This window comes from Heloderma suspectum, chromosome 6 (genome assembly GCF_057233095.1).
Source record: "Heloderma suspectum isolate Gila_16-S chromosome 6, 16-S_ref, whole genome shotgun sequence".
In the NCBI taxonomy this organism is placed as follows: Eukaryota; Metazoa; Chordata; class Lepidosauria; order Squamata; family Helodermatidae; genus Heloderma; species Heloderma suspectum.
Genome location: NC_139463.1, coordinates 16,971,616 through 17,109,603, shown reverse-complemented (window position 1 = coordinate 17,109,603; position 137,988 = coordinate 16,971,616). Strand labels below are relative to the sequence as shown.

Genomic DNA, 137,988 nt, shown 5'->3' with positions numbered 1-137,988 from the left:
CCAATCAGAAGCCAGGAGGACCCGCCTCTCTTGTTTAAGTACCAGCTCAAACATCCCCCCTCCAATCTTATTCTCTTGGCGTTAACCCTTTCAAGACCTCTGCTCGGTCTGTAGCAATTACATCTTGCAGAAACAAATACTATACTGAAAGAGTGTTTTTCTTCATTTGCATTCACATTACACTGCCTTGAAAAGAGGGACCTCGCTTTTGAGTCCTTGTGCTGTCCTTTTCCAGGGCTCTTGGGAGGAAAAAGCCAGCCACAGGAAAATGTCTAAATCCCAATAGGTGTTTTAAAATCCCTTTTATCAGCTACTGGCATATATTTGGGTCTTCCCAAATGAAATCTGTTTGGGTCATCCCCAAAGGAGCCACCGCTAACTAATGCCAGGAATTCAATCTTTATTGAAATTACCTCAGGGGCCAAAGTTTGAGGCAGTCTCATCGGAGAATTTTCATAGAATATACAGAGAAATGCAGAAATAAGCAGAGGGCATAGCTGGATCCATAATAGCATTAATAAGATCATATGGACATGAAATAATGCATTCAGTTCTTCCACATAAATTATTTTGAGCTGCAGAGATTTCACAGTTTGTTATATTCTTTAAAAAGGAAAATATTACTCAGAATCCACTTCTCTCCCCCACTCCCTGACAGTGCATGTTAATCTTAGAAATTTAAAACACACACACCAAGAAATCTCCCAACAGTGGAAACAGGAAAAAATGGCATTTTGTGCTTACTCAAATTAACAAAAAACAATAGCCCCAAACATAAACCCTCTTTGGTCTCTCCAAACTATGTCTTTATTTATAACAGTCCTTTTATTGCCCACAAGTTGTCCACTACATGCAATTCTCTCTTTTTTTTGTTCTTCCATGTTGCTGGTGAAGATATGGTTTATTTTAAGAAGGCTCCCTTCTTTTGGAACATCATGACACCACAGAATATGAAGGTTGTCCCTTAATTTATTTTCTTGGACTTTTACTCTGCTTCTTAGCCAAACTCTGCCAATTCCCAAACACTTCAGCTCCAAGCAGAATGAGATACTGCATTTCTATTAGTTTTCTCCTTAATTGTATTGTATTATGTTACTAATTAAAATTATTTTTGACCCAGCTTTCATGGCATAGCCCCCCAAGGCAGTTCAAAATTATATATATTTTTTAAAAAATACATTTTCCAAACCTCTAATTGATGAGTAGCAACAAATAATGTTCAAGGACCAGAACATCAGCCAAATGTATATTGGAGTTAAAAAGTTTCCAAAGTTCTTTTAAAAGCTAGTATTGATGGAGCCATGTGTATTTCGAAGGGGAGGGAATTTCAAAGGTGTGGGGCTATCACTGAAAAGGCCCTGACTTTAGTACCGACCCATGTACTAAATTATAATAGTAAGCCAGAAACCAGGGTTGCTGAACCCAATCTTAAAACCCAGGCAAGCTCATATAGGTGCAGGTGGTTTTTTTTTTGAGACATTTGATCTAGTATATCTCCCTTACTGTAGGGAAAATATGACCATTCCTCCCACTCCCCCACCTCACTTGTTTTAGATTCAGGAAATTCTGTTGTGCTGGGACAAAAGGGACTAACTGATAATTGAGAAAATCCTTTTGATCAGGAGTGGCTAGCTAGAAAGAAAGGGGAAATCTTCTTTCAAAAGGGAAGTATACCAAACATACTTTTACCTCAAGAGTTTCTTCCATGATGGAACTCTCTAGAGCCTCATGACAGTCCCACACACTGCAAAGGAATAAATTTTGCCTGCAATGAGTATCCCTGGTTCCCTTACTAAATCCCATGAGAGTTAGAGGCTATCTGGAACAGAGTAATTACCCTTATTCTGCAGTCACAGAGCCCCACAGATGAGCCCCTTTCCTCTCCCTTTGCAATGTGGTATTTGAATTCCTTAATCCCAAAAGCAATTTGAAATGATAATGTAACCCATGTTTTGAGGTTCCAGATACCTGGGTCCCTGGGACCTGAGAAATCAGCTTTATGATGAAGGCTTGGGGACAAGGGTCAATGTTTAAAGACTGTTTACTCTGGACAAATATCCATGTGTCTGTCTGAGAGGGAGTATTTACATCTGCTCATCTCTGCTGAAAAGCCACCTCCTTATGCCCAGACACACACCAGCTGTGTCTCTAAATAGCACTGTGTTACCCAAGGGCCAACGTTTCTAATTACTGAATTTCTTTTTATAAAGTGCAGTGAAAAACAAACATCATGAGCATTCATTAATGTTCATTCTTAATAGTTTCCGACCCAAGATGTTGTCAGTAGCAGCCGCAGTGATGCAATAAGTAGTAACAGCAACCCCGTGTGAATTGCTGCAGGGAAGTTGGACCATGGGGCAAGTTGGGGTGACATCAGGGTATGGGGGTGGGCAAAGGAGATCCAAATGCCATGGCCAGAGATGGGGTTTTCCATACAGGGGAGAAAAGCAGGGGCAGAGAAAGAAGAGCGGAAAAAGCTGGAGAGGAGGGAGGGCAACAGCAAGTCGAGGAGAATCAGGGGCAGAAAGGCAAGGAGCCACAGAAGCACAAGATGAACTTGGGTCAGCCCAGAAGTTTAGCTAGTAGAAATCTGGGCTAGGGTTGGCCCAGACATTTAGCCAGTAGAGGTCAGGGAGAACCAGTCCTGGAGGTCTACTACCAGGAAAAGAGGCCCTCTGCTGGTATCTTTTACAGGAGAGAAGAGTTCTTGGAAATACAGGCACCTGCTCCTAAGGCAGTAAGGTTCTTGGTCGGTCCTGCCATATGTTCAGTCTTCAAATGTGCTGCAACTGCAGCCTTGCCCAGGGATCTGAAAAGGAAGCCGCAAGTCCCTCTCAGCCATCCACGTGCATTAGTGAAAGGAAGCATTTGTACTAGGGGTTAAATTAGAACATTTTAGAAGCAACCAGAAGAAGAATGAAGCAGGGGCTGCAGAAGACACAAAATGGGCTTTGCTGTATGACAGAAGCAGGCAACCTATTTTCATCCAGGGGCCCAATTGCCCCTCCCCCCAACAAGCCGGTGGGACAGATAATGTAATGGGGTGGGCCCCCAAATAAGAGCCCCTCCCATCATGATGTCATCAAGCCTTGCCCACTTTTTTCTCCATGCAGGGAGAGGCAGGGACCTCCTGCAAGCCTTGGTGGAATAGATTCCTTCTCATCTCACTCGTGTCCCGACTGGGGCATGAACAGAGCAGGAAGGGACTTGGTTGGTGTTTGCAGGAGCCAAGTCCTGTAATTGCTGGCTGAGTACAATGCCTCTTTCCTGCTTTGCTTGTACAGGAAGAGACTCGGCTGGGAGGGGGTGGGGAATCCCCATGTTATCTCCAATCAGAAGGGATTCCTCTCCCCAGGTAAGGTAGTGGGGCTTGGGGAGGGTGCTCAACCCTCAGATTGGATAAAGCCGTAGCCCAGATTTGGCCCGTGGGCTGGAGGTTGCCCTCCCCTGCTCTATGGAAATGACTCAGGGTAACTGGGGGCAAAGAGGGTTGCATTTCTGTGCACTCGCCTCCCTCTGTGTTAATACTGCTAGAAGAGAATGCATAGGTGTAATCTCGCAGAATGAAGGGGGTGTGTGTGTGTGTGTGTGTGTGTATGAAAGTTCATCTAGTCCAATGCCTCACCCAGAAACAGGATCTTCTGACCTTTCCTATTTTTACCTGTATTATTTTCTCCTGGCAGGGCTCCCAAGATGCTGTACAGTGAAAACCATCCCCACAATAAAGGCAAATAATGCTGATAAGAAGCAAAAATAAAAATGGCACAAAGTCAAAATATCATCATGGAAAGTGGCAGGTATCTTAAACCTCCCCCCCCCCCCAATCTCTTAATCATCTCCCTTTAGAATAAGATCTTTATTGCAAATGGCTTGTTGCTCATGTGCCCCACCAATCAATCTGTTAGTCTTTAAAGTGCCACAAAATAAATTTTGCCTGTTTGCTGTAGCAGAATAGAGTTGCTCCCTTATTAGATCCCTTTAGCGCTGCTGAGGCATTGTTGTTTTTGCAACCAGCTTTGAAGCAGAATTAAAAAGGAGGTTCCATGCAGCAATTAATATGGTGCTATATTATCCACCAGTGGCCAAGATCCTTCTGCAATGTTTACTCACAATTCAGTCTCAGTCAATCTCATAAAATCCGCCACCACTTTTTAATCATTCCTAAGTCCCCTGCAGTGTTAATTAAAAGGTTCCTCTTTCCAGGTTTTGCTTATTCTATTGCTTCCTGGTCAAAACTGCATGATGAATTACCCCTTAATTAATCAGTGTCTGTTCTGGGGTGGGGGTGGGGAGATCTTTAAATGATGCAAGAAAAACAGCAGTTAACCCCCCCCCCCCAGAAGTTTACTAATCAAGGTGCAATTAATTATGAATCCCACAGCCATGCTGAACAGGAAACAATAAAACAAGTGGAACCTGCAAGGAGGAAATGCAATTAAAAGCCACAGTAGCCTTAAAAAAACTTCAATAGCACTTTGACTGTACCACACAGGCTGGCATTGCTGTTGCATTTTATTGAAAATAAAGTCACCACAAATGAAGTCTGAAAAAACATTGGAAGACTACATAGAAACCACTGGAATGCAGCAATTTGGCATTTCATCTGGATTCTCTGTAAAAAGCGAGCAAAGGAAGGATGACAATTCCAGAGAAAAGGGTGGGTATGGGAATAATCTCATACATCTATTATGGAATGCTCTCTCCACTGAGTTCCACCTGGCTCCAGCACTGCCATCTTTTCAGCTCCAGGTTAAGACTGTCCTCTGCTTCCTGAAATTTGGTCACATTTGATGGCATTATGATGGGGAATGTATGTCAGCTCCATTTTCCTACTGTAAATGTTTTATCTGTCTAAATTGTTTTAAATGTTGTATGTTAGAGATTTTATATTGTTTTTATTATTTTACATTGTGGTGTGCAGCTTTGGCTATTGGGAGTATAGAAATGAAGACTAATGATAATAACAACAACAACACAGCTGTGCCTCTGGATTTTGTCACTGTTTTAAAATGGATTTTTATTTTTTTCAATATTTATAAGCTAACTTTCTGGGCCAAGTCCATGCAACGTACTGAAGGCATTTACTGGCCTTCTAAAATCCAAATGGAGCTATTCTTGGAAGTCCTAGGGATAGATTTCCACCACAGGAAATACCCTGTTCCTTGTAACCTCCAAGCTGGCCTCTGGTTGTAGGCACTCGGAGTGGGCTTCCAGTTGGGTGCTCGAGAGAGCAGTGGGTTCATATGGATTCTGTCCCATAAGAGCCTAGCTTCCCCACACTACAGTCCACAAGCAAACATCCCTTTCACAAGGGAGAGGTACCCACATAGCAAATACCTCCAGATGCCTCAAACTAGGGCAGCCTTTCCCCATCCTAGCACCCTCCAGATGTGTTGGACTACAACTCCAACAAGTACAAGTCATCTGGAGGGTGCTGGGGTGGGGATGGCTGAGCTAGGGAGTCAACCTACTTGCCACAGGAAAAGCGCCCCACAGCTGCCAGGCTTTCTATTCCAGGGGTAGGGAACCTTTTTGGGTGGTGGACACATTTGGCAATCTGCAGTACCACCAGAAAATGGCTGCCATGAGAGGCATGGCAAAGGACAAGTAATCTACCCGAAAGGCTTGAGTACAAGGCGAAGGTAGGGTCGAAGCCCAACATGCTAAACAAATCCTTTGATCCCACAGTTTTCAGCACCAACAGAAACCGATTTCACAGCGATTCCAGCTGCCAGTTTGAAAATGTGTTAGTTACAAAATAAGTGAGAGGGGGAGGGCACCTTGGCGGGAACCAAGAAAAGTGTCCAGGGGTGCATTGGGGCTTGCGGGCACCACGTTGCTCACCCCTGCGTGGTTCTATTTGTCCTTAAGGTCTGTTTCTTCCTGTCCTCAGATAAAATAAAGAACTGAAAGCTCAGGTTATGGATAATTACAAATCCCAGATTTATTTGTATGTGTATATTGGTGTGTGTGTGTGTGTGTGTGTGTGGGGGGTGAATAGTCCTAGATCCTAGCATGTATGTGGAAGAAGGGTGGGGGGAGAAGAGTGCAAAGGCTAGTATAAGGATAATAGATCTAGCAAGCTTTCAGAGAAACTTCTTTCCTACAAAGCTCTGCTGAGACATGACCAGTAAAACAGGCTTTAGCGGAATCAAATCTCACATCAGCTCCATATGCCATTCATTCATTTTCATGTACTTATTAGTTGTTTTTTTAAACACAATTTGCATCTGTCATGGTTAACGGGTCTCTTGCAAACAAACAAACAACAGTGGGAAACTTGCATTTGGGGAACGTTTGTCTTTCCCAATCAAACTCCTGCCAGGTGGAGAAGCTGTTTCCCTGTGGCATAGTAGTGTCCCTCTGCACCTCTTTTCAGTGGAACCTGAACTGAAGAAGTAGCTCAGTGGCAGAGCCCCTGCTTTGCATGCAGAAGGTCCCAGGTTCAATCCCAGCCATCTCCAGGGAGGGCTAGGAAGGAATCCCGCTTACAGCCCTGGGGAGCTGCTGCCAATCAGTGCCAACAACACTGGGCTACATGGAATAATGGTCTGACACAGTATCAGGTGCTTCCTATGTGGTGAAGGGCCAACAATGCTAATTTACATCTGCATCGGGTGAGACATAGGCAAAGGGCTCTCTGTGTAATAATAAAAGGGCTCTACCAAAGCCTCTGCCAGACAGAAACCTTTGTGTGCATCCTGTGCAGAAAAAAGGGTTAGAGACATAAATAAGGGAGAAATCCTTGGGATCTAGGACTGTCCTAAGAAGCTCCTAGGACTGATTTTCCCCATCTCTCCTCCTTGGCTCCCTGGGTTCTTATCTCTTTCCTGGACAGGCAAACATCAGCATTGTTAAAGATAGCACAGCTGGGCCAAGCCACTCTGACATGGTGGAAATGTGCTTGTACAGATTCCTTGACCACTGACTATTGGCGAATTAATAAATAAATAAATACTTGTTTTGAAAGAAACGCCCAGCAGTACACTGTACTGTCCGCAAAATGCTTGTGGACTGTACTGGAGCAAGATGCATTTCATTCCCATGCCCTCCCTTTACCTTTGACCTTAGAGAACACTGTTGGTAGTTTTTGATTCTAGGTGGTCCTGGTTTTCATTAGTGTTCCCGGTTGTAAACGGTACCCTGGAATTTCTGGTCACTTTAGCCAGCCTCCCAAGAGCATATTAAAGTAAGTTTGGAAGAATACTTCTAGACAGTCTGGGCAATCAAGATTTCCACCTTTCCAGGACCTTCTTTAATCAGGGGAGTAGAAGAAAGTGAACAGTAAAACTCCCAGCAAGTTCAAAGGGTGCAAAAGTGGGGTCTGAATTCTCCCATAATTGTTTGAGTGAGATCATATTTAAAAAGGTACTCAGTAATGAAAGTTAATTTAAGTCCACTTTGATCAAACTCTCCCTGCAATTCTCTGAAGAGCAAGAGAACCAGTGTGGTGTAGTGGTTAGAGTGTTTGACTGGAACTCAGGAGATCTGAGTTCTAGTCCCCACTCGACCATGAAGCTCACTGGGCGACTTTGGGCCAGTCACTGACTCTCAGCCTAACCTACCTCACAGGGTTGTTGTGAGGATAAAATGGAGAGGAGGAGGATCATATAAGGTGCCTTGGGTTCCTTGCAAGAGGAAAGAAGGTGGGATATAAATATAATAATAAAGAATAAAGGTTCAATGTATCCCCATTAGAATAACACAACCTGATAGCAACAAGAACTTCAACTGCAAAATGTGTCCGCATGTCCACCTGAAGCTGCATTCTTCAGTGGCTAGCCTTCCTGATCAATATTCTTGGGATAAATTTTCAACCCTGATGAGCTCATCTCCTTCCAGAATGCAATTCCATTGAATCATTCCTTTCTCCCTTGTTGAGATAAGTTGGAATTGGAAGAGAGGTTTGACTTACCCCTCCTGCAATGGCTCAGGTATGCAATTCCTCCCTGTCCTTCCTTGCTCTCAAATGTTCCACCCCTGACATATGCCTGAAAGCACCAGGAAACATTTCACATAAACTGCCCTATGAACATTGATGCTCTGCTTTGAATTGGTACTGTCTTGTCTTAACCAGAGTGCAACACAAAACTATTATTGGGTTGCTCTATCCTATAGCAAAAGTCCCTCTAAGCCTGATTCCCACATTATGTTGACATAGGATTTTGCATACATGGCTGCAAAATATTCATGGAAACAAGTAATGGACCAGTATCTCATGGACGTCCACTATGACAAATTGAGTGGTATGCAGCTCTAAAGAAAATAATAATAATCCAAGATGCCAGAAGTTGTTGCTTTTGTCCGCTGTTAGCTGCCACTGCAAAAGCACCAGCAGCTACTAGTCCTGATAGCTCTATGCTACCTCCAGTACCAGAGGCAGTAAGATCATGTACACCAGTTGCTGGGGCACATGGGCAGGAGGGTGCTATTGCACTCATGTCCTGCTTGTGGGTTTCCCATTGACAGCTGGTTGGCCACTGTGTGGACAGAATGCTGGACTAGATGGACCCTTGGTCTGATCCAGCACGGCTGTTCTTATGTTCTAAGCAAACTTGTTCCTCTGAATGCAGATGCAGGGACAACAACTTGTATGCAAAATCATGCTCCAACGTAAGATGGAAGCCAGCCATTAGGGCAGTGTCTTTGAAGTCTCAGAATTCAGAGCACCATTAGCAGTTACACAGAAAACACACCTGACTGTCCTTAAGACACCAGCTTGCAATATGCATGTGGTGACATCCTAATCAGCAGGTTGCTTTCTAAGTACTGAACCTGCTGTTTAATGTACAGTCTAGAAAGCTTTTTGCAAACAATGAAAAAGGTCAAATATTTGAGACTGGCCATCTCTGCTTTTGCCCAATGCAGGCAACTTTCATATTGGAAGATTTGGAGTTCATGTGTTTTTAAATGTCTGACATAAAGTCCAGATGACTGTTGGGGGTGTTTTTCAAGTGGTGCTAACATGTCACTGGTGAATGTTGTTAATGCAGTAAAGGAAACAGAAAAGGACTATTTTAAAAATCAAATATATAGTTTTGCAGAGCCAGGTGCAAAAGGCATACACTTAGAATTCAAGAATTCTGACCCCAGGAATTTGTTTTTAGTATCAGAACTGAATGGAATTCACAGTACTTATACACAAAAGTCCACCCGTAGTTACTCCCAAGCTTTCTCATTTCAGATGTATAGTGTGTGTGTGTGTGTGTGTGTGTGTGTGTGTGTGTGTTTGATATTGCTGATCTACTATAACCCCGGCAGAGATCTACTTGTAGAGCTAAATCTGTCTACCTTTCTGCCCACTGCTACTATAGATAACAAAATCCCATGCATTGCAACCATGCCACAAAACGACCACTAGATGTCAGTGTTGTCTCATTATCACTAGGCCTTGCTGGCTGCAGCAAAATACAGGTGAAATGCACCAGCAAATTCCACACTCGGTGGAGGACACCCTGTGCAGTGTAATAGGCTCAAACACTAATGATGGGAAAATGCCAACTAAACTACATTGGCTGTCTTTCTAACAATAGCATAATATTAGGACTGCAACCCAATTAAATACATCTTAATCATAGAATAATATAGTCATAGAATAGTAGGGTTGGAAGGGGCCTACAAGGCCATTGAGTCCAACCCCCAAGATTAATTAATTAATCTTAATCAATTAATCATATGTTTTAATTAAGTCATCTACTGAATAAATATGAACGCATTTGCACATTAACAGAAACAGTATTTCTGAAACAAGAAGCATATTTTTGTTGCTTTTAAAGGTTCAGCTTAGAAGAGGAATTCTTAGAATGCGTCATAGAAGAGGCCTTATCAGAGAGAGAGAGAGAGAGAGAGAGAGAGAGGACAGAGACAAGGAGAAGGGCAGATGGTCTTTTAAGATGTACTTGATATCTGCATGTGTGTGTGTGTATCTACTCTTCATTTAAGCAATGAGAAGTGTTGCTGATTGATTAGTCAGTTTGATGAATTGTACACATTGTGTACACACACACACACACACAGAGAGAGAGAGAGAGAGAGAAACCTGCCTTAAAGATGGGCCACCCCCCCTTCCAGGGCTGCCAATCCATGCAAACTGCGAATGCCACACTCCGCTCTGCTCTACTCTCCACACTCTTTGACACTTGCAAGGAGTGTAGTAGGGGAGTTCCAAATGCTCCTGGGCATCTTTTATAAATCAGCCTGCTCCAACCTGGTGTTCTCCAGATGTGGACTCCTCCAGATGTGTTGGACTGCAACACCCACCATCCCCAGCTGGTCTCAGCATCAGCCTCTTCCAGTGATGTTTGCTTTCAGTTAGCAAGCCAGGTGTCATGGAGTGTGGAGATCAGAGGGCTCCAGGTTGCGGGGTGTGTGTGTGTGTGTGATATAAATCTCTATAGTAAAAGACAGAACCCAAGATTCCATCACACTCTTGTGGGGCCAAGAGAACTCAGGATGAGGCCATGCAGATGGGAGCAGGTTCGGTTCTTCATGGCTGGTGTCATGAAGACAGGGACAGGTTTAGGTTTTGTACCCTAAAGATGCATCCTTTTACTTTGTCCCATGTAAGTCAATGGTTGACATTATCTCCTATGGAGGACAGTAAATCACTGCATTTGTGGTCTATGTTGCAGGAGGACCAAGTCTGCCTCTGCTCCTGATAGTGGCTGACCTGGCCTTTGCTGACAAGGATTATTCCACAGCGATTTGCAGCTCCAACCTCTCCATAGAGACCCTATCCATCACCATGATGGGGATTTTGCTAGGAGTGAACCAAAAAAGACGATTGCGAGCTTCAGAAAATCTGACTATGCACATGGGGCTTTTATCCTGCAATTGGGAGTGGTTACTCATGGAAGTTTGCAGGTCCTTTACATGATGTCGTCAACCTCCAGCGCCTCTCCCGTGCTTTCCAACCATTTCTGTGGCTTAATTTGAAACAGAAAGAATGAGCTGATAAAAAGAAGTGGTTTGAATTGGTTTGAATTTGTCCATGTAAAGAGGAAGTAATGCTATAACAATAGCGCTATCTAGTGGCTGTATAATGAAACATATAGAACATGCAGATAAAGGGTGAAAAAGGGGAAGCACATGTAAAGGGCTGAACTTAATCCTGCAAAGACTCCAGAAGCAGAAGCCCTGGTAAAATCACAGGATAAAAAGCCTCTGTGTGGAGAAGTCCATAATCACATCCCAAATACATAACGCAAAAATCTGGCATAATAGAGTAGGGGATTCTTCTCCCCACTCTGATTTTTGTGCCACTGATGCAGAAAAGTAACCTTAAAGTACCTTGCTGTCCGGTCTTATGCATGTTTATTTGGAAGTCCCGCTGCATTCAATGGAGTTTAAATGTGTTTAGGATTGCTGTCTTAATTGCAATTCACAAACTGACTGGCATAAATGAATATATTTTAAGTAACCACCAGGGGACACTCTTGTTACAGTTAGTAGAATGTGGTTCGTTGTTCTTTTCTTTTTCTTTTTTTCTGGCAGGACCCCTCCGCTTATAATTGTGACTAATTTTTAACAAGCTTTAGTGTAGTCAAAAAATTAAAAATTAAATTTTTAACCGATGCAATGAATATGAACTTGAGCACACTCCGGGAGAGAGCGCAGGACAGGAAGGCCTGGCGTGCTATGGTCCATGGGGTCACGAAGAGTCGGACATGACTGAACGACTGAACAACAACAACAATTTTTAACAAGGGGCTTATTTTGAATTGAGCAAGTGCTGGAGGGTTACAAAAACATTAGCTCCTCCCACGGACTCATTCCCATCAGGGCCGAGACCCAGGCATTCGAACCTACTCCTTCTGAGTGGGAAGAGCAACAGACGCTTTGTGGTGCTCCGCATCTATAGCAGAGACCCTGCAGGCTTAATGTGGCCCATGGATGTTCCCCATTTGGCCCATGGAGCCTCCTCGGATTCACCTGGGGGTTTGACGCTTGGCCTCCAAGCCCCACCCCCTGCAGGAATCCTCACTCTTATCTCTGATCTGTGATCTGAGGACTGCTCCAGCTGGGAGAGGGGAGAGAGTCGTAGAGGAATTCCCATCATCTCTCATCACAGTAGCGGGGATGCAGGCTGTACATGAAATCACAGGCCCGAGGCCCCCAGCCAGCACTGGGAGGAGTTCTGCTTCTCCCAGTGCTGTATGACTCCATTCATGTGCTGCAAGCCCTCCTCATTGGGACAAGTGGTGCACAAAGCTGGGAACTTGGCCAGCACCCGGAGAAGCTGCTAAGAGACCTAAATGCTTTAGCCTTTCCCCGCAGAGGAAGTGTTACAGGCCCTTGATCAACTTGCTTACCCTTTTCTATACCTTCTCATGCTCTATGTGACATCCTTTTGAGATGGCAACTAGAATGATCAAGGGGCTGGAGGAGCAACTCCCCTGTGAGGAAAGGTTACAACAGCTGGGATTGTTTAGCTTGGAGAACAGGCGACTGAGGGGAAACATGATAGAGGTGTATAAATTATGCTTGGTGTGGAGGAAGCGGATAGGGAGACAGTTTTCTCCCTCTCTCATAATATCAGAACCCATTGGGGTCCACCCATGAAGCTGACTGGTGGGAGATTCAGGACAGAGAAAAGGAAAGACTGCTTCAAACAACGCATAGTTAATCTATGGAATTCACTACCACAGGATGTCGTGATGGCCATCGATTTGGATGGCTTTAAAAGGGGATTGGGCAAATTCCTGGAGGAGAAGGCTATCAATGGCTACTAGTCCTGAGGGCTACATGCCACCTCCAGTATCAGAGGCAGTGAGCCTATGTACACCAGTTGCTGGGGAACATGGGTGGGAGGGTGCTGTTGCGCTCCTGCCCTGCTTGTAGTTTCCTGGTTGACAGCTGGTTGGCCACTGTGTGAACAAAATGCTGGACTAGGTGGACCCTTGGTCTGATCCAGCATGGCTTTTCTTATGTTCTTATAGGGTAAGCAATAATATTAATAATAATACTTAACCTTTGTATAGTGCTTTCCAGTGTTCACAGCATTTCACATCTCTTTGCAATCCTTAAAACAACCTTGTAAGGCAGGGGTGCAGAACTGCAGGCCTGGAACCCAATTTGCTCCTCTTGGGGTCCCAACCCAGCCCTCCAGGGTTCCCTAGAGGGCCACGTCCCCTTCCCCTGGCCCTGTGCCCTTTCCCCTGACAGCCAATTGTTTGGTGGTCTCCTGGCTTCTGAGCAATTTTTTTCCCCCTGTTCTAAAAGGATGAAACGCCTCTCCTAAGGCTTAGTTACTAGCAGTGAGAGTTTTTAATATGCTGGTATTCTTGGCCCCACCTCTTTTGCCTTCAGCCCCACCCACCACTGGAATGTGGCCCCTGAGAGCTTCTCTGAAATGGAATTTGGCCCTTGGACTGAAAGAGGTTCAACATGCCTGCTGTAAGGCAAGTCAGCATTATCCCTTCTGTTGCAGATGAGCAGAATGAGACAGACAGAGAGTGGTTTGCCTAAGGTCACCTACTGCAGCTTTCCCCAACTTGGCTCCCTCCAGATGTGATGGACATGCTGGTGGGAATTCTGGGAGTTGCAGTCCATCACATCTAGAAGGGAAGGCTGGCCTAGTGAATTCATGGAGGAGGTGAGATTCAAACTGGAGACTTAGGGTGCAGTCCTGTGGGTTGTGCCATTGATGATCGGAAGTCCCCAAACTCGGAGGCTTCCGATCATCTAATGCAGGGTGGGAGGAGCAGCAGAGGAGATCTTTGCCTTCCCAACATCCGGCCCTGGGATTTTTGCTAGATGGGCTTTTTTTTCCTGTCTAGCAAGCATGCTACAGAGGGGGAGGAAAGGAGAATGGCAGAGGCTCAGGATAACTTGTATCCTGTCCTCTCCAGTCTCCTCCCCTCCCTGCCCACTGGAGCACCCCCTTTCCCCCCTCTCTGAGGTTGCTTTTCTGACCTTACAGAGCAGCCAGCACAGTTCTTTCTGCACCAGCTGTGAAGGGCCAGGGGAGGGGATGGATCTCTGACTCCCCCTTCCGAGGTCGGAGCACCATCTCTGAACTCAGAGGGGGGGAATCTTCAGTATCCTATGGCCATGAGATGATGTCTAGGGGCCAGAGGATTCCTCCCTTAGTCCCTTAGCCAATATGTTACTCCAGCTTTGTATTTCATATTCCAAATGTAGCTGCACCATAGATGTTTATATAAAAGCATTACATTTTATTTTTTAATTCCATTTCCTAATAATCAGTAGCATGGAATCTGCCTTTTCACTTCTGTCACACAGAGTTGATGTTATTTTAAGCCCCATCAGTATATCTATGAAATCAAGACTGATCTATCTTCTGTCCCAATGTATATCATGTGATACTTCCATTTTGTTTCCCATTTGCCCAGTTTGGAAAGTTCCTTTTGGACCACTTAGGCTTTCACCATCCTCAATAATTTGGTGCCATCCACAAACGTGGCCATCACACTGTTCACCCCCCCGACTCCAGGTCATTATCAGCAAGTTACATAGCACCAGTCCCAATTAGGTATGGATGAATACGCCCATTTCACTTTCTCCCACATTTTTTTTTTTTTAATCTCAAGTTCTTTTCTTTCCAAATATGAAGAAATGTGTGAATTATGGCAAAACATTATAGAAAACTAACTGCAATGAAATTCTCACCCATCCTTAGTCTTAGTACAGATCCGTGGAGGACCCCACTTCCTTCTATTGCAAGTCCTGTCCATTCACTCCTCCACAGCGCCAGCTCTACCATTAGGGAGAGTGAGGCAGTTGGCTCAGGTGGGAGATGCTAGGAGGTGGCGGCAACGTTCTGGAGGAGAGAGTGGTGTGCCCTGCAGCCTGCCCTATGCTCTGTAAGCTAGCCTGATGCCTTCAGGTGTGGTGGAGAACACTGTCCCATCACCAGTGTTGAAGAAATATTCAACAACCGGTCCAGTTGGCTTTTGTACATGGAATGGGAGGAGGCGCTATCTTGTTCTTTAGCTCAGGCTGCAAATGTCTTGGGCCACTCCTGCTCCTTCTATCTGTTTCCTGTTGTTTAAGCAGTTACTGATTTATAAGAGGTCTCATCTTCTTATTCCATGACTTCTAAATTTATTCAGCCTTTGATGGGGGACCTTGTCAAATCGTTTTTGAAGGAACAGGTGTACAGTGTCTGTCTGAGCACCTCTATCCACATTCTTGTTGGCACAGTCAGCAAGTGACTGATGTGCATTGTAAGGGGTTATCCTTACAATCAGGGCTACACTGGGGGCCAGATTAAGCTGCTAGGTCGCCAGCTGCCAATCTTGATCCTAGGACATGGGACAGATAGGTCCAGGTCATGGTTCTGTTGCATGTGTCGTGGATCATCTCTGAGTCAGACAAACCTTATATTCTTCTTGAGTGAACTGGAGGCCACTGGAGTTTTGTGTCTGTAGGGTGGCTGGATCCTGATGTCATCTGAGATGTCCAGTTAGAGTGGCCACTTATGAATCTCCCCTGAAGAGGAAAAAGGGGGACACCAATTTGCATAAAATTTGCATATGATATGCAAATATGGAAATATTTATTATAATTTAAACAGAAATACAGTACATCTTGCCATGGTGTGGAAGACTGTGACCAGCTGACCTGTGTAGCCTGCCTGCTGTAGAAGTCCTAACTGTTGATGGACAACTTCTTATGATCCTTTTAAAACCAGAAACAGATAGGAGAGCCCTTCAAATAAAGGGCATTTTCAAATAGAGGATGGCCCTCTGGCAGCCTATCAACTAGAGGATTGTCCTCAATAAAAGCAGACACAAATCCACCCTGCATCCAGATGTTATATGGACATGAACAACTGGAATAACCCTAATAATCACCAGCCCCTTCCAAAAGTTAGAGGGCTCTCATCCAGGCAGTGCGGTTGCTGTGTTTATAGGCTGTTCAGAAAAGGGAATGAACAGTGAAACCATTGGCCTGGTCTCTCTGTGCATCCTTGGTATTTGGGTTGTGACCATGCTGTGAGCCAGGTTTATTCCAGATGTGTAAACTCTGAGCAACCCCTTGCAGTCTCTTGCTTTGCAATACTGTAAAAGCAAGTCTCCTTCAACAAGAGCTTGGACTCTGCCTACGCGCCTCTAGCTGGGATGCTCAGCACGAGGCTTATTCATCTGGAATGAACCCTGCACAGAACAGGTGTGTGCAATATAATGTTATGCTGCTATTGGCTTGATGCTTGATGCTTGTCTGTTAGGCTGCGGTCCCAGGTCCAATGTGTGGGTGATTGTTCTCCTGCATATCTGAACAGTCTTGTGTGATTGTGGCAAGCATTCCCAAACAGTCTTTTGGCCAAGCTCCCCACCTAGAGCAGCCTCCCACAACCTAGTGCCCCCCAGATGTGTTGGACTATAACTCCCATCCCCCCAGGCTGGCTGGGGATGATAGGAGTTGTGGTCCAACACATCTGAAGGGCATCAGATCAGGGAAGGCTATCTTAGACATTCCCACCCAGCTGTAAGAACATTCTCCCACCCTAGGAATGGAGATCAGTTCCCCCGCCCAAGAATGCAGCATATTTTTTCCAGGCTAAAGTGCAAGTCATATCCCCTGCTATAAGGGGGCAAATCCTGAATATGGCATGTGTACCCCCAGCAGGGAGGTGCAGCTAATTAGGGTGTGTATTACATGTGATTGCAAACATGCATTTGTTGCACTGATGCACTTGTCCTTTTAGGTGCACATTTAAAACATCTTAGGCATGAACTTCACAATGAACTGTGTTTTGAGAAGCCTTCGGTTTCATACTGGGCCATCACGTGCACCCCACATCTCTTGAGGCAGTCAGGTATCTTGGAATAATAACTCCACCACCACTTGACATCCATTTGTTTCTTATTAGTCTGCACACCTTGTGACCCATTGAGCTGAATGCAAGCTATGGTTGGCTCCTGAAATCCTATGTTTCTGCAATCCCAAGCAAACAGCAAAAACAGGTTTCTTGGTTGGGCCACCATATGTGGCTGATGGGCTGCTTTCAGGTTGTTGTGTCACACAGGGCCATTTACACATGCTCAGGGGCTGAATCAGAGCTTGACACTAGTGATGTCACTGAAGTGTGTAATTACTCTGCTCAGAACTTTGATTTGTCCAGATCATAATGCTCAGATGCATTCCAAACCACACAATATTTCCATGAGAATCCCCCCGCCCCCGCTGGGAATGTACATTCAGTTTTGGAGCATGCACAGTCAATGCTCAGGAGATCTTGCAGGGGACTCTTCCCATCGGTGCACACCCCTTGTACAAACCCACCTACCCTACCCTCATATATTTGCAACCACATACTCTCCTGTCCCATGCTAAAAATGTGTTACATGCTCTACAGAACCTCCATGATGATTTCTTAGTACTTGTTGACCAAAAATGAACAAACCACTTGCTGTCCACAAAGGAATTCCAATGGTCCAGGGGCCAAGGTAGGGCAGCCCAAGTCGGAGGCCCTGTTGCTGTGCCCTCCAAGGACCCAAGTGTGTGGGGGTCTGGTGAGCAATGTGGCAGTGCCAGATAAGGGGGCCAAAAGCATGTGCCAGGCTGAGGCAGAGGGCCCCTTGGTTTATGGGGGCCTGCTCTGGAGCAAATTGTCCCAGTTGCCACTAGCCCTCTCTGGGCAGCCCTGGTCCAGGGTATGTGTGACAATGTAACCTGTCAACTGGGAAACAGTTAACATAGACCAGGCGTGCTGAACCTCTTTCAACCTGAGTGCTGAATTCCATTTTGGAGAAGCTCTTGGGAGCCACACTACAGTCGTGGGCAGCACCAAAGTCAAAGGGACCAGGACCAAGACCAGCATCTTTTAGCTTCAAGCTCTATTGCCAGTAGCTAAACTTTAGGAGAGGCATTTCAACCTTGTAGAAGGGGAAAAGACCCTCACGAAAGTTGGGAAACCACCAAGCAATGGGTGGTGGGGGAAAGGGGATGGGGCCATGGGGAGGGGGAGTAGCTCCTATGCCTGATGTTCTGCACCCGTGGTGTAGACAAGAGTTCTTGTGTTCATGGCAACACTTTTTTCAACTGCCACAGTTGTGGGAATCACTGCTCACTGCATCTGTGTGATTGCCAAGTTCATACAAAATATATATTGGGTTGGAGCTGATATGATGCAGGGAGGCAGCCGAGAAAAGTACACATCAACATCAGAAGAGCCCTGCTGACTAGACCAAGAGCCCCTGCTTTCCGTAGTGGCCAACTTCCCTCCCCTCCCCTCCCTGTTCCTTTTTCCTTGTGTGTTGTGTCTTTTCAGATTGTAAGTCTGCAGGCAGGGGCTCTCTTGTAGGGATGCTGGAGAAATTCAAGATGGACTCAAATAAGCTTGGATTTCTAAGAATCCAACCTGTGGAATCTGCTGCAAAGCGACTCTCTTAGGCCGCACCAAGTCTGTGGACTTTCGGATGATTTGTTTAGTTCCCCAAAATTTACGCATATTTATTCATCGGAAAATACGCACATTTCTGCTGAGAAAAAGTTGAAGGGAATGGCGGACAATATGCAAAATGTTATGTACTAAGGTAAATTATGTAGATTGTTACAAAACTTCTTATGTCATTATTTGCATATTTTTCTGCATGAGGAAAAAACATAATTCGCATCTGTCTGTGAGCGGACGATGGAAGAAAAGGCACCTGACAATCTGCGAAACAAAGATGGAGTGGGCTTTACACAGTCCATACATCCTTACTCTCTTGTTTAGTTGCTTATATGTAAGCCACTCTGGGAGCCTTGTTGGCTGAGGAATGGCCTAAAAATACTACAAACAAACAAACAAGATTCCCCCAGGAAGCCCCCAGGCAGGGCAGGAAGGCATGACTCTTCCTCTGCTTTTTACCCCAGAAATTTGGTATTTAATGTCATATTGTTTTTGACCATGGAAGTTCCATGTAGCTATCATGACTCATAACTAATGATAGACTTCTCCACTTCTATGGTTCCCCTAATTCTCTGTTAGAGCCATCTAAGTCAGTGGTCATCCCCACATCTTGTGGCAGTGAGTTCCATATGATAATGGTTACGCATCATGCGAAGAAGTACTTGTGATCTCTTGTAACTTGTTCTCATCAGTCATGGGACAGCTTTGGGCAGGAACTGCACTAACATTTCATGGATAGCTCATCCCGCAATCAAGGAAGAATGTCCAACTTTGTAAGTATTGTGTGTCCATGATGTAAGAGTCAATCTGAGTTACTTAAAAAAACAAAATATTTGTTAATTCTTTGCTCAAATGTATTATCGGTGACTGCTGAAGGAAACTGTGCACAGTTATTGATGCAATGCCACAGTCTCGGTTTGGGGCCAATGAAATAAGAAATAAAATCTGCAGACCTCAAGAAGTTTGACTGGCTAGACAATGATGTAAGAAAAATGCACTCTCCTTGGGCTTGGTGTCCTAAATGTTGCTCACTGATTTATTTGCTGGCAAACCTGCAAAGCTTGAACTCCCTATTTAGTGCAAGCCTGTGGCTTTCATGTATGCTAAAAACCTAACATCACTGTTATTTGGCTACAAGAGAAGAGCCTTACCTACTCTAAATCCATCACCTGGAGTTGTTTAAATTTCCGGGATGAATCTTCCTCTTGCCAGTGGGCTGCGATGATCCATTATGGTTCATTCAGCCAGGAATGGCCCATCCATTGGAAGTTTGGAACAATTGTTGGGGTGGGGTGGGGGGAGACTTGAAAGCAGTCTATAACACTGATCTGCTGGGCATCCTGCTATCTTTCTAATATAACCCATTTTGGAACTATTTGGGATGGCCAGCACCACCATCTCTCTCCTTCTACATTACCAATTCTGCTACTGCTGCCTTATTTGGCGACCATTTTGATGAGCCCAGAAAATGGAGGACTGTGTTGTGGTTGCTAGGTAACACCAGGATGTGCTTTCTGAACCACATAGGTGACTGAGGAACATCTCCAGTGGTTGCCTAGTAACCATTACATGCCTTCTCTATTTGTTGGCTCTGGCAGACTGGCTGGCTAGATTAAAGGCAAGACTGAAGAAATGCTACAGGCTGTGGTATCATAGGAAGAGGCAGCAGCGGCTGTAAAGATAATGCAGAAAGGCAGATACTGTGGGCCGCTTCACACATTACATGTTTAGGTGCAAATAAGATGTTGGAAGTGTCCGTCTAAAAAATGTAATGAATTAATATGACAAACAGGAGTTTGAAAACACTTGAGACATTCTAGCACACCAGTCAGGGATCCAGGACCAGCTGCAGCACTGGGCAGTATACGCTCAGTGGCAACCAATGTTTGTTGATCTGTAATGTATGAAACAACCTCTAAAGGAAGTCCAGGAAGGATTCAGTGTGGGCAGGAAGGGAGATGGGTGGGCTGTCGACAGGTGGTGGTGGTGGGAGAGAGAGAATCTACTTAGGACCCTGTCTAGTTCATAGATGTAAAGAATGGACTAGGGGTCATTTCACACATGACTTCTTTTTAAAGGTGTATTGTAATTTATTTATTTATTATTAAATTTATTAATCGCCCATCTGGCTGGTCACCCAGCCACTCTGGGCGATGTACAACATACAATAAAAACAATTTAAAACAATAAAATTCTACAATAAAAACATTTTCTAAAATACCCTAACCCACCCCAAATGCCTGCCTGAACAACAACGTTTTTAATGCACGACGGAAGCTCATTAAAGAGGGGGCATGACGGAGTTCCCTAGGGAGGGAGTTCTACAGAGTGGGGGCCACCACAGAAAAGGCCCTCTCCCTCATCCCCACCAGTCTAGCTGTCCTGGCTGATGGGACAGAGAGAAGGCCATCCCAGGCTGATCTTGTTAAGCGGCCTGTCTGGTGCTGCTGGAGGCGCTCCTTAAGATAGGCTGGGCCGGAACCATATAGGGTTTTAAAGGGTATTGTAATGTTTGAATGTGATGAACATGCTTGCAGTCGTCATATGGATACAATTATAAGAGAGCCAGGATTGGCTGCAGCTCCCTTTGGTGTGAGCTCTAGGTAGCAAATTGAGGTTTAACTCTGAGTAATGCCTGGAAAGGCCCTAGGTCCCTTGAGGGAACTTCCAGATGAGGCTTTTATAACACCATCATCTTGCCTCATGTTATGGGGGTTCCAGACATCGTTGTCTTCCCCTTTTGACCCTCCCATGTCTTCCTCCAACTACTTCTGTCTTTTTCCTTGTTGCAAAAAATCTGTGAAGGAAAAAAAAAAAGGATGGAATTCCTGCACAGTGCCTTTTGACTGGCAGTGTAAGTATCCTTTCAGCAGCACTAGAATAGGACTGACGAACCTCAGGCTCTGGAGCCAAATCCAGCCCTCCAGGGGGCCAAAACTGGCCCTCTGGGTTTCCCCAGAAGAACACCCCCTTTCTCCCTGGCCCCACCCATTTTCTCCCAACTACCAATCATGTTGCGGTTTCCCAGCTTCTGTGCTGCTTTCTTACCACTCCAAAGGTTGAAATGCCTCTTGTAAGGCTTTGTTACTGCCAGTAAGAGCTTTAAGCTTCAATATGCTGATATTTTTGGCCCTGACTCCTTTTGCCTTCAGCCCTACCCACTACTGGATTACAGCCCCAAGAGCTTCTCTGAAATGGAATTCAGCTCTCCGGCTGAAAGAGGTTCTGCAACTCTGGTCTCAAATCACCCTACCATTGTTCCTCTGTAAGCATGGCAGTCATTTAACTTGGAGTTGATATTGGTCCATTGCAATAGGCCATCCTTCCTGGTCAGTTTGCAAGTTGTTGGCTGAGGGAGTGAGAGGAATGTATCTTGTACTGTCTTGGGCTGGGATCCAGTTTCTGCTGCTGCAGCCAACCTTCCAAGTGAAGACAAGAGGAGCAGAGACAAAGCCAGGATTTGCTCAGCATTTCAAGCTGTTTCCAGTCTATCTTGGCTTGGAAGTCTTGAAAGAGTTACATTAAACCATTGTATTTGTTGTTGTTGATGTTGTTTAAACCAGAACATAGATGTGATCTTGGGATTTTTCTTGTAACTCCTTTCTTCTTGCTTACAATTACCGACTTCTCAAATGAAAGCTCGAAAAGAGACCAAGAAGTGCCTTTGTGCTGGGGACAAAATGGTGAATGCAAGAAAAGAGAAAGGAGAAAGAGGAATTTGCATCCATAAATATTGTCACAATTTCCAGGTTAGGGCAGGAAAATTTGGATTTGGAGATTCATTTATTGTTTTAATGATGATAGCTCTGGCTGATCCTAGGATTGCAACTTCAGTTTCAGAAAGTTAAGGGATGCTCTAGAGCTATGGATGTTTGCTATGGAGTATGTTATGAAGCTGTAGTGTGTTAAATAGAGGGTACTGTACACTATATTGTAGGGTGATCAACCAAGTGAACATTTCTGAGTTTATTAACTTTTACAGTTTTGATTGATATGTGGGCTGATTCCTCTTTTATAACTGGTAGTAGTCTGATGATACAGAATGAAGGAAAATGAAATAATAAAGCAGGAATGTAGTTTCAATCCAGTATATTTCTTTCCCCCCAACCCCCAAGCTGAAATCAGATTGTGGTGGCAAAAGCGGCATTTTGCCACTGATGTTTGAATGCTTCTCCAGATGTGTCTTTCCCTTGAAAATAGAAACCCACACATGCGATCATAAACGTTTGTCCAAAAATTAAAAGTTCAGCATGTAACCAAATATGAATCTTAGTTCCAATTGTTTTTTTCTCTCTCCACCTGGCTCTTGACATATTTCCATGGGTGGATGCTAGTGAGGAACAAGTCCCTACCAATACACATTATAATAATGTGCTCCCAAAATATTGATCCAGAAGTAAAGGTTGTTAAAGAAACTTCATAAGTACCAGCCTGAAGGACATGTTTTTATATTCCAAAATCCATATAGTGTAATACCTTTATTAGGCCAATTCAGTGATCCCCCCACTGCACCAAAATGCAGGCTTTTGAGATCCCTATATCTCTTAATCAGGCAAGATGTTACATAAAGCAGGTTGCCAGTGGTGGGGGGAATAGGAGGGGGGGAAACTGAAAATGGAAGATGGTGACCCATCCATCCATCCATCCATCCATCCAACCATCCAAAAAAAAAAAAAGGTGGTGGTGGTGACTGGATGTTGTAGTCAGCCTTTCCCCTCTAGTATTCTGCCCAGCCCCACCAACCTGCTTTTTGTTACATCTTGTTTGATGAAGAGATCTGGAGATCTCAAGAGCTTGCACATTTTGGGGTGATCTTTGAGTTGGCCTAATAAATGTATCACACTATATATATTTTGGTTCTTTTCTTATGGCCAACACAGCTGCCTTTGTTTTTTGTGTGTTTTTATACGTTGCCTGGTAAAGCAGTTTGAAGGCCTGGGGGTGAGAGAGGTTTTGCAGCTGCTTATAATCATCTGTCATGCTATTTGTCCTGCGTGAATGAGTGATGGGAGCAAAGAGATGGAGCTGCTGCTGCTGACTCCTCACACTTGCCCATTACCCCTAGTCAGCAGTGGGAACTGGGCCCAGAGGCAGAGGGAGAGTGAGTGGATGATGGCAGGGAGGAAGAGCGGTCCCCACTGAGGGCATCCTGACCAAGCGTCCCCCCAAATCTGGAGTCGGGTGCTGAAGATACATCCTTGGCCGCTACTGGAAACCCTCTTCAGCTATCTGAGGATTTTAAAAGGGTATGAAGGAAGGTAGACGTGTGCACGACTTGTCCCATGGTTTACTTTCCTGGTTGCTGCAATGAATTCCCCTTTCACCAGTCCCATGAAAGTTAGCTTGGTAGTCCTATAGGCCCACCCATGGGTGCTAGTTTTGTGGCTGGGATTCCGGCAGTGCTCCTGGCCACTGCTGAGCCTGTTACTGAAATCACGGAGGCTGCAGTGGTGGTGGTATCCATGGCAACTTTCCATCTTCCAGTTCCTGCTGAGGCTATGAGCACCTCCACTCTTCCCCCACTGCTGTCCTTGGTGGTTCTTTAAATGCGCCCATTGTGTGTGCTGTGATGCTAGCATCAGTGGCCATGTGTCCTGTTGTACAAGGACAGTCCTCTATTTGAAGGGCTGCCAGAGGACCGGCCTCTATTTTGCAGGCACCTTCTGTTAGAAGGGCTGTCCAGTCCAAGTCTGGTATAAAGATAAAGAACTTATTTATTTATTTATTTATTTATTTATTTCATTTCTATACTGCCCAATAGCCGAAGCTCTCTGCCATCAGAAGAGCTGGGCCTTGAAGCTGCCCATCAACAGCACCTGGACGGCAGACTGAGCAAGCCACACAGGTCACCTGGACGAGATCTACACCTTGTGTCATATGGATACGATAACATCATGGTGATGCTATATCCCTCTTGCATATTTAGACCTCGTACCACACGCAATGACATCTGTTGCAGTATTTTGGATAATACAGGATCAAGCGGGGAATAATGCTAGAAAAGCGGTATTTGGAATACATAATGTGTCCCTATGGTTATCAATGCACTTCAATACCAATAAAAAGCACTAGTGTAGATCTAACCCAGGTACGCAGTCTTCCTCGCTAGGGTGACATGTACTGTATTTCCGTTTAAATTATAATAACCATTCCCAAATTTGCATCTATACATATAAATGAGCATATGCAAATTTTATGCAAATCAGCACCCTCTTTTGTGGCGATGCATTTCCTCTTTTTTGGAGATTCAGTACCGGCCGACGCCTCAATGGCCCTATGTGATGTCTGGCCTGGGTTTATTTACCTCGAGCTGGACCAGCTGAGCCATAGATCTGCATGCAGTGAAGCAACTCTTGACCCCTCTTTTCAAACTTGTCTAATAACTAGAGCTCTTGGACTATGTATGTACCCATATTTTGGCTTTCTATCCTTTAAGGACCTTGACAGTGTTGATAATCCTATCAGTGGATGAGTATTCCAGCAGAAAAACATACCTCCGGATTACATCAGATGACCTTTAACCTACACAGGGATATTTCATCTCCAAGTAGGACGGCATCACAAATAAGCTCACAAAAATTTCTAGCCTGCAAACATTTTACTAGTTTGTTAAAAGCCTAGTATTTCCATGCTGGCTGTGGAGGAAGCGAAGCTGTCTTCTCTGCAGCTTGTATAGAAACACAGAATACTAGCCTCTTGACAGGCTAGTAAATTTTGTAGAATACTAGCCTCTTGACAGGCCAGTAAATTTTGTAGAATACTAGCCTCTTGATAGGCTAGTAATTTCTGTAGAATACTAGTCTCTTGGCAGGCTAGTGATTACTGCAGACGCTGACTGCAGCCAGGAAATCAGAAGACGTTTACTTCTTGGGAGGAGAGCAATGACAAATCTTGATAAAATAGTTAAGAGCAGAGACAGCACACTGACAACAAAGGTCCGCATAGTTAAAGCAATGGTATTCCCCGTAGTAACCTATGGCTGTGAGAGCTGGACCATAAGGAAGGCTGAGTGAAGGAAGATAGATGCTTTTGAACTGTGGTGCTAGAGGAAAATTCTGAGAGTGCCATGGACTGCAAGAAGATCAAACCAGTCCATACTCCAGGAAATAAAGCCAGACTGCTCACTTGAGGGAAGGATATTAAAGTAGGGATGTCAGAGAATTCCGCCATGGACCTCGGGGAGGCCGAATGCCAGTGCATTCGGTCTCCTGAAATTGGTGGTGGAACGGCCTGCCCCCCCGCCCCCCCCGGGACGTGACTTACCTGGGGCGGATCTTCCAGGCGGCGGCGGCTCCGGCGGCGGCTCTGGCGGCGGTGGCTCCAGAGGCGTCTCTGGTGGCGGTTCGGCGGTGGCGGCTGCAGCGGCTGGTCTTCCGACTGGCTGCTGCCGCCGCCATTTCCAGTTAAAAAAAAAAAAAAAGACGTGATAGGCTACGTAAAGATTTACGTAGCCTATCACGGCTAGGTTTTTTTTTTTAAAAAAAACAACCGTGATAGGCTACGTAAATGTTTATATAGCCTATCACGTCTGACTTAAAAAAAAACCCAACCGCACATATGCAAATGGCGGCGGCTACGGCCGCTGCCACTTGCGTTCCTTATTTTGGCACGTCTTAGTCTACGTCAAGATTTACGTAGACTAAGACGGCGAAAATAAGGGGAACGCAAATAGCATAGCGTCCGCTACGCTATTTGCGTTCCCCTTATTTTCACCATCTTAGTCTATGTAAATCTTGATGTAGACTAAGACGTGCCAAAATAAGGAACGCAAATGGCAGCGGCCATGGCCGCCGTCATTTGCGTACGCGCGTTGTTGTTGTTTTTTAAGTCAGACGTGATAGGCTACATAAACATTTATGTAGCCTAACGGCTGACTGCAGGGACACAAATGGCGGCGGCTATGGCCACCGCCATTTGCGTCCCTGCTAGCCAGCGGCCGGATGTCCGCTGCTGGCGGAGCCGGCCGGTGGCTCCGCAGAATCCCTGTGGAGCAGAGCCGGCTGGCCATGATTCTGGGGGGAGGGACGGAATGCGTCCCCCCCACCATCAACATAATCCGCGAACAGGTAAGTGACTTTCGTACATCCCTATATTAAAGGCAAAACTGAAGTACTTTGGCCACATAATGAGAAGACAGGATACCATGGAGAAGATGCTGATGCTAGGGAAAGTGGAAGGCAAAAGGAAGAGGGGCCGACTAAGGGCAAAATGGATGGATGATATTCTGGAGGTGACGGACTCGACCTTGGGGGAGCTGGGGGTGGCGACGGCTGACAGGAAGCTCTGGTGTGGGCTGATCCCTGAAGTCACGAAGAGTCGGAAGTGACTGAACGAATAAACAACAACAACAAAGCCTCTTGACAGGCTAGTAAATTTTGTAGGATACTAGCCTCTTGACAGGCTAGTAATTTTTGTAGAATACTAGCCTCTTGACAGGCCAGTAAATTTTGTAGAATACTAGCCTCTTGACAGGCTAGTAAATTTCTAGAATACTATCCTCTTAACAGGCTAGTAAATTTTGTAGAATACTAGCCTCTTGACAGGCTAGTAATTTTTGTAGAATACTAGCCTCTTGACAGGCCAGTAAATTTTGTAGAATACTAGCCTCTTGACAGGCTAGTACATTTCTAGAATACTATCCTCTTAACAGGCTAGTAAATTTTGTAGAATACTAGCCTCTTGACAGGCTAGTAATTTTTGTAGAATACTAGCCTCTTGACAGGCTAGTAAAATGTTTACCTTCTACAAAGTGGGATAGCAGAGGATGGACCACAGGGTGAGGCCTCCCTTTCTCCACAGCCAGCACAGAAACTAGGTGTCCTGGCAGAGGAGGGCTGGAGAGATCTGTCCCTCCTTCACTAGCCCTCTTAGTCACCTGTATGGAAGTCACTGTCACCTATGGTGACCAGGGAAATTGTTAAATACAAAGCTGTTGTAGGAAAACCAAACCAAACATGTTTTTGTAATGAACAGGGACATGATTGCAGTTGCTGCCACGCCTACATGAACAGGCTGCCTGCTCTGTGTATCAGTTGCCTGCTCTGTGGGATGGCTTAAGTGTTTTGGGTCCGCCTGTGTGTGCGTGTCTTTGGCCACCCGAGACATCGTGAACGTGGGCAGGGAAAGGGCACCGAGAGTGTGCCTCAGAGGAGTCTGGGGTGGGGACTCAGCTTACGTAGGGAGCTGGCTATGCTGAAGGGGAGAGGATGAGAGCCTGGACTCAGGTGATGCTTGAATTCTGCCAAGCCAGAATGGCAACCTAATTTGCCAATAAAAGGGGTGCAGAACCAAAACAGGGTGAGGGGTGCAAATTGCCCCCCACAGGCCAGATGATGTCATTGGGTGTGGTATGCCATGCTCCTTCTCTCCCTATTTCCCCCTCCTTCCCCTGTATCTTGCTCTTTTATTCTCCTCTCAGTCCCTAGCCTTGCTTTTTCTCTTTCCCTTCCCAGCCCCTTCTCTCATTCTTCACCCACACATGCATGCACATGCATGCATGCGCACGCATGCACACACGCAACCCCCAATCAACTTCTCCCCAGGTGGGGGCTCTGATGGCAGAGGAGGAAGCAGAAGCAGAAGCACCAGCTGAGGAACGGAGCAGCTAAGCTTGGGGTTGAGGGAGGGAAAACTTTTTCTTTCCTTTTGGGCCGGGGGGCATTTTCCTTCCCTTGGGGCTGAGGAAATGTGTGCATGTGTGCGTGTGTATAGGATGAGCAGAGCAATCTTATGTAAGTCTACTCTGAAGTAATTCCCATTGAGTTACATGTAAGCATGCATAGGATTACAACCTTAAATGGGTATGTTGTCATACTTCTGAGGGGTCAAATATGTGGAATGGATTGGAGTTCAGACCCTTCCTCTGCTTATACTCAGTTTCTTGGGTGAATTACTCATCTTTTGACTAGCCAGGCTGTCATGGCACCCATTATGTGACTAGCCACATCCTCCGTGGGGGCCATTTTGTAGTGGTGCCCGCGGCAGTTTCTCAAATTTCCAAATGTGCCTGCGGGTCAAAAAAAGGTTGGGGACCCCTTTTCTAAGGATTACTGAGATAATGTTTGTGAAGGCCTTGAACACATTAAATGTACCATCTTGAAATATTAAGTATTGAAATGTAAGGCAGCCCATGCTATATGACCTTGCTACACCTTCTGCTTTAGAAACCACAACTCCTCTTAGCATAGTGTGTGTACCTTTGACTGAAGTGTGTCTTTCTGCCCTGAACTATACAAGGCAATCAAAACTAGCTTTCCTTTTACGGGATACCGCTGTTATCAGCCGCCTTTCAAGATTCCGTGTCCTGCTGGATGGAGCTGACCTGGCTGTTGTGTTCCAGCGGCCTGCCCTCGACAAAGTCCTCACTCAACCTTTGCCAAAAAGTACTCAAGCGCCCATTAAGGGGAGGCATTTCCTGTTGACTTAGCAATTAATGACCCTCCCGATTTCCCCCCTCCCCTTTATATTTCCGTACTTGAAATACAAATGCAAAAAACCAAAGGCTGGAGGCATGCAGAAAAGAGGACTACAAATGTTACATTGCAGACTGAACATGCACATGAACGTGCACACGATTTGTCCATGTGTAGACTCTTTCAGAAGTTATGCTGAATGTGCATGGAGATGGGGAGAGCCATCAGGTGATCCTGTTTCCTCACGTCTGCATGTTACAGGCTTTAAGACAAAGAACAGAACACACAAATAAGAACACACACACGCACACACACAAATTGTCAAATCTGCAATTACTGAATCAGTCCATTCATCATAACTGATTAATTTCTTTCTTTTCCAGTGCTAAACTGTCACATCTCAGAATAAGGGGGATAAATAGGGATAAATACCCTATTTATTTGTTCCTTTATTTACTTTCAGTCCATTTTTCAGGGCCATGCCCTCACAAAGTGGCATACATCACAGTAAATCATAGCATGGACACACTAGTCAAACCAAATTTGCAGTCACAAGTAGCTGAAAGCAGTTCTAGATGACCAAACCCAATTACACTCTTAGGAAAAGGCAGCATTGATGAAATAGAATTTTAAGGCCCCTTTGAAAGCCTGAACTGAAGGGGCAAAGTAAAACACGTGTAGGAGGGAGTTGCACAGCTGTGGCACCACCAGGAAGGCCCTGTCTCTTGTGCCAGACAACCTGATAGATTTTACCGGCAGCCCCATGAGTAGGATTTCCAGGACACATTTTAATGTATGAGCAGGATCATATAGGTGAAGGTGGATATGGATGAAAGGCTGGGCAGAAAGTATATTTTGCACTTCAACTCTTACATTTCTGATCAATGGCTGGCAGGGGCTTTGGGGAGCTGAAGTCCAAAACATCTGGAGTTCTATCTTCTGCCCACCCCTGCTTTAGATAATCTGGTCCCATGGGATGCTGGCTTGGGTGCTGGGGCCACAGATATGCGCACGGCACATACACACACAAGCAATCCTGATACAGATTGCTGCTTCCACAGTGCTAGCAGTGGTTGGAAATAAATAATTCATATCAGGATATCTGGGAGCAGGAGTGGAGACTACAGGCAGTGGGGAAATTGGTGGTGGTAGTGGATTTGGTAGTGGTGGGAGAGGAGGCTCAGGACACACTTGGGAGCTTCAGTAAAGGCCTTGGAAGGCTGCTGGTGGCCCCCAAGCCACAGGTTGTACACCTTACAATAACCCTGTGACATAGTTTAAGCTAAGGTTCAAACTAGACATTATAGGGGAGTAGGGATGTTGGTGAAATCCGCAATGGAACCAAATAAGTTCAGATTTTTATGAATATGACCCACAGATTCCACAGTGGACCGGCACCCCACCTCCCCCGTTGGCTGGATTCCACGGACTTGTGGACCGTTTTTCTAACTTTCCTGAATTTTGCACAAATTTCGTCATAGAAAAAAAATATGCATAAAAAAAAACTGGCCAAAAATGTGCATTCCCCCATAGGCTAAAACGTGCAAATGCGCATTTGGGGGGCATTTGCACATTTTTGCATGTGCAAATTTGTGCAGATTTGGAAACTAAAAAAAAATAAAAATCTGATTCCATCAATGAGCAGACGATGGAACAAAAGGTGCCTGACAACCTGCAAAACACAGACAGAACAGATTTGAAACGATCTGTACATCCCTACATGGGGGACATATGGAGTCTTATCCAACTTAATTTTATTTGAACCATAGTTATAAGGGGCTCTGAAATTGATCACGGTGATTGGGAGAAATGAGTGCTTAACCTTTCCCCTTGGGCCAGAGTTGTAATTGAAATCTATCCCTCTCCTCCACACATTGGTTAAAAGTGCTTTTTTTTACATTTTCATTTAAAAATATATAGAATGGGTTTCCTACTTCAGGATGACAATGCTGCTTGAGGATGGTGCTTTTTAGTGGGCAAATGCCCCAAAGGGAAAGGGTTAAGTACACATCCCCTGCTGTGATCAAATTTGGACCGCCACACAGCTGCAGTAAACGTTTTTTTAATTAAAAAAAAGGAAAAGGAAAAACACTTCCTGTGCTTCCTGTGTCCTGTCTGGTTTGCCTTTACAAGATCTTGGTTTGTCAGAAGCAGCAGGGAACCTCATAGCTGAGGAGAGCTGGGAACCCACTCGCGTTAGCTTTGCCACAGAAGCAATATTTTGAGGATATTTCTTGAAAATCCTTAATTTCCATGTGTAAATGGCATGGGATGGGAATGTCATGTTAACATTTGAAGGATCATCTGACATGAGTTTCCTGAAACAAGAGGTGCACACAATTATGGCTGAGCATTCTTTCAGGGGAGACAGTTCCAATTAAAAAACCCACATGTCAAATCTGCAATTACTGAATCAGTCCATTCATCATAACTGATTCATTTCTTTCTTTTCCAGTGCTAAACTGTCACATCTCAGAATAAGGGGGAATCTTTTCAAAACAAGGGGCATCTGATGTATGTATGTATGTATGTATGTATGTATTTGAGTGAGTGAGTGAGTGAGTGAGTGAGCAAGCGAGTGAGCGAGCGAATGAGGCACACCTTAAGTCTCAGGAAGGGCAACTGTATAACCCTCTTTTCATCCTGCCTGCTCTGTAAGAAGAGTTCAGTTCATTAAACTGAGGTCATTAGCTAAACTCACCCATTCACACAGTTTGAGTCACTCAAAAAGCTTTTGTGGGTCACAGGTTTGGCCCCAAAGGGGATTTGATGACGGTTGATCTGCACGACAGCACCGACTGTTAATTTTTTTATTTTATTTTGTTCTAGCAGGACAGGCTTGTGGGAAGTTCTCTCAGCCTCCTGGCACACAGCACTGTCGGTTTAGATTTCAGAAATGCATACAATTCTTCAGCTACAGCTGTATCCCTGCCAAATCTTTGAATCAAAGCAGAAACCAGCTTGCCTACAAGGGCAGCTTAATTAAGCCCACTTCGGGTAGTGAAAAGAAGCATTTACTTTGACTACGTGACTTATGTGCAAGCTTATTACTTGGAGGAAAGGTAGGTGATAAAAGGTCACATGTCTCCTTCTAGCAGGAAGCCTTCTGACCTCAGTTCCAGAATAAAATCAAAGATGAAGGAAAATGCCCCTGCTGTCACTGAATGTGCATGATCCTACTCTGATAAGGGCACAGGGATGGAGTGGCATGTCACAGGTGGCTTGCCTTGAGCAGGATGCAGTACTCGAAGCATTCACTTCGCTATCTCACTGATGATGGAAGCTTTCGACCCTTTCTTCATCTGCCAGCTTGTGTGTGCCCAGTTGATCAGGTTGGTCCAAACCTGCTTGTTCTTCCTGCCTGCTCTGTTGTGCATAACCAGGACTTAATTTGAGATGAGGCTGCTTGCCAATGTTCCCATTCTGTGCTGCCACGGTGGTTTTCAGATGGCCTGCAACTGCAATGTTTCCTGCCAGAAGCCAGCTGTTAGGAGTTCCCACAGTCGACAAAGAGGTGGGGGCAGATGAGTGGAAATTTGACATTTATAATAAATATCATGCAAGGGTTTGTGTCTTACAAACGTGTGGTTTTGAGAAAGCTTGCAACCTTTCTGGAAAAACCTTTGGTTTTTGTAAATAGAAAGCCTATGTTGCTGGATATGACACCCCTTTTCTCTGTCTCTGTCTCTCTCACACACATACTCACACAATTCCTTGGCATCCCTTGTTTATTATATTGATTTTCTCCCAGACTTCTGAACATACACACCATTACAAACCTTTTTCATCCGAGTGCTAAACACGTTCATTATTCCACAAGTCTTAATCCTCAGTCTCATAATTATAGAGAATAGACTATCTGAGATGATTGTGTTCAACTCTTTGCATCAATGCAGGCATTTTTTTTGCTCCTGCTTGATTAATACGCCCATCTCTTCCTCTAAGGCTGCAGTCTATGCATGTTTAGACAGAAAGTGTATGAGAATTTATCCTTCCTCTGGAGAAATTAAGTGAAATTATTATTCCCCCCCCCCATCAATGCAGGTATTTTTTTGTTCCTGCTTGATTAATATGTCCCTTCTCCTCCTCTTAAGTGCACAATCCTATGCATGTTTAGACCAAAAAAAAAGTCTTATAACTCCCAGCATTCCCAGCCAGCCTGGCTGGGGAATGCTGGGAGTGACAAGACTTTCTTCTGTCTAAGCATGCATAGGATTGATCCCTAGATCAGTTGATTTAGTCTGTATGGACAAGCACTGGGTTGGTTCCAGATGTAGAGTAGACCCACTGAAATCCACAGTGCTCTTGATTATTTTAAGTCACATTGATGTCAACAGGTCAGCTCTGACTAAATTTGAAACCAACCCACTGCCTGCATGCAGCATCCAAGGGAAGTGTGTTAGAATTCTCAAAGTCCAAGTTTTTATTTTGAAAGTAAGTTACTAGTCCTTATGGATGCAAGGGCAATTTGAAAATGAACATTTTGCTACAAAACTCCTCAAGGGTCATGAACAAGCAAGACATAAATCTCAGTTCATTATACTTTTGACCTGTTACATTTTGTGAGCCTACATATCACAATCTTCCATGGATTTCTTTAAAGTGTTCACATCTGAAGGTAGCAATTTTGGAATAACAATACAGCTGCCAACTGCAAGTTTGTCCATTGCCATGCTTGTGCAAATGGCGTGAAAATATTACATGCAGTTCAAACGGTAAGGTCCATCCAGCACTGCAGATCGCAATGTATGATCCAGAGATCCATGTGCACTTAAGATTGGATACATGATATTTCGTGGATGAAAGGGCTGCCCCATTCATTCCAACAGAGGGACTCAATACACACACTTATTCCTGGTCCTTTATATGCATGGACCAGTTTCCTCTGTTTAAATCAATGGATACTTTTTGTGGCCCAGGGAACTCTGTGGGAAAAATAATGCTGAATTGGGGTACAGAACTATAATCTGTTCTATAACTATTTTGGTTCTTCCCTGCCAGAACTGTCTCTTTCAGCAATTGTTCCACCTGGCCACATCTGAAGGAGAGGTGATACACAGAGTCTTCCCAATCCATTTGTATGGGTGGGACCAGATCCATTTCGTTCCTTCCAGAACTGCCTCCATCAGTGGCCATTTCACTTGGCTGCAGCTGAGGGAGAAATGAGATGGAAGCCATGTTGTCACCCTCATCTTTAGGTATGGACTGCACATGTGGTACATAATTGTACCCCCTGGCCCCACTCTCAACTTCTGTACATCTCCAGGCCCTATTTCTGTGATCTCTGTACTTTTAGTAGAAGGGGAGAATAAATTCTACTAGCATAAGTTGTAGGCAAAACCAGGAACCTTGTCTTCGTATACACATGGAACCAGTTCCTGTCTTCCACTAAATGTGTGGAGTTTAGCATGGCCACTTATGAACTGCCCCCCAAAAGAAAAATTGCATCACCATAAAAGAGGACAAAAGAGGGTACCAATCTGCATAAAATTGCATACGCTAATTTATATGTATAGTTACAAATTTAGAAATAATCATTATAATTCTAATAGAAATATAGTACATCTCACCATAGCGCAGAAGACAGCAACCAGGAGACTTGTGTGTGCTGCCAGGTGCTGACTGTTAATGGGTAACAGTTCTTAGGGTTCTTTGTCTTTAAACTGGAATTAAACAGGACAGCCCTTCAAACAGGGGATTGTCCTCTGTAAAAGGGGGCACATGGCCGCTCTAGTGACATTTGGGGCAAGCAGGGGGCAGAATTCAGCCTATGCCTGAAGCTGAAGGTGTGAAAAGGGATAGGGCCCCCCTGCATTGGCTAAGCTATGATTTGACTACTCCTGTACTAGAATGGCAGTGGTCGTATCACCTGGCCATTATGGAGTTGTAATAGTAGGAAACAGTTTGTACCTGAATGTAGGGATGTTGGCGAAATCCACAATAGAATCAAATGAGTTCAGATTTCTATGAATCTGACCAATGGATTCTCCAGTAGATTGGATTTTCCTGAGTTGCACAGATTCTTAGGGCTTGCAGAACTTTTTTCTTTTTTTAACTTTCCAGAATTTTAAACAAACGTAGTCTTAGAAAAATACATTAAAAAACCCAGCTGAAAATGTGGATTACCCCCATAGGCTAAAGCATGAAAATGTAGATTTTGGGGGGATTTGCGCATTGGGGGGGATTTGTGCATTTTTGCAAGTGCAAATTGCGCAAATATGAATTTGCACAAATTTGGGGGGGGGAATCCAATCTCACCATTGAGCGGATGACAGAATGAAAGGCACCTGACAATCTGTGAAGTGAAGGCAGAATGGAGTTTACAAAATCCATACATCCCTACATGAATTTCCTTATCAACTTTTTCCACACACACCCATTACTTTTTCATCACATCTCTTAAATTGTAATCCATTGTTTTGACTGCCTTGAATGTGTGACTGCTGTGAAATGGACAGGTATCTATGTTGAGGATCATTAGGAAGTGGAAAACTAAATAAAACTGCCACTATCGTTATGCCTTTATGCAGATCTATGGTATGACACTTGAAATGCTATGTACAGTTCAGGTTGCCACATCTCAAAAATGGTAGAGCTGGTGCAGAAAAGGCCTAGTCTAATTATCAAGGGGCTGGAGCAACTCTCCTATGGAGAAAAGTCACACTGGGGCTTTTTAAGCTTAGAAAATAGGTGAGTAAATCAGGACATGATAGATGTTTACAAAGTGGTAAGGAGAAAGTACATAAGGTCTCATTTTTCACCCTCTCTCATAATGCTAGAACCAACCAGGGGTCATCCAATCAAGCTGAATGTTGGGAGATTCAGGACAGACCAAAGGAAGAACTTTGTCATGCAGCACACAGTTAAATGATGGAATTTGTTATCACAAGATGTCATGATGGCCACAAATCTGAATGGTTTTAAAGGGCGATTAGACAAATTCATGGAAGATAAGGCTATCAGGGTCTACAAGGCTATTTCACTCATGTCATCTGGGTGGCCAGTGTGGGAACAGAATGTTTCTCTAGACTCTAGATAGTTTGATCTAACAGATCCTTGAGAAAGGCAGTATGTAAATGTAGTAAATCATTAAAACCTGCTAAATAAATCTGATCTATAACTAATTGCTACAACTGTAACTTTAAAAAATGATATTCATATTTATTTCAGATTGCATATAAATGCCTTCCTTGCTACTAGCAATAACATGATATTTATATCTGTTTCAAGTACTGATGGTAGTTAACAATTAGCCACTTTCAACCTTACATTTCTCTCAAGAAATCTGATTCATTTTATGCTTTGACCAACTCATCTCTCTGTTTTGCAAGAAAAGAAGAAGCAGTGAATAAGGGCTTTGTCTAGTTCCTCTGCTGATGTCAGCATAGAAAAGCTCCTATAATGGTGTTAGAGAGAGTAGGAAGCGCTTACTCGAAGGTTGAGTCCAATGGAGTCTTTTTCATGGCTACATGTACAATTTCATCAACAATTATTACAAATAACTGTAATGCTGTGCATCATTCATGGCTGAATTCAGACTGTTTAAAGCTGGCTCAAGTTGATGGGAGTTGTAGTCGAACACATCTAGGGGGCACCAGGTTGGGGAAGGCTGGTTTAAAGAGAGAATATTTTGTAGATATTTTGCATCAAATATGAGTATATTGATTCTTTTGATTGTTTGGGACATATTTTAAGTTGTATTTATAAAAAAGTATGATAGACTCAAACTGATTTCACTGTCCTGGCTATCTTCACCTCAGGAACACTGGGAACTGTAGTTCTGAAGAAATCTAAAGATATCGCCCACAACTCATTTGCAGCACCACCACAAAACTACAATTCCCAGCATTCCTCAGGACAAGTCATGATATGTGTTTAACTAGTTTTCTTTTCTTTTCTTTTTTTAAATTACAGGAGCTACATCTTCAGCTACATCTGCACTGCAAACTAGCCAAAAATTCATCCACATTTTTTTTAACCATTCACATTCAATTTGATAGAAATTGCTTTTGAAAAGAAATTCCAAGGAGAAGAAAATTTAGGAGAAATTCTCATGAGTTGGGTTCAGTGTTCTTGTGTTTACCTTACTCATGAGGTGGCTGAGGAGAGTGTGCGAGTGTCCTGTCTGTCACTGTACAAGCATCTATGTGACAGCCTGTAGCTTCCTCAGTTTCTGGCACTTCAATTAAAGCCCAGGGGAAGCCATCACGAGGTAATTCCTCCCATAGGGCTTTTTCAGATCAAGAAGTGCAGGCAGCCTCGGAGAGTGGAAAGCAATGGAGAGATCTGTAACAGAAAGAGAACACACACACTGCACTCTTGGCCACCACCATATTTTCTCCACTATTTTTATGCTGGTTCCCTTTCCCCACACAATGTTCTTGAATATGGGACATAGTGAAGGATGCAAGATGGTAACCGTTGCTGCACTCAGCCATCTTTTGCTGATCTCTGTTGATAACTGCTCCTCCTGGTCATACAGGGACCTGATCCCAGAGATATCTACTGCTGACGTGAAGCCTGATCCTGTCCATATACACGTAAGTGCCACCAAGTTCAAAGAGACTCACTCCCAAGGAAGCGCGCTGCAGTCTAAGAGTTGCTGCAACCAACCACACAATGTTTAGGATTGCTAACCTCTGAACAAGTAACTGTTACCATCCCTGACTGTGGGCTGCTAGAAATATTTTTTTAAAAAAACACTTCTATGTAGCAGGTGTAACATTTGAAACACCCTCTTCAGCACACACATGATTTTTCAAACATTACAAATGCTGTTTGTGGATGTGCTTCTGCGTAGCATCCAGATGGTGGCTAGAACAATTAAATGGGGTCTTATTCTTCTAAGGTTGGGAGGAACTGTCACATCAAAACAGCAGCAGCAATGTAAGAGCAGCCCTGCTGGATCAGCCCGCAGGCCTATCTAGGCCCTATCTACACCAGGCTTTTACTCCGGGGCGGGTGCTAGTCGAGGTCCCTCATGATAGATGACATAGTTGCGACTTCGCAGCCATCCGTGGTTTTCGCCCAGAAAAACCAGAGTTCCAAGGAGTCGTGTTACTGCATTTTTTTGGGTTTTGCTGCAGGTTCCCCCACGGTTGCGGGCCATCTGTTCCTTCCCTGAACTGACTTTGCATCATACAGTGGGCGTGTTGTAGGCGTGCATAGTGCCTGCAACACTCTGTGACGCCCCTTTGCTCCCTATCCCTTTGCAGCTGTGCAGTTACAGAGGCACAGAGGGGTGTTTTCATCTCTGCAGCACCCCCCCCCCCAAATCACAGTAAAATGACTCCTTGGAACTCCGAAATCACACTTTTGCACAGTTTTGCAGCTTTGTATCTTCGCAACGCTTGTGGACTCAGTACCCAAGGGCCAGAGCAGGGGGTCTTGGGGGAGGAACAACATTGCTCCAGGCACCATTTTGGAGCGATGGCTAGGCATGTAGTACTCACGCTTGTGAGTGTGAACCATCATGAGAGTCTCAGGATGGGGAACTGACAAACTGATGGTGTGGAAATGAAGGAGCAAAAAACATCCAATTTTTACTGAACAAAGGGTCAGAAAGACACAGCAGAGACCCTCAAATATAAAACAGCCACTGAAGTGTCACACCCCCACACTCATGGGACTGCACAGCTGCACATTTCAGTATAATGGCAAAAAAAAAGGGCATGGCGAGTCTCTTAGGGAAGCACGCAGTACATTGCCAGGGTGTTGCAGGGCATGCCGACTTGAAGCCGCATTGCTGAGCAGTTGCGATGGGTTGGGGGGCCAAAGCGGTGCCTTGTAAAGCATGTAGATGGGGCCCTAGTATGCTACACCCTTTCCTGGACAGGGATAGCCTGACCACTGTAGCCCATGCATTGGTAACCACACAGTTAATACACTGTAATGCGCTCTGTGTGGGAGTACCGATGTGCTTGGTCTGGAAGCTGCAGCTGGTGCAGAATGTGGCAGCCAGGATGCTGAGTGGAATGCCTGGCCATGCACATATTACACTGGTGTTAAGGCAGCTGCACTGGCTGCCTATTAGCTACTGAGCCAAGTACAAGGTTTTGCTGTTCACATATAAAGCCTTGAACAGCTTGGGACCAGGGTACCTGGGAGATCAGCTTCCCCAATACAGACCTGTGCAATCATTAAGATCATCAGAGGAGGTCTTGCTGGTGGTACCACAACCTGCATACTGCCCTCTCGCGGTGACCAGGGAGTGGGCTTTCTGTGTGGTGGTGCCCAACTTATGGAATGATCTCCCCACTGGTATTTGGGAGGCGCCAACTGTATCATGCTTTAGGTGCCAATTAAAGACTTGTTTCTTCATCCAGGCCTTCACTGGCGGAATGTGCTGCCCAGTCTATTTGTTTGTAATTACAGTGTTGTTTTAATTGATTTATTAATGTTTTATATTAATATTTTAGCCAGTTTTATGCATTTTAATTGTATTTTAATGTATATTATAATGTATTTTGCGAACCACTTAGAGATACTTTTAAATCAGTTCAGCAGTATATAGATCTATTAAGGCTGCAGTGCTATGACTTCTGCCCTCGATGCTCATATGCCACCGAAATTGGAGGCTTATAAGCCTCCAGTGCAGAGTGGGAGGAGTGGTGGAGGTGATTGCTGCTTCCACTGCTTCTCCTGCTCTGTGTTTTTGCTACATGGGCTTTTTTGCCCATCTAGCTGGGGCGTTCCAGAGGGGGAAGGAAGGATGTGACAGAGGTGCAGGATAGCTCATATCCTGGCCTCTCCAGTCTCTCCCCCTCTCTGCCCACTGGAATGCCCCCTTTACCCCCTCTCCGAAGTTGGGTTCCTGACCTTGGAGAGGCAGCTGGCATGGTTCCTTCCACACCAGCTGTGAGGGAGAGGGGAAGGGGGGGCAGAGCACGGATTCCTGGATCCCAGGTCAGAGTGCTGTCTCTGACCTCAGATCCAGGAATCCAAAGTATCCTGTGGCCCCCAGATACTGTTTAGGGGCCATAGAATTGCTCCCCAAACAAACAAACAAACAAACAAACCAACATCCTGTTTCCCACAGTGTCCAAACAGCTACACCCATGGGAAGCCCACAAGCGCAACATGAGGGCAATAGCCCTCCTCCATCATTGCTCTCCAGCAACTGGCACTGAAAGTTATATACTATCACTAAAACCTGGAGATTGCCCACAGGCAACATGACTAGTAGCCACTGATTAGGGATGGCGGAGAATTCCGCCACAGACTCCAGTGAGGCTGGATTCATTAGAATCCGGCCCCCCGGAGTCCGTGGCGGAACAGACCAACCCCCGTTTGCCACCCTGTGAAGTTCACCCGGACAGACCCTACCTGCCAGTGGCAGGGTCCGGGTCCATCTGCTGGGTCTGCAGCCATCCGCTGCCAGTCTACGTGAATATTTATGTAGGCTATCATGAAAAGAGCAGGGATGCAAATGGCGTCCGCTATGCTGGACGCCATTTGCGTCCGCAGACCAGCAGCGGACGGAAGTCCAGCTGCGGACTCTCTGGCCGGCTGCTCCGTGGACTCACTGTGGAGCGGAGCCGGCTGGGGAGGATTCTGGGGGGAGGAACGGATCACTTCCCCCCCGCAGACCCCCAGGTGGACTGGTGAGTGGGGTTCGTACAACCCTACCACTGATAGACATTTCCTCCATGGCTTTGTCTAATCCTCTTTTAAATAATTATTAAAATAATGCTTAGCATTTATAGAGCACTTTTTGAGTGTTCAAAGAACTTCACACACACAGTATATTGTTGTAACCATTACAACATCCCTGAGAGTTCGACTTATAGGATTATACCCATTTTGGAGGTGAGGGGTTTAGCCTGTGAGTGAGTGGCTTTGCTAAAGCTATCTGCTGAGTCTCTGGCAGAGGCAATAGCTGAACCCAGGTCTTCGTGGCTCAAAGGCTCTTTGCCGTTCTGGTACACCAGCTGTTAGTTTTATTAATGAAATATACTTCTTATTTCTCCTCCTCTGACTACAGAAACCATTATGGAACTCCTCCCATAGATTCTTACCCTTGCCCTAAAGTCACCATTGGAAGGTCTCCTCTGTGTGCCTTCTCAATCAGAAGTTTGGAAGGTTCCCATAAGAGAGAGGGGCTTTTTTGGTGGTGGCCCCCTGGCTTTCGCTAGAGAATGCTCTCCCTAGAGAAGCTCTTCTGGCACCTGCATTATTGTCCTTTTGGTTCCAGGGTAAGATGTTTCTCCTCTCCCAGGCTTTTAAAGATCTGCAGTTAGTTCCTGTGGGTGGATTTCATCTCCTTTTCCTGATGCCTGTTTTAGTTTTTGTAATCTGGATTATATTTTACTGATGGAGAGAGCAATCCTATGGTCCCTGGGTGAGCATCCCAGGGACCATGGGACTGGATTCCCCCATCCGAGGTTGGAGACATCACTCTTACCTTGGAAGGGGGAGTCAGAGATCTGCCGATCCCCACCTCTGCACAGCCAGTGCAGAGAGAACCGTGCTAGCTGCTTCTCCGAGGTTGGAAACCTGACCTTGGGGAAGGGGAAAAGGGGATGTTCCAGTGGGTGGGGAGGAGATTGGAAAGGCCATGATATGAGTTATCCTGAGCCTCCTCCAGTCTCCTTCCCTCCCCTTCCAAAGCACCCTTGCATGATGGCCTGAAAAGCCCAACTAGCAAAATCTAGGGCGGGAGGATAGGGAGCCAAAGATCACCTCCGCCACTCCTCCCACCCAGTATAGGATGATCAGATGCCTCCAGGTTTGTGGGCTTCCAATCACCGAGGGTGCAGTCAATAGGATTGCATCCTTAGGCTGTGATCCTATACTTATTTAGCTAGGAGTAAGGGGACTTACTTCCCAGTAGATGTGCATAAGATTGCACTGTTACTGTATTTTTTGTTCTACTTATAACATTTTAATTTGTACCAGGGCTAGAGAGAAATTGTTCTACATGCTGTTTAATAAATCTAATCATCACCATCATGTGTTACATTTTTATTGTGTGTTTCCTCCAAGAAGTTTTGGCCAGCATATATGGGGTTATCATATTTTATTATCTTCACGGCTACCCTGTGAGGTGGGCGAGGCTGAGAGATGTATGTCTTTCCTGGCTGTGCTATGCAGTGCTCACACAGTGAGCTTATTTGGCTGAGTGGAGACCTTAGCAGTCCAACATATCACTCTTAACTGTACCGCACTGCTCTTAACTGTATATGAGGCCCGTGGTCCCCAAGCTGTAATGTGTGAACATGAGCTGGCATTAAAATAAATGAGGGAGGAAATATCTGTGAGTTAAGGAAGGAGGACAATTGAATGGTTATGTGTTTAATTTCAAGTGACCAGTAACAGCCAGTGCTTAGAGTGCACATGGAGAGCTTTCCAAGTCGGAAATGATAAGGCGAACACTAATTAAGAGAAAGGAGACATAATGCAGCCTTATGCACTTTTGGGCCCAGTTCAAATGCATCTCTCTCTTTTAAAACACACACACACAACATCCTTTTGGCTGCAGACTTTGTCTTGTCAACACTTTCCTCGGGTTCAGGAAAACTCAGAATATCTGGCCACAAACAAAATACAGTCCTATGAAAACGGCAGAGTCAGAGAAACGGAGGAACTTTAATTAGAGAGCGGTGGGGGGGGGGCGGGGGGAAGGGAGAGAGCAAAACAGCCCTAAAGTGGGACTAAGGGCAAAGCGTCTGCAAGGAAGGCAGGAAAAGCAACAGCAGGCGCAGTACGTCTGCAGATGGTCTCCCCCACCTCAGCTATTAAAACAGAAAGAAACGATCGCAAAAGTCAGCTAAACTTGGGCGGGTTCGCAGACAAATTGCGCTGGCTCTTTAAAACGCGAGCAGAAGGCGCCGCACAGAGCTACTAGTAGTAACTCAGAGCGCTGCAAGTGGCTAAGGGCAGGCCCAATAAGACTCTTCAGCACCTCCCCTTGGAAAGGAAAGAAAAGAAAAGAAAAAGAAACTCCAGTTACAAACCCTTGGCTCTATTTAAAAAAAAAAAAAAATTGGCACATGACAGCAATGTATATAAAGCCCTAACAAGTCCGATGCCTTTTTGAAAAGGCAGGTACTGTGAGGGGGGGAACGGCACGGCGGAGATGCCCCTTTAAGCCGGAGCCGCAGCCGCGGCAAGGTGAAGGGCGCGCCGGGTCGGGGGGCTGGATTTTCCCCGGGGTGCCCCGGGGTGCCTCCCCCCCCGTGGCAGATGTGAAATTGGCCTCGCGGCCCAAACCAGCTCCTCTCTCCCCCTCCCCCCCGAGCCATGCCGCTGCTGCGGGGCGCCTTCGCGCTCTGCCTGGCCATCCTGCCCGCCCTCTGCGCGCCGATGGAGACGGAGATCGTCACCCCCATCCGCCTGGACCCGGACCTCAACGGGCGCCAGTACTTCCAGCGGGGCCCGGAGGATCCCCCGCAGCAAGGCGCGATCTTCCAGATCAGCGCCTTCCACGAGGACTTCTACTTGAACCTGACCCCGGACGCTCAGTTCCTGGCGCCCGCCTTCGCCACGCAGTACCTGGGCGCCGCTTCGGCCCGGGGCGAGGAGGGCGACCTGCGCCGCTGCTTCTACTCCGGGGACGTCAACTCGGATCGGGACTCCTTCGCCGCGCTGAGCCTCTGCGGCGGGCTGACGGGGGCTTTCGGCTACCGCGGGGGCGAGTATCTCATCCGCCCGGCCCGCAACGGCAGCAGCAGCCGGGCGCTGCGGAGCAACCAAGGCGAGCACCTGCTGCAGCGCCGGAGCGCGCCGGGCCACGCCGCCACCTCCCGCTGCGGCGTGGGCTCCAGCCTGAACGCGGCCATCCTGCAAGCGCTGGAGAAGTACAAGTTCTCCCAGGCCGGCGGCCGGGCGGCCGGGCGGGCCAACGCGACGGGCCGCCTCCCGCCGGCCAAGAAGGGCGGCCGCGCCAAGCGCTTCGTCTCCGTCCCCCGCTACGTGGAGACGCTGGTGGTGGCCGACGAGTCCATGGTCAAGTTCCACGGCGACGACCTCCAGCACTACCTGCTCACGCTGATGGCCACGGCGGCGCGCCTCTACCGGCACGCCAGCATCCAGAACCCCGTCCGCCTGGCCGTGGTCAAGTTCATGGTCGTCGGGCAGGACGACAAAGGGCCCAAGGTGACGAGCAACGCCGCGCTCAGCCTGCGGAATTTCTGCGTCTGGCAGAAGAAGTGGAACAAGGGCAACGACAAGCATCCCGAGTACTGGGACACGGCGATCCTCTTCACCAAGCAGGTGGGTGGGCCGAGAGACGCGGGGGGCGGGAGGAGCGGGCCGGCCGGCCGGCCGGCCGTCCAGCCGGGGCGCTGCAGCGCTCCGGGCGTCGCCTCCCGTCCCGCGCCCTTGGCCAAGCCGAGGAGGCGCCACGCGGCGCGGCGCCGGGCGCCCTGCCGTGCCGCCGCCTCTCCCCCTCGCCGCCCCCCGGCCCCGCGGCGAGGGCTGCGTGGCGCCCCGCTCTGCCGCCCTCCTGCCAAGCCGCCCCCGAGGCGCAAGCGCTGCGGAGCGGAGCTCGGCCCCGGCAGGGCAGGCGCGCCGAGGGGTCCCCCTTCCGTTGATGGGGCTGCTTGACCCGGCTTCGCGGCTCTCAGGACCCGGCGAGTTCGGACCCAGCAGCGAATCAGGGCGGCTCGCCTAATCGGCAAGCAGGAGGCGTTGCAAAAATGATATCCAAACCCCAAACATTTTTGTAATGATGGCCCACTTTAGCTCTGTGGGTGCGCGTGTGGAATTGGCTCTCCTTTCCTTGGTTTAGTCTGGGCAGCCTGAAGACGACAGCATCCAAGGGAGGCTTACTTAGGAGGACGGCGCCCAGTGCACTTAGCCGGGAGTTATTCCAAAATAAACATACATTGGGCTGCACCTGCCGTCAAGGGCACGTCAACAAAGCCCTTGAGGATCTGCCTGCCCAATGACAACCAATGGGTTTTGCAGATCACTCCTGTGAGTGTGGTGGGGAGGGAGGGGGTCGCTTTGCCAGAGAAATGCAGGGCAGCTATGAAGCTGCTTCCTTTAGCCGAGTATCCCGAGTATCCCGTTGCCTGCCTGGACTGGCAGAGAGTCTTCAGGGTCTCTCCCTGCCCCGTTTTTTTTTTTTTTTTTTTTTTAATGCAGTGGCCAGGAACTGAATTTTGGATCTTCTGCATCCAGAGCATGTGCAATATTGCTGTGCACTGGCCCCTCCCATCGCTCGGTGGTAATTCAGAGAGGGGAGCTCGTGGGCCCTGTGCTTGGCATACGTGGAATTCCTTTGGAACAGCAAGCCTGAGGGGGGGAAACCAAACACCCATTGGCACAGGGTTTTTTTTTTTTTCGTGAGACCAGTAAATGGGTCAGAGGAAAGACATTCTTCAAGAGGAGGCATTTTCAGCAAGAAGCTGCAATTTGCCAGTGGGCACCTCCTTGGGCAGGGTGGAGACATGATCCCTCTCCTTTCATTCTGCTTCTCCCTCTTTCCTTCCTTCCTTCCTTCCTTCCTCTGCCTACTGGGTCTGGGCTGCCAATTACCCGATGCAGCAGACTCTCGTTTTATGATTGAGAGCAGCAATCATCTGTGGCTCTGAACATTTGCTGGATGCATCTGTAAATGCAACTTGAGGATTTTTCTTTTACTGGGGGGCAGGGAGACCAGACTATTCAGAGTGACATAGATGGAAAGATATTTTCCTGTTTCTCTTAATATTAGGACTTCTAGGGTGGCCCCTTGAAATTAGTAGGCAGAAGGTTCAGGACAGACAAAGACATGGGATTCACCACCACAAGATGTGGTAACGTTCACTGACATTAGCCACAACAGCTGAATTGAACTTCCATGTCCAAGGACAGTGTATTTATGCATACTAGTTGCTGTAGAATCGCCCCACCCAAAGGGAGTGCTACAAAAAGGAGGCAAGGCTAGATGAACCCTTGGTCTGACCCAGCAAGGCCCTGATTATATTCTTATTTGTTCAGCAGAGCCAAGAACTGGCTTCCTTTCTGAACTCTCCAAAACAGCTGGACATGACAGCAATCTCTTTTCTAAAGCTATTGCAGAATTTTCTGTTGCAGATTGCCTAGGAAACTTGAGAACCATTGGGATGTTCCCTGCCAATGCACGTCGAGTTCACTTTGGAAATCATTAACTCTCACATGCCTTGTGTGTGAAGTGGGATTTGTTGCCCCAAAGTAATTCTTCATGTGAACATTTATTTATAGTCGACATAAACAAGTTAAGTTTATCGGCTGCATGGCTTCTGTCCTTAAAGAAACATTCCAGTGATTTATCCCTAATTAGAAGGATTTGTGACTCCCTTCCCTGCAGTTCCTTTTTGTTTTGTTTGGTGCTGGTGGGATCCATCACAAACCAGTGGAGAACACAGTGATGTTCCTAGTTTTTAAGTCAAACTGTTATATGGCTCTAGAAAAGTTAGCATCCATCCAGACTTCCTGCTGGTAAAAGCTGAAGGTAGCCCTCTTCAATAAGAGAAAAGAGGGCTGGACCTATTTCTAGCTCCTCCCTCTGTGGTCCTTTTGCTCCTTAGCGTCTTTGCAGATGATGCTGACAACCAGAGCATCCCTGTGATTGGTCCCTGCTATTGCTTCTTGGCCAATAGGAACACCTTTGTCCCTCAGCAGTTGTCACCCCATGTGTGTGAGTGACATGTGCTTTCTCTGGACTGGCTTCAGACAGGTGATAGACTTCAGACTTCCTCAAGGAATTCCTTGTCATGCTGAGGCCAAACTTTGGCTACTTGCAGTGTTTCGATCCATGGCAGCAATCCCAGTGATACTCATGGGAAACATTTGCATGCATCCACTCAGCATTTCTCATTTGACACTGCAGACGCTTCAGCCAAACCATACCCTGAAATGGTCTGTCCATCGCATTTCCACTTTCACCATGGCTAATTTCCTTCTTTTTAGGGTTACATTGTATATAGAAATACTTCCTTCTCTGTGTCTATGTGGTTGGCTATTATCATTGACAAATTTAAGGATGCCTTTTTTTTTATCTTGGGTCTAGGACCAAAACATACCCCCCTCCCTATCTCCCAACACGCTGCAAACCTAACCCCATATAGACAGCTATAGGATCCTAGAGGATGAGTAGAATACAAATGTAGCAAGTCACAAGAGGGATGATGATCATGTATTTGTGTGGGTGGAACTACAACCCCATGCATGACCGCGTGCATACATAGAATAGGTCAAAGTCGTCACAGCCACCCCAGTGCTCATGTAGAGATATGGGGTTTGTGGGGTGAGAGCAGACCATAAAATGCTTTGAGCCATCCATTAAGAGAGCTAGTGTGGTGTGAGAGCCAGTGTGGTGGTTAGGGTGTCGGACTGGGGAGATCCAGGTTCTAGTCCTCACTCAGCCATGAAGCTCAGTGGGTGGCTTTGGGCCAGTCCCCGACTCTCAGCCTAACCTACCTCACAGGGTTGTTATGAGGATAAGAACATAAGAAGAGCCCTGCCAGATCAGACCAAGGATCCATCTAGTCCAGCATTCTGTTCACACAGTGGCTGAACAGCTGTCAACCAGGAACCCCCAAGCAGGGCATGAGTGCTACAGCACCCTCCCGCCCATATTCCCCAGCAACTGGTGTACACAGGCCCACTGCCTCTGATACTGGAGGCAGCACACAGCCATCAGGACCAGTAGCCATTGATAGCCTTCTCCTCCAGGAATTTGTCCACCCCCCTTCTAGAGCCATCCCAATTGGTGGCCATCACTACATCCCGTGGTAGCAAATTCCATAGCTGAACTTTGTGCTGTGTGAAGAAGTCCTTCCTTTTATCAGTCGTGAATCTCCCACCAATTCGCTTCATGGGATGACCCCGGGTTCTAGCATAAAATGGAGAGGAGGAGTATGTACACTGCCTTGGGCTCCTTAGATGAAATGCCGGATATAAATCTAACAAACAAGCAAGTTTCATATGTGAGCCTAAAAGAAGGGGCAGGGGAGGTCATTGAAAAGGAGCTACATAATTGCTGCTCTGGAGTCATGCTACTTCTATGCATGTTACTAGCATCAATGCTCTTGTACGTGGATAAAACTGCAAGAAAGAGCCAGAGACTCTGGTGTGGCAAATGCACATGTGAATCTGCCTTAAGACGTAACCCTAACTCTTTCCCTTATCCCCCTCCACCCAGTTCTTCCCATGATACCAGATTGGAACAGGCCAAATTGGACTGTTCCCACTCTGCTGCTCTATTGAGTGGGACTGCAAGAACTTCACATGGTAGACATTAGAGCAGGATGTGGCTCAGCGGATGAGACCCCTTGTCTTACTGAAAATGAGACCTGGAACTTTTCCACCAATGTTGAGAAGGGAACAGAACGATCCCTCAGTTGCTGCATCGCAGTGGTGTGGCGATGGATGCAAATGTGTGACGAATATGATATTACTTACTGGATTGTCAAGAAATTCTTCACAGAGAAGGAAGAGAAAACCATTGTTTTTGATTACTAGCAATCAGAAAGAGGGCTGCAGTCTCATGGCTACTGAGGGAATAATAAAAAGAAAAGTATGATTTTTTTTAATAGATAAAGCCAACCAGTCTTACATTTCCCTTTCCCTTCTGATTCTGTGGAATTCTATCCTGGAGGAGATGGGTAACTCCCCGCTCCCCCTTTTTTTCCATAATGGATTTTCCCCCCATAAGTATTTCCAAAGTAAGATGCTTTGGAAACACAGGAAATTGATCTCGGCAAGTCTGTAGCAATTTAGACAATGCAATGGCTGTAGTTCTGAATGTAGTACTGACCTTCAGTTCAACTTGGGCGGCGTGTCCTAGTTCTCACAAACAGCAGATGAAGAAGTGAACTTGGGTGTGGGGCTGTACCACTTCAGACTGGAAGATAGGGGCTTGCATGATGGATGAATGTTCTTCCAGGCTTTAAACGACCCCCCCCCCCTTTACATGTCAGGGAGAAGGCAAGGCTAGGATGTGGAGCGGATTTTGTTGTATGCAGGAGCTTTCACTCATGTGACTCCCCAGTCATGTGAGGTGGTATAGTCCAGAATCACGTTTACCATCTCATATGCAATCATATCAGAAGATTTTTTCCCCCCAGTTTAATCCTTGGCATAGAGTGGGGGGCAATTTTGCATCGCGATTGCAGTGTGTGGCGCAGGGAGGTGTCAGCCTTCCCTCCTCAGCAAAGATCTTAGTGGAAATTGCCTCACCCCATGCTGCAATCTGCAGCAGAAAAATGCACACCTCCCAATGGTGCTAATGGGAGATTTTTCTGATCACTAATGGGGTGTGGGGTGGGGTGGGATATCTATTGGGATTGTGGCCAGAGAAGGAAGAGTTAAACCTCCCCTCCCCACCTTCTGCTATCCATATGGAAATCTCTCCTTCTGTGCTTATGATTAAATTTCCAAAACCCTTTTTGACGTGGCTGCAAGCCACAGAATTAGCATAACATATAGTCAAGCCCACAGCGGATGGCATCTTGTGTCTATTTGTTTTCACTTGAATTTGAGACCCACATCTGGGCTGGTTGTGAGAAACAGCAACAAAAGAGAGACTGGGTTCTCCTCTTGTATCAATATGGGGAAGTTTCCCATATCCTTTGGATCAGGCACTGCCTGATTTATGATTACAAGTGTGAGAAAGAAAATGTGTTGGCCGCATTTACTTGACGTGCTCCTATAGTTCCTGGCAGAATCCTTTGGAAGTTTATGGGGTTACGTTCAGGATGGGTTTGGCCTCCAGCATTTGAAGGCCTTGTCCCATCTTTTAAATAATACCCAGTTTGCATTTTTGATGCATTACTGAACTGCTCATTCCTCAATCCCCAATGTGAGGGCACTGGATCAACTAAGACATCTGCCTCGCTTGAACTCATCCATCTGTGGTCCCTTGATACCTTGAAATTTATCTGCCTGCCAAAAGGCTGTTATGTAAACCCAGAGCTCTTGTTTCATTAAAAAGAGAGAAGGAAAAAGCTAATTGATAGGCAGTTTGGAATTGCACTCCACAAGTCAGGGATAGAGCACGGCTGTTCATTCTCATTTTGGCATCAGGACCTCCTTGCTAAGGACTGTTCCCCATGCAGTAAATGGTACTAGATTACAGATGCAACCTTATTGAGCTCATTCTCCTCCTCCATCATCCATGCAAGTATGGAAGAGAAGGGCTCCAGCCCAGTGGAAGAGCCCTTGTTATGTGTGCAGAAGGTCCCAGATTCAATTCCTAGCATTTTCAGGTAGGGCTAGGAAAGATCCCTTTCTGAAACACTGGAGAACCACTGCTAGTCACCATAGATGATACTGAACTAGATGGACCATTGGTTTGACCAGAGCTGGCCCTACCATTAGGCAGGGTGAGGCAGTTGCCTCAGGTGGCAGATGCTGGGAAGCAGCAGCGAGGTGTTCAAGAAGAGAGCTGTATGCTTTGCAGCCTGCTCTGCAGCCCACAAGTTAGCCTGCTGCCTTCAGGTTCAGTGGAGGACATTGCCTCAGCATTAAGGTTGAAGACAGATTCGTTTGCCTGTCCAGACAGATTTCGCACATGGAATGGGAGGGGGTGCCATCTCTTCTGCCTCAGGCAGCAAAATGACTTGGGCCAGCCCTGGGTTTAACTCGGTACAAGATGGCTGCCTACGTTCCTAGACGTCTCATCCTTAGATGGTGCTGCTGTGTCATAGCGGCTATTGCTCAGGAAGTCTCACATCTGACATGAATTCACGAAGTGGCGTTAAGGCCAGATCTCCACATTTGCAATATGGGGATAAGACTACTGACCCTGCCTTACAAGGTTGTCATCATAACAGCAGGACAATGCCTGCAAAGAATTCCAAACACTCAAAAGCGCTATATCAATGCTAAGCATTGTTTTGATGAGAAGGTATGTGGTGCATGAGGGCTCTTTGGAAAACGTAAGCTTCAAGGAGCTTTTAAAGGCAAAAGAGGTCCAGTCCATGGCCTGACAGCACATGATGCAGCAACTGTTCTGAAGCTAAGTTGGTCTGAGCCTGGTCAATGTCTGGAGGGGAGACCACCAGGGAACCCTGTGTGTGCCATCTGGAGTTCTAGGATGGAAGAAACTTGGATATATTAACAACAACAACAACAACAACAAATAAATAAATAAAACGGCTATATATTACTTCCAGTATCAGAGGCAGTATGCTGGGGAATATGAGTGGGAGGATGCTGTTGCACTCATGTCCTGCTTGTGGGCTTCCAGTAGGCATCTGGTTGGCAACTGTGGGACCAGAATGCTGGACTAGATGGGCTTTTGGTGATCTAGCAGGGCTCGTCTTATATTCTTATGAGTGTTCAAAGCACTTCACATACATTATCTCAGGAATTCTTACAACAGCCCTGTAAGGCAGACCGACCCTGGTATTCCCATATTGCAAGTGTATGTGTGTGCGTGGGGGGCAGGGAATGGGGTGGCTGTGGCTGAAAGAACAATGCCACAAGCCCACTTGTGGTATATACATTTCCTCCTCAAAAACAATAGCCACGGCAAGCTTTCCATCTCATGCTTCTAGCCCCTACGCTCCGCTACTTCACTTCATGGCCACTGGGGTCACTCAGTGTGCTTGAATCTTAGGTCGACTCTCCAGTACTGATGTATGACTTTAAATCCCAGCCTCTGTTTCTGCAAACTGGACGCAGCCAGGACTGGTTCACCCACATGCATGGACATCAGGAGCATCATTAAGTCTTCAGAGGGGGCTGCTTGTTGCAGTTCTTCATGAGCCCCTGAGCCACTGCAGAAGCACAGGGGGCAGATCCCTTGCACTGAGGGTGGGTTGTTCTTTCTCTTGTCACTCTCTCTGGAAAGTAAACCTCTTAGATCACAGAGTGCTTCCAGCTTTTGAATGCAGGGAAAAATGTGCCTCTGGTATGCGAAGTTTGGGAAACACAGTGCAGGAGACTAGTGGGTTAAAAAGAGACGGTCTCTCTTTCTTCCTGCATTTATTTCCTTCCTTCCTCTAGCTGATGGGGTAATAAGCATGCTTGGGATTGCATACTTATTTTAATTGCCAGTTTAGTATTCAGTTAGAATTTGTATGTGAAAAGTGCCTTTCCTTCATTTAACCAAAGACTCAGCATTGAGTGGGTGCTGTAAGCTTGTTGTCTGGGTCCCCCCCCCCACTTCCTCCCCTTCCCGCCTGTTTCCCTCTTCTGGTGCCACTTGTGACACACAAACTGGGTATTTCCCATTATCCGTTTCACCATCTCTCCCTTCTTCCCACATCCCATTTTTTGCTTTGGCAGCACCTTGCCTTCTTAAATGGCTCTCCATTAACCTTCTAGCATCTATTTTTGTCTGGACCAGGTTGGAGACCTCCAGTGATGCTGCTGCCCGAAGGCTTTGCGCAGGGCTGAGGGCAGCCTTGTGAGCTGTGCAGAAGGTCAACATGGACCTTCTGCTTTCTAAGGGGAAATGGCATCAGTTGAATCTTCCATTTGAACTCAGGCCCAAGGGAAGGGGGTTAAAGGAGAGCCCATTAAGAGCGGCTTGTTAATCTCTGCCTGCAGTCAGCAAGCACGGTTCATGAAAGTGTGTCAGTGTGTCAGTGCAGGTGTTGGGCGAGAAGCCAAAGGCTCTTTCAGCTAGCAAGGAAACAGGAATTAAAAAAAGGCAATGAGTAAGGCAAAACAAGTGGCCCGCCTCCACAGAGCAACGTTTCCCCTCTCTCAGATTAACCAAGGTGATCATACTTTCTGAATCTAGCAGAGTTTCTGGAACCAAAGTCCCATAATACTTTGCTTGCGCTCATAGATCTCATAAAATCATTGGGTTGGAAGGGGCCTACAGGACCATCGAGTCCAACCCCCTGCTCAGTGCAGGAAGCCTGATTCCCAGGCAGTCTCCCATCCAAGTACTAACCAGGGCTGACCCTGCTTAGCTTCCGAGATCAGATGCTCTGACTAGCAGGTTTGGACAGGGACTGAGAACAAGCTAGTATTGCCTCTGCAATGGGTTCTTTGCCATAACTCTAGGCCAGGGTTTGGCAACTTGTGGCCCTCCAGATGTTTTGGCCTACAACTCCCATCAGCCTGAGCCAACATAGCTAATGGTAAGGGTTCATGGAAGTTGTAGGCTAAAATGTCTGGAGGGCCACAAGTTGCCCAGCCCTGCTCTAAGCTATGGGTGTTGTGACTAGGGATGTGCGAACCTGCCCCTGTCTGGGTTCTCTGGGCACCCGCCCAGGCTCTGCCCCTGCTTGCTGGTCCCCGGACCGCACTCAAGCCCCTCCTGTGCTCGGTGAGCAGCCTACACTCACTCCGGCAGCCTTGTCGAGCTCTTCAGTTGCCATTTTTAAAAAAATAAAATGGCGAATGCAAAAATGTGCATCTTTTGCGAATGCACATTTTTGCAAGAATGTGCATTTAGATGTATGCACATATATGTGCACACACAAAAATATGCATTTTCGCATCCACAAATATGGGCATTTGCAAAAATGTGCATTTTTGCACATATGCAAATATGTGCATTTTTGCGATCGCCATTTTATTGTTCAAAAAAATGGTGACTGCAGAGCTCGATGAGGCCGCCAGGTGAGTGTGGGCTGCTTGCTGAGCATGGGCAGGAGGCAAGTGGGGGCAGGGGTTCAGTGAGAGGGGCTTGGGAGTGTGGGCAGGGGGGGGGTTCCACCAGATTCCTGGACGGAATCGGGCGTCCGTGCCATCTGTAGTTGTGACCTACATTTCTGCCACAGAAGAATAGATGTGGAAGAATATGTGTAGGGAAAATGTCAATTTTGGAGTGTGGGGAGAATCCACAGCGATTTTGCAGGAAAGGTTGGGTTCACCACATTCTTCCTGGCTTCTGCTCACAGATCTTTCCTGAAAACACACATACACATCTGGATCTTTCATTCCAAAGCAACGTTTTCCATGTGTGTTTGTTTGCAGGGCTGGCGCCAGCACATGACATCCTTGGGCAAATGCCAGGGCCCCTGGGCCCCCATCCTCTGACACCAGGCCTGGTGTAGACGAGGACTGTGCTGAATGTTCTCCAGTGAACATTTTCAGCACACTTGTGGGGGTGGCGGGTGGCGATAACTCTCCCCTGAAGACTAGCGATGTGACAGGTCTGTGTGTGGAGCTGAATGTTTGGCAGGGTGTTCTTTAATTTATAAGTAAACAAGGTGACTGAGGGTGCCTTTTTCCCCACCTTCAAAAAACCATTTTAAAGTGCAAAGGGACTTGGTTCCAAACCTGCCGGGCTGCTGCATACTTTGAAAATGTCTGGATAAGTATGGTCCCCCCTGGAAGTGATGCTCTATGATGACATGTTGTTATTGTCATAGCATTGTATGGAAAAAAAGATGGCTGCCCCTGTGGGCTGCCCACAGGACCAGCCATCTTGTTTTCTCTATAATGCCATGGCAACGATGCCACATCATCCCGTAGCATGATTTCCAGGGAGAAGCACCTTAAAATGGTTTTTAAAAGGGGAGGAGGGAGGAAATCTCAGCTGCTTCATCTAATTGTGTAAGTAAGGGAACTCTGGGGTGTGTGTATGTCCCCTTTTACAGGGACAGTCCTCTATTTGAAGGGCTGCCAGGCGGCTGTTCTCTATTTGAAGGTGTCCTCTATTTGAAAGGCTATCCTGCCACTTTCTTGTGTCAAAGAACGATAAGAACGGTTGCCCATCAACAGTTAGCATCTGGGCGGCAGACTGAAGAGGCAAGCACGCAAACAAGTCCCCTGGTCGCAGTCTTCTGCACTATGGTGAGATGTACTGAATTTCTATTAAAAGCATAACAATTTCTAGATATGCATCTGTGCATATAAATTAGCATATGCATATTTTGTGCAAAATGGTGTCCTCTTTTGTCCTGTTTTCTGGTGATGCCCTTTCCTCTCCGGCGATTCAGAAGTGGCCACCCTAGAGCTCCCACTCTGGAAGTAAATTTCTGATTCAACCAGCCTGCAGGAGACAAAACTTCTGCAAAGCTGTGCCAGGCCCAATCTAGAACCCCCTTTCATTGTTTCTTCTTGCTCGATGCTGATGGAAGTGCCAGGCCCATGTGACTAGACTCACCGTTTTCCTTTTAATTCACTCACAATGTGGCACTGTACAAGCATTGGATTGGCAAGCCCAGCCGCACAGGCCTGGCGCTCTGCTCGGCCACAGCGGGGCTGCCCATCTTTTTGTTGCTGGGCCATCTGCAGCCTTGGAAGCCTGTTGGAGGGTCCCCTGAGGGAACTTGGCCTAGGGTTTCTTCAAACCTGGAGCTGGTTCTGTCAGTGCTTCCAAAATATATGTGTTGGTGAACAGTAGTGTGCCTAAGGAAATACTGGAGTGTGCCTTCAAAAATTATGCTGCCATATGGGTTGCCTCCACTACTCTGTGCTCCTTTAGACCAGGAAACGCTGATGCAGCATTGATTCCCCACTACCCTCGCTGCCGCCATCTACACAGGGACAGTGATGTCATGCTGGCAGAAGAAGGATGCACCACAGGCCAGCTCCAAGTTTGAGAGGGCCACTGGCAAAGTGCTTTCTGAGGGGCTCCCTCCCTGTCAGTAGGCTCTTAGAGTGTCACTGTAATTTCCCACAATGCCCCAGGCTGATGCTACATTGAGGGGACTGTGGGAAATAAAAATGGTGGTTTCAAGACCCAGCCATCCAGCACTCAGTGCTTGGGGGTGGGGGGAAGATGTTTGAAGGTAAAGTTGGAGTAGGACAGAGATCAGGGATGGCCCCAGCAGAGGCCCTGGCAGCTGCCCGAGGTTGCTGCATGCTGGCGCTGGGTCTGATGCACCAGGATTCCTTGGCACGGTCTGCGTTACAGCTGTCAGGTGTGGCGGACTGCTAGCTATATCACCATTGCCCAGAAAGCACTGAGTGTACAGGGGTGAGCGAGATGCCATGAAGCATTATTAACAGGGCTGTCTTCCAATTGCAAGGGGAATACCTGCCCATTATTCTGGATTTTGAGTTTCTCTGACAAGGTATGTTGTATGCGGAAAGGGAGAGAATAAAGGTACCGGTGAGTGGGGGTGTTTAGATATAGGGTCATGACTGGAAGAAGGAGTGGATAGCCATGTAAGGCACAGTACTATGTCCTTGAACCTAGAGCTTCTCACAGGTACCCCTTTCATGTTTTCAGACATTTGCAAGCACTAGGAAGTTGCCAGACAATAAGAAAACCTGAGATGCTTCTATCTGTGAGATCCCAAAATAACGGAACAACCTAGCTTTTAATCCGAAATAGCTTGTGCAACCTCATATGTGGGGATGGGGAATTTGTTCAGCACCAAGGTCTCTTCAGGGAACTTGTCATGAGGTGGGAGGGTTGTATTTGATTTGGATAGTTTATTAACATGGATCGTTGCAAACTGTGACAAGCAACCAGCAGAGCTGTTTTGTGAGCTAACTGCAGTACCATCCCCCCACACCCCACCACCTTGTCATCCCGCCCAGATTGCTCTAGTGAAGGAGGGACAAACGGACAGAGATGGATGCTGAACTAGGAATTTGGTAGCTTTCTCCTCTTGATCTTCTGAGAAACAGCAAAGGTGATCTTGATGATGGATGAGCTTAGCTTCCTCTTCTAGCCCACCTGTCACTGTGAGATGAGAGAGACAGAGAGAGAGAGAGACAGAGAGAGAGAGAGAGAGAGAGAGAGTAAAATTTCTTCTCTGGCTGATGGAAAACAGCCCCAGGAAAACTCTTGCTTTGGAATGTCTGTCGAGGCCACGGCCTCCACTGGCACTTGCCAGCCACTAAACATCCCATCATCAGGATGTTTCTGGCTAGGGATGCACAGATTTTGTTAAATCTGTTCCATCTGCGCCTCACGGATGGTCAGGCATCGTTTGTTCTGTCATCTGCTCATTGAAGGAATCAGATTTTTTTTTTTTTTTTACCAGAATTTCATTCTACTTGCACTTACACACTTAAGAACATAAGAACATCAGAAGAGCCATGCTGGATCAGACCAAGGGTCCATCTAGCCCAGCATTCAGTTTACACAGCGGCCAACCAGCTGTTGACTGGGAACCCACAAGCAGGGCATGAGCGCAACAGCACCCTCCTGCCCATGTTCACCAGCAACTGGTGCACACAGGCTCACTGCCTCTGGTACTGGAGGTAGCACACAGCCATCAGGACTAGTAGCCACTGATAGCCTTTTCCTCCAGGAATTTGTCCAACCCCTGTTTAAAGCCATCCAAGTTGGTGACCATCACTACATCCCATGGTACTGAATTCCATAGTTTAACTCCATGCGGTGTGAAGTAACTCCTTCCTTTTATCTGTCCTGAATCTCCCACCAGTTTGCTTCATAGGATGGCTGTGGGTTCTAGTATTTTGAGAGAGGGAGAAAAATGTTTCCATATCTACATTCACACCATGTATAATTTTGTACACCTCCATCATGTCTCCTCTTACCCTCCATTTTTCCATGCTAAACAATCCCAGCTGTTGTAATCTTCTCTCATAGGGGAGTTGCTCCAGCCCCATGATCACTTGTTAATGTGCATTCGTGCATTCACACAAGTGTGTAAGTGCACTTGTGCTATTGCACATTAGTGCAAATCCCCCCCAAAGTGAAAAACCAGTTTGTGGAATCTGCATGACTTGGAAAAAGCCAATCCACTGTGGAATCTGCAGGCCGGTTTCATAGAAATCCAAACTAATTTGAATCCAACAGCCCCATACCAAGGCACATCTTCTCCACTGGGAACATCAGCAGCCAGTTGGACACGTTGGGGCTCTGGTAATCCAGCCTTCTCCAACCAGGGGCCCTCCAAATTGTTTTGGATTAGAATCCCCAACATTCCTGACCATTGACCATGCTGGCTGGGGCTGATGGGCATTGAAATCCAAAACACCAGGAGGGCACCAGGTTGGGCTCATCCGTAAGCAGGGATGAGCAATCGCACCTCCCTCTCCAGCAGAAGGGCCAAATGACGCAGCAGGTCAGTAGTCCGGCAGCCCTTTCTAACAAGAGAAGCTTCTAAGGCAGCCAGGAGAAGAGAACCTGTGGTGGCAGAAGGTGCTTCCTCCTTCCTGCTCCGAATCCCCCCTCCCCAGTGAGGTTTCAAATGTGTGTTTACCTGGCAGTTTCTGATGATGCAATGTTGAATTTTCAAGGGTCAAACCCATGCTGCCTCCTAGGGATTGACCCACAGCTCTGGTAAACCCACTGTCATTCTGCTGACATAGGATAGGAAGCTGTCTTATACCAGGTCAGACTTTGTCCAGCTAAGCCAGGTGTGAGCAGGTTGTGGCCCTCCAGACATTTTGCAAAACAGAAGAGAAAATATTCTCAGTCGCCTGAAAAAACATTTATTATGCCCAAAGTTTTTTCAGGCACCTGAGAATAGTTTCTCTTTTGGCTTGGGACTCATATGAGCCTTACCTTCTTGCTGTTTCCTCCATTTTTGGCCTATAGCTCCCATCAGCCCTTGCCAGAAATAGCCAATGGCGAGGGATGACAGGAGCATCTGGGACAAGACATCTGGGGTTGGGGACTCGATGGTGTTATAGGCCCCTCCAACCCTACTATCCTATGATTCAGTGATCTGGAGGGGCACAAGTTGCCCACTCCTGATCTCAGCGGGTGTTGTCCACTCTGACCGGTAGCCGCTCTCCATGGTCTCAGGCAGAATATGGACTTCCCTGTCATTGATGGATTAATTGGGGGGTTGAACCTCGGACCTTGTGCATGTGAAACTACATGCTCCACCACTGAGTATGGACCTTTCCCAACACTCAGGACTCGTTCTTACGTGCATGCTTGATTTGCAGTAAATGTGATATTGAGTGGTTGAATGTGTGATCGGACACTATTGAAAAACACTGCTAGTGAGGTTTCATCATCTATGGTGTCATGCCTGTGACAGTCGGCTTAACACTTGCATGCAAGTCATATGTGTCAACCAGCACGTCAATTTGCCAGGACTGCCCCAGGGGTGGTCAAGGATGATACTTTGTGCTCCTTTATCCTGTATTGGTCATTTCTCCCACTCATCTGTCTTCTTGTACATTTCAGTATTCCTTTGGAACTGACTCACACCCATTCCCCTGCTACTGGCCTGGCTCACAAAAGTAGACCTGTCAGTTTTCTCACAATTATGTATATTCTGGGCTGTTCGTCACACGGCTGTCATGCTGAATTATATATGATTTTTTTAAGAAACAAAATGCGGATACTTCCAGACTAGGGGACCATTGTCTGAATGTTGGCCTAAAAACAAAATGACTCCTTCCTATCCCCCACTGTCCAATTTCCCCACTCGACCAGTTATATTACTGGCTTCCTGTTTAGGACCAGTAGTTGCCTAGCAGGAGAGGTTTTTTTGGCTCATTACTCAGTTTACTTTCCTCTTCCTCTTCTTCTTTCTAAAAGACTGTGCCAGATTATCTTTGTTGACTAGCATCTGCCACAGAGGGGTGTGTGCTGGCTACAGAGATGTGGTTTGCGTATAACAACAGTGGAAAGCTGTCTCCTTTCTTCGTCCAGGCTGCTGGCCAGTGTAAGGCTTTTCAGATGAGCATCTAGAAGGAGCAAGGAAAGTGGACACAGTGAGATTTTGGCTACGCTTTTAGAAGAAAATTCCAGAGGGGTTGCCATGTTGGCCTAATGCAGCAAATACAAAACTAGAAGAAGGAGAGAGTCTTGCAACACCATGAAGTTGAACAGGTTTAGGCTGCAATCCTATGCATGCTTATCTGGGACTAAGGATGTTGGAGAAATCTACAACAGATTCAAATGAGTTGGGATTTCTATGTATTCGACATGCTGATTCCACAGTGGGCTAGCTTTTTCCAAGTAACGCAGATTATGTTTTTCACTGGGGGGGGGGGTTAGCGCTATTTATTTATTTATTGAATTTCTTAATCACCTACCTGGCCGGTCACCTGGCCACTCTGGGCAATGTACAGCAATACAACACTTTTAAAACAATAGAATTCTACATTAAAACATTATATTTCTAAAAATACCCTAACCTACCAGTAATGCCTGCCTGAACAACCACATTTTTAATGCGTATTAGCACTACTGTGCATTAATGAATATGCATTCACACACGTGCTAATGCACACTTGTGCTAATGCGGCTTTCGAAACCATCGACCATGGTATCCTTCTGGATCATTTATCTGGATTGGGCTTGGGAGAAACAGCTTTAAAGTGGTTCCGGACTTTTCTGGAGGAGCAGTCTCAGAAGGTGGTGTTGGGGGACTTCTGTTCCACCCCATGGCCATTAGCCTGTGGGGTACCGCAAGGTTCTATCTTGTCCCCCATGCTTTTTAACATCTACATGAAACTGCTGGGGGAAGTCATCAGGAGGTTTGGGCTGAAATGGCATTAGTATGCAGATGATACTCAGCTCTACCTCTCGTTTCCATCTGCACATCCCAGGGAGGCTGTGGAACTCTTGAACCAGCATCTGGAGGCTGTTTTGGAATGGATGAGGGTGAACAAGCTGAAACTTAATCCAGACAAGACAGAGGTACTGTGGGATGGGAAACCAACTACTTTGGGTAGAAGTTTACAACTGGTCTTAGATGGGGTTGCACCCCCCCCCCCCCAAGACCAAATACATAGTCTGGGAGGCCTCCTGGATGCTGAGCTAATTGGAGAAGCCCAGGTGGCTGCGGTGTCCAGGAATGCTTTTATCAGCTTAGGCTGGTATGCCAACTGCAGCCCTATCTGGAGAGGACAGACCTTGCCTCAGTTATCCATGCACTAGTCATGTCCAGGCTGGACTACTGTAATGCGCTATATGTGGGGCTGCCCTTGAAGACGGTTCAGAAACTCCAGCTTGTGCAGAATGAGGCCGCCCGAGTATTGGTGGGGGCGAGGTGATTCTATCATATAACGCCTATACTGCCAGCTTCACTGGTTACTGGTGCGTTTCCGAGCCCAATTCAAAGTGCTGGTTTTGAACTTTAAAGCCTTAAATGGTTTGGGACCAAGGTACTTGAAGGACTGCCCACACCCTTATCAGCCTGCCCACACTTTAAGATCAGAACGAGGGGTCCTTCTTATTTGCCCACCTGTGAGAACAGTCAGGTGGGTGAACACACATGAGAGGGCCTTCTCTGCAGTGTCCCCACATCTTTGGAACAAGCTGCCATCAGAGGTCTGCCATGCTCCGTCATTGCAGACTTTTAAGAAGGCCTTGAAAACATATTTTAGCTTGGCCTTCTGTTGATATGACTGCTACTGTTGCTGCTGCTGCTGCTGCTGCTAACATCATTGTTGTTTTTATTGTTTTTATGTTTTTATCACTTTTAATATTTTAAGTGTTTTTATGTATTTTATTATTGTAAGCCACCTTGGGAGGGCTTCTGCCCTGAAAGGTGGCCAATAAATATTTTAAATAATAAAAAAATAATAATGCACTAATGGGAATTAGCTCTATGCAAATTAGTGCAAGTAGAATGAAATTCTGGTTAAAAAAAATCATTTCTGTCAATGAGTGGATGATGGAGCAAAAGACAACTAACAATTTGTGAAGCACAGAACAGATTTAACAAAATCCATACATCCCTACCTGGCAGTAAGCTTCTTGAGAACATAGTAGAACTTATATCTGAGTAAACATGCATAGGATTGTGCTGTTAGTTTGGCACAAGCTTTTGTGGACCAGACACCAATACTGTCCTCAACTGGCACATACACACACATACATACAGAGGAACAGAGGAAAACCTGTGCACAAGAGAGGCCAAGCTGCAAGATAAGCACAGGGACTGCACTGCACAGAACAAAAGTAATTGGCACACAACATAGTATACAACATAGACTGTGCTTATTCTGTACACATTTGGAAAGAAATGTTGGAGACAGCACTTGCTTCTTGTTTCCTTTAGGATCCATTGTTTACATCTCCTCCCCATACCTATACATTCATAAAGGATGGGGCAATCAGTGGCTACTAGTTACGATGGCTGAATATAATCTCTCCAGTATCAGAGGTGGCATGCCTCTCAATAAAAGTTGCTGGGCAGCATGAGCAGGAAGGTGCTATTGTGCTCATGTCCTGCTGGTGGACTTCCCAGAGCATCTAGTTGGCCATGGTGGGAACAGACGCCTGGACCAGATTGGCCTTTGGTCTGATCCAGCATGGCTCTTGTGTTCTTACGTGTGTATGTGAGTGTGTGTGTGTAACAGATAGATATAAAGGTTGTGTGTGTATGATGCCAGCTGAGGATAACCACTTCGCACATCTGATGAAGTGCATTCTATTTCACAATTGCTTATGCCACAATAAATCTGTCAGTCTTTAATGCACCACAGGATTCTTTCTGCATGTGCTTCTGCCTCTTCTAATTTTCAGAAGCATGATGGAAGAAAGAAAGGGAAGAAGAAAAAAGAAACAGGCACCCAAGCTAAAACTTAGGAAAGAAATGAGGTCAACCTTAAAGTTATTGTAAATGTACCGAACTCTCAAAAATAGATCGTTTATGGTAATGATGGCTTACATCTTCAGCCTGGGGAGGCCAGAGCCACCCCCCCACACCTCCAGGTAGGCCAGGAAGAGTGTAGTCCCTGTACTAAAGTTCCTAACCCTCAAGGTTGACCTCTCAATTCCCAATGGGAGTAGCAACTGCTAGGGAAGAAGCAGTACCTTGTGCTTCTAAACTGGTGTGGGGCAGAATGGAAGGGGCCATGTACGGGGGCTGGATGTGGCCAGATAATTGGCCACCTTTGCTCTGTGTAAAGGAAGTGTACTGTGGTTGTGGTTATTTTGCAGAACTGTTTGTAACACCATGTACTTGCAACAAATAAGTGAGATTATTCCACTGTGAATGTAATCGCTCTGTTTCAGTTCTTCCTCTGCCACAATCACGGATTTGGAATCTTTTACAGGTGATGAATCCAATTCTCTGTCAGCTAGATTGCCAGTCTAGTGCATGTTCTGGCATAAGCCTTAATTAGGGGGTGTAGGTAGAAGAGGACTCCAATCAGTAATAACCAATTGCATTAGGTTGATATGGAAGCAGCAGCCTAAAACGGAGATCATCTGCATGCACACTGTTCCTGTTCATTCTTTTTGCTCATTTTTTGCTCATTCTTCTAAATTATTGATTTAGGGCGCAATCCTATGAGGATAGTTATCAGCCTCTGAACTCGGAGGCCTCTGCCTATCCAATGCAGGGCGGGTAGAGCATGGAGGGCACCTTGGAGTGGGAGGTGGGGAGGCCGAACAGCACATAGGGAGCATTGTAATGGCACTTCCACCGTCCCCTCCCCTCCCTGCCCCTAGGAAACCCCCCTTTTCCCCGCTCTGTGCTGCTCTTATGAGCACAGAGCTGGGGATGAACCGTGCCACCTATGAGGGGGCAGAGGAGGGGGTGGGGAGTCAGTTTTCTGGGAACCGACCTCGGAGAACTGGCTCTGAGCTCAGTTCCCAGAAAAGGAAAAATCCTATGGCCATCTAGCTGTCTAGCAGCCATAGGTTTGTGCCCTTAATTATCCCCACCCCCTGCAGTCCTGATTCTTTCTGTAATATTTATGACCAACATGGCCAGCTCCCAATGGCTTATACCCCAAGCATCTTCACCCTGGATTCCTTCGGCTGTTGGCGAGATCGCTGAAAATGATAGAGGTGAAATATGATCCTCTAGTCTTTCCCAAAAGATGAAGAATGTCCATATGTGTAAATTCCATAGAGCCCATTTATCTTCATCAATCTCTTCACCCCCTGACTCTCCTGTGTGGGCGTACTTCAAAGGAGATGGCCCCCACAGGAAAGAAGGAGGCCTTATCTGCCTCTGGGAGGGAGAGGCACACACAAGGACCTGGGTGGGATTTGACAGCTCAGGATGCAAGCTTAGTGCTGGAGGTTGCCACCCCTGCGATGTCTGGAATAACAACAACAAAAGCTTTCCTCACAGCATCATCCTATGTCAGCCTCCTCCAACCTGGTGCGCTCCAGATGTGTTAGACTACAACTCCCAGCATTCCCCAGCCAGCTAGGAGTTGTAGTCCAACACATCTGGGGGGCACCAGGTTGGAGAAGGTTGTCCTATGAGCTGCCTGTGTATTGGTGCAAAGACATGAAGCTGATTGTCGGTAGGTTCCGGATCCACAAAACAAAGCCATTCTTCACATATGGGCATAATTAGCACTAGGGATGGATGCATCAGTCAATTTCAGTTTCTCTCAGTTTCTAATCTCAGATTTGATTTGTCTTCAGCACTGAGTTCTTTCGACAGTCTTGAGTTCTGTTCTTCCCAAACATTGAGATTTTTTTTAAGCTCATGTGACAATTCATAAGCATTTTTGTGTGCATTTCTCTGTACATGCATTTTCGTATGCCTTTTTCCTAATATACACATTTTTGCAAGCAATTTTCCTAATATGATGGATTTTGAATGTTATTTCCCCAAATATAACATTTTGGCATGCATTTTTTTGATTGGAGAACCCCATTGCAAAATTTGGAGAAGTGCGAATTTTGAATGACAACCAGGTTGCAGTTCACACAGTGGTTTGAAAGTGCGAAATCAGGCGAATTTGCATTACAAATGCAAACTGCATGAATTTTTCCCACATCCCTAATTACCGCAAGGTGTGGTAATGGACAGTAACTTATTTTTCAGTTCAGAAGTTTTACCCACTGATCCTGAATGCCTTACTTAAATAACTTAAGCTTCCTTAAGTTACCCCCTTTAAGCACCCTGCCATGCTCTCAGTCATTGTAGGTAACATAAGAACATAAGAAGAGCCATGCTAGATCAGACCAAGGGTCCATCTATTCTAGCATTCTGTTCACACATTGGCAAACCAGCTGTCAACCAGGAAACCACAAGCGGGTCATGAGTGCAACAGCAGCCTTCCACCCATGTTCCCCAGCAACCGATGTAGGCATATCGCCTCTGGTACTGGAGGTAGCATAAAGCCCTCAAGCCTAGTAGCCACTGATAGACTTCTCTAGGAATTTGCCTAACCTCCTTTTGAAGCCATCCAAACTGGTGGCCATCACTACATCTTGAGGTAGTGAATTCCGTAGTTTAACTATGTGCTGTGTGAAGATGTCCTTCCTTTTATCTGACCTGAATCTCCCACAAATCAGCTTCATGGGATGACTTCGGGTTCTAGTACTGTGAGAGGGAGGAAAAAGTCTCCCTATCCACATTCTCCACATTATGCACAATTCTGTAGACCTCTATCCACTTACCCTCCTTTTTTCCAGGCTAAACAATCGGAGCTGTTGTAACCTTCTCTCATAGGGGAGATGCTCCAGCCCCATGATCATTTCAGTTGCCGCTTTCTGCACTTTTTCCAGCTCTACACTATCCTTTTTTAGGTGTGGTGACTGGAACTATACACAGTATTCCAAGTGTGGTCGCACCCTAGATTTATATAAGGCCAGTGTGATATTGTCAGTTTTACTCTCAATTCTTTCTCTAATTCTGCCCAACACGGAGTTAGTAGTAGGCAAAAGGGGATTCCACCTCTCTGATCACTGTGACCAAGAGCAGGATGATATAGCGATCTTGGAAAAAGCAATCAGGGAACTCTTGGGTGGGTCAGAGTGCACTACCACTCAAAGTGCACTACCACCCAGTTCTTGGGTAGTAGCGCACTTTGGAGAACGACCACTTTTATAGGTTACCAGCTATTGCTGATTTTTCCTTTTGTAACCAGGTGTTTTCCCATCCTAAGAAGAAGACGAATGGAAATGTTGCAAATCGTTTTGAATAATTATTTGGTGGGGTCTGTCAGTAATCCAGGCGGGCAGTAGACCGGCCGCCCCCACCCTGGCTACAGCCCTGTGTCGAAGCCACATAAATCACAAATGTAGAACCTCAGGCCCAGGGGCCAATTCCAGCCCTCTGAGGGTTACACTTTGGCCCTCTGTGATTTCCCAGAAGGCCACATCCCTTTTCTCCAGCCCCACCCCCTTTCCCCCAACCACTGATCATTTCTTGGCACTTGTGGAGTTTTCCCTCATTCCCAAAGGCTGAACTGCCTCTCCTAAGGCTTGGTTAATGACAGTAAAAGCTTTAGGCTAAGTTATTCTGGTATTTTTTATTATTTATTTATTATTACATTTATATCCCGCCTTTTTTTCCTTCAAGGAACTCAAGGTGGCGTACATAATCCTCCTCCTCTCCATTTTATCCTCACAACAACCACCCTGTGAGGTAGGTTGGGCTGAGAGTTTGTGACTGGCCCAAAGTCACCCAGTGAGCTTCCATGGCTGAGTGGGGACTAGAACCCAGATCTCCCGACTCCCAGTCCAGCACTCTAGCCACTACACCAGCCCTACCTACCACTGGAATGTGGCCCCCAAGAATTTCTCCAGAATTGCATTCAGCCCTCGGACTGACAGAGGTCCCACACTGCTGGCATGGATGTACACTTTCCTGCTCCCTCTGTGCTTACGGGTCAAAGCCCCATCTTGAGTTGGCAAAGATTGGACCCCAGGGGTTGGATTTTGTGTGTGTTGTGGTTGGGCAGAGTGGCACTACCGCATTTCACATTCCACCCCAATCTTTGCACACTCTTCATCAGTCAGTGCAGTGTAGCCACTGGAACATGACAGCATGTGTTCCTGTCAAAGAAGCTGTTTCGGGTCTCTGAGGATCTGTCTTGAAGCTGTTCTTGCTGCTTTTGCAGGGAGAGGATATGGAAACAATCTGTAAGATGTGAATATAATGGCACTGCCCTAGCTCAAACTTGTGTACTGGCCTCTGCAAGCAACATCTGCAGGCCATGATGTCAGGCCTGGCTCCTGACAACTGCAAGAGGGCTTATCGCTTAAGAGGAGGATGTTGCAGAAATCCCCCATGGTGCTTCTGACGTTGGAGGCTGAGGTTCTTGTCTTTTCCAGCTGTGCTGGTCATGGCCTGAAGCTTTCATGCCTTTGAGATGAGAGGACAATAACTGTAAGAAAGTAGCTAGCCTCGAGATTTCCAGCTGGGGAGATGAAAACTTTCCCTCTTGGAATGCCCTTTGCCAATCTGGGAATCACACACACAGGCACACACTTGTAAGCCATTTAGTACTTTCTATGCTTCCTTGGCTGTAAGAAAGACTGGAAGTTCTATCAGTGCCACAGTGTGAATAGCTGGAGAAACAGCCTCCCGGCTTTGAAAGCTAAGACACCTTGCTTCTGTTTTTGACACTGTGGGGTTTTCTGTCCCTAGCCCAGTTCTTTAAAGGCTTTTTCAGTACCTTCTCCTGTCTCCACATTGCATTGGCTGACCATCCATCCTCCCTTGCTCTTATGTTATGGAAAATGTGTTTTCTTTGCCAGTCCCACTAAAGGCAGTCATGTCTGGTAGAGGCCCATGTTTTTGAGTTCTTTCACAGGTATGTACAGCTAATTCCAGAATAACAGGTTTGCCATTCAGGCCCGCTCCATGTATCACACATGTACACCTAACATGTTTTAAGCGCAGATGTAAAGTGTGAAGGCACCAGAGAGATGCTTGCAGTCACACATATCATACCTCATTGGGGAACTGTGATTGATTCTCTTGGGTACACATTCAAAGCAAACCAAGGGAATCACACTTGGGTGAAGTCTGAAAGCAGTCATGTAGAGCAGGGCTGCACAGCCTCTTTCAGCCCAAGGAAACCCTGGGGAGCTAGATTTGACCCCAAGAGGGCTGAATTTGGCCATTGCGCCCATGGTTCTGCACTGCAGAGGGTAGGAGTGGACAAATAATTCAATTCCTGGTCTGTGTCAGTTTTGTATAAATTCAGTCTTAAGTCTGTTCCATCCTGCATCAGGGTGTCAATTAAAAAACAACGGACACACAAAAATGCATATATGCTTTTGTATGCAATTTACCATATTTATGCATTTTTGTATACATCTTTCTGCAATATGTGCATTTTTGTATGCCACGTCCCCCAAGATATGCACTCCTCTAGGCAACATTTGAGCTGAGAACTGCATTGCAAAGTTCAGAGAAGTGCACAATCTGAAGGATAACTGTTTTCCAATCCACATATTCACCCAGGAAATGCAAATCAGGTTGGTTCAATGAAAAATGCAGTCCAAACCAAATTCTCCCCCATTCCTAGTAGAGGGCTTTGGAATTTATTATGTAACTGTTTGGACTGAACCTGAGTAAAAACACACTGACCTTCACCATCACCCCACCCCTTTTCTGGGACTAATTTACGTTCTGCCTGGAGAACTGGGAACCCCCAGCTCTATCTTCCTGTGGTGAGCTACCACTGTTTTGAGTAGGAACATCTCCCTAGCCAGGGAAGTGTTCCCAGCCCCAGGTACTGGATTAGCGCCACCCACCAAAGCTGGTCCTTGGTTCAATAGGACTATAAAAGCTTCCTGTTCAGGCTGGGAGAGTTTTGCCTGGGCAATGATAGTTTTTCCTAGTTCTTGCTTGTTCATTTGCATGACCTCTCAGTTCAACTCCCTTGGCTCCAATTCCTGGCTTGGTGCTGCCGGCTCTGACCTCTGGCACAACCCTTGTCCTTGCCCCCGCCCCCCTTGACACCTGTCTATGGCTCAGCTCCAACACCTTCTCAACACAGAGTTGGCTTTGTCCATTTTTTTTTTCAGTTGGCTTTTTCCATTAGCATTTTGAACTAGTCTTGTAAGTGGTTCAGCTTAATCAGGGCTCAGCGTTACATTACATAGCCTGAATCTAGTTCTTCTGTTTTCTGGAAAGGGGGTGGGGATCATATTTTTGGGACTGAGGAGGGGTCCCTCTTCCCTGTCCTGCTGAACTGGCCAAATGTAAAGTTTCATCTTCTTAGTGCCTGGAGTTCTTCATATTGAGCAAAAATTACCTGGTTGACTGTTCAATTCCTATCTAGAATTTGGGCCTGGTTTGGCTAACTGTAATTCTTCTATACAGAAACACCATTCATTCATTCATTCATTCATTCATTCATTCATTCATTCATTCAAAGTACTTGTATACTGCTTGATATCCTAAGATCTCTAAGCAGTTTGCATAGAAAAAGCAAAATATAACACAAAAGCCAATATAAAAACAGTACAAAATAATAAATACATTAAAACATTACACAAACAGTAAAACAGAGCAATGCAATTACTAGTCCGGAAATGCTTAAGTAAATAGATACATCTTCTAGAGCTCGACTGTGGCTGGTGACAAGGGCAGGCATGGTTGGGCACCTGCCAAGGTCCTGCACCCCAGCAGGGGCCCACTAACAAGCTCCCCCTGGAGTTGCTCCTCCTCTTCACCATTGCAACCTGCTTATTCATCAGCCTCTTGCTCTGGTCAAGACAACAGCAGTGGTGAGAAGGAGGAGCAGTAAATGTTACTTCCTCCCTGCTCAGGGGCTTTCCACCTGTCAAGGAAGCAAGTCCTAGCAATGATAAGAAAGAGAATGAGATGCAGGAGCAGCAGGTGAGAATGGCAGAGAGGATGTAGACTCACTGAGGGAGTGGCCCCATGGAGGGCATCTGTCCCAAGGGCCCTCAAAAACTGTGGTACAAGGCTGATGACACGCTGTTGGTCAGGGAACAACCAACAAGGCCTCCTCAGAAGATCTCAGGGGTCATTTTAATTGTTTTGGGCCTCGAATGTCAGAAACAAAACCTTGAACGTGGCTCAGTAGCTCATAGGCCGCCAGTGCAGTTCTTTTAATGCAGGAGTAATGTGTGTACAGCTAGGTTCTCCACTGAGCATCCTAGGTGCTGCATTCTGCACTAGTTGCAGCTTTCAAACCAGGTGCAAGGGCATCCCCCCATAGAATGCATTACAGTAGTCTAATCGTGAAATTACTAGTGCATGGATCACTGTGGCTAGGCTATCCCTATCCAGGAATGGGCATAGCTGGCGCACCAACTGGAGTGGGTAATGGGTGCCCCATGCCACTGAGGTCACCTGGGCCTCCAGTGAAAAGGATGGCTCCAGGAGCACCAAACTATGTATCTGCTCCTTCAGAGGGAGTGCAACCCCATCCAGAACAGGCAAACACCCCAATTCCTGAACCTGGGAACCAGCTTCTGTTTTATCAGGAAGGCTTCAGTCTTAGCAGGATTTGGCTGCAGTTTATTAGCCCTCATCCAACCCATAACTCCATCCAGGCACCAGTTCAGAACATTCATGGCCTCTCTTGATTCAGAAGTCACAGAGAAATAAAGCTGGGTGTCATCAGCATACTCGTCGTGACACCTTGCCCCAAATCTCCTAACTAATCTGTTGCGTGCATGTAGATCATTGCATAGAATCCTAAGAGTTGGAGGGAGTCTTGTAGGCTATCTAGTCTAACCCCTTGCTCAGTGCAGGACATCCAAACTAGAGCATCCCCAAGAAAGGGCTTAAAAACCTCCAGGGAGGGAGAGCTCACCGGCCCTTTATGGTTCCATTGTCAAACTGCTCTTACCTTCAAGACATTTCTCCCAACGTTCAACTGAAATCTACCCTCCTGTAACGTAAGCCCATTAGAACTAGTCCTGCCTTCTGTGGCAGCAGAGAGCAAGTCTTTGTCCTCTTCTATGTGACAGCCTTTCAGGTGCTGTCATGAGAGCCAGTGTGGCGTAGTGGTTAGAGTGTTGGACTGGGACTCGGGAGATCTGGGTTCTGGTCTCCACTCAGCCCTGAAGCTCACTGAGTGACTTTGAGCCAGTCACTGACTCAGCCTAATCTACCTCCCAGGGTTGTTGTGAGGATAAAACGGAGAGGAGGAGGACCTTGTAAGCCACTTTGGATTCCTTGCAAGAGGAAAAAAAGACAAGATATATAAATCAACATCCCCTTGCCCCTCAGTTTGCTCCTCTGCATGCTAAACATTCACAGTTCCTTCAAGCTCTCCTCAGGCAATGCTCCAACAGATATGCCAGCTGTTGCATGCACATACATGTTCTGGAAAACTCCCGTCATTCATAACTTCCCACTTTGTAGCACAGAATGGTTTTCACAGGCATCACATACATCACATTTTGGTGTTGCACAACATCCTGTTTTAGAAAAACAACTGGTGGAGAAAGAGGTCCATTGTGTGTCAAGCTGCCCTAAGTCACTGATGGGACTTTCAGGGATTGTATTTATCGGATTGTGATAATTAAACTGTCAAGGAAGTTGTGACCGATTTTATTTCAAAGTACACTCTTTTCTGACTCGCCTTCATTTGGGGGTATAGGAATATGTTACAGTCTGAGGGTACTTCTACTCCACAACATTACATCAGTCTTATACCCATTATGGCTTCCTCCAAAGAATCCTGGGAAATGTCGTTTGGTGATTATAAAAAGAAATCTCTGATAGAGATCCTTAACAGCAACCCCTCCCCCAAGTTCCCAGGATTCCCCAGGGAAAACCAGCAAGTACTGTACATATAGGGCCATAGGAAGCTGCCTTATATTGAATCAGACCATTCGTCCATCTAGGCCCGTGTTGTCAGCGCTGATTGGTGGTGGCTCTCCAGAGTTTCAGGCAGGTGTTTTTCCTGCTCTACCTGGAGATGCCAGGGATCGAACATGAGACCTTTTGCATGCAAAGCCTGCACTCTACCACTGAGCTACGCCCCCTCGCAGTGTACTGTGAAAGGGCATGGGGGAATTGCTGGGGGAAAGGGTTTGGCATGAGACTGTGTGTATCTTTGGTATTTTCGAAACACCATCCACCACGGACCACTGGGGGAGAAATGAGAAGAAACCTGTGGTTGAAAGGGGCTTCTAGCTGTAAGATGTGAAACTCTGAAATTCATAACAGTAGCAGTCTTAAGTATCCATGAATGTGCCAACATATTGAGGGGAGTGGCATGTGATTCATCGGGTAGATAGATGTAGGGATATACAAAAGTCACTTACCTTTCCGCAGATTATGTTGATGGTGGTGGGGGGAGGCGTTCTGTCCCTCCCCCCCGGAATCCTCCATGGCCGGCTGTGCTCCACGGCAGCTCCGCGGAGCAGCTGGCCAGGCCCAGGCCAGAGCCATCCGCAGCCGGATTTCCAGCCGTGGAGGGCTCTGGGTAAAAAAACACAAAAAAACACGTACGCAAATGGCGGTGGCTACGGCCGCTGCCATTTGCGTTCCTTATTTTTGGCTGTAAATATTTACGTAGACTAAGATGGCGAAAATAAGGGGAATGCAAATAGCGTAGTGGGCGCTATTTGTGTCCCTTTTTGATTTGTCGTTTTAGCCTACGTAAATATTTACATAGAGTAAGACGGCCAAAAATAAAGAATGCAAATGGTGGCGGCCGTAGCCACCGCCATTTGCGTACGCGTTTTTTTTTTTTTTTACCCAGCCATGATAGGCTACGTAAATCTTTACGTAGCCTATCACGTCTTGTCAAAAAAACCCAAACCCTGACAAGACTGCAAATGGTGGCGGCAGCAGCCGGTCAGAAGACCAGCCACCGCCGCTGCCGAACCTGCTGCCGGAGCTGCCGCTGCCCGGAACATCCGCCCCAGGTAAGTCTCATCCCGGGGGGGATCCGCGGGGGGGCAGGGAGGGTGTTAGGCCGTTCCGCCACAGATTTTGGGGGGCCGAATGCACTGGCATTCGGCCTCACCGAGATCCGTGGCGGAATTCTCTGCCATCCCTAGATAGATGTACTGTGGATAGGGATGTCAGAGAATTCCGCCACAAATCTCGGTGAAGCTGAATGCCAGTGCATTTGGCCCCTTGAAATCCATGGCAGAACGAAGCCCCCCCAATGAAAGGTGCTCAAAACGGAGCACTTACCTGCTGCTGTTCGCGCTGCTTTGCGAATGGCGGCCGCGTTTCCGGCCGCCATTCGCTTCCACATTATAGCCATGATAGGCTATGTAAATAATTACATAGCCTATCACGGCTAACTCAGGGACACCATTTGCATCCCTGCAGAGGCCGTGATAGGCTACATAAGTATTTACATAGCCTATCACAGCAAAAAACAAAACAAAACAGCGAATGCAAATGGTGGGGGCTACGGCGACTGCCATTTGCGTTCCCTTTTTTTTTGCCGTTTTAGCCTATGTAAATATTTACGTAGGCTATTACGACAAAAAAAAAAACAGGAACGCAAATGGTGGCCGCCATAGCTGCCGCCATTTGCGTTCGCTGTTTTTTTTTTCCGTGATAGGCTACGTAAATATTTATGTAGCCTATCACGGCCAAATGTTGTTGTTGTTCAGTCGTGTCCGACTCTTCGTGACCCCATGGACCATAGCACGCCAGGCCTTCCTGTCCTGCGCTCTCTCCCGGAGCGTGCTCAAGTTCATATTCGTTGCATCGGTGATGCTATCTAGCCATCTCATCCTCTGCCGTCCCCTTCTCCTTTTGCCTTCAGTCTTTCCCAGCATCAGGGTCTTTTCCAGAGAGTTTTCTCTTCGCATTAGGTGGCCAAAATATTTGAGCTTCAGCTTCAGTATCTGTCCTTCCAATGAGCACTCAGGGTTGATTTCCTTTAGGATTGATTGATTTGACCTCCTTGCAGTCCAGGGGACTCGTAAGAGTCTTCTCCAGCACCAGAGTTCGAAAGCATCAATTCTTCGGTGCTCAGACTTCCTTATAGTCCAGCTCTCACAGCCATACATTACTACTGGGAAAACAATAGCTTTGACTAGACGGACCTTTGTCGGCAAGGTGATGTCTCTGCTTCTTACTATGCTGTCTAGGTTTGCCATAGCTTTCCTCCCAAGGAGCAAGCATCTTTTAATTTCATGGCTACAGTCACCGTCTGCGGTGATCTTGGAGCCCAAGAAAGTAAAATCTGTCACTGCTTCCATTTCTTCCCCTTCTATATGCCAGGAAGTGATGGGGCCAGATGCCATGATCTTAGTTTTTTTAATGTTGAGTTTCAAACCAGCTTTTGCACTCTCCTCTTTCACCCTCAACAAGAGGCTCTTTAGATCCTCTTCGCTTTCTGCCATTAGGGTGGTGTCATCTGCATATCGGAGGTTGTTGATAATTCTCCCAGCAATCTTAATTCCGACCTCTGATTCATCCAACCCGGCATTTCTCATGATGTACTCTGTATATAAGTTAAATAAGCAGGGTGACAATATGCAGCCTTGTCGTACTCCTTTCCCAATTTTGAACCACTCGGTTGTTCCATGTCTGGTTCTTACTGTTGCTTCTTGACCCTCGTACAGATTTCTCAGGAGACAGGTAAGGTGGTCTGGTACTCCCATCACTTTAAGAATTTGCCACAGTTTGTTGTGATTCACACAATCAAAGGCTTTAGCATAGTCAATGAAGCAGAAATAGACATTTTTCTGGAATTCTCTTGCTTTCTCCATGAATCACAGCCAAATACAGGGATGCAAATGGCGCCAGCTATGGCAGCCGCCATTTGCGTCCCTGCAGGCTGCCCAGCAGCCAGATGTCTGGCTGCAGGCGGCCCTGGCCGGCAGCTCCGCAGAATCTCTGCAGAGTGGAGTCAGCCGGAAAGAATTTCGGGAGGAGGGACGGAGCGCCTCCCCCCCACCGTGAATGTCACCCTTCAAAAAGGTAAGTGACTTTTGTACATCCCTAACTGTGGAAAATTGAATTTACCACATGAACCTACCGAACTTCTAAGATGGGTTTCAGAGGCCCTGTTCCTTGGCCCTTTGCTAGTTTAAATTGGCAGGTCTTGGGAGCAGGGCCTTTTCAGTAATGGCTCCATGGTGGTGGAATTCCCATCCGACAAGCCCCCTCTTTTTGCCTTCTTCAGACACGCTATGAAGATATCTTTGTTCCACAAGGCTTATTGTCTTATTGTCTTTAGCTGACTCCTGGATCCTGTTTAAGACTTTTCTTCTGATGTACTCCCTGATGTATCTTTTATAGTGCAATCCTACATGTTGCATTCCATCAGGCTGAAGCAGAGGGTGAAAGGAAGTAGGGCTATTCCATCAGCTCTGGTGAAAGGCCAGCTCCACCGGGCTCCTCCTCTGTCTGAACTGTTTCCATTCTATTTTATTATTATAAGATCTACTGTTTAACTTTAAGAATTGGGGCCTGAATTTGCTTTTTCCCTCTTCCCTCCCCTTCACTATTTCCTTCTGTGTCATATCTTTTAGATTGTAAGCCTGCTGGTGGAGACTGTCATGTTTTGTTTTGTTTTTAATTGAGCTGTAAGCTGGTCTGGGAGCCTTTTTGGCTGAAAATCAGAACAAAAATGCTATAAATCAATCAATCAATCAATCAATCAATCAATCAGTCAATCATCAATCCACTCAGAAATAGGTCCCATTAAATTCAGTGGGGCTACCTCTCAGATAAGTGTGTATAGCAGCCTTCCCCAGTCTGGTGCCCTCCTTGTTCTTTTGGAATACAACTCCCAGCATTCTTCGTCACTTGCCATGATGGTTGGGACTGATGGGAATTGAAGCCCATGCAACTGGAGGGCACTAGGTTGGGGAAGGGGGCATATAGGATTGCAGCATTAATTGTTCTTTACTACTGTTTTTATCTCGCACACCGTAAACTGCCATGGCAAAGTTTATCTCGGAAAGTGGGTTGTAGATGCATAACATAGATAAATACAGTGGTGGTTGCTTTGAAAGTCTGTGTTCTTCACCAAAACCAACTCAAAAGAAGCTGATCTTTTGTGACCGCCTTGGATGCAGACACCAAACTCCCTGTGTAACTTTTTTTGCCTTGAGACTAAGGAGCATTCTTTTGTTCCTGGCAGGATTTGTGTGGTGCCACCACCTGTGACACCTTGGGAATGGCGGATGTTGGCACCATGTGTGACCCCAAACGCAGCTGCTCAGTCATCGAGGACGATGGTCTTCCTTCCGCTTTCACCACGGCTCATGAGCTAGGTAAGGAATGGCTTTGACAAAGAGAGAGAATTGCCCTGATAGTACTTTCAATGTCCCTGTCTCTGTCCATTTCCTTTAGTGTCAATTTCAGTGTCCTTTTCCACATTCAGTGTTGATTTCAATTTATTTACTTCTTTTCCATATAGTGTAATTAAGCTGGTTGACATAAAACTGATAAGAATAATGATAATACTGCAAAAAGCAGCAGCAGAAACAGTTAACATACAGTATCACAGATATGTGCAATAAACAATTCATATTAATAAGGCAATAATACATATGTAGGAAGATACTGAATAACAATTCATTTAACAATGTATAAAAATAAAATTAAACCTAAAAACAATCAAGAAAGCCAGTAAAGCAATAATATCATCCAACAGGCCAAGAAATACCCAATTAAGATAAGTTACAGTAAGATCCAATGACTCATTAACATATTTGTAAGGCTGGGCAATGCATAATTAACAGCCGATGTGGTTAGAGGCTGTACCTTTTTTCTGTCAAGAGCCACATTGCTTGTGCCTAATCTGCTGGGGCATAGGGATGTGTGAGAATTTAATTTTTGCTCACAAAACATGCCAGTATGCCCTGTTCAATCCCCGAATGTGAGCATGAGCAGATGTCTGTTGAAAATATTTGCAAATCATCGAACATGCGCTTGCGTTCATCTCATTCCCAATTCGAAGTCTGATATACGCAAATTTCCATAGTAGACTAAATCATCCCCACTTCAGTCTATGGAGGAAATTTGTACAAATTAGGAAATTTGTGCAAATTTCAGCAGTTTTGCATAAATTTCAGGAGACTTGCTCAGATCTCCTGTTATGCATATCTCCCATTCGCACAAAGTGAGCAGCGATCTCAAATGCGAATGAGAATTGAACATGACATGAGTGTCAAGATGATGTTTGGAGAATTCTAGCAATCTTGAAGATCATTCATTCACCTATTCCTAGTTGGGGGTCACATTTTCTCAACGAGCAGGGCTGAAGCCAGTGATGGACAGAGCAAAAGCCAAAAGTGGGTAGGGCACCCTTCCTCTCTCTCTTTTTTTCCTGCCACCGCTTTTCTCTCTTTTTCCCCCTCCCACCCCTTTACTCTCTTTTTTTCTTGCCACCCCTTTTCTCTCTTTTTTTCCTGCCATTGCCCCTTCCTCTCTTCTTTCCTGCCACCCCTTTCTCTCTCTTTCCTGCCACTGCCCTTTTCTCTCTCTTTTCCCCATCACTGCCCCTTTCTCTCTTTTTCCCTCCCACCCCCTTTTCTTTCTTTTTTCTTGCCACCCCTTTTCTCTCTTTTTTTCCCGCCACTGCCCCTTTCTCTTTTTCCTGCCACTGCCCCTTTCTCTCTCTTTTCCTTCCACCCCTTTCTCTCTTTTTCCTGCCACTGCCCTTTTCTCTTTTTTTCCCTGCCACCCCCTTTCTCTCTTTTTTCCTGCCACTCCTTCTCTCTTTTTTTCCTGACATTGCCCTTTTCTCTCTCTTTTCCCCATCACTGCCCCTTTCTCTCTTTTTCCCTCCCACCCCCTTTTCTTTCTTTTTTCTTGCCACCCCTTTTCTCTCTTTTTTTCCTGCCACTGCCCCTTTCTCTCTATTTCCCGCCACTGCCCCTTTCTCTCTTTTTTCCTGCCACCCCTTTCTCTCTTTTTCCTTGCCACCCCTTTTCTCTCTTTTTTTCCTGCCACCCCCTTTCTCTCTCTTTCCTGCCACTGCCCTTTTCTCTCTTTTTTCCCTGCCACCTCCTTTCTCTCTTTTTTCTTGCCACCCCTTTTCTCTCTTTTTTTCCCGCCACTGCCCCTTTCTCTTTTTCCTGCCACTGCCCCTTTCTCTCTCTTTTCCTGCCACCCCTTTCTCTCTTTTTCCTGCCACTGCCCTTTTCTCTTTTTTCCCTGCCACCCCTTTCTCTCTTTTTTCCTGCCACTCCTTCTCTCTTTTTTTCCTGACATTGCCCTTTTCTCTCTCTTTCCCCCCTGTCACTGCCCCTTTCTCTCTTTTTCCCTCCCACCCCCTTTTCTCTTTTTTCTTGCCACCCCTTTTCTCTCTTTTTTTCCTGCCACTGCCCCTTTCTCTCTTTTACCCTGCCACCCCCTTTCTCTCTTTTTTCCTGCCACTCCTTTTCTCTTTTTTCCTGATACTATCCTTTTCTCTCTCTTTTCCCCGTCACTGCTCTTTTCTCTCTCTTTTTTCCTGCCACCCCTTTTCCCCCCTCCCTCTTCCTCCCTATCCAGTGAGCTGGCTGGAAAGGGACAGATCACTTTTTCCAGAGGGCTTTTGAAATTAGGCCAAAGATGACAGATTGCCCATCACCGACACAGGGCAAGACATAAGAAGGTGCTTCGTAGTAGGTCAGACTATTTGTCTGACTAGCCCAGTATTGTCTACTCTGACTGGCAGCAACTCTCCTGGGGTCTCATGCAGAGAGAGGTTCTTCCCATATGCTTTTACCTGATCCTTTAAAAACAACACTAGCCCTGGAGATGCTGGGAACTGAACCTGGCACCTTCTGCACACAGGGCAGATGTTCTACTACTGACCTGTGGCCTCTCCTGGAGGTTGACCCTGATACCTTCCACATCTGTGGTTCTCCAGCTCTGTGAACCAATTATATACATGGCCCTCCAGACCTTTCATTCTGTGGCCCCATCTGTATGGTTACCCAAATGTAGGTAAAAGAGAGAGGAAGGGTGGCATAGGGGCTCTGCGCATGTGGGTCCCCAGCACATTGCTCAGTTCAAGTCTCCGTAGGGTTCCAATCCAGCACTGGTGCAGCATCAAATCACTTGCTGCCTGTGCTTTGCCTCTGTCTGGTTCTGCACGTTCTCCTTCAAATGTTCGCCAGACCATATCTTGGCAAGAGACCTCAATCCGTCATCCTGTGGCTTAGGAAGTGGCCATTTAAACCAAAGCCACAGCAGAGAGGCAGGGCCAGTGCCTGCGGTTGCCACTTGGGGAGCGGATTTCACCCAGCAGGGCAGGGACTGGATCCATTTTTTTTTTTTTTAGCAAGGAAAGTTTCTTGATCCATAATTAGGAGGGAGATGAGGCTGAGGTTTAAAATAACCCCGAATGCTTCATTCAGGAAGTTTAGATAACAGCAACACTTCCAGAATAGCTTCCTGGGGAAACTCCACTGTGTGTGTGTGTGTGTGTGTGTGTGTGTGTGTGAGAGAGAGAGAGAGAGAGATAGAGAGACTGCAACTCTATTCCCAGAGCTATAGGGAGGTTTCACTGGAACTGTTAGAAAACAGCTGTTAGGAAGACAAGCGAGACCAAGCTAGATGTGTCTGTTCTGGCTCTGCAGTTGATTCAGTTCCCAAGCTTTAGAAATCCTGGACTAACATGTCATGGCCAGGACCCATTAGACACACACCTAGATCCGGAGAAGCCTAGCACTGGATTGTCCAAGGACTTACAGCCAAATTGCTCAGCTCTTATATGGATAACAGGAGGAGGCTCAGTTTTTTTTTGTCATTAGTGCTGCAATCCATTCTGCATTCACACATCTGATTTGGAATCTGCTGCACAGCCGGAAATGGGATCGCCGGTAATCAGATTTTCCTGGTTAGGGTGGGCGGCTCATGGCACATGCATTTGCCACTCATTTCGACTGTACCATTCAGTGGCAGTGAGTCACCTGCACAAATGAGCTGACCCAGATCAAATGCTGAAGACAGAACTTCCACTCGACTGCAATGCTTTGCAAGGGAATGGATTCATGCAATCGGCTGTTGTGATTGTAGTGATTTCGAGCTTAAAATTGGCCATTTTACATTTTTTAAAACCTTTAAATGTGGTCTGGTTGATAGAAAGTGAAAGTTTGTTCAAATGGTACTCCCCCTCCCACCCCAAAGGCTTAATGCTGTATCAGAAAACAGGAGGAGGGGGAGACAGGGAGTTTTGAACTTCAATGCCCATCATCCCAAACCAGCATGGCCAGTGGCCAGGAATCCTGGGAATTGTAGTCCAAAACATCTGGAGGGCACCACGTTGGAGAAGGCTGTTACAGAGTAACACAACCAAAAGAGACCAATACTTCCAAATAAAATGCAAATTCCAAGGGTATGCCAAACTCATTGGCAAGAGATGCTTCACACAGCATGTAATTAATTGGAGGATTTTGCTGCCACCAGATGTGGTGATGGCAAATACTGTAGGTGGCTTTAAAGGGGTATTAAGCAATTCATGATGGAAAAGTCTTATCAATGGCTATGTGCAACCACCAGGAGCCAATCTACACCAGTGTTTCCCTCCAGTATGATAATGTCTGGCTCATATGCACGGCACATCCCCCCCTGCCCCCAATTCCATTGCTCTTTTGCTGTTTCTCTTCCAATATTCCATTTTTTCTCAAACCATTTCATGATGTTTTTTCCAGTGCTTCCAATTTTCAAGCACTACAAAGACAGGTGTTTTGCAATCTAGTGGTATCATATCCCTTACCAATGGGACAGGCTTATTATGCAATAGATCCTCTTTTGCAATATTCCTCCCCCTTCCCATACTCCCATGGTAGATTCTAAACTTTTTCTCCTCCTCCTCCTTTTGTTGCCTGATCTTTCCTCCCCCTCTTCCTCTCCCCTCTTGTTCCCTGCTCTTTCCTTCACCTCCCCTCCCCACTCTTGTTCTCTGGTCTTTCCTTCTCCCCCCCCCCTCGTTGTCTTATTTCTTGTTCTTCCTCACACTGATTTTCATGGGTTTTCTGGCAGGTTCAGATACAGGATCCCACTGAGTATCTGTTACTGTGAAACAGGAGTGGAAGGGTGCTGTTGACCCCCATGTCCTGCTTGTGGGTTGCACGGAGGTATCAGGTTGGTCACTGTGGGAAACAAGATACTGGACTAGAATGGGCCTTTGGTCTGTTTCAGCAGGGCTGTTCTTGTGTTATTGTTATGTTTTAACAATGCTTCCTGGCAGTGCAGGTGCCTGCAGGAGTATTCAGACCTTCACATTAAAACTCAGATGCTGCCTGGTTTTAATGTTAATGTTTTGGCGGATGTAAAATTTAGTGAAATTTATTTTAGGCCTAATTTCTAACAGGCAGCTATTCAGCTGTTCCCAATGTATCTGCCGTCTGCTTTCAGATGTTCAGAAGGAGCCCAAATATAGGGGAAATGGGGGGTTGGGTAGGGCCTTGTTCCCAGAGTGGCCAGAGTATTTGAATAAGGAAATAAATGTTCTTCCCCACCCCCTTCTCCATTGGTTCTCAGGTTTCCTTCTCATGTCTTTTGCAAGGACGAGTGTCCGTGCACAAAGCAGATGGTGTGAATCTTGGCCAGCGAGCTGCTGGCTCGCAAGCTCTCGCTGGCAGGAATTGACCTGCATCTGTTGTAACTTTTTCTGCCTTTGGGGGCAATCTGATTAGAACATGAGAAGGAAGAAAACTGCCGAGCCAGGAAGGGGATCCAAAGAGGCAACAATTGTACTGCAGGCGTTTCCAGAGTCGGTAATCCCATAAGTGATAGAGGTGTCTTCTGTGGAATATATATATATATATATATATATATATATATATATATATATATAATGCAAGCAGGTTGTAAAAGACTCTGTGCTGCCATGCTTCATGGAGGACAGCCACTTCCTCCCCAAACAGCACCTCTGGAAGGACACTGTATTGTGTGATAGGAGCACTGTGGTGGCAAAAAGTATTTGCGAAATGAAGGGAAACAAGAAAAGAGAGAGAAGACAGTGGTGCAGCTGAAACGCTGCAGCTAGGCCCTTGGACCCCCAAAATGACTACCAAGAAAGGGGAAGGAGATGAGGGAATCAGGCAGCAGAAACAACCTTCATTATCTTCCTGTTGTCATGATGATGCTCTGATTTAAGTTAATTTAAAACTGCAGATGCTAAGAGTATTTTTTAAAAAAAATCAGACTTGACAAAAGGTAAGCTGGAGGTGGTCAAACATGAGATGGCAAGACTGAACATCAACATCTTGGGAATCAGCGAACTAAAATGGACAAGCATGGGCGAATTTAATTCAGGTGACCATTATATCTACTACTGTGGGCAAGAATCCCTTAGAAGAAATGGAGTAGCACTCATAGTCAACAAAAGGGTGGGAAAAGCAGTACTGGGGTACAATCTTAAAAACGATAGAATGATCTCAGTATGAATCCAAGGCAAACCATTCAACATCACAGTAATTCAAGTCTATGCCCCAACCACTGAGGCCGAAGAAGCTGAGGTTGATCGGTTCTATGAAGACCTACAACACCTTCTAGAACTGACACTAAAAAAAGATGTCCTCTTCATCATAGGGGATTGGAATGCTAAAGTAGGAAGTCAAGAAATCACCGGGATAACAGGCAAGCATGGCCTTGGTGTACAAAATGAAGCAGGACAAAGGCTAATAGAGTTTTGCCAAGAGAACATGCTGATCATAGCAAACACTATTTTCCAACAGCACAAGAGGCGACTCTACACATGGACATCACCAGATGGTCAATATCGAAATCAGATTATGTTCTTTGTAGCCAAAGATGGAGAAGCTCTATACAGTCAGTAAAAACAAGACCTGGAGCTAACTGTGGCTCAGATCATGAGCTGCTTCTTGCAAAAATTCGGCTGAAATTGAAGAACGTAGGGAAAACCACTAAACCATTCAGGTATGACCTCAATCATATCCCTTATGAATATACAGTGGAGGTGAGGAATAGATTTCAGGGATTAGACCTGATAGACAGAGTGCCTGAGGAACTATGGACGGAGGTCCGTAACATTGTTCAGGAGGCAGCAACGAAATCCATCCCAAAGAAAAAGAAAGGCAAGAAAGCCAAGTGGCTGTCTGATGAGGCTTTACAAGTAGCTGAGGAAAGAAGGGAAGCAAAAAGCAAGGGAGAAAGGGGAAGATATATCCAACGGAATGCAGAGTTCCAGAGAATAGCAAGGAGAGACAAGAAGGCCTTCTTAAATGAACAATGCAAAGAAATTGAGGAAAACAATAGAATGGAAAAGACTAGAGATCTTTTCAAGAAAACCGGAGAACTCAAGGGAACATTTTGTGCAAAGACGGGCATGATAAAGGACAAGGAAGGCAGGGACCTAACAGAAGCAGATGAGATTAAGAAGAGGTGGAAAAAATACACAGAAGAACTATACAGGAAAGATCTTAATGTCCTTGATAGCCATGATAGTGTGGTCACTGAACTTGAGCCTGACATCCTAGAGAGTGAAGTCAAGTGAGCCTTAGGAAGCATTACTAATAACAAAGCTAGCGGAGATGACAGTATTCCAGCTGAGCTATTTAAAATCCTAAAAGATGATGCTGTTAAAGTGCTGCACTCAATATGCCAACAAATTTGGAACACTCAACAGTGGCCACAAGACTGGAAAAGGTCAGTTTACATTCCAATTCCCAAGAAGGGCAATGCCAGAGAGTGTTCAAACTACCGCACAATTGCGCTCATTTCACATGCCAGCAAGGTTATGCTCCAAATCCTACAAGCTAGGCTCCAGCAGTATGTGAACCGAGAACTACCGGAAGTACAAGCTGGGTTTCGAAGAGGCAGAGGAACTAGAGATCAAATCGCCAACATTTGCTGGATCATGGAGAAAGCAAGAGAATTCCAGAAAAACATCTATTTCTGCTTCATTGACTACGCTGAAGCCTTTGATTGTGTGGATCATAACAAACTGTGGCAAATTCTGAAAGAGATGGGAGTACCAGACCACCTTACCTGTCTCCTGAGAAACTTGTACGAGGGACAAGAAACAACAGTAAGAACCAGACATGGAACAACCGATTGGTTCAAAATTGGGAAAGGAGTATGACAAGGCTGTATATTGTCGCCCTGCTTATTTAATTTATATGCAGAGTACATCATGAGAAACGCCGGGTTGGATGAATCACAGGTCGGAATTAAGATTGCCGGGAGAATTATCAACAACCTCAGATACGCAGACGATACCACCCTAATGGCAGAAAGCGAAGAGGATCTAAAGAGCCTCTTGTTGAGGGTGAGAGTGGAGAGTGCAAAAGTTGGTTTGAAAATCAACATTAAAAAAACGAAGATCATGGCATCTGGCCCCATCACTTCCTGGCATATAGAAGGGAAGAAATGGCAGCAGTGACAGATTTTATTTTCTTGGGCTCCAAGATCACCGCAGATGGTGACTGTAGCCATGAAATTAAAAGACGCTTGCTCCTTGGGAGGAAAGCTATGGCAAACCTAGACAGCATAGTAAGAAGCAGAGACATCACCTTGCCGACAAAGATTCGTATAATCAAAGCTATGGTTTTCCCAGTAGCAACGTATGGCTGTGAGAGCTGGACTATAAGGAAGGCTGAGCGCCGAAGAATTGATGCTTTCGAACTGTGGTGCTGGAGAAGACTCTTACGAGTCCCCTGGACTGCAAGGCGGTCAAATCAGTCCATCCTAAAGGAAATCAACCCTGCGTGCTCATTGGAAGGACAGATACTGAAGCTGAAGCTCAAATATTTTGGTCACCTAATGCGAAGAGAAAACTCCCTGGAAAAGACTCTGATGCTGGGAAAGATTGAAGGCAAAAGGAGAAGGGGACGGCAGAGGATGGGATGGCTAGATAGCATCACCGATGCAATGAATATGAATTTGAGCACTCTCCGGGAGAGAGCGCAGGACAGGAAGGCCTGGCATGCTATGGTCCATGGAGTCACGAAGAGTCGGACACGACTGAACGACTGAACAACAACAATAACATTTCAGGAATGAGGAAGCAGTTGCAAAGCATGGCATGGTAGTTGGGTAGCCAAGGGAAAGGTTCTGACAGGGGCCATAGCTCAGTGTGACAGAGCCCCTGCTTTGCATGCAGAAGGTCCCAGGTTCGATCCCCGGCTTCTCCAGGTAGGGTGAAGAAAGAATCCTGCCTGAAACCCTGGAGAGCCGCTGCTAGTCAGTGTTGCCAAACTGGGCTGGATGGGCCAATGGTCTGACTCAGTATAAGGTAGCTTCCTATGTCCCTAAGGTTAGTTTTTATTATTTATTTATTACATTTATATCCTGCCTTTTTTCCTCCTTAAGGAACCCAAGGCAGTGCACATAATCCTCCTCCTCCATTTTATCCTCACAACAACCACCCTGTGAGGTGGGTTGGGCTGAGAGTCAAACTGGCCCAAAGTCACCCAGTGAGCTTCCATGGCCAAATGGGGACTAGAACCCGGATCTCCCAGTTCCCAGTCCAACACTCTTGCCACTACACCACACTGGCTCTCTAGTTGTGAGCTTCACATCTGAAGTAATACAAATGGCCATTTAAAAAGGGACCTCAGAAGACCATGAAGTCCAGGGTCTAAAATTTACCTAGCTGCACCCTGAGAAAAGATCCTGCTTCAGAGTCTGCTGCTATCAATTCAAAATGCCCCTTCCTCCAGAATTCGATGCAATGTTCACTACCTGACTGAAAAGCTTAGATTGTTTTCTTCCCCACCCCTTTTCACCCTCCCCAGCCAGCCCCCATGAAATGCTAATTTAATTGCCCAGGGCTTGCCAGGGTACTCTCTGTGATTTTCAAACTGTACCTCTATCTTCTTCCAGGGCACGTGTTCAACATGCCCCACGACAACGTGAAGGTCTGTGAGGAGGTCTTTGGTAGGCTGAGGACCAACCACATGATGTCACCGACTCTTATCCAGATCGACCGCACCAACCCCTGGTCAGCTTGCAGTGCCGCCATCATCACAGATTTCCTGGACAGTGGACATGGTGAGCGGGGGATGGGGTGTAGGTAGGTGAAAGGAGATGGGAGTGAGGGGCAAGAAAAGGGAGACATTGGGGCTTCAAGGACTGAGTGGCATGTATAGCCCAGTAAATTTCCTTTCGATTACAAGGTACAAAGCTAGCAAAAAGTGAGGAGGCATTAAAACTTTTATACACTGGTGTAGTGGTAAATCTTGAAGTGCAGGCTCTCATCGTGACAGTCTCCATAGCCACACCCCAAAGGCATGGCTATGGGGACAGCCACACTCTGGAGGCGTGGCTATTTTTAATACGTTCTTATAAAAAATGAGCTGAAACGAAGTTCTCACCCATGTGAACTAGCCAAATTCAATAGGTTGAGCCATTCCCAGCATGGAGAGGCCCATGTTGTACCTGCCTGCCACGTAATTATTAGAGATGAGGAGCCCATAAGAAAAAAGAGGTGGCACCAGAAAGATGCCTAATTCAGCACCACAGAGATGGTTGAATACACAGGGATTCAAACCCAGGCTTTTAAGTGCTAAGCACTCAACTCCCTGAGCCTGGATGGATGAATCTGTCCATTCTGGTTTCTTACACATTCATTTTTCAAAAAACAAATCAAGTTCTTTCTGTCCCAGATATGTAGAAATTTGGGAATTTTGATAAATTCTTATCAAAATAAACTGAAACAAGATCCTCACCCATCCCTAGCTGCTCATCAAGCCATGCTCTGGGTGTCATCCTCTACTCCTCATCACCACCTGATGCCCTGTTGGGAGTCCAGAGCTGGTGAAGTACCCCTCCATTTAGGGTTCAAATTTGCTGGGACCCAGGATGAGTCAACAGTGAATTTCACCTAAAGTGAAACTTTGGGACAAATTTGGAGCTCCTTGCTTGAGAGAAAAATCTGACCATTTGGCCGGGGTGGGAGATTAAATATTTTGCCAAGACTTGGCAGACCTCTCAGATAAGCTCTGCACATCCCTAACATGCGATCATCACACTATCAAAATGGTTGTGTGGATGTGCTCTTAACAGTATAAAGAGAGGGCTGCAGCAGAAGGTAGTCCTAGAGAACAATAACGAGAGATCCTTAAAACCAGCTGTCTAGAAGGTTGGAGTCATCACACATTGCTGGGACATTGCCTGACCCAGCTGAACTTGGCACACTCCTCTGCTTTTATTAAACAGTTTACACTCAGCCGGCTGTAAATCATTAGATGCAAAGTCGGAATACTGCCTGGAAGCAGCCATTTTAGAAGGGGCTGAGAAACATGTGACAGTGAGACAGCTGAACTCCAACTTGCTGGTCCGAAGCCTTCTTTTATTCATTTAATTTTGATTTAATGAGTGTTTTATACCACCTCTCAATATAAATTTCCAAAGCGGTATCTACACTAATGCTGCAAATCATAAAACAGCACGAGAAAATAATTTAAAAAACTAAAAATGCAATGAAAGTAAAGTCAATAAATAAGCAATCAACAGAAGGGAGGAAAAACTCACGTTAGCAGAGCCAGTTGCTGAAAGTCTCCAGTCTCATCCTCAAGTACCTGGAAATGGTTCCCTAGTTCCACTGCCTCCACTGGTGCAGAGTGGCTTCTAGTTCTTCTGCTCCTGTCACCCTTTTCCAAGGAGTATCCTCTACTTCATTTTTCCTCACCTCAACATTTCCCTCTTCTGCCTCAGCTTGCTGTTGCTCTTCTAGCTCCTGTACTTCGCCTTGCTTCTGTAGTTCCACCGTTCTGTCCAAGAACTCTTTGTGTTCTCTTATTCCCTGGAGGGTCGACAGTCGCCACTCCAGTCCTCTTACTTTTTCTTCCAGCAGTGTGATCAACTTGCAGTTGTTGCAAGTGTAGGCCATGTTGATCTTAGGCAAGAGAACAAACATTGCACACAACTTGCAGGTCACCACCACTGGAGAGTCTTGTCCTTCCATAGTCTGTTTTCCTTTCTGTGTCTAGCTTTCTGATTGTTCTAGAGTAGCCTGTGCCTGGCCCTTACTCACTGGAGGTTAAAAACAGAGTCCCACTGATATGAATTTTCATGCTGAGTAAAACAAAGAAACAGACAGAGAAACAGAAACAGTGGAAAAAAGAGAGTGCCTGAATGAATCTAGCTTGACAGATTCACTCAGCCCCAGTCTTAAATGCTCCTGATTTATTTCAGAGAAGCTTGCCGGCCTCTTGCATCTGTGTATGTGAGTGAGAGGGCAGACCTGACTTTCCTCACTCTTTTAGTGTCAGAACCAGTCTGTGTGCATGACTGTGAAGTGGTATAGTCCTCATGTAAGGTCTCTACCATGTCAGTTTTGCAGGGGATGATCCAAAATGATACCCATGTGAAAAACACAAGACATTTCTCTACATCAGAGAGTCCTAAGAGATCTCTCTGGTGCAGTGAGTTCTGTGATTTTTTTTTCAAGAAAAAGAAGGGGTGATTTCAGACATAAAATATTTCCCACATGAAACTGCCTCTCCCTGGACTGAGCCATAGGTTTCTTTGAGTAAGTGTCAGCTTTTAGGGCATAGATCCCTTGGCTAGAGATTAAGGATGTCAGAGGAGATTGGAGCTCACTGAGCATTCATCAGCTCGGCACCCTGGACTTCGGCTCGTTTTCTGCATCGACTCGGGCCAGTTTGCAAATTTTCCGCAGGGGTTATTTGCACAAATAGACATTTGCGCAAATTGTGGCTGCAGTTTACAACGTTTGCACAAATTGTGGCTGCAATCAATCAGGCAAGCCCCAAAAGGGCCGGACTTCCTGGTGGCAGACATTCTCACTATAAATGGCAGATTCCATGCTGATTATGGCTTATTTGCTTTTAAAATGCATTTTATTAATTGCATTTATAACCCAAGGATGGAACTCAAGGAGGTGTACAGAGATTCCCTGGCTGGTCTACCATGCAAAACAGTGACCAGAGCCAGACTACGCCAACCTGGTGCCCTCCAGATGCTTTGGACTTCAACTCCCATCAGCCCCAGCCAGCATAGCCAATGGTCAGGAATGCTGGGAGTTGTAGTCCAAAATATCTGGAGGGAACCAGGTTGGGGAAGGCTGGCCCAGACCCTTGCTTAGCTTCAGCCAGGTTGCTGCATCGTATGCCTTCAGACCAGGGTTGCCAAACCTTTTTCCACCCGAGGGATAAAGTCAATTTTGGAGACGTTTTGGGGGGCCACATTTCAGCAGTGGGCAAGGCCGAAGGCAAAAGGGGTGGAGCCAAAATGCCAGTGTATTTTAGTGTAAAGCTCTTCTTGTCAGTAACTAAGCCTTAGGAGGGGCATTTCAACTTTTTAGAATGCGGGGGGGGGAGGTGCAAAAGCTGGAACACCACTGAATGATTGGCAGTAAGGGGAAGCAGGATGGGCTAGCTGAAGAGGCTGTAGCCCTCTGGGGGAGGGTTGGATTTGGTCCCTGGGCCTGGAGTTCAACACCCCTGCTTCAGACCATATCCTGGGACAATAGCCACTGAAGGTCTCCCATTGGGAAGTGGTGGCCTGTCTCGATAGGTAGCCTTCACTGTACATTCACTAGTCTTTAGGGATGTGTGAACCCACCCCTGTCTGGGTTCTCCAGGCACCTGCCCAGCCCCTGTCCCCACTCGCTGGTACCCAGACCACACTCGAGCCAGTCCCATGCTTGGCAAGCAGCCTGCATTCACTCTAGCTGCCTTGTCGAGCTCTGCGGTTGCCATGTTCTGAAAAGTAAAATGGTGAATGCAAAAATGCGCATATTTGTGTATGCGCGAAAATGCGCATTTTGGTGAATGCACATATCTGCGTGTGCAAAAATGCATATTTTGTGATGCACATATTTGCACATGCGAAAATACACATTTTTGCAAATGTGCATATTTGCGTATGCGTTAAAATGCACATAGAAATGAAATAAATAAATAAATATCTGCGCATATACAAATATGCACATTTTTGCGATCACCATTTTATTTTTCAAAAAATGGTGACTGCAGAGCTCGACAAGGCTGCTGGGGTGAGTGTGGGCCACCCGCCGAGCATGGGCAGGGGGTGAGCAGGGGCAGAGGCTTGGCGAGTGGGTGCAGGTGGGGGGGGGTTTCTGCCAGATTCCCGGATGGAATCAGGCACCTGCACCATCCCTACTAGTCTTTCATATCTCCTTTGGCTTCTTCTGATCCAGTTGGAACACCGCCAGATCTTGAACTGCCTCCTGCTCTCTCAAGAAAACCAAACACTTCTATTCAGTCTGACTCAGTGATGTCTACTTCTGTCTTGCCGACTCTCCTCCCATTTCTCTCTCCAGGCGACTGCCTCTTGGACCAACCCACCAAGCCCATCCCTTTGCCTGAAGACCTTCCTGGCACCAACTACAACCTCAACCAGCAATGCGAGCTGGCCTTTGGCATTGGCTCCAAGCCCTGTCCATACATGCAGTACTGCACCAAGCTGTGGTGCACAGGCAAGGCTCGTGGCCACATCATGTGCCAGACACGCCACTTCCCTTGGGCTGATGGCACCAGTTGTGGAGAAGGGAGGTTCTGCTTGAAGGGCACCTGTGTCGAGAGGCATAACATCAGTAAGTACCGGGTGAGTACATGATCACTCTGTGCTGAGGATGGAGTTTGGGGAGGGGCGGGATATAATACTCGAAGAGGTCTAGATTTCTGCATGAAAAAGCCCCAAACGATGCAGACAAACTGGATGCCTGCAATACATGCAAACTGATTTTACCTAATCCTATACTCAGTGTTGTTGGAAGGGGTGTGGTCAGAAAGGTTCCTATTTTTCATCGTTGGTGAGAATGTTCTACAGTGCAGGAGTTTTGGAACATGGTTGCTGATTACTGTCAAGAATTTCCTTGCATTAGACCACTGGTAACTCCTAAAGTTATGCTTTTTCATCTTTTTGAACCTAATGATTCTGGTTAAGCAATTGTATACAGTTGCAAAGTTGTGTATATAGAGTGTAACTGGAAGTCTCCAAAGCAAGCAACTAAACAGCAGTGGGTTGATAAAATCTGGGAGACTATGACTGTGTGCAAACATACTCAGCCAGCAAGGAATCTTAACTTTAGGAGAGATATTATGGCACCATGCTTTTCCATTTATTTCCTATGTTGAAGTTCTTCAGACTTTTGATCAAATTCCAGCCAAGTACAGTGGCCTATATTTGTTCTGACTAATACACACATACACACAAAACAACTCACATTCACTCACACTCTTTTTATATGCTGTATACATTGTATTTTTACTCTTCCATTAGGTATTGAGCTCCTACTTAGGCCATTTTACTGTAGATGTTCCATAAGCATATTGGTTATAGACTAAGAATTATAATTAGTGAATTCCTTTGTTTCTTTAGTGAACTTGATTTATTATTCCACATGTTCTTGCTTTTGTTGCCTTTGTTTCACTAACTTTTTTTCAAAATCAAATAAAATGTCTCAATTAAAATACATGTGAACTGACTTAATTTGTTGCAGTTGCATGTCATTTTCCCCACTCTACAAGTACAGCCATTTCTCACCATCGAATGCAGGTCTGAATCATAGTTGCTCATTGCATGAGCAATTGACATAATTGCATGTCAGCTTGCACTTTTAGTCACCCCCTTCCCCTCTGCCTGCAGATCTGAGGATAATGTTCTCAAGTCTATCCACTGTTTGGAGCACAGAGAAGAGCATTTTGCACATGTTTCCCCACTAGCTAGCAAGAGCATAGTACATCACGAGCCATACATGGCACACGAGGTTCATGATTTGGAGCCCTTAAAGAGCCCTTTAAGAGAGTTGAAATAAAGCATTGATGACAATGGCATGTGGGTTTTGCATCGACTCAACACAGTGTGCTCTGGCAGGTGGATGGCAACTGGGGGAAGTGGGCGCCCTATGGCCAGTGCTCTCGGACCTGTGGCGGAGGAGTCCAGCTGGCGAAGCGTGAATGCAACAACCCACCGCCTGCCAATGAAGGGAAATACTGCGAAGGGGTTCGAGTTAAATACCGCTCCTGTGGTTTGGACCCCTGCTCTGATTCAGGTGAGGCTTGATAAAGGGATGGACCTGAGTGGGACCCAGTGAATGGTCTGGGAACATTTGTGGCTGCACATTGTTTGAAGCTAAGCATGTATGGGGCTGATGAACCTCTTGGATGGGAGGCTGCTATTGGGAGATGCCGTAAGAGGAGGATATCATAAAAGAAATACATCTCTTTTTAAAAAAGGTGGTTGGAGCTGAAACTCTGGGCTGTGTGGCTAGCACGGGTCTGTTGCAACCATTCCAAACATAACTACTGATGTTCTTAAAGAGTGCACACCAAAATGCTGACTGCTAGTCATTGTGTCTGCACCATCATTTGATGTTACCTCTCCTACATGCCATGGAAACCAGTGGTACAGTCTTCCTCAACTTGGTGCCCTTCAGATGTTTCAGATGATCACCATTTAGGGTACCCCCCTGAGGCAGTGGATAACAAAATTCAAACCCATAAAAAGAGGATAAAAACAATAAGAAGAAAGATAAAAGTTAAGAATTAAAACTAGATATACACAATGGCACCCAATAAAATCCCGGTTCAGTTGTAGCCAAGGTAAGCAGATAAGTCTTTAGGGCCTGCTCCTGACAGGTATCAGTTGGAACAGAGGTCCACAAGCAAGGGTCCACTACCGAGAAGGCCCCGTTTCCCATGCCCACTGGCCTAATTGCTCTTACAGGTGGGACTGCTAGGGCCTCTAACAGTGAAGTCAGAGTATGGGCAAGTTGGTATGAGTGGAGGCAGTCTTGTCAAGGAACCTGGACCCAAAACCCTTAGTGCTTTAAAGGCCCCAGCTACCTGATATTCAGTGGTATACTGCTTCTATACAAGGAGGCTCTATTTAGCTATCATGATTAATAGGCATTGGCAGACCCAGCTGTGTTAGAAATGACTGTCAGGATCTGAGATTGTACTCCTTGAGGACTCGGTGCACAGTAACTAAAAAACTGGATAGTAAACTAAATAAGTGCATGCCATGTTCTCTATCAGTCAGAACTGTAGGACATAAAATAATGGGCTTAGGAAGGCAGATTTCAGTTGAGCATCAGGAAAAACTTCCTAATCGTCAGAGCAGGCAGACAATGGAACCCACTGCCTAAGGAGACAGTGGGCTTTCCGTCGCTGGAAGTATTCAGTAAGAAAATGGACAGCCATCTGTCAGGGATGCCTAAATGGGATTCCTGCACTGAGCAGGGGGTTGGACCTGATGGCCAAAATGGACCCTTCCAGCTCTATGATGCTATTGTATAAGCGGGACCTGCAATGAAATGTTGCAGCATGGAATGCTGCTGAACAGGATTCCAGCCACTCTGTTCTATTCTCCCTCCAATTCTTCTCCCCGGTTTTCTGTGCCTCCCTTCACAACAGTCCTAGTGACATCCAGGCTGGATTACTGTAGTGCACTCTATATGGGGCTGCCTTTGAAACTGAGTGGAATTGTTTTCCCACAGTCCCAGGGAAGAGCTTCCGAGAAGAACAGTGTGAGGCTTTCAACGGCTACAATCACAGTACAAACCGGCTCACCGCCACGGTCTCCTGGGTCCCCAAGTATTCTGGGGTGTCACCTCGGGACAAGTGCAAGCTCATCTGCAGAGCCAATGGAACTGGGTACTTTTACGTCTTGGCTCCCAAGGTGAGTTGGGAAAAATCATCCCTTGGGTAAAGCTGGAGAGGAAGGCAGCTCTGGGACTAAGGCAGTTTGTGGAGTTGGCTGGAAAGAGGGTATATGCAGTGGGGAAAAAGAGAAATTAATGATGCATGTTTGTTTGTGTATGTGTGTATGTATGTATTTATTTCATTTCTACACCGCCCAATAGCCGAAGCTCTCTGGGTGGTGCACAAAAATGAAAACCAACAAGCACATAGTAAAACAATATAAAATATAAAAACATTAAAACCACAATATAACAATACAACCAGAATAAAACCAGCATAAAACCTAGCAGCAATGCAAAGATTTAAAATACGGATTTAAAACAGCAAAGGTAAAAGTCTGGAAAGCTAAAATGCCAAAATTAGGGATGTCGGAGAATTCCACCACAGACCCCAATGCGGCCCGGCCTCTGGAGTCTGTGGCAGAAAGGCTCCCTTACCTCCGCCTCCCCGCAGAACCCTCCCCGGCCGGATCCTCCCTGCCGGCAGCTCCGGAGCACCAGCGACATGGCCGCCATTGCCGTAAATGGCTGCATTTAGCTTAATCTAGGGGATTTATGGCTGCAAATGGCGTAGTGGATGCCATCTGAGTCCAGAGTCAGCCTCAGGCAGTGATATGGCAGGCCAATGGCAGCCGTATCATTGGTGGTCTGGAGCCAGCCGGTGGCTCCGCAGAATCACCGTGGAGCGGAGCTGGCTGGCGAGGATTCCGGGGGGAGGGATGGATCGCTCCCCCCCATGGAACACCCCCAGAACAAAAGGTAGGGGTTCTGCCCATCCCTAGCTAAAATGCCTGGGAAAATAAAAAGGTCTTCACCTGGCACCGGAAGGAATACAGTGTAGGTGCCAGGCGAACCTCACTAGGGAGCTCATTCCACAGCTGGGGTGCCACAGCAGAAAAGGCCATCCTCCTAGTAGCCACCCGCCTCACTTCCTTTGGCAGGGGTTCACAGAGAAAGACCGCTGAGGATGATCTCAAGGTCTGGGCAGGCACATATGGGAGGAGGAGATCCTTCAGATAACCTGGCCCCAAGCCATTTAGGGCTTTGAATGTTAATACCAGCACTTTGGATCAGGCCCGGAAATGGACTGGCAGCCAGTGCAGCTGAAAAACTACTGGTGTAATATGAGCTCGCAGGCCAGTCCCTGTTAACAGTCATGCTGCCCTATATTGGACCAGCTGAAGTTTCCGGACCGTTTTCAAAGGCAGCCCCATGTATAACGCAATGCTGTAATCCAGACGAGAAGTTGTCAGAGTATGGATAACTTTACCTAGGCTATCTCTGTTCAGATAAGGGCATAGTTGGTACACCAGCCTAAGCTGATAAAAAGTGCTCCATGCCACTGAGTTCACCTGTGCCTCAAGTGACAGTTCTGGCTCCAAGAGCACCCCCAAACTACGAACCTGATCCTTTAGGGGGAGTGCAACCCCCTCCAGAACAGGTTGCATATCACCTAGCTGGGTAGATGAACCACCCACTAACAGTACCTCCATCTTGTCTGGATTGAGTTTCAGTTTATTGGCCCTCATCTAGTCCACGACCATGCCCAGGCACTGTTTCAGAACAGCCACTGCCTCACCTGGGTTTGATGAAAAAGAGAAGTAGAGCTGGGTGTCATCTGCATATTGATGGCACCTCAGCCCACACCTCCAGATAACCTTCCCCAGCGGTTTCATGTAGATGTTAAACAGCATGGGGGATAAAATAGAGCCCTGTGGAACCCCATGGCATAATTGCCATGGCACAGAGCAATAATCCCCCAGCACCACTTTCTGGAGTCGGCCATCCAAGTAGGAACCATTGCAGTGCAGTGCCTCCAATTCCCAACCCAGACCACTTATCCAGAAGGATACTATGGTTGATGGTATTAAAAGCCGCTGAGAGGTCCAAGAGGATCAACAGGGTCGCACTCCCCCTGTCCCTCTCCCGGCAGAAGTCATCCCACAGGGCGACCAAGGCAGTTTCCGTTCCAAAACCAGGCCTGAAGCCCAATTGAAATTCAAGAGTGCCTGGAGCTGTCCTGCAAAGTATATGTTTATATACTTTCAAATTAGAATAAGAGAGGAGAATTAAAAAAAAAAAAAAGAATTCTCATGAAAGGGAAAATGTTGGGGTGGCTTAGATTAAATATTCCTTGAAACATATGGATTGAAGAAATAGTTTTCCTTTGACCTAATGAGGATATTTTGCTTGCTGTGCCTGAGGATTAATGAGACTGAGTTTTCTAGGGGTGTACGAAATCCCCTTACCTTGCATCCGTGGGGGTCCACGGGAGGGGGAGGCGATTTGTCCCTCCCCTCCGGAATCCTCGCTGGCTGGCTCCGCTCCGTGGCAAGTCCGCGGAGCCGCCAGCCGGCTCCGAAGTGCTAGCGATATGGCAGCCATTGCCGTATCGCTGGTGGGCCGGAGTAACTGCAGCAGCAAATTCATTCATTCATTCATTCATTCATTCATTCATTTTATTTCTATACCGCCCAATAGCCGAAGCTCTCTGGGCGGTTCACAAAAATTAAAACCAAACAGCACACAAAAAACAATTTAAAATATATAGAACATTAAAACCACAATATAACAATACAACCATAATAAAACCTAGCAGCAGTGCAGGAATTTAAAATACAGATTTCAAACAGCAAAGCTAAAGGTCTAGAAAGCTAAAATGCTAAAATGCCTGGGAAAATAAAAAGGTCTTCACCTGGCACTGAAAGGAATACAATGTAGGTGCCTGGTGAACCTCACTAGGGAGCTCATTCCAGAGCCGGGGTGCCACAGCAGAAAAAGCCCTCCTCCTAGTAGCCACCCGCCTCACTTCCTTTGGCGGGGCTCACGGAGAAGGGCTGCTGCTGATGATCTTAAGGTCCGGGCAGGCACATATGGGAGGAGGTGATCCTTCAGGTAACCTGGCCCCAAGCCGTTAAGGGCTTTAAATGTTAATACCAGCAGTCTGAATAGGGCCCGGAAATGGACTGGCAGCCAGTGCAGCTGGAAAAGTACTGGTGTAATATGAGCTCACAGGCCAGTCCCTGTTAACAGTCATGCTGCCCTATATTGGACCAGCTGAAGTTTCTGGACTGTTTTCAAAGGCAGCCCCACGTATAACGCATTGCAGTAATCCAAATGAGAAGTTATCAGAGCATGGATAACTGTAGCTAGGCTATCTCTGTCCAGATAAGGGCGTAGTTGGTATACCAGCCTAAGCTGATAAAAAGTGCTCCGTGCCACTGAGTTCACCTGTGCCTCAAGTGACAGTTCTGGATCCAAGAGCACCCCCAAACTACAAACCTGATCCTTTAGGGGGAGTGCCACCCCCTCCAGAACAGGTTGAATATCACCTAGCTGGGCAGATGAACCACCCACTAACAGTACCTCCGTCTTGTCTGGATTGAGTTTCAGTTTATTGGCCCTCATCCAGTCCATTACCGTGCCCAGGCACTGATTCAGAACAGCCACTGCCTCACCTGGTTTTGATGAGAAAGAGAGGTAGAGCTGGGTGTCATCCGCATATTGATGGCACCTCAGCCCACACCTCCAGATAACCTCCCCCAGCGGTTTCATGTAGATGTTAAACAGCATGGGGGATAAAATAGAGCCCTGTGTAACCCCATGGCACAATTGCCATGGCACAGAGCAATAATCCCCCAGCACCACCTTCTGGAATCGGCCATCCAAGTAGAAGCGGAAGCACTGTAGTGCAGTGCCTCCAACTCCCAACCCAGACAACCTATCCAGAAGGATACCATGGTCGATGGAATTCAAAGCCGCTGAGAGGTCCAGAAGAATCAACAGGGTCGCACTCCCCCTGTCCCTCTCCCAGCAGAGGTCATCCCACAGGGCAACCAAGGCAGTTTCCATTCCAAAACCAGGCCTGAAGCCCGATTGAAATGGATCTAGATAATCCGTTTCATTCAACAGTGCCTGGAGCTGTCCTACAACCACCCGCTCAAGCACCTTGCACAGGAACCTAGCGTGGGATGTTGGAGAAATCCTCCACGGACCCCAATGAGTTTAAATGGCTGCATTTACCTTAAACTAAGGCCTTTATGGCCAGAAATGGCATCCCGGACGCCATTTGCGGCCACAGTCAATCTGCTCCAGAGCCGACCGGCAGGAGGATCCGGCCAGCAAGGATTCCTCTTGCAGGTAAGAGATCTGATCCACCATGGACATCGGGGGGGGGGGTCTATTGAATCCGGCCTCATTGGGGTCCGTGGAGGAGTTCTCCAACATCCCTAGAGTTTTCCCAGTCTCATTAATTGTGCAAGGTGTCACACTGATGGCTTGATGATAGTATTATGTCTTTGCCAAAATTATCTGTGAGAAGTTCGTGATCGCTCTACTTGCAGCAGTCTGGGCATGTAGACATGGAAAGCCCTCTGGTATGTTGCAATGCAGATGGGGTGCTACACACAATCGTAGTGGTGGTTGAAGACCTGGTGGAGTGCCTTGCCGCTTCTTAAGCCCCAGTAGTCCTTGAAGCACTTCCAGGGAGTCCCCAGATCACAACGGAAATATCAGATACGTGTTGAAGGTATTTTCCATAGGCATACATGATAAATAAACTCAAAGCTTTCTGCGTGATAGTCCTGCTGCACTGAATGTGCAGGGCAAAGGATAAGGGAAGCATATATAGTCCCATGGCTAGGCATTGCTAGCTTGTGGATGCTCCATATAATGAGATGTTTCTCCATGAAGGATCAACAATTGAGGAGGGGTTCGGGCCCCTGTGTGTTTGTTCTTTCATGTAGAGCATGGTGTACCACTGCATTGGAACACATCGGTTCTGAGTGTCAACTTCCTGACTGTTAGAGCAATACAACAATGGAACCGATTACCTAGGGAGGCGGTGGGCTTTCCCACACTGGAGGCATTCAAGATGAGGCTGGACAGCCATCTGTCAGGGATGCTCTGACTTGGATTCCTGCATTGAGCAGGGGGTTGGACCCGATGGCCTTGTAGGCCCCTTCCAACCCAACTATTCTATGATTCTATGATTCTATGATTCCATCCAGGTGCACTGTTTATGTCTCTAGTTTGCTGAGGACATAGATCAAGAGGGGCATCTCACATTGCAAAGCCAGTGCACTGTGTCCTGATGGAACAGGCTTATCCCCATATGTCCAAAGTACCATTGGCTTGGTTCCAGATTTAGTTATAGTTCGAGTAGATGTATTGAAATCAGTGGGACTTAAGTTAGCCATGACTGACCTAAGACCCATTGATTTTAATCTGTCATTCCTATGGCTAAATCTGGAACCAGCCCATTGAATGCTCTTCTTCCCCTTGGCCATCTCTAGGTGGTGGATGGTACGCCGTGTTCCCCAGACTCCACCTCGCTGTGCGTGCAAGGCAAATGTATCAAGGCTGGATGTGATGGGAAACTCGGTTCCAAAAAGAAGTTTGACAAATGCGGAGTGTGTGGAGGAGACAACAAAAGCTGCAAGAAGGTCTCGGGCTTGTTCACAAAACCCATGTGAGTGAGCTTCCTTTTCAAATATCCGCTTGCTTTCATTTCGGGGACTAGGGCCACAGCGCAGTGGCGCTGTACCTGCTTTGCATGCAGAAGGCCCCCCAGACTCAATCCCTGGCATTTCTAGGAAGGGCTGGGAAAGATCTCTGCCCAAGACCTTGGAGAGCTGCTCTGTAGACAGCACGGAGCTAGATGGACTCGCGGTCTGACTCGGTGTAAAGTGAGTATGCTCATTTGAAGGAATAATCCGGGCATCTTTAAATGATGAATGAATACACGTCTACCTTTAGAACAGGGCAAGGCTATGTCTGGGGGCTGGGGAGCTGCATTGTCCCTCCCGTAGACCCCCAGGGCCCGTACCCCACCCCAGTATGCCACCCAATTTACCAGCATTGCAGCAGTGAGGAAGAATTGGCAGTTTGCCCCTTTTGGCTTTAAAGTAGACCCTTTTTGCTGCTGCTGCTAGAGTACTGCTGATGTTATGCAGCAGAGTGCCACTTTTTTAACCTGCTGCAGCCACATTTTGGTGGCAAACTCGGTGGTGTAGTGGCATAAGAACATCCATGCTGGATCAGACCAAGGGACTACCTAGTCCAGCATTCTGTTCACACAGTGGACAAGCAGCTGTTGACCAGGAAACCACAAGCAGGACATGAGCGCAACAGCACCCTCCCACCCAGGTGCCCCAGCCACTGCTGTACATAGCCATTAGGGATGGCAGAGAATTCCGCCACGGATCTTGGTGAGGCCGAATGCCAGTGCATTTGGCCCCCCGAACTCTGTGGTGGAGCGGCCTGCCCTCCCTCCCCCCCGCGGATCCCCCCAGGACATGACTTACCTGGGGCGGATCTTCCAGGCGGCGACGGCTCCGGCGGCGGCTGATCTTCCAACCGGCTGATGCCGCTGCCATTTCCAGTCTTGAAAAAAAAAAAAAAAGACGTGATAGGCTACGTAAAGATTTACGTAGCCTATCATCGCTAGGTTAAAAAAAACACAAAAAAACGACATGATAGGCTATGTAAATCTTTACGTAGCCTGTCACGGCTGACTACAGGGACGCAAACAGCGGCGGTTATGGCCGCCGCCATTTGCATCCCTGCTAGCCAGCGGCCGGATGTCCGGCTGCTGGCGGAGCTGGCTGGCGGCTCCGCGGAATCCCCGCAGAGTGGAGCCGGCCAGCCAGGATTCCGGGGGGAGGGACGGAGCGCCTCCACCCCCCAGCGGAACCCGGCAGAGCCAGGTAAGGCCAATTTCGTACATCCCTAATAGCCATACTGCCTCTGATACTGGAGGTAGCACGTAGCCATCAGGACTAGTGGCCATTGTGGCAGGTAGTGAGGGGTGCAACAAAGGCTGCTGGGGGGGGGGCTCCAAGTTCCAGCCACCTGAGACTGATGGGAGGGACCCAAGGTGCGTGTGGATGCTGAGCCCTGCCATGACACTGGGCCCCAGGCAGCTGCCCTAGGGGTGGCCTGTGAGGATGCCGAGGCTGACTTAAAAGCTGCAGTTCTGAGAGATGCTCTCCTGAACAAGGAGATCCACCGCTTTTGGGCAAACACTGTCATGTGAATCTGCTAGCTGATATGAAGGTCTTCTTCCCTCCACCCCCTCCCCTTCTTACCCCTCAAGGCATGGCTACAACTTTGTAGTGCTCATCCCAGCTGGCGCTTCCAGCATCGACATCAGACAGCGAGGCTACAAGGGCTTGATCAGCGATGACAACTACTTGGCTGTGAAAAATGGCCACGGCAAATACCTCCTGAATGGGCATTTCATTGTCTCGGCGGTGGAGAGGGACCTGATGGTGAAGGGCAGCGTGGTGCGCTACAGCGGAACAGGGATGGCCGTGGAAAGCCTCCAAGCCTTTATGCCCATCCAGGAGCCCTTGACGGTGGAGGTGTTGTCAGTGGGGAAGATGACGCCGCCTCGGGTGCGCTACTCCTTCTACTTGCCCAAAGAGAGCAAAGAGGACAAATCCTCGTACCGCAAAGATGGGAAGCGCCCACCGGTCCTCAGCAACAGCATCCTCAGCCTCTCCAATCGCCTGGATATGGGCAGGCCGGATTACAAACGCCCCTCGTACAAGTGGGCCACCACCAGCTGGGAAGACTGTTCCGTCACCTGCGGCAACGGGCTGCAGAAGCGCATGGTGCTTTGCCGCGACATGCTCGGCCAGCTGGCCTCCGCTTGCGATGCCACCCAACGGCCCATCGACATCCGAATATGTGGGGACCCTTGCCCCACGTGGGAGGCCTCCCCCTGGTCAGCATGCTCCAAAACGTGCGGCAGGGGGTTTAAGAGGCGCATGCTGAAATGCACAGGGCGGGGTGGTGCCCTGCTGGCCCGTGACCGCTGCAACCTCAGGAAGAAGCCGCAGGAGCTGGACTTTTGCACCCTCAGGCCGTGCTGACCGGGCTGGACCCACTTCTGACCAAGGCATAATGTGCAACGTTTCAGCTCTCGGCCAACAAGTGGCTGAAAGTGCACAAACTAGCCTCCGGGGGGAGGGAGAGGGAGTCGACTGAGTGGAGGGGGGTCTGTGACATAGTGCATTTCAACAAACACAAGGATTTTAAAGAGCAGAGGGAGAGCGTGCCGGTGGGAAGGGGCTGAGTAAGGTGTTTTTTTTTAATGATCGGTTGCTCAGTGGTAAAGCAAGAATAAACAACTACCTCGAAGTTGCCAAACCACCCACACTCCAACACAGCCCTAGTGGTGCATTCTGTGGGCACAAAGGAGAAAGGCAAGATCAGAATTGAGAAAAATTGCCATCCAAAATGGACCAAAAGACAATGGCGGTCGTTCCTTAGAGCCATGGCCCCAATCTGTTCCAAAATACAAAGGAGGGCATCTCCTGTTGGGGTCCCATCCCCTCCTCCCCAAACACCCTAGTGTTATAGCAGACCATAAGGAATTATCATTGCACCCGCAACGAAATGCACGGTTTAATGACTGGTACAATGTGGTACCTCCAAGGCCTACCAGCAAGTCATAGCCCAGCCCTGATGCATTGCGGGTATCTAGACACACTCTTTCCCTCCACTTTTTCTTCTTCTTCCATGCTTCTGTGCAGGGCTGACAGGCAGTCACTGATTTGTAGCTTCATTTCTCTTAATGTTTATGGACCGAACAGTGTAAGTTTTAATGGTGCTTGACCCTGTTTTCTCTTGAGCCCTCCTTGGTTGAAGCAAACCATTTCATAGTTGCCTATTTTCCTTGGTTCTTTCCATGAGACTGTGCCATATAGTCTCATGGGGTGGAGGTGCATTTTATCTTCCCACCCCTCCTGCCACAGATGTACACACACACACACACACACACACACACACACAGGATCTAGAGAACTGACTATTTTTTTTCTTTTTTCATCTTCTTTTTAATTCTTCAGTTATTCAAAACCACATGCCTTTCAATTTTATGTGAATGTGCTCAGAGATCCTTGTCAGCCTGGGCAAAATACCTGTGCACCTGAACTTCCCATCATCTCCAGAGTTTTGGATATTTGCCAGGCCAGCTTTGTACTGTGTATGAAAAATCTTAAGGGTCAGTTTGCTGTTCCCACAATGACACGATGATCCTTTGATGCTACTTGAACAATTTGGTGTGTGTGTGTGTGTTACAGTTAGGTGGCCAGTTGATTTGACCCTTTAATGCCAAGGACCAAATAAACTGTTATGATAAGCAGAATATAGAGAAGTTTTCTGTGGTGTTGTCGTCCAGGTGCTTATTAGTGTGATATTGCACCTTAATGTTTTCTACTGTAAATCTCTGTGCTAGAATACAGTGGTTGGTCCCTTGCAAAAAGGCAGGGAGAAACAGTTCTTATGTTGCAGCCAGGAGGGGAAAAAAATCTAATACTGTAGCCTGACTTTTACGAAGATCGAACTATTGCCTGCATAGCTTAGGTGGGTAGAACGAAGGGCAGTATTTTCCTGCATATCTACCCAGAAGGCGAAAGAGAGGAGTTACGGATGGCAGAGATGGGGCTACAATGATAGAGTTCATCCTGGGGCAGGCCTGTACCAGTTGTGACCTGTATAGCCAAACACAACTCCCCATCAGGATTTGAACCCAGAGTCCATCTTGGGTCTGTGGTCTTAGGGATGTTGGGTGGAGTTTCAGCCAGTATGGCACCATCCAGTCCTGATGACTAGGCCTGGTGTCAGTGGGTAGCATCCTTGAGCAGCTGCTGGAGCCTCAGCATCCTGGCAGGGACCTCCATTGACACCTGCCCTAGGCACTCCACTCCTACCAGCTCTGGAAGACCACCATATTTGTTTTTGACAATCCCCTGGAAGACAAATCCACTTTCAGGACTCTGTGTGTTTGTGCATGTGTGATGGGTGGGGTGCAGTGGAAATGGAAGCCGCCATTCCCATCTCCAGTTTAGGCACCACAAGCCAGGTTCTCAGCTGGGCATGGTTACCATTACTTGGTTTTCATTGGCCTATTGATCTGGGGAGGAGCTATGCCAATCTAGGTCAGCTGGTTTTTGTGGTAGTGGTGGTGTCCATTCCTGTCCCCCACAATGCCCTGGAAGTTGACTCAACTTCTGGAGCTCCCAAGCTCTCTCTTTCTCTCTCTGTGTTTATGTGCAATGGCCACTGCCTGGAGCTGGTGGTGCCACCAAGGTAGCGCCCCCTCCCATGAACCTTAAGGAGGTCCACTATTGTGAGAGGGCCCCACCACTATGTGGCACTTTGACAAGGGCCCCTCAACCTTGGAGCTGGCCTGGGATGGGAGGACTTTGGGGTGACAAGCCTCAAGGGCCAGGAAGGCTTCCTTGTGCCAGTTAGAGGAGATCAGGTCTTATTCCTTGACCCCCATAGGGCTTCTGTCTTGAGCTTCCTTGCAACTAAGGCCTACTCTGAGTGGTTACCAACCACCATTGATTTGCTCCTCCTCTGCCTTTGCCTGTAGGAGCTGAGATGGACATCTCTGGTCACACATCCAAGCGTTCAACACCCTTCGCCCCCATTTTAAAGTCCAGGGCATGAAGAAGAAACGGGATTTATCTAGCCTCTGGTGGGCCACTGTTCATGCCTAGTGGGATGTGTTTCCCTTGGTGTGACACAACCTGTGCAGGCCTGTCCTAGGGCAGCCTTCATCAACATGGCACCCTCCAGATGTGTCAGACCGCAACTCCCATAATTCCCAGCCAGCATGGCCAAAAGCCATAACAGTGGTTCAACACATCTGGAGGCCACCAGGTTAGAGAGGCTGTTCCAGGGCCTCCATGCCTTTCCGTTCATTTCATCTAAAGCCTGATGGTACATTTGTAAATCATTGTAAATCACCATCACTATCACCATCCTCCTCCTGAAGGGGTTTCTGTGATTTATCCAGGAAGAAATATTGTGAAAGGTTGTGTTTGTTTCTTTGACACATGTAGCAAATAGGGGGACTGTCCCCCACCCCACAAAATGGTGCTCATTCTGTATTTGGGGGAGAGACCCTTGTTGACTAAAAGTAGTAGCAACCCCTGTCCCTCCTTAAAGATTGTTTACAAGGTTTTAAGACTGCATTATATATGACAGATATTATGAAATAAGATAGCTGGGCCTGATATTCCGCTTGTCCACAACTCCAGAGGGTCAAAGTGGCTCCACTGAAACCCACACTTTTGTTGTAGTGTTAAAAGAATGTGGGAATGGGACCAAGACTTCAGGATTTTGTTGTTGTTGAGATGATAGGAGGAGGAAATTGTGAAAGTGGCAGGTTGAATTCACAATAATATGGAGTCTGCAGAAGGGAAAGTTACTGCTGGATCGGTTAGAATGTTCTCAGTTAACATTTCCCTAATGGCACTGTATTGCCATGGTGTTTGACTGCTACCATCAAATGTCTAGACCTCTGTGCAGAATTATAGATGCTAAGGTTAAAGGGGATCTGAAAATAATTTGCTTAGTCCAAACCAAAATCTGGGATTATTTATGCCTTGTATGCAGGTTTTTATGCTTCCTTATTCTTACTAGAAATATCACACCAAATGCATCCAAGCAGTATATATTCTTTTTCTTTGAACCTTTATCACTTTCTTGGGTCATGATCATCTTCTGACTAGGCCCACCCACCAATTAAAAAAAAGTTGATTAATCATCTTCACAAGTTGATTAATCATCATCACAAGCTGAATATGAGCCAACAATGTGATGTGGCTGCAAAAAAGGCAAATGCTATTTTGGGCTGCATTCATAGAAGCATCGCTTCCAAATCCCGGGAAGTACTAGTTCCCCTCTACTCAGCACTGGTTAGGCCTCATCTGGAGTACTGTGTCCAGTTCTGGGCACCACACTTTAAGAAGGATGCAGACAAGCTGGAGAGGGTTCAAAGGAGGGCAACAAAGATGATCAGGGGACTGGAAACAAAGCCCTATGAAGAGAGACTGAAAGAACTGGGCATGTTTAGCCTTGAGAAGAGAAGACTGAGGGGAGATATGATAGCGCTCTTCAAGTACTTGAAAGGTTGTCACAGAGAAGAAGGCCAGGATCTCTTCTTGATTATCCCAGAGTGCAGGACACGGAATAATGGGCTCAAGTTACAGGAAGCCAGATTCCGACTGAACATCAGGAAAAACTTCCTGAGTGTCAGAGCAATACGGCAATGGAACCAATTACCTGGGGAGGTGGTGGGCTCTCCCACACTGGAGGCCTTCAAGACGAGGCTGGACAGCCATTTGTCAGGGATGCTCTGACTTGGATTCCTGCATTGAGCAGGGGGTTGGACTCGATGGCCTTGTAGGCCCCTTCCAACCCTACTATTCTATGATTCTATGATTCTATGATCTGGCCTTTAAATAAATATATCTTTTTTTAAATAACAATAATAACAACAACAACAATTTTTATTGTGGTTTAACAAAACAAATCGTGGAGAAAAAAGAAAGAAAACCAAAAAAGTACATGCATAAAAATATCAATTTTCCATTAAATACAGCTTTTGTTCTGTCTACAAAAGACAGAAGATTATGCACAAACTTCAACAAAAGCAGACCAAATATTGTCCATTTGCGAGTGGCGCCTATATACCATCTGTTCAAATGTTGATAGTGTTGTTAGGTCTTTGATCCATTGCATCAGAAGGAGATAAGCATTTATCCTAAATAAATATCCTTAAATAAATAATTTCTATGAGATGAGCTAAGCTGGGATCTCCAACAGAGAAGACTCAGCTCCTTTATCAAACTATAGTTCCCAAGATTCTTTGCAGGATGCCATGACAGTTAAACTGGAATAAAACTAATTTAAGTGTGTAGTGTGGATATGGTCTTGGGATGTTGGTAAATCCAGACCTGACCATCTAGGACTGTTCTTCTCATCTTCAGTCCATATGTATGTGTACAGCTGCATCAGAGTACAGAAGGAATTGTGTGAGTGTACACATCTGGAGATGAAGAGCAAATTCCAGAAAACAATCTCTCCTTCTTGCCACTCTGACGAATATATGTAGAAACCTGCCTATCCACGACCAGTGTAAAGTTAGCCATGTAGTTAAATGGGAAAGGTGGGTTGGGATATTGGGTGTGGGAATAAGAACATAAGAAGAGCCATGCCAGATCAGACCAAGGGTCCATCTACTCCAGCGTTCTGTTCTCACGGTGGCCAACCAGTTGTTGACCAGGAACCCACAAGCAGGGCATAAGCACAACAGCACCCTCCCACTCATGTTCCCCAGCAACTGGTGTATATAGGCTCACTGCCTCTGGTACTGGAGGTAGCACATAGCCATTGATAGCCTTTTCCTCCAGGAATTTGTCCAACCCCCTTTTAAAGCCATCCAAATTGGTGGCCATCACGACATCCTCTGGTAGCAAGTTCCATTGTTTAACTATGTGCTCTGTGAAGAAGTCCTTCCCTTTATCTGTCCTGAATCTCCCACCAATCAGCTTCATGGGTGGACCCCAATGGGTTCTAGTATTATGAGAGAGGGAGAAAAACATCTCCCTATTGACATTCTCCACACCATGCATAATTTTGTACAGCTCTATCATGTCTCTATCATGTCCCTTACCCTCCTTTTTCCAAGCAAAACAATCCCAGCTGTTGTAACCTTCTCTCACAGGGGGGATGCTCCGGCCCCTTGATCATTTTAGTTGCCCTTTTCTGCGCTTTTCCCACCTGCAATACCCCTTTTTTAAGGTATGGTGACCAGAATAGTGCCATGGCATCTCCAATCCAGGCATCACAAGTCAGGTTCTCAGCTGGGCATGGTCAGCACTACTTGGTTTTCACTAGCCCATTGATCTGGGGAGGAGCTATGCCAATCTAGGTCAGCCAGTGGAGAGTAACCTATCAATGGTTATTAGCCACAGTGGTTACATGCACTGAATACCATTTGCTGCAGAGGCTTGTGGGCATCCCAGAGGCATGTGGTTGGCCACTATGGGAAATGGGACGTTGGACTAGGATTGTTGGCCTGTTCCAGCAGGACTCTTCTTACAGTGTTCTGGTATGTCAGGTGCTACAGGGAAATCTCAGAGATTTAGGGTGCAATCCTATGCATGTTTAGACAGAAGAAAGTCCTACAATTCCTAGCATTCCCCAGCCAGCATAGCTTAAGGGGGACAATTCAGGGGGCAATTCAGATACACATGTGCCACTCTCCAGCCAGCCAGTAAATGCTCAAGCTGCTGCTTCTTGCCAGATCAGTTTTTGAGCATGTCCACATTTAAAACCAATATTGGTTTTATGCCAGTTTCATTGCTGCTGCTTGGTCCAAAAAATTCTGGGGGTTGTAAGGTGAGGGGTGCTGAGAAACCGATAGCTCCCATTCCCTGGAGCCAGAAAGGGAACTAAACCAGTTTATCCTCCAGGAGAGCAAATAAAAGTGGCCATAGGAGCGCATTCACCCTCCAGTAAAGATAATGGATAAGCTCTTAGGAGGTGCAGTGAACTGGGAAGATAAGCTGGACAGCAGAGTAAAATTATACACATGACATCAAGCCAGTTGCAAAATCTGTAATACTGCAGACAGCCTCCATTTTCAAGGTAACTCTCAGATATATCTCTACCCTACAAATATATATAAATTTTATACCAGTTTGTGTCATGCCCTGCCCTCCCCCACCCTCCAGAATCCTGGGAACTGTAGTCTGGCAAGGGTGCTGAGAATTGTCAGATCCCTATTCCTCCTCCCCTGCCCCCAAACCATGATTCCCAGGTTTCCTTCGGAAAAGGGAACAGCTGTTCAACCAATTTACATCTGTAGTTTAAATATGTCCTTCAGACTCAACTGTACTATCTTCCCTAGTCTCAGATGTTTTGTAGATCATGTGTAGATTTTTATTCTTGGGACCTAGTCCTAGTTCATCAAGACGCCCCCCACTCCACATGCACTAAATCGTCATACAATTCTCATTATTAGCAGATTTCCTTCAGGACAAAGGCCGCCCATCCTATTTTTCTTTCCTCAGTTCTACAATGACCAAAACAGTTATTCAATGTCAAGATGTTACATTTCTGATAATTCAGCGTATGTCACTAAAGAGACAGAAGAGTGACATCTGTGCTATAGGGAGAGGTGAGCATTGGATCTCGGTCCTGCGATTTCAAGCGAACGGCTTTCTGATCCAAACCACCTTCCTTTGGACCAAGAGAAATGTATCAGACATCCTACTGGACAACCAGATACTTCTGTCTAAAGGTATTAACCCAGCTTTAGATGCCTTGGGGCAGGGGTGGGCAGGTTAGCAAGAGCTTATTTGCTTTGTTTTTACTGGAACCCTGAGTTCTACCAATGGGAGCCTAAAACAAAGACATACATTTAGAATTCAAGAATTCAGAGCCCAAGAACTTGTTTTGAGTACTGAATGGAGCTCACAGTCATTCCACAGCAAAGTCCACTCCTGAACTGGTTACCCTAAGCTCTCTTCATTTCAGCAGTATAAGTGTGTGTGTGTGTGTGTGTGACCATTTTGTTATTGCTATTGTTAAATTTGGAGTCAGAAATCTTTGATGATCTACTGAAAAACACCTAGAGATCTACTAGTAGATCTTGAACTACTTTCTGCCCACCTCTGCCTCAGGGTCCCTCTCTACATCAACCTATATTGGGTTTACACCATTTTAGCCAAGCTTGTTAGTAGCTTCGTGCCTGATCATGTGATGTGTAAGGATTGTCTCCAAGTGACCAAAAAAAAAGAAGCTTGACCAAATATGGTTCCTTTTGTCTTTTGGACTACAAAAGAGTAACATGGATATGTGTGGTGTGGAGGGCTAGCATGCTTTGCAGATTTACTTGCAAGGTTGTGGTTTCATTCCCAAGAATCCTGGGAAATGGAGTTTGAGGAGTCTCAGAGAACCTAGCCTTGCAGAACTACAGTTCTTAGAGTTCCCTAGGGGAGAGGGAATAACCTGTTTTAAGTCTGTAGTACAAATATGGCTATAGTGTCCGCAGGTTGTACAGACCTCAAGTTGACTTGCTTCCTTCCATGGAAATGCATATTAATTGACGGGGGTTCATTGTCTTCTCTGTCTTACCCAGCAATGCATTGATTGGCTACTGATGTTCTCAGAGGCTTGCCTTAAAAATTTTAGGATCAGAACTGTTGATTCACTTCAAAACTATTCAACGCTGGCATCCGTTCCTGTTGTGGTGCATTTGGGGAGGGAGGGGCTTTTAATTTTTTTAAAAAAATTATGGTTCTTTTGCAAGATATACAGCAAAAGGATGGAAATGCCTATTGTACTGGCTGCTTTGTGTATACCATGTATACTGTATGTTGGTCTCTGCTGTTTGTGTGTTAATGGCAAACCTGAAATAAAATGGTTAAATATTTAAAATTTTTGGCTCTTCTAGGATTATTTGGGTCCTGGCTCATGCTATCACTCACAGGCACACTGCAACACTTAATTATAATTGTTGTTCAGTCGTGTCCAACTCTTCGTGACTCCATGGACCATAGCACGCCAGGCCTTCCTGTCCTGCGCACTCTCCCGGAGTGTGCTCAGGTTCATATTCATTGCATCGGTGATGCTATCTAGCCATCTCATCCTCTGCCGTCTCCTTCTCTTTTTGCCTTCAGTCTTTCCCAGCATCAGGGTCTTTTCCAGAGAGTTTTCTCTTCGCATTAGGTGGCCAAAATATTTGAGCTTCAGCTTCAGTATCTGTCCTTCCAATGAGCACTCAGGGTTGATTTCCTTTAGGATTGACTGATTTGACCTCCTTGCAGTCCAGGACACTCGTAAGAGTCTTCTCCAGCACCACAGTTCGAAAGCATCAATTCTTCGGCGCTCAGCCTTCCTTATAGTCCAGCTCTCACAGCCATACATTACTACTGGAAAAACCATAGCTTTGATTAGACGGACCTTTGTTGGCAAGGTGATGTCTCTGCTTCTTACTATGCTGTCTAGGTTTGCCATAGCTTTCCTCCCAAGGAGCAAGCATCTTTTAATTTCATGGCTACAGTCACCGTCTGCGGTGATCTTGGAGCCCAAGAAAGTAAAATCTGTCACTGCTTCCATTTCTTCCCCTTCTATATGCCAGGAAGTGATGGGGCCAGATGCCATGATCTTCGTTTTTTTAATGTTGAGTTTCAAACCAGCTTTTGCACTCTCCTCTTTCACCCTCAACAAGAGGCTCTTTAGATCCTCTTCACTTTCTGCCATTAGGGTGGTATCGTCTGCATATCGGAGGTTGTTGATAATTCTCCCAGCAATCTTAATTCCGACCTCTGATTCATCCAACCCGGCATTTCTCATGATGTACTCTGCATATAAGTTAAATAAGCAGGGTGACAATATGCAGCCTTGTCATACTCCTTTCCCAATTTTGAACCACTCGGTTGTTCCATGTCCGGTTCTTACTGTTGCTTCTTGACCCTCGTACAGGTTTCTCAGGAGACAGGTAAGGTGGTCTGGTACTCCCATCACTTTCAGAATTTGCCACAGTTTGTTGTGATCCACACAATCAAAGGATTTAGCGTAGTCAATGAAGCAGAAATAGACGTTTTTCTGGAATTCTCTTGCTTTCTCCATGATGCAGCGAATGTTGGCGATTTGATCTCTAGTTCCTCTGCCTCTTCGAAACCCAGCTTGTACTTCCGGTAGTTCTCGGTTCGCATACTGCTGAAGCCTAGCTTGTAGGATTTTGAGCATCACCTTGCTGGCATGTGAAATGAGCGCAATGGTGCGGTAGTTTGAACACTCTTTGGCATTGCCCTTCTTTGGAATTGGAATGTAAACTGACCTTTTCCAGTCTTGCGGCCATTGCTGAGTGTTCCGAATTTGTTGGCATATTGAATGCAGCACTTTAACAGCATCATCTTTTAGGATTTTAAATAGCTCAGCTGGAATACTGTCATCTCCGCTAGCTTTGTTGTTACTAATGCTTCCTAAGGCCCACTTGACTTCACTCTTGAGGATGTCCGGCTCAAGTTCAGTGACCGCACTATCATGGCTATCAAGGACATTACTATCATGGCTATCAAGGACAATAAGATCTTTCCTGTATAGTTCTTCTGTGTATTCTTTCCACCTCTTCTTAATCTCATCTGCTTCTGTGAGGTCCCTGCCTTCTTTGTCCTTTATCATGCCCGTCTTTGCACAAAACGTTCCCTTGAGATCTCCAATTTTCTTGAAGAGATCTCTAGTCTTTCCCATTCTGTTGTTTTCCTCGATTTCCTTGCATTGTTCATTTAAGAAGGCCTTCTTGTCTCTCCTTGCTATTCTCTGGAACTCTGCATTCAGTTGGATATATCTTCCCCTTTCTCCTTTTTTTTTTGCTTCCCTTCTTTCCTCAGCTACTTGTAAAGCCTCATCAGACAGCCACTTGGCTTTCTTGCCTTTCTTTTTCTTTGGGATGGATTTCGTTGCTGCCTCCTGAACAATGTTACGGACCTCCGTCCATAGTTCCTCAGGCACTCTGTCTATCAGGTCTAATCCCTGAAATCTATTCCTCACCTCCACTGTATATTCATAAGGGATATGATTTAGGTCATACCTGAATGGTTTAGTGGTTTTCCCTACGTTCTTCAATTTCAGCCGAAATTTTGCAAGAAGCAGCTCATGATCTGTGCCACAGTCAGCTCCAGGTCTTGTTTTTACTGACTGTATGGAGCTTCTCCATCTTTGGCTGCAAAGGACATAATCAATCTGATTTCGATATTGACCATCTGGTGATGTCCATGTGTAGAGTCGTCTCTTGTGCTGTTGGAAAAGAGTGTTTGCTATGATCAGCGTGTTCTCTTGGCAAAACTCTATTAGCTTTTGTCCTGCTTCATTTTGTACACCAAGGCCATGCCTGCCTGTTATCCCGGTGATTTCTTGACTTCCTACTTTAGCATTCCAGTCCCCTATAATGAAGAGGATATCTTTTTTTGGTGTTAGTTCTAGAAGGTGTTGGAAGTCTTCATAGAACCGATCAACCTCAGCTTCTTCGGCCTCAGTGGTTGGGGCATAGACTTGAATTACTGTGATGTTGAATGGTTTGCCTTGGATTCGTACTGAGATCATTCTATCATTTTTAAGATTGTACCCCAGTACTGCTTTTCCCACCCTTTTATTGACTATGAGTGCAACTCCATTTCTTCTAAGGGATTCTTGCCCACAATAGTAGATATGATGGTCACCTGAATTAAATTCGCCCATTCCTGTCCATTTTAGTTCGCTGATTCCCAAGATGTCGATGTTCAATCTTGCCATCTCATGTTTGACCACCTCCAGCTTACCTTGATTCATTGATCTGACATTCCAGGTTCCTAAACAATATTGTTCTTTACAGCATCGGATTTTCTTTTCACCACCAGACACATCCACAGCTGAGTGTCCTTTCGGGTTTGGCCCAGCCGCTTCACTCTTTCTGGCGCTACTTGGAAATACCCTCTGCTCTTCCCCAGTAGTATATTGGACACCTTCCGACCTGAGGGGCTCATCTTCCGGCGTCATATCTTTTAGCCTTGTGATACGTTCCATGGGGTTTTCTTGACAAGAATACTGGAGTGGGTTGCCATTTCCTTCTCCAGTGGACCACATTTTGTCAGAACTCTCTGCCATGACCTGTCCGTCTTGGGTGGCCCTGCACAGCATAGCTTATGGGTTCACTGAGTTACGTAAGCCCCTTCGCCACAACAAGGCAGTGATCCATGAAGGGGCTAATTATAATACTAAGCATTTATATAGTGGATTTCCACTGTTCAAAATGCTTTGTATGCATTAGTACTACGCAGATATGATGCTTTATCAGTGATGCTTTACACTCACACTCAAATACATACATAGATACACACATGACACATACATGCACATGTCCTGCGCTTAAAAGGAGAATACCTTTGAAAAAAGAGGTGTGAAGCTTGAAATGTGTCAGGTCATTTTGGAAATAAAGCTAATTTTCAGTGTCGCTGTGTGTGTGTGTTTCTTGTAAATATTTACGTAGGCTAAAACAGCGAATTAAAAAGGAAAGCAAATAGCGCCCACTACGCTATTTGCATTCCCCTTTATTTTTGCTGTAATAGTCTACGTAAATATTTACGTAGACTAAGACGACGAAAAATAAGGAACGCAAATGGCGGCTGCCGTAGCCGCCGACATTTGCGTACGCGTTTGTTTTTTGTTTTTTAACCCAGATGTGATAGGCTACATAAGTCTTTACGTAGCCTATCACGTCTATGTAAAAAAAAAGAAAAAAGACCAGAGTGCAAATGGCGGCGGCGGCAGCTGGTCGGAAGACCAGCCGCTGCAGCCGCTGCCGCCGAAGCTGCTGCTGGAGCCACTGCCATCCGGAACATCTGCCCCAGGTAAGTCTTGTCCCGGGGGGGGGATCTGTGGGTGGGGGGGGTGGCAGGCCGTTCTGCCACGGATTTCGGGGGGCCGAATGCACTGGCATTCGGCCTCACCGAGATCCGTGGCGGAATTCTCTGACATCCCTAAACTGGAGAAGGTTCAGAGGAGGGCATTGAAGATGATCAGGGAACTGGACACAAAGCCCTATGAAGAGAGACTGAAAGAACTGGGCATGTTTAGCCTTGAGAAGAGAAGACTGAGGGGAGATAGGATAGCACTCTTCAAGTACTTGAAACGTGGTCACAGTGAGGAAGGCCAGCATCCCTTCTCGATCATCCCAGAATGCAGGACACAGAATAATGGGCTCAAGTTACAGGAAGACAGATTCAGGCTAAACATCAGGAAAAACTTCCTGACTGCTAGAGCAATACGACAATGGAACCAATTATCTAGGGAGGTAGTGGGCTCTCCAACACTGGAGGCATTCAAAATGAAGCTGGACAGCCACTTGTCAGGGGTGCTTTGACTTGGATTCCTGCATTGAGCAGGGGGTTGGACTCGATGGTCTTATAGGCCCCTTCCAACCCTACTATTCTATGATATCTGCACTCCCACTCCAGCTTTCTTAATTTTAGCAGCATAATTTAGTTGGGAGGGTAATTATTTGTTGCTACTGGGGTCTGGAACCTTTGCTTATCTACTACAAGCCACCCAGAGATTTACCAGTAGTCCCCGAACAAATATGATTGCCATTTTGTGGCTCCCTTAAATCGGAGCTAAAGGTTTGGGAACCATGGACGTCCATCATGCATTTCTTCTGAGTTCTCTACTGCCATTGCTGCCCTTGGAACATTATGGAAAAGGCATGTGAGTAGCTGCACTCTGGTTTCATCTCACACTTAAGGTGGCCATGTGTCCTCTTTTCCAGAGGACTGTCCTCTGTTTGGAGGCATCCTCTATTTGAATGGTTTATGGTCCATGGTTTAAAGATTAAAAAAGAAAAAAAAAAACAGAAGAAAGGAGAGAGAGGGCCTTGAAGTTGCCCACCAACAGTTAGCACCTGAGCAGTAGACTGAGGAGGCACACAGATAGTCACAGATTTCATCACTATGGTGAGAGGTATTGCATTTCTATTTTAATTCTAGTAATTATTTCTAAATGTTCACCTATTCCAGGGAAAGGCAGACTTTTTGAGCCATGGGCACAACTGGCAATTTGGAAATCTCTCCTGGGCACCACCACAAAATGGCTGCCATGGGAGGAGTAGAAAAGGACAAGTAACCTGCCCAAAAGGTTGAGCACAAGGCAGAGGTGAGGTCTGAGCCCCAATACACCAACAAATCCTTTGCACCCATAGTTCTGTGCACCTATTTCACAGCAATCCCAGTTGCTGGTAAGAAAATGTGGTAATTTTTTTAAAAAGTGGGAAGGGGAGGGCACCTTACTGGGTGCAAAGAAAGGGGCCCATGGGCACCACATTGCATACCCCTATTCTATCCACACAAATGAGCATATGCAAATGTTATGCAAATTGGGGGGATCTCTTTTTTAGTGATGTATTTCCTCTTTTTGACAATTGGCCACCCCACCCAACGCTGTTCCCATATCACCAAAAGGCCTGGCACCCTGTGGGAGAAGCCATTCCACCTGTCATGTTCCCTTGGCCCCCTCCTTCCTCATGCATACGCACAAGAAGACAGGCTTCAGTCTCATGCCTTTAATTCACTATCAACAGGTTCATTACTGATGCAAATTCTTGAAGACTCTCAGGCTACAAAGGAATGACAACAGGGGATCCAAATGGGAGCTATGATGTTGCCAGCAGTTTGAAACAAGAACTTGCTGGCTAGAATAACTTAGGAAGGGATGCCCCTCCCTTTCAGTGATGCTCCCCTATGTCGACCCTCACGCATCACCAACCAGGTCGACCGTCTGAGCTCCACCTCTAACTTTTCCCACTTCACTCTGCTCCACAGTCTAGCATCCCTCAGCTCACACCTCATGCTCTCCTCCTCCTCCTCCTGGGTTCTCATGGGGGGGAGGGCTTCAGGCCCAGCCATCTGGGCGTTAGCATCCTGAGAAGCATGCCTATCCATATCTGAACTTGCTCAGGAAGATGCCTCCCCCGGTTCTGGCTCTTCCCCTTCTGAATCTGAACTGCTAATTATCTTAGGGATGGCAGAGAATTTCTCCCCGAAACTTCGGGGGGCCGAGCACCAACGTGTTCGGCCCCCCGAACAAGTTTCGGGGAGAAATCCTCCGCCCCCGCCCCCCCCCTGGACGGGACTTATCTTCACCGAATGTCCCTCCAGGGGGCTGGTCCGGCTGGTGGTTCGGCGGGTGTTCGAGCGAGGCGGGAGCGGCAGCCGGTCTTTTGACCGGCTGCCGCCGCCGCCATTGCAATGAAAGAAAAAAAAAACAACGCCCCCTGATAGGCTACGTGACGATTCACGTAGCTTATCACGGCTAGATTTGCAAAGTCAGCCGTGATAGGCTACGTGAATCGTCACGTAGCCTATCACGGGTGACTTAAAAAAAAAAAAAAAGAGTGTACGGATAATGGCGGCCCCCATAGGGAGCCGCCATTCCCGTTCCTTATTTGGTCGCTGTAGTCTACGTAAATGTTTACGTAGACTACAGCGACTAAATAAGGAACGCGAATGGCGGCTCACTATGGGGGCCGCCATTCGCGTACGCACTTTTTTTTTTTTTAAAGTCACCCGTGATAGGCTACGTGATGATTCACGTAGCCTATCACGGCTGACTTTGCAGATCTAGCTGTGATAGGCTACGTGAATCGTCACGTAGCCTATCAGGGGGCGTTTTTTTTTGTTTTTTTTTTACTTTCGCGTTCGCGGACGGGCGAGGTGAGGCGCCTGCTCCCCGGCCTGAATTTCGGCCGGGCAAGGCGGGAAGCCCCCCCCCCCGGCCTGAATTTCGGCCGGGCGAGGCGGGAAGCCTCCCACCCCGGCCTGAACTTCACGGGGGGAGCAGCGAAGCGCCTCCCCCCCACCGCGAACGGCCTTCGACGACAGGTAAGTGACTTTCGTCCACCTCTAAATTATCTCCACATGCTCAGAATCAATCCTGACACCACCTGCCCTTCCTATGCATGCAGTGCCCAGTGACGATTAGGTGGGAAGGACCCAAGTGATTGGCCCCATCCATCTGATGCTGTTGGACCTTTGACATTATGGCTGCCATCTGATGCTGCTGGACCTTTGACATTATCTTAAGGAGCGCCTCCAGCAGCACCAGACAGGCGGCTAAACAAGATCAGCCTCGGATGGCCTTCTCTCTGTCCAATCAGCCAGGACAGCTAGACTGGTGGGGACGAGGGAGAGGGCCTTTTCTGTGGTGGCCCCCACTCTGTGGAACTCCCTCCCTAGGGAACTCCACCATGCCACCTCTTTAATGAGCTTCCATTGTGCATTAAAAACGTGGTTGTTCAGGCAGGCATTTGGGGTGGGTTAGGGTATTTTAGAAAATGTTTTTATTGTAGAATTCTATTGTTTTAAACTGTTTTATTGCATGCTGTACATCGCCCAGAGTGACTGAGTGACCAGCCAGATGGGCGATTAATAAATTTAATAATAAAAATAAAAAAAAAATGGCAGGAGCATGGGAAGAAGCCAAGGTTGAGTGGCCTTCCTGCTGTCATCAAGGGCATCACTGAGTCTCAACCTGCGATAATGGTAAGGACAGCAAGATTGGGACCTTCCCTCTGAGCATTGTTGCATCATTGCAAGGATGACTCACCCACTTTCTTGCCACCTCTTTCCCAGCACACCCTGGATGACTCAGTCCCTTCTCTGAAAGCAATATCAGCACCAGCTTTTAGATAAAAGATAAAGTCCACAGCTTTTTTTTCAGGAGGGCAGGGATGGAGGATGCTGTTGCATTCAGGTCCCGCTTGTGGGTTTCCCATGGGCATATGATTGGCCACTGTGTGGACAGAATGCTGGACTAGATGGGCCCTTGGTCTGGTCCAGCATGGCTCTTCTCATGTTCTTATGTTCCCCTCCTCCTTCTTTGTGCCTGTACTGAGATGCTTATATAAAAAAGAGTTCATTCTAGAAAATGTTGTCCTCCCCCTCTTTTTTAACCTGTATGGTTCCCCCCCTAAAGAAATCAAAGCTTCTCATTTTGCAATTGCTTTGGCAAAATTGGAGGCCCTCTCAATTTTGAAAGAGTTCTATTTGTGTAAAGGCAATACAAAAACCTGACACACATCCTACTTTTTCACTATCAGTCTCTACCCAAATCCTCTCCAAAGGATTCACAGAAAGTGATGGATAGTTTTGTCTTCTACCCAAAAGGTCATGTTGATGCTCCATTTTACTGTGACAAACATATTTATGGAGAGCATATGGCCACTTCACACCCAGAACATCTCATGTCTAGTCCCTGGCGTTGTGCATTAGAGGATGGCATGGCTGGGAAGAATTCTGGAGTTCCAATGTTAGTCAGACTGGACAGTAGGGGGCAGTGCCAGCTCCAGGTTTTTGAGGGACCTTCAGTGGGTCCCTTCACCCAGTGACTCTACCTTCTCACCACCATTGTCACTAGCTGCTATTACTCATCCTCTTTTTCATCCTTGAGAAACACTTGCTTGCAGAGAGCCAGCAAACAAGTAGGCAGTGGCATCTTCTGCTCCTCCTTCTTACCACCACTATTGTCTGACCCAGAGCCAAGAGGCAGATGAACAAGCAGGTTGCAATGGTGAAGAAGAGGGGCAACTCCAGGGGGCTCAGTGGACCCCTGCTGAGGTGTGGGCTCTTGGCAGATGCCCAACCATGCCTACCCTTGACCCTGGTAGGGGGCTAAATGGATCAATGGCCCAATTCATTCTAAAACAGGTTTATCTGTTAATGTAATCCACAAGTATCTGTCCACGGAATAGATTTGGAAAGGAACAACTCATATATACATACTGGCACAAGTGGAAGTAGTTACACAATCAGTAGTAGCTTCTGTTTCACCAGTGTGAGAAGGATGGAATCCTCACAAGAATGAACTCTTGTTGTGACAGAGATGGGAATGAAAGACTTCCGTTTTAAAGTTGGGTTGGGTTAATATACCAAGGACAAATAAATGAAGGATGACCTGAGGCTATTGCTCCATCATAAACCTTCCCTCTTCTGCAGGGAGCTGTGGGAGCTGTAGTTTTGTGAGCAGGGCCAGGATCCTCTAACAGAATTCTTTCCACTTAGACCAGACTACAATTCTCAGGATTATTTGGGGGAAGCCATCATGGTTAAATTGCTATTAAACCGACACTGTAGCTATATTTGGTGTCTTCACAGAATTAAGAAAATACCATTCCCTAAACTCCCCTGTAGTAGGGTGGGTAATATTTTCTGTGTCAAGGGCTATATTCTGTTGCGCCAGCCTCTTGTAGGGAGATCCACTCCACCTATCCATTCACACCCCTAACAGTCCATTCCTTAATCCACCCCCCCATCCATCCCTTTGGGACTTCTCTCTCCCCCACTCCCTCTCGCACACAATCACATGCCAACACACTCACACCAGCACTCCCTCTCACACACAATCACATCCATCCAGCCACCCAGAACCCCTATCAATCCATCAATTAATCTTTCTCCTCTCCATCTATCCATTTGGGCTTCCACCCTGACATATACTCCATTCATCCATCCACACATCCACATTTTGTCTTCCACTGATGTATCCATCCATCTTTTGTTCCTGCACCCCTCCTTCTCTGCCCCCTCATTGTAGCTGTTCTGTCCCAAGCAACTGAGTTTGCAGATTAGGGGAAGTTCCATAGCCAGGTGAAATCACAAGGGAACATTAGCTCTATGGTCAAAGGATATTATTTTATTATCAGTCAAATATTTGCTTAGCAGTGGTACTGGATTAACCATTAGGCTGTCTGCCCTAGTGCCTAGTCCCAGGCTAGCTGTAGTGCCTGCAGTAATGACCTACTTGGGGAAAGAAACAAAACCCTGGAGAATCTACCTGTTTTAGCGGGTTTTATCATTCAGTTCCTTCTCCTGTTTGCATCTTTTCCATGCCTCTACATTATTAGTAATATTTACATGTGCATGTATAAACACTGTAAAAAGCAATCTAGATGCAATCACACATATGCTTTCAGCAACATTCTTCTTGTGAAGTGTTTTACCGAAGTACACTTGTAAGCCAGTAAAATGCTGCACAAAGAATAATCTTAATGCAACTATGTATAATCACACCAAGATTGATTCTTCCCCAGTGTTGTAGCAATATGCACATGTACATTGGTAAGACAGAGAGGGAGGGAGGGAGAAACTGAGCACTGTGATTAAACTGAACATTCACAGTGCTCTAAATAAAATTCATGCATCAAAAAAAAAAAAAAACCAGCTAATGCATTAGAATTAGAGAATTCTAATGCATTAGGTCCACTTTGGAAAGAAGACGACTAGGCAATTTGGGACTGGTGACAAATCTGTATGAAGATATCTATCTATCTATCTATCTATCTATCTATCTATCTATCTATCTATCTATCTATCTATCTAATTTCTAGACCATCCAATAGCTGAAGCTCTCTGAATCTCAGAAGCGCCCATGCATTTGGGCTATATCTACACTAGTGCTTTTTATCGGTTTTGAAGTGCGCTGATAACTGTTGGGGCACATTACACATCCCATATACTGCTTTTCTAGCGTTATTTCCTGCTTTTGATTCTGTATTATCCAAAATACTGCAACAGATGTCATCATGTGTGCTATGAGGTATAAATGCCCAAGATGGATATAGCGTTACCATGCTGGGATCATATCGATATGACACGAGGTTTAGATCTGGCCTTGGTGAACAAAGTTCAGCAGGTACTTGTGATTGTTTTCTAAGGCTGATTCTAATGATCTCTCTCTCTCTCTCTCTCTCTCTCCATATAATGTATCTCCTCCATGGAGAAATACTCATGAGAAATCATATGTCTGGATGCAACATCAAGACAGATGCAGGAAAGATCCATGGACAGGAGATTAGATGCCTGTATGCTCTTGCTCTCAGTTCCTGTTTTGGGCATTGGCACATGGATTTTGCATTTTTCAACGTTATTTCTTCCCATGCATTCCTCCACGGGTGTTCCGCTGTGGTGGGAAAAAAAGAGACATTGGAATTCATCCTCCATAAGCATAATATACAGGACCAGAGGCTTGCAATCAACGATTTAAGTGGCAGTTGGCTTGAAGTCAATAGGGAACTTGAGCATTCCTCACTTCTTCAGGCCCTGCCAATACATAACTCTCTTCTCTCCCCATTCCCAGTTTTAATTCTCCTCTCAGATTCTTCCTTCTGGCTTTCTCCTCATCTCTTTGTTTCTCTAGACAAGGGGTGGGCAACCAGAATGAGCTGGAGGGCCTGCAAACACTACAGGGCTGGCTTGTGGAGTGCAGTGCCTAGCTGGGTCTGGGCAGTGAAGAGAAGGGAACAAATTAGACACACAGACTCAAATGGATTAATACATTGGCCACAACTGTATTGTCTGTTTTTTTTTTCTTTTTTAGCTGGAATAGGAGTGGCTGAGGCATAGGGCATGGATCCTGTTGTCGGATAGCCCACCTGCTATCCACCCACTAATTTGAACCCCTTTTCCATCACCCAGAATATGGCAAGCCCAAAGCTCCCCGGCTGGGCTGGCCTTGATGCCACATTCCTAAGACCCCTTAAGGGGATCCCCATCATAGGGGAGCAGGGGGCCCAATCCTGCTCCCTCTCACCACTGGATCCAGCCCAATGCCTGTCATGCTGCCATAGCTGTGACATAAAACATTATAAAGTGAAGCATTCCCAGAGAATTACCAACACTATGGCTGTGAGAGCTGGACTATAAGGAAGGCTGAGCACCGAAGAATCGATGCTTTCAAACTGTGGTGCTGGAGAAGACTCTTACGAGTCCCCTGAACTGCAAGGAGGTCAAATCAGTCAATCCTAAAGGAAATCAACCCTGACTGCTCATTGGAAGGACAGATACTGAAGCTGAAGCTCAAATATTTTGGCCACCTAATGCGAAGAAAAAACTCTCTGGAAAAGACCCTGATGCTGGGAAAGATTGAAAGCAAAAGGAGAAGGGGACGGCAGAGGATGAGATGGTTAGATAGCATCACCGATGCAATGAATATGAACCTAAGCACACTCCGGGAGAGAGCGGAGGACAGGAAGGCCTGACGTGCTATGGTCCATGGGGTCATGAAGAGTGGACACGACTGAACAACTGAACAACAACAGGTCAACTTATTTATAAAGAAAATAATCTTGCGATGAGGAAGGTGAAAACCAGGTACTGTATTAGCCATTTGTAATGCAGGTAAAATTCCATTCCATCTTCATTAATGGGCAACTAACATCTGTCCACTACAAGTCCTAGTGTTACCATGAGTGGTTGGGTGGGGAAGTCGGCGATGTAAATGCTGAAGCTGCATCAGAGGTCTGCTTCTCCAGGCCTCAGGTGGACCAGAGTAAGAACTATAGGGAAACGTTCTCACTCTGGTCTGCCTTTTGGCCTTGTCCCCATCAATCCAACCAAACCCCCTGATTGGCTCCCCGGGGCTCCCCACTGGCATATGTTGGCTGGTGCTTTGGCTGAGCCACCACTTTTGACCTGCTCCCTTCCTCCCTCGCCACCAGACCCATGTGGCCCACAAATTGCTGCTCCCCTATAAGCAGGGAACTTGGCTTACCATATTTTGAAGTATGTGAAATAATGCATGTTACCATCTAAAGAGGTGGGGGGAAAAAGGAAAGGTTCCTCCTGTGCGAGCACTGAGTCATTGCTGACTCCTAGAGGGACGCCGCTTTCGCTGGCGTTTTCATGGCAGACTATAGTGGGGTGGTTTGCCAGTGCCTTCCCCAGTCATGACTACCTTTCCCCCAGCAAGCTGGGTACTCATTTTACCGACCTTGGAAGGCTGGAAGGCTGAGTTGACCTGAGCCGGCTACCTGGGACCCAGCTTCCGCTGGGATTGAACTCAGGTCGTGGGGAGAGTTTTGGTTGCAATACTGCCACCTACCACTCTGCGCCACATGAGGCTCATAAAGAGGTGGGGGGAATGGGCATAAAACTATGAAGCCCAGCATACCTAAGTGCTCTACTGCCCCCACGTTAAATAGAAATCACTGCAAAGATAAAACAAAACAGCTGTCTTAACTGTATATATGATTGTATCAAGATCCTTTCTGTGTGGTGCTTTACCCATGCACAGGATTGCGTATTAGGCTCATTGTTAAAACACAGCACAGAACCTTGATGCAGTTCTACGAGCATCCAAATCATGATTGCTTTTTTGCAGTGTTTTGTCACAGGGGAGAAAAAGTGGCAGAGGAACCAAAGGAACTGAAATGCTCCAGTTCTGAAATTTGTTTAAGAATTTCTCCTAGTTAATTAAACAACAACAACAACAGTGTATTTAACATATTTCTAGGCCACCTTTCAAGGCAGAAGCCCTCCCAATGTGGCTTTCTTCTCTAGTTAAAGCACAGGAGGAGTGGAATAAAGGGCAGAGAAAACTAGAGCAGAGATGGGGAAACTCAGGGACAAATGTGGACCTCTAGGCATCTCATTCGAGACTTCTGGACTCTCCCCAGGTCACATCCCATTTCCCCAAGGCCACATCCAATTTCCCCGTGACCACATTCCTTATCAGCCCTACTCCAGGCTTTTGATATTATGTACTCCACCCTGCTCTGTCTCCTGACTACAAAATTGATGGAGGGAACCTGGACAAGTTGGGGAAAGAGAATTCATGCATACAAATCTGTTCTCCCCCTCATTGCACACTGAATGAAGTTAAGTGTCATGCATACAAATCTGTTCTCCCCCTCATTGCACACTGAATGAAGTTAAGTGTCATGCAGGGTGGCCGCTTCTGAATCATCAAAAAGAGGAAATCACCAGAAAAGAAGACAAAGGAGCACGCCAATTTGCATATGCTAATTTGTATGTACAGATGCAAATTCAGAAATAATTAGTATAATTTTAATAGCAATACAGTACATCTCACCATAGTGCAGAAGATGTTGACCAGGTGACAGGTGCTAACTCTTGATGGGCAACAGTTCTCATGCTTCTTGATTTTTAAATCAATTGGACTGAATGGCAGAGGACACCTTCAAATAGAGGACTGACCTCTGTAAAAGGGGGCACATGGCCACCCTAGTGTCACACCCATAACTTTGTCCTCTTTTGGCTCTGGCCATGTTCACTGCTGGAATGCTGACCCCCGTACATCTTGACAGAGGTATTGTGGACTGCAGTGGGGAAAATGTTCCCCACCCCTGCACTAGGAACAATAAAGGCATGGAAAGGGGGAAAATTTCCATGTATACCTATGTGTCATCCAGACCTCCATGGAGGAAGGGTGGGATATAAATGTAATAGCTAATAATTCACAGGAAAACCGAATCTTCGTGGAGATAATGGGTCAAGGAAAACGATGATTATTCCTATGAGCCGATTATTTACCAGCAATAGCAATGAGAATTTATGATATGGCACTTGTGACTCAGCTGTGTGGGATTTTGGAAAGCCAATGCTCTCAGTGTTCTCGTGAAACAATGAGGATTATGACTGGCCTGGGTGGGAGAGGCTATTTTGGGTAGGTATTGTTGTCAATGGTCGTAGCTGTCCCCAAACTTCCATTTCCTATCATTTAGAATTTTCCATGTCTCACAGATTGCTAAATTGGACAGTATCATGTACACACGTGACATTGTGTTATTATTGTCCACCGCTTTTGCATTGTGTTTTTCGGACAGGGCCAGTATCAAGGGTAGGCATGATTGGGCACCTCTGAGGGCCCACTGACAAAAGCCCCCTGGAGTTGCTTCTCCACTTCACCATTGCAACCTGCTTGTTCACCTGCCTCCTGCACCGGGCCAGACAATGGTGGTGATGAGAAGGAATAGTACTAGATGCCACGGCTTCCTTGCTCACTGTCTCTTTGCCTGTCATGCAAACACGTGGTAGTAAAAATGCGGAGGAAGAGGATGAGGAGCAACAGCAGCTGATGACAATGGTGGTGACAAGGTAGCCTCACTGAGGAAGGGGGGCCATTGGGGGGAGTCTTGCCCAAGAGCCCTCAAAAACCTGGAGCTGGCACTGTTCATGACCCTCACTTCCAGGACTGGCCCCACCAAGAGGCAGTGTGAGGAGAGTGCTTCCCACAGCAGAGTTTGGGTGGCATTAAGGGCAAGTTTTAAAGTTTGTTATCTTTATTAAGCTTGCGGTGGTGAAGCCTTGCAGCATGCATCAGGGAGGCGAGATTGAGAGTGAGAGAAGAGAGAGAGGGAGAGAGGTGGGAAGGTATAATTTCATGGCAGACTGTGGGGACCGTAGTTAGTAGGGAGGGAGAAAGATGGGAGAGGGGGATTAGGATCATGGGGTCTGAGATGAGGAGGGATGGGGGAAGCATAGACATGAGGTCAGGAAAGAGACAGAAAGGGGGGTGACAAAGACATTAATGGGAGTTGAGGAGATACTCCCACAGACTGTTGATTGTGGGGGGAGTGTGCATGGAGCAGAGGTGGAAAGATTTTTTGGCCCAAAGGCCACATTGGTGTGACTAAACTTCTCTGTCCCATGTGCCAGATGTGGGTGCCCCTTCACAAAAATGGGTGGGGCATCTGCAAAAAGGGGTTGGAGTCAAAGGCAAAGTGGGCACACCACTCCATGCTCTCTCTTGAGCACTCTCTTGTGCGCTCTCTCTCTCTCTCTCTCTCACACACACACACACATCCACAGATATAACACACACACACACATTCTCATACAAAGCCCCATGTTTATACACATACACACAACACATAGACATCCTCACACATGACACACACTCACACACCAGTTAGGCTTGAAAAAAGCTTCCCATTAGAAGGGGGAGGTGGTTTTAGCAGGGGTTGTTGTACGTGGGGAGAGGGAGGTGAACACTTTCTGAGCACAGATTCCCCCCATATTACAATTAGACTTTTAAAAAATATTTCCATTGGCTCCAATGGGAGGTAATTTCCAAGCGTAATGGTGTCATTGGGGATTTTTCCAGAGGGTGTGTGTCAGGGTTCCTCTTATGAGCTGGACCCCCTGAGCAACTCCTTAAGGATCTCTGGCCTCCTTAAGAGTCCCACCTTCCTTCTTTTAAACTTCCCCTTCCCAATAATGTGGGGTTTAGACTGTGGACGTGGGGTGACTGACACTCCAGACAGAGCTTAACCACAACAGTTTGCTGGTAAATTAAAGCAAGTGAATCACAAATAAAGGTATTTACACAACAGAGCTGAGTGATACAAAAGGCATTAAGAGAAAATTAAAGTTGCAAAAAGTTCCTTTACCCTAGTTGAACTTAGACTTCTCCAGGCTGCTTCTTCCTGCCCCCTCTTCAGGCTCTGGTCTCCCTGACACTGATCTTACTGGCTCTCTCCCTCTTTTTATATACCCTCTTCCCTCAAAATCAAAAGTTCTGTTTCAAACCTGAAGAAATGAAACTTAACCGGGGAAATGAAACTGAAACCTAACTGGGAAATGGAACTACTCCTCTCAGGGTTCCCCCTCCCAACAGAAAACTCCAGGCCTCTAGACCTGACCATTTTTCCCTTTGCCTCTGTAGGCCTCAAACCTTCACAGGATGTCACAGTACACAAGGGCAGTAGAGTTAGCCCTTCCTTCCTTAGCTGTGACCCCCTAAATTGCCCCCAGGGTGTAATTTGGTTTAAAAAAAAAAATCCGTACATTGGTGGCAATTGAAGGCTTTTTTTCAGCCTAACTGCTTTGTGGTGGGAGGGGGCGTGTGAGGAGGGGAAGCCCCCGGTCTCTTTGGGGAAGCCTCATGGGCTGCATCTGGCCCGCAGGTCTGAGGTTCCCCACCCCTGCCATTGCGGTTGATGTGCCACAACCTTGGCTGCAGGCCTCCAGTTTAGTGTATTTCTTATATTTTCCTCATATCACTACCCTTGCAGCTGTGCATTTACACCCTTTCTGTTAAGCATCATGATCTGAGGCTACAAAATGGGTTTGTGGCAGCATAATGAACACAACAGCTGGGCAACATAAACAAGTTTCTTTAACGGTGCAGTCTGTCTGTCTGCAGAAGGGCCTGTCTATAATCTTTCTTTCTCGCTCTCTGGCTCACTGAGTTAAGCACTTTGCAATCTCTCTGCATGAAGTGAACTTTGCAAATGCAATCTGTTTATCATAAAAAGTAGAACCACTCGTTCCCCTCTTCCATTGCAAGGTCAGAATAACCCCATAGCTTTGCTCTGCTGATACACACAGGCCAAGCATAAGTGGCCGTATTTGTTTGGCCACATTTCTACCTCCCTTGCCTTATTTTACTTCCTGTAGCAGCACTTGAGTATATCAACAAACCAAGTGGAGGCCAAGTACAGCAATGACAAGCCACTGCCGACAGCTATCAAGTGCTGGGAAGCAAAAACGAAATAAAAGCCCAATGTCTCTTTAGATCTACAATACCGTTTGCTGCAGATACTGAAGCTGAAGCTCAAATATTTTGGCCACCTAATGCGAAGAGAAAACTCTCTGGAAAAGCCCTGATGCTGGGAAAGACTGAAGGCAAAAGGAGAAGGGGACGGCAGAGGATGAGATGGCTAGATAGCATCACTGATGCAATGAATATGGACTTGAGCACACTCCGGGAGAGAGCGCAGGACAGGAAGGCCTGGCGTGCTATGGTCCATGGGGTCACGAAGAGTCGGACACGACTGAACGACTGAACAACAACAACAACAACCACCGTTTGCTGACATTGGAAGTCTTCATGTGTCTCAGGAAAAGGGAACTGATGCTATGAAGGTCAAACAGGCAACAGATGGGGTGGCATTTTTGGAAGGTTGTGGCTACTCTTTCCTCAAAAGAATTTGACAAAGAGCTGAAGCAGGGGTGCAGACCTGTAGAGCCACGGCCAAATCTTGATTACCTGGTGTCCAAATATGGCCCTCTGGGGTTCCCCAGATGGCCACACCTCTTCCCCTGTCTATACCCCTTTCTCCTGACCACTGATCATTGGGGGGGGCTCCCTAGATTTTGTGCAGTCTCCCCCTTCTAAAAGGATGAAATGCCTCTCCTAAGGCTTAGTGGCTGGCAGTAAGAGCTTTAAGCTAAAATAGGCTTGTAATTTTGACCTGGCCCCTTTCCCTTTTGCTGCTCCCCTTTTTCAATCCTGACCATCACTGGAATGCAGGTCCCCAAGAGCTTCTACAAAATGGAATTTGGCCCTGGACTAAAGAAATGGCTTAGCAGTTTTACAGGGCACGTTTCAGGTGTCCCTGGCCAGATCTATACCTCGCATCATATTGATGTGGTCTTATCATGGTGACACTATATCCCTCTTGTGCATTTATTCCTCATAGCACACACAATGACATCTGTTGCAGTATTTTAGATAATACGGAATAAAAAGTGTGAAATAACTCTAGAAAAGCGGTATATGGAATGTGTGATGTGCCCCAACAGTTATCAGTGCACTTCAATACTGATAAAAAGCACTAGGGTAGGTCTAGCCCCCAGATTGATTGATTGATTGTATTATGAATTGTTCCTTCTCTCTAACAGGCACCCGGAATGGTAAACAATAAAAACGCTCTCTCTCTCTCTCTCTCTATATATATATATATATATATGCCATTCACATAATAAAATAAACACAGGCACACAACCATAAATCAAATCAAATCTGAGAGCTACAACTAAAATTAGAGAGCGAGATGAAACAACACCAAGCAGCATTACAAACACAATGGAAGAAAATAATCTTTACTGCCTGTATAAAACATAATACTATGAGATGGAGCCAAGCTCCTCTCCCTCAGGAGGGAGTTCCACGATCAGGGTGTTGCCATCAAAAAGGCCCTGTTCGAAGTACACACCATGTAGCCTCTATAAATTTGAGGTTTACGAGGAGCATCTCAAAAATGGCAAAGTGCCACACCTGTCAAGAGCTGTACGTCGGAAGCGTGATGACTTTGCTACCTCTGGGAAATTACAAAGTTGTTCATGCATAGTCGGACTGCTTAAAAATGTGAAATCTTCTGTGTGATAAGAGACAGTGGAGAGCTATGCAAGGAACCAGATCCCCCAGTTCCCTCAGTGCTCTTTCTCACCAGGGGATCTGTTGTATTGCAAGAATCCCAAGATACCAGAGATAGCTACTTAAACACTTCTTTATTCTAGGCCTTCGCTAGGCCTTTTCTCAAACTGAAACTCAAGCAAAATAGTCTCCCTCTGCAACCCTCCTGACTCCTCCCTTTCACTTCCTCTTCCTCCCCACTTCTTTCCATGCCTGCACTACAACTCCCAACATGCAATTCACCTACCATAATATCTCAGGATCTCAGAACATGTGTCAGTGGCAGTTCTGTCTGGTACTGGGTGATGCTCTTTTATTGCATCGGGGTGGGGGGGAGCTGATGAAAGCTCGGTGAGGTCCACTCCCCGGATGGGTTCCTCCGACATCCCCATCTGCTGTTTGGGCTACAAAGAAGTCACCTCCATGGCCCATACAAGCCTTGGCCTCCTTGGAGAAGCAGCCAAAAAAGCTATTAATGATTGGCAATCATGGTGATGTTTTGGGGAATGTCATAACAGCATCTGGATCGATTCCTGGCAGTTCATCTAACTTACACCCTGTAGAACTGTAAAAAGGAGGAAAGCACCCCAGGCTGGATTGAGAAGCAGACTGGGCCTGATTCAGAGTAGATGCCGCCGAGTGCCTTCTCTCTACCCACCCCTTTCCCATTCTCCTTCATTACCATCCCTCCAGGCTATTCACTATGGAATGTTTAAGTAATTTAGTAATCATTCAACATGTGATTTTTGGACAATGGTTAGAACAGAAACTGCAAATGTTTTTGAGAAGACTGCTCTGTATTTTAACATCTTTTTTTCTGCTATTGGGGACTTTGCTCCATCCTTGGCTGGTAAAGTGAATATTTATGCGTCGTTGTTGTTTTAAGTCTGTTATGTTTGAGCTGAAGGGCAAGAAGTAATGTTTGGTCTCCTGGCAAAAGAATATGAAGAGTCTTCTACCCATCAACATCTGTGAGATAAAATAGTTGTCAGTGTCCCTCCTTATAATGGGCGCAGCAAAGAGCAGGGGCTGGCAACCTAAAAAAAGATATTGTAGAGCTGGAAAAGGTGCAGAAAAGGGCAACTAAAATAATCAGGGGGCTGGAGCATCTCCCCTGTGAGAGAAGGTTACACAACAGCTGGGATTGTTTAGCTTGGAAAAAGGAGGGTAAGGGAGACTTGATAGAGGTTTACAGAATTATGCATGGTGGGGAGAATGTGGATAGGGAGACATTTTTCTCCCTCTCTCAAAATGCTAGATCATCAGGGTCATCCTATGAAGCTGATGGGTGAGAGATTCAGGACAGATAAAAGGACTTCTTCACACAGAACATAGTTAAACTATGGAATTTGCTACCACAGGATGTGATGATGGCCACCAATTTGGTTAAAAAGGGGTTGGACAAATTCCTGGAGGAGGCTATCAATGGCTACTAGTCCTGATGGCCATGTGGCATGTGCTACCTACAGGACCAGAGGCAGTGAGCCTATGTACACCAGATGCTGGGGAACATGGGCGGGAGGGTGCTCTTGCGCTCATGCCTTGCTTGTGGGTTCTTGGTCGATAGCTGGTTGGCCACTGTGTGAACAGAATGCTGGTCTAGATGGACCCTTGATCTGATCCAGCATGGCTCTTCTTATGTTCTTAACTGCCACAATGAATCCACTAAAGTAGGGATGGGCAACTTGTGGCTCTCCAGATGTTTTGGCCAGAACTCCCAGCAGTCCAAACTAGCAATGCCAATGGTGAGGGATCATGGGAGTTGTAAGCCAAAACATCTGGAGGGCCACAAGTTGCCCCCCTGTGCTCTAGAGACTATTGGAGAGCCTAACTCTGAACATTTTCCCCACTATATAGAATGCTTGTCTCCGTTCAAACTAATACTGCAAATCTGTGTATTTTTCATCTTGAGATAACATGACTGTGTGTAGTTCTGGTCACCACACCCAGGGATGGCAGAGAATTCCGCCACGGATCTCGGTGATTTCGGCCCCCTGAAATCCGTGGCGGAACGAAGCCCCCCCCCTCACCCAGTGAAATGGGCTCAGAACGGAGCACCTACCTGCTGCTGTCCGTCTGTGCTGCATTGTGAATGGCGGCCGCATCTGTGGCCGCCATTTGCTTCTTCCATATAGCTGTGATAGGCTACGTAAATACTTAAGTACTATAAGTATTTATGTAGCCTATCACGGCAAAAGAGAGGTGCAAATGGCGTAGTGGCCGCCATTTGCGTTCTTTTTTTTTTTTGTCATAGTAGGCTACGTAAATATTTACGTAACCTATCATGGCAAAAAAAAAAAAGGGAACGCAAATGGCGGCCGCCATAGCCACCACCATTTGCGTTCGCTTTTTTTTTTTTCCCGTGATAGGTGTCAGGAGCACCTAGCTGCCTCTTGCAGTCCCCACCAATAGCCAACTCAGGACACAGATGACGAGGATTCTTTCCGAGACTTTATTCCTTTATTACTTTATGGCTCTTTCAGATACTACTCACTAGCGACAAAGCAAGGAACAGCACTGGGGAAAGATAGCAGAGTAGCCTAAGCTCCAGGTAAGGCAGTTGGTCCTCGTTTGAAGGAGAACCACGGGAAGACCCTGAACGTATGGGCTAGGGAGAGATCCTCCCTCTTTCCCTTGGGTCCTCGGGACGCGACCATTGTTTGCACGCGAAAGAAGCGCTACGCCTCCTTTCCGCGCCCTCCATCTGTCGTCGCTCCCTGCGTCTGCGCCGAGCATCCAGCAAGCCCCCCTCCAGTGCTCTCTCATTGCCAGGGTCACTATCTATCCCAGGAATGCTGGCAGGAGGAATCTCTGCCAGCTACTGTGCTTGTGAGAGATGAGTGAGCTCCTCTCCCACGGATTGCTGTTCCTCCTCAGAATCAGAACTGCTCTGGGGCTCTATTGGCTCAGTTTCCACCCTGACATCAGGCTACGTAAATATTTACATAGCCTATCACGGCAAAATACAGGAACGCAAATGGTAGCGGCTACAGCAGCCACCATTTGCATCCCTGCAGGCTGCCCAGCGGCCGGATGTCCGGCTGTGGGCGGCCCCGGCCGGTGGCTCTACAGAATCTCTGTGGAGTGGAGCTGGCCGGAGAGAATTTCGGGGGGAAGAACGGAGCGCCTCCCCCCCACCGTGAATGTCACCCTTCGAAAAGGTAAGTGACTTTCGTACATCGCTAACCACACCCCAAAAACAATATTTTAGAGCTGGAAAAGGAACAGAAAAGGGCAACCAAAATGATCAAGGTGCTGGAACAACTCCCCTGTGAGGAAAAGTTACAGTGGATTTTTTTAGCTTAGGGTTTTTCTATTTGGGAGTTTTAAGGTGCTATCAGCTTGCTTGGTTTGTGGGATTTTTCGGCCTGCCCACATTACGTCATCAGACTCCTGCAGTACTCCCATGTAATTCTATGTTTCCCCCCTGCTTCTACTGTGTGTTCTCTCACAATGTTAATTGTTTTGTTGCTGCCATAATTTGCAAGAAATAAAAAAAAGTGGTGTGTAGGAATGTTAGAGAAAGCTGGGGGGGCGGGTTGACAAGTTTGACAAGTTTTCCTAGGCTCGTCCCTGGCCTTCGTTTTGTTTCCTGCAGTGGTGTCCAACTCGATCTGCAGCGAGTTGGACCAGTCTGTGGATTTTCTGGGCATTTTGCACATTTGAGGGGAAAATTCTGCAATTTGCACACATTTCTGCATAATTTTCACACATTACAGCCTGATTTGTGCAAAATGCAACCACATTTGCGCACATTACACAAATTACAGCTGAACTTGCATAACTGGCCAAATTGCTTGGAAATTTGAACAAATTTCAGAACATTCCAGAGAAAAAAGCACAAAAATGTTCCCAGAGTTCAGGGAACAGCCGGCAGCTTGGCTCAAAGATGCAAAGTGAGTCGTACACACTATGCAACTTCGTCAGGCCAAAACAGGAACAGATTTCCCAGTGACAGACTTTGCTAGTGGGGTGCCTCCCTGATTTCAGGGGCTTGTGTTGTTTTGAGGCTGTTTGGCTATGACATGTCATGTGATGTTGCTGGGAGCATGATCACATGATTCCAGGCCAGCCTGCAGCTATGTTTCTCCCTCACCCAAAGCCAATTGCATCTTCTCTTCTCTCTCTCTGCTGATGCTTCATACCTCCCCTACAACACACACACACACACACACACACACACAGATTGGGCTATCATGTGTAGGGAAATTACATCTGTAGGGAGGGTTTTGTTTGTTCCCCAGGATGTCTGCAACTCCTCAGGATCACAGGTTCACTGCTGCAGCTGCCGTCAGACTACCTGGTTTAAAACTCGTGTAGCCGTGGCTTGTCTTTTACTCCCACACTAATGACATGCTTGCCTGTCTCACTTCTGCTGCTCGTCCTCCACCATTTTGCCACCTCATTGCTTTCGCTACATGAATTTTAAATAGTCAGGGTGAAGGAAGATGCAGCAGTGAACCTTTGGTCTTCCAGAATTGCGCAACTGTGAAATTCCAGGGGAAGGAACAACAATGAAAATCCTTCTGCACAAAGGATGTGGTAGGAGGGCGCAGTGAAGGGAGGGGAAAGTGTGCTACATCCTGTCATTCTCCACCCACTGGTGTGGACAGAATGTAGCAGGATGTCGTGGCTATTTCCCCCGATGTGTGGAAAGTTCCATAGCAATTCCACTCGTAAGTTTACAGCAGTGAAGTATAATTGGTGGCACTAGGAGGCCTCCAGCTGGAAGAGCCCTTCGAAGAAAAGTGAGTACGGGGGGACATGATAGAGGTATACAAAATTATGCACGGTGTGGAGAAAGTCGATCGGGAGAAGTTTCTCTCCTAATACTAGAGCCTGGGATCATCCCATGACCAGTGGGAGACTCAGGACAATTAACAGGGAGAACTTTTTCACCTGGTGCACTACTAAACCATGACATTTGCTACAACAAGATGTAGTGATGGGTGTCAGCTTGCTTTGCTGAGACTGCATTTCACCACTGACACCCCCTGCCCAATGCACACAGATGTATTTTCTTTGATGGGCACCAGAAATGGCTCTCAGGCAGTATGGAGTCATCCCTTTGCAGCTCGCTCACCCTTGGGAGCAACATCCTGCATCACATGTGTTACCAATTAGGCCTGTTAGTTCTGTGCGTGTGCTTGTCTCTTGGCAAAAAAAGAGATGGGCGGAGGAGTGGAGAGAGGCAGGGGGTGAACCAGATTCAGCATGTTGGTCTGAGGCTGCATTTCCTCCCGAGCTTTGCTGCTTTGACAAAAATTAAAAGCGAAGGAGGATGCTTAAAACAGCGAGGGACAGTTTGCTTCTCGCTGAGCAACTGGGTGGTAGGATATTGCCTGCACGCTTCATCTTATCTCTCTCTAAGGAAAAGAGTGAGAGACTGAAAAAACAAGCCAAACATTCAGGGAAGTGAGCTGAGGCATCCCTAATCAGTTCAGATCTTTGGATTTGAATCGGAGTGTTAAAAAGAACTGGTTTTTCACACATTCAGTCCAGCACCATGGTAGCAGCAGGCCCAGTTTCAATCTTTGTGTCTTGATTTAAAGGTTAGAAAAGATCCTGCCAGGTACTGATTTATTATTGACATTTATATGCCACCTTATTTGCTAAAAAGCCATCAAGGTGGTGTACAACAATAAAACCGTAAAAGAACAAAAAACAAAAATGTTAAAAACAGTAAAATATGAAAACATAATTTAAAATGTTAATTAAAATGATGTGGCTTCACCTCCTTTCTAAAACCACGGGAGTGGAGGCAAGGCCATCCCAAGACATTTTGCTGCCTGAGGCAAAGGACAAGACAGAGCTCCCTCCCATTCTATGTATAAAAGATGCCTGGGCTGTCAGATGAATCTGTCTTCCACACTAAAGATGGGATAACATTCTCCACTGAACTTGAAGGCAGCAGGCTAATTTAGGGGGTGCAGAGTAGGCTGCAAGGCACATGGTTCTCTCCTTGAACACCTTGCTGCTGCCTCCCTGCATCTGCTGCCTGAGGCAACTGCCTCTCCCTGCCTAAGGGTAGGGTCGGCCCTGAGTGGAGGCCAATCATAGTTCTTGAGGGAGTGCATTAAATAGTTTGGGAGAGAGACAGGAAAATGTAGGCCCAACAGACAAACAATGGTGCCCTCCAAAGGGCCTCTCCTGCAGATCTTAATATGTGGGCAGGTTCAAAATGAGACAGGTGGCCCCTTAGATGGCCATGTCCTAAGCCATTTAGAGCTTTAAAGCTTAAAATGGCCACCAATTGCTTTATGTGCCCATAAAGCAATGGGCAGCAAGTGCAAGTCTTTCGAGACAGGTGTGATATGGTCCCAAGATAGGAGTCTGTGAAGAGGTAGATTGTGAAGGGATAAACTGTGAAGAGATAGAATGTGACTAGGATTTGTGTGCATAGGACTACAGTGGAAATTAAGTGTGCTTGTATGTAATACAATATGTATATATACAGAAGCTTAAAAAATGACGTATTTCTTGTTTAACATCTTAATGCTGTAATTAAGAAATATTCCTTTGTTTTATAAAATGCTATGCCTTCTGCTCGTGGCTACAAAAGGGTAAAGTAATACAGAGAATAATACAGGTTAGAATAAAATCCAGTGTGTTCTCACATCTCACAAAATTAGGAATGTTGGAGAAATCCTCCACGGACCCCAATGAGTCCATGGAGGATTGGATCCCCTACCTCCTCCTCTCCTTGTCGGTGGATCCTGCCTGCCACCAGCTCCAAAGCCCCAGCGATACGGCTGCCATTGCTGTATCACTGGATGGACTGATGAACTGCGGATGCAAATGGCGGCTGGCGTAGTGGCCGCCATTTGCGTGCCCTGCTCTTTGATGTGATAGGCTACATAAATCTTTATGTAGCCTATGGCGGGAAGGAACAGGGACGCAAATATGCCATTTGCGTCCCTGTTCCTTCCCGTGATAGGCTACGTAAAGATTTACGTAGCCTATCACGTCAAAGAGCAGGGGACGCAAATGGCGGCCACTACGCCATTTGCGTCACTGTTCTTTTCATGATAGGCTACATAAAGATTTATGTAGCCTATCATGGCTAAAATAGGGTCCCTATGCTGGACGATATTTTCAGCCACAGCCTGGCAGCGGCCGGGAGTCTGGCTGCGGCCAGGCCCGGCCAGCGGCTCTGCGGACTTGCCGCGGAGCGGAGCTAGCTGGGGAGGATTCTGCAGGGAGGGACGGATCGCCTCCCTCCCCCCCACGGATGCCCCAGATCGGAAAGGTAAGTTGATTTCGTACACCCCTAGACAAAATAAAGGGATTGGACCTGAGATAAAGGTCTTGGTGGCAGTGCTACTGTGTCTGGTGGAAGGTTACCTGCTGTGAGAAAAGTAGGGATGTCGTGAGTGACTGGGACCAATGAACTCCACCACCACCTCCGCTTGGCCCCAAGCCTGCAGAGCTGCAGAGTGCTTGTGGATGCACTCATGGAGCCCTGCCGGTCCGGGAGTGCCCTCCCTGCTCCTCGATACAAGCAGCCATTTTTCTGGCAGATGGCAATGCTGTAATTTCTGTATTTTTGATGTTACACAAAATGGCAGCCATACAGAACCATCTCTACAACACTGGAGGCGTAAAGGGCCCCTATACAGAAATTACGGAGGCATCATCTTGCCTAAAAATGGTAGTTCGCATCAAGGAGTGGGCAGCTGCAGCGTACTCCCAGACCGCTCACTGAGCCTTGGCAGTGACTTGGAGAGCCCCTGCTGCGTGCGGGCGCAGGTGAGTCCATCCATCCTTATTGAAAAGATATCCTCACTAGTAAATAAGCAGAAACACCACACATTACCAAAAAAGAGGGCAAAAGGGGAGATGGATTTGCATCAAGTTGGCATGTAGTAATTTATTTGTATAGAAGCAAATTTAGAAATAATTACATAGAAATAGAAGATATCTGTGACCAGGTGACCTGTGTGCCTGCTGCCATCTGTTGATTGGCAACATCCAGGCCTGCGAACTCACATCTTTTGGCTCTTTATCTTTAAACCAGACTTGGCCTGGACAGCCCTTTAAAAGGACACCTTCAAAGAGAGGACTGTGCTCTGGGAAGTAAAACACCTGGCCACCCTACCACCTGGAGATGCCAGGGATTGAACTTGGGACCTTCTATATGCACAGGATGTGCTCTGCCACTGAGCTATGATCCTTCCCCACTACCTGACTTGATTAGCAAAGCTTAACCTTCCAATGGCTGTTGACATGATAAGAGTTAGGAGATTAATGCTTCTGAAGTTTATATCTGCATCTCTGTGGCGGGGGAATAAAAGGGCTGGAGGAAATCAGGCAGCTGTTAAAGATTATAACTCTTAAGTAGGTAAACCTTCCTGCAATTGTGGTCAGGACCGATGGTGGTGGGGATTGCAATGGTCCCCCCACCCCAACCGTGGTTGCCATGGGTTTCACATTTAGTGTAATTGACGGTGACCTCAGTGGAGAGATGCTGAACCCTTGAGGCTGTTAAATTCATGTAAGGTCAGCATGAGAGTAATTTAATTTTGGCTCTGCTATTTATTTTTATAATGTTTTATGTGCAGAGGTGGGATTGGGGAGAGGCCAAGAGGAGGAGGCGAAGAAAGAGATGAGTGTAAATGAATTCAGCACTTGTGGGGGAAAAAAAGGTGCCAGACAGAAAGCCACAGAGATGGACAAACTCTGACTTTGCAAAGCGTCTTCAAGGACTGGAGCGTGAAAGATGCCTGGAATCTTTGGTGATAGAAGGGCACCTGCACCAGCAAGCAGCCACCTCTGATCAGCACTTTCCGCGGGTGTTTGTGTAGAAGAGAGACAGCATCATGCAATGGAGGCTGGTGGCTCCGAAGTCAGTGGGGCAGTAAATCTGCTCTGGGTTTCAGTCAGAACCAGTCAGAACACTAAAGGAGATATCCAAGATGCGGAACCCTATCCACAAATAGTTCCTTTAGAGTTCTGGCTGGTTCTGACCTAAACCCACAAAGGATCCATAGCCCCACCAAGATTGGAGCCACCAGCCTCCACTGGCCAAGATTAGGGATGTACGAATCCCTTACCTGGCTCCGCGCAGGGGCATCCGCGGTGGGGGGGAGGCACTCCGTCCCTCCCCCCGGAATCCTCGACGGGGGGAGAGGTGCGCCGTCCCTCCCCCCGGAATCGTGTCCAGCCGGCTCCGCTCCGCAGCCAAGCCGCAGAGCTGCTGGCCGGCTGTGGCCACCCGCAGCTGGACATCCGGCCGCTGGGCAGCCCTGCTGGGCGCTGGGCGCTGGGCAGCCCTGTCGTAGCCGCCGCCATTTGCGTCCCTGTATTGAGCCGTGATAGGCTATGTAAATATTTACGTAGCCTATCACGGCAGGGGGGAAAACCCCAGCGTACGCAAATGGAGGTAGCCGCCACCATTTGCGTACGCTGGGGTTTCCCCGCCCTGCTGTGATAGGCTACGTAAATGCTTACGTAGCCTAACACGGCAGGGGGAAAAAAACCCCAGCGTACGCAAATGGCGGTAGCCGCTGCCATTTGCGTACGCTGGGGTTCCCCCCCCCCACCGTGATAGGCTACGTAAATACTTACATAGCCTATCACGGCCTCCGCAGGGACGCAAATGGCGTCCCTGCGTTAGCCGTGATAGGCTATGTAAGTATTTACATAGCCTATCACGGCTAGGAAGAGGAGGAAGCGAACGGCGGCCAGGACGGCCGCCATTCGCAAAGCAGCGCAGACGGGAGCAGGTAAGTGCTCTGTTTCACACGCCTTTCGTGGGGTGGGGGCAGCAGGGACTTCGTCCTGTGCGCCTTTCATGGGCTGGGGGGGCGGGGGCTTCATTCCGCGATGGATTTCGGGGGGCTGAATGCACTGGCATTCGGCCTCACCGAGATCCGTCGCGGAATTCTCTGACATCCCTAGCCAAGATGCAATCTAGAGAAGGGATCTGTACCTTTAAAAACCACAGGAAGTGACCTTATAACTGGGTCAGACCACTGGTGTATCTAGCCCGGTGTTGTCTACTGGGAC

General features: G+C 46.6%; 1 protein-coding gene across 1 annotated transcript; it reads left to right on the top strand.

The window, feature by feature from the left end:
• The first annotated feature begins 42,809 nt into the window (after positions 1-42,809).
• Positions 42,810-101,849, top strand: ADAMTS15 (ADAM metallopeptidase with thrombospondin type 1 motif 15). Its single transcript, XM_084803644.1, has 8 exons — positions 42,810-43,986; positions 75,247-75,379; positions 84,894-85,061; positions 89,320-89,603; positions 90,876-91,053; positions 92,500-92,681; positions 97,998-98,173; positions 99,800-101,849. The coding sequence occupies exons 1-8, from the start codon at positions 43,015-43,017 to the stop codon at positions 100,578-100,580; spliced, it is 2,874 nt and encodes a 957-aa protein (XP_084659770.1). The 5' UTR covers positions 42,810-43,014; the 3' UTR covers positions 100,581-101,849.
• The last annotated feature ends 36,139 nt before the right edge of the window (positions 101,850-137,988 follow it).

Bases quoted from the DNA above. Each gene is read 5' to 3' on its own strand.
- ADAMTS15 (XM_084803644.1), top strand. From the start codon at position 43,015: ATGCCGCTGCTGCGGGGCGCCTTCGCGCTCTGCCTGGCCATCCTGCCC. The intron at 43,987-75,246 runs GTGGGTGGGCCG...TGTTCCTGGCAG, and splicing joins CGATCCTCTTCACCAAGCAG to GATTTGTGTGGTGCCACCAC. The intron at 91,054-92,499 runs GTGAGGCTTGAT...GTTTTCCCACAG, and splicing joins GGACCCCTGCTCTGATTCAG to TCCCAGGGAAGAGCTTCCGA.